This window comes from Netta rufina, assembly GCF_964035555.1.
Source record: "Netta rufina genome assembly, chromosome: 3".
Lineage (NCBI taxonomy): Eukaryota > Metazoa > Chordata > Aves > Anseriformes > Anatidae > Netta > Netta rufina.
In genome coordinates this window covers 105,184,833-105,306,728 of record NC_140125.1, presented here as the reverse complement: position 1 = coordinate 105,306,728, position 121,896 = coordinate 105,184,833, and the positions used below count along the sequence as shown (strand labels likewise).

Here is a 121,896-nt window from a genome sequence, read left to right as displayed (position 1 = left end):
GGTGTTATAAAAAAATATTATATATATATGAATCAACCGTGATATAAACAAAACACTCATATTTCACGCAATTAAAGTGATGTTTTCCCAGTGAGTTCCCCATGGGATACCTAAGTTACTAGCTTGGTAATTAATAACTTATTTCATTGGAGGAGAATTCCTTGCCAGCTTTCCTGTTGTTTGAAACACGTTGGCCTTCATGTCAAATCTTTGCTCTCAGTCTCCTACTTTATCCTTTGGCTCATTACAAAATGAGTAACGTACTCCATCCCATGATATCCTCTTCCCACATTAATGCTTTGGTCCAAAGACAAAAATATGCATGTTAAGTGGTCACGATTTTGATCAATTTAGGTTGAGGAAATCAGATGAAGGAAAGAAAACAGCTCAAGTATTGTAGTAATTATAATCAGTAGAATAATAAGCTCATTAATCATTAATGTGCAGTAATCATCTTTAATTTATATTTGTATTGGGCAGATGTTGACATCTGAAATAGTGGGACAATTGTGTGCCTGAGACAAGCTTGTTTACTGCAACAGCTAAACTTTGCAGTTGTTTAAAAATTAAAAATCACACATGGATGAGAGAGGCAAATAACAAGTTCTAAAATGCACTTGATGATTTTTTGGTGAGTCTTGCTGAGTTTCATCCACGACTTTGGAGTGCTGTACATCAAAAGAGATCAGACTGGAGAACTGTGGCCATGACAATGGAAAAACTGTAAAAATAAGTGGATAAGAGCATCCCCAGTGAGAAAAACCTGTTCCAGTGGGGAAGGAGTTAAATACCTGCCTTTGATGAATTGACCTGCTGTTTTTATAAAGTCTCATTGTTTTCATGGTGCTCTTGGAGCTCTGGGCTTTCATACAACAGTTTTGTTTAGTTGTACTAATTATTTCAGAGTCTCACGTGTTTCTAGGCTGTTAATTAACTGGTGAGCCTTACCTCAATCCCCAGGAAGGTGACCCCTGCTAATCTCAGAAGCCATTTTGAAGCATTTCAAAGTCAAGGAGACTGGAAGAAATCAGCATGGATTCACCAAGGGGAAATTGTGCTTGGCCAACCCAATAATTGTGCGATGAAACAACTGGCTTGGTAGATGAGGGGAGAGCAGTGGGTATTGTCTACCTGGACTTTGGTAAGACTTTTAGCATCGTCTCTCATGAGATCTTCACAGAGAAGCTCATGAAGTATGGGCTGCATGGGCAGTGAGGTGGATCAAGAACTGGCTGAACAGCCAGGCCCTGAGTATGGTGATCAACAGCCCACAGACTAGTTGGAGGCCTGTAACTAGTGGTGTACCTCAGGGGTGCATACCAGGCCCAGTTCTGTTCAACACCTGCATTAATGATCTGGACAGGGTGCACCTTCAGCAAGTTTGCAGATGACACAAAACCAGGAGGAATGGCTCACGCCATCCAGAGGGACCTCAACAGGCTGGAGGAGTGGGCTGGCAGGAACCTCGTGATGTTCGACAAGGAGAAGTGCAAGGTCCTACACCTAGGGAGAAACAACCCCAGGCACCAGCACGTGCTGGGTGCTGCCCAGCTGGAAATCAACTTCACAGCAAAGGACCTGAGGGTCCTGTTGGGCACCAGTTCCCCAGATTCAGCCAGCTGTGTGCCTGTGCCACAAAGAAGGCTGATGGTTTCCTGGGCTGCATTGGGTAAAGCATTGCCTGAGGACTGAGGGAGGTGACCCTTCCACGCTATCAGTACTGGTGAGGCCACACCTGAAGTACTGAGTTCAGTGAAGGGCCACAAAGATAATGAAGGAACTGGAGCACCTGTCCTGGGAGTAAAGGCTGAGAGAACTGGGGCTGTTTAGCCTGGAGAAGAGAAAGCTCAGAAAGGATGTAGATAATCTTCAGAGGTCCCTCCTGACCTCGGCCATTCTGTGATTCTGTAAGCTCATCTGCGTGTAAAAATACCTGAAGGGAGCGTGCAAAGAGGATGGAGCCTGGCTCATTTCAGTGGTGCCCAGTGATCGGACAAGAGGTAATAGACACAAACTGAAACACAGGAGGTGGCATCTGAGCACTGGGAAAGGGTTTTTGGTTGTTTGTTTTTTATTGTGTGTGTGACAGAGCACTGGGATAGGCTGCACAGAGAGGCTGTGGGGTCTCCTCCCTGGGCACTCTGCTCTGGGTGGCCCTGCTGGAGTAGGGGCTGGGCTGGGGCCTCCTCAGGTCCCTGCACGCATTCTGTGTTTCTGTGAAACCCTGTTAAAGATGAATAGTAGGAAGGAGAAAAGATACTTCCTTGGCATAAGATTAGGTTAGATTGTGCGCTGTACAGCAGCAGTTTAGAAACTTCAGCATTTATTACCCTTTTAAAGAGCATCACCATATACTTCTATATTTTACAGACTGGAAAAATACTACTCCAAGTTGTTAAGTGTCACTCAGGCTACATTCGTGATGTGACAAAGTCTTTGGAACAACCATTAAAAGATTATTTGTATGCCTCACAAAAAAAAATATATATATATATATATATATATTTTATGAGAAGTGGAGTGCTCTGTGTGAAATCCTAATTGTACCAGATTCCAGCTTCAACTCTTCCATGGGACCACGTTTTGTTGTCAGCGTGAATTAATCACTGATGGGAAAATGTGCCTAATGTGAGGGTAGGGTACGAGGGGAAGAGCACAAGGCAGTGATTTGCAGTTCCTCAGATGAGATCAGACGGCACGGGGGCGTCAGGAGTTGGGTCAGTGCACAGTGGGACAGCTTTGGGACTGCACCAGTGAGAAGGGCAGAAGGTGAGGCACAGAAACCACCTTCCCTGCCAGCATGTGCAGGTAGGTCCCTGCCTGACCGACTTGTAGCCGGTTTGTAGAACACAGCTCACTTATTGACGGGTGGAAAAGCTATGATAATACCTTTTGTCATAAAGTGAGATTTTTATATATATATTTGGTATAAACTCTGAACAACAGTAATATTTTAAGAAAATTTGAAAACCCGTAGGTCTGTGGAGGCTGACAGGAGGAGTCCCAGCAGACAAACACTTTATTTTATTAACATTTATTTGATGGCAGCGCGCCGGGGCGCGGTTCCTCCCGGTGCTGGCCGGGCTCGCCGTGAGCCCCAAGCCGCTCCTTTGTCCCGGAGGGCCCCGAGGCGAAGCCACCGGCCCGGGCAGGACCTCCCCTGCCCGCCGCGGCCGTGCCGGGGCGCCGCGGAGCTCCGTGACTCACGGCCGTGAGGGCTCCCGGGCAGGCTTTTTCGGGTCCCCGTTATTACCCGCTCACAACCGCTTATTAAAGCGGCGGCGGCGGCCCCGCGGGGTTGTTCAATCCGAGGAGGCTCCAGCCAGCCCCGGGATATCAAACAGGGCCAGGCGGAGGCTTGCCCGGCTCTGTGGAGCCCATAGCGGGGCGGTGGAGCCCTCCCCGGGGCGGCGGCGCCCGCCCCCATGACGCGCCCGGCCGGCAGCAGCGGGGCAGGGAGGCAGAGGGAGGTAAAATGGCGGCGGCGGCCGCTGCCCGGGGGAAGTGAGCGGCGCCGGGCGGCCACAGCCTCCCCGCCAGGCTCCGGGGAGCCGCCCGCCAGGGGCCGAGTCCCGTCGGCTGTGGGGTGAGCGGGGACAGGGGAAGGAGGAGGAGGAGGTCGGGGGGAAAGTCGCTGGGGAAAGGGGAGCCGCGGGGTGCGGGCATCGCCCCCCGGCCCGGTGCTGAGCCCCCGGGGGACTCCGAGCGACCTCGGTGGGCATCGGGACGGGGCTCGCCTTCGTCTTTCTCCTTGGGGTGTTGTGGGGGGGACCGGGCTCGGTTGAGGGGGTACGCGGGGCAGGGGGCTGCTAAGGGGTGAGGCAGCGGTGGGCAGATCCCCAAATTGTGGGGTTAACCGCCGACACCTTCCCCCCCTCCCCCCTCCAAGTAATAAAGGGATGGAAAGATGCAAGGAGTGGGGGTTTCTTTTGTTATTGTTTTTTTTTTTTTTTTTTTTTTTGTTTTAAGTCGGGTTTGAAGGCATAAATAACCCCCCCCACACACACACACACCTATTTGCTTGATGGTTACTCTTTGTTCTGCAACCGGTTATTTAAAACGACTCCCTTATGGAGAAACGTGAATCTAATCAAAATCATGCATGTTTACTGCTTCTGGAACACGGCCATGTTCCTTTTGAAGTGTTGGTAGCAGACAGACCTCCATTTCTTCAAGTGGAAGTTAGGTTTTTGTTGTAGGAGGCTGGGTCTGAGGAAGCCTTCATCTCCTAAGGAGAAATATCCCGGCTTTGTAAGGCAGATTGAGATGATGTTTTGGGCTTTCCTGCTGCACTTGGTGTGCTTTGGATGAATTTTGACAGCTTGGTTTATATCGGTTGGTATAATTCCTTTTGACAAACTCAGTATTGATGTGTGTTTCTCTTTACTTTCTTTTATTTGAAGGATTTAAAACCTGAAGCGGTGTCTAGCAGGACTCTGCATTTTGTGTTTCGTACAGCCATTGAATTATTTTCTAAAATTCAGATGGGCTTAGCAATACCTTCTTGTTCATTAACTGTATTCAAATTATGTTTTAAAGGTAGAGTGATTTCTCTGACGAGATTTAAATCACCACTGTCAGATACTGCACGAAACCTCTCTTTTAGCTGATCGTTTTAATTAGGATAGAACATAAACGTGTCTCATAGTTGCTATCCGGTGACAGTGATCTCTTTTTGTCCTAACACACCCAGTGATTCTCTGATTCTCCTACACCCTGGCATCTTTCTGGTCTTTTGGATGTAATCCCTAGTCTTGTTTCTCTTAAAAATAATAATAATAAATCCTGTCACTGCAATATTTGGAATTGACAGTTGCCTTGAGTGCATAAGATGGAAGAGATCGGATTTAACGTCTTGCTTATTTCCAGTTTCCCACATCTTTTTTACTATAATAATGATTAGAGCCATAGGGGCCTCCTTTTGTGCAAACTTCACTTGGTTCTGTTTGTTACAGGTTTTAGAATAATCACATCCCCGTCTTTAGTTCTCTTTTTGTCTCTCAATATTTTCTAACTTTATATTTTGTTCTTTTGATATAAAGCAACAAAAAGTGTGGTAATCTATTAAAACATTTATTGTTTGGCTAACGTGAGTGTGGCTGAGAGAGGTAGAGTAAATGTTCCCGGATAGCAAGGAAAAGCTGAAAATCATCATGAGGTCATTAGTCAGACTGGAACTTCAGGCAGAGGAGAAGTGGGGTAGGTGTACATTAGTTATGGAAACTTAGGTTTGTTGTTTCTTTCTTCCTCTGCATACCAGAAGCTAGAGTTTTCAAAACTCATCTCATCTGTTCTGAAAATCTGGTATTTCAGCAAAATCACGGTTGTCTTTGCTCTTGTAGAAAGAGCAATTAAAAATACTTACCATTTCATGTGATACCTGACTTGTTACCTCTTCTAATGTTTATGAAATATGTACGGTAGGTATTGAAGGTGAGGTTAAGTGCTCATATCAGCAAGGTTCCCTGCAGGATGAGTACAGACCATGTTCCAGTTCTTGTCTTACATAGTTCTTTGCCACTGCAAAATACAAATTCTCATTAATTTTTCAAATTCATAATGACTTTTATACATACAATTCTTTTGTATTCCATTCTCCTTTAAATTCTAATTTGGCAGAATGGCATTTCCAGCTCTCCAGGGTGAGATTCCCCATAATTCCAAGTCTGATTTCTGCACACCAAGATTTCAGCAGCACTAATTATTTCTTTTACATTTACCTGAAAGATCTGTCACAGCACTGCATGTTGGGAAGGTAGCTTTAATATCTAGAACAAAAGGAGACATCTTAAAAAGAAGGTGACGATCTTTTTTTCATAAAGCGTGCATTTTATGTAAGTCACTATGATCCTATTGTAAACAAAGAGTCTCCTTGGTAATGTTAATGTTTGAATTTGGTGGTGACAGCTCACAAAATAACCAAAAATTATGGGAGAGAGCTATGGAAAAGACTGCGGTATTTCAAAAGTTTAGTGTGTAGTAATAATCTTTTCTTTGTAGGTAGAAGCTGATACAAGGTACTGAGAGTATGTAAAAATCTACAGGTTGGCATGATCAGGACCTCTGCCGTCAGTATCGTTGCAGTTGAGAGAAACTAAAGTTTAGTAAATCAGCAAATTTTTGCAGTCTTTCCAAAGCAGTGATAACATCTGCTTCAGCCCAGGATGGGAGAGCCAGTCAATGAAGCACAAAAACAGGTTAATCCTTGTGCAAATGTTACCTTCACCTGAGCATTTGGGTGCTTAGGATGTCTTTTCCTTGCTCTTGGTGTGTTCTTAGTTGTATAAAGTACCAGGCTTTGCTGCCCAAGAGTGTTTTTTTTTTGTTTTGTTTGTTTGTTTGTTTTTTTAATTTCTGAGCTTAGAAGTTAGGAAGGTGAATGAAGAGGAGGTTCATCAGCTGGGAACTGGTTTGGTTCTGCGTGGGTGAGGGGGGAAATAAACAGAATTAATCCTGATAGGAAAGAGGGTCAGCTTCCAAATAGATTTCTTGGTTTTAACTGATGGAAGCACGGGTATAGGTTGTACAAAATGTGTCAAAAGAACAAAGTAAATAGTTTTAATAGAGCAATTTATCACTGTATGTACTGGATGCTCTCAGGCAGTATTGTTTTTGCACTAGAATTACCAAGTTTGGCATGTTCTCATTTGGTAAAGGGAAGTGCTTTTGAGGTGTGGAGTGGTGGTGGTAGTGTGTTTTTTATTTTGCAATGGGTAGGAATGCATGCATGCTTTTTCCGTTTGAGGGGTCAGAATAAAGCTAATTTCCTTGTCTAGGGACAGTCCCTCAGTCTTGATTCAAAGCATTTCTAACAATTTAAAATAAACCTTCAGCATGGGATGAAATCACATCATAATGTCTAGCACCCCTGCAGACTTTGAGCACTGCGCGTAATTTTCATAGCAATAACAACAAACTTATTTAATAATAGTGTGGACAGTGATTGTGCTCAGCTGATACTGAGTTGGTGTGAAATACCACAAACAAACTTCAGCGTAAGTTCAGGCACGTTTATTGTTGAAGAAAAACAAATAAATGTGAAACATCCAAATATCTTAACGCTAACCTCTTCTATATGTGTGTGTGTTTGTGGCTTTCTTATGTTTTTTTGTTTAGTTCACTTTAAGGATGAGAAGAATACTAACCCGTATATTCAGCTGATAAAGCCAGGTTGTGTTTCTTAAATGGAAGTGGATGTTGCTGACTTGCTAAAGAGCCGTTTTCTAAGGCCTCATGCTGATCTTGAACTTTAGGACACTCTGAAAAGCTTGCATGAAAAGTGTCAAGTAAAAACATGAGGATGTGGAACTCAGGGTTTTAATTTTTTTTTTTTTTTTTTTTTGCTGTTCTTGTCTTTAGAAAGTAGACCATTATTAGCTCTAAGAAGCAACAGTGATTATTGTGACAGTGAAACATAAGTGAGGAAGACTATCAGTATCAGTCCTTGGAGCTGATTCACCCCAAAAAGGCTTTGACTATTTAAAAATCACATTAACAGGGCGTTTGCAAATGCAGCTCTGGATGAGCTGAGGTGCCTTGCTGTCAGTCAAAGGCTGAAGTTGCACCTAAAGATTCAGACCTACATTAGGGCAGAAGCTGTGTGGTTTTGATAACCAAGAAATCAAGCAATGATTTCTGGAGCCATGTGCTTATCTACGGTGCTGTTGCCTCTTTGAAACGTGGCAGTAAGGAACATAAAGGAGAGGACTTGGCTTTGAGGAGGAAGGGCTGCTGAACGCCCTTTTCCTTTGCTAATAAATCTTAAGCTGGTGTGAAAACATCTGATGGCAACTGTATGGTAAAATATATTTGGTAAGAGATTGTAATCCTGTTTTGCTGATGTTTTTAAGCATATTTTTCATTTACTATTTGGTGGGGAAGGTAGCATGAGAGCCAAGGCACGGCTACGGGAGGGAAGCCGGGATGCTGCACAGGGAAATTGGCAAGTGTCTGTGCCAGCCCTGCAGCTAGTGGCAAGTTGCACTTCGTGATTTTCCATCAGAATATGTTTTAAAAAATGAAAAGACAAAGATGGAAGACATCCAGGTGCCCCAATGTGAACATCAAGTGTCGTTTTGGATGCTGAATAAACTCTGAGACATCTGGGCAGGGCTGGAGGCGCGCAGCAGGTCACGAGGAGGCACGTTCCTCTGGAATGGCAGCTGGGTGCCAGGCAAGATGCTGACTTTTCTGCTATTTTGGTATCTAAAATGACAGTCAGTGCCCATGTGTGGGCACTGAATCGCTCCGATTGCTCCAGTTCTTTCCAGCCAGGCGCTTTTGTTGTGGTTTGCTGTGTTTTTTGTTTTGTTTCTCTTTAAGTTAGCAGCCTCTCAGTTAGCACTTGCGCCTCCTACCAAAACAAACACCCAAAAAAAAAAACAAACCCAAAGCAATTACATGATGCCATCCTTGTACTGTTTATCCCCCTTTGTGTGCTGGTACTGAACTGTTTGGTAACAGGGCATACCTTGTGGGTTTTTAGTTTACCCCTCTTAGGCTGCTTGTGCAGGGCCTCTTAAAATTGTTGCTGGGCTTTGTGTGCCAGATCTGGACTTCTTTGGAACAGATTTTAGGTTTGGGTTTAAAATACTGTCTGAACCATACAATTTGGTTGTGCTTTTTTTTTTTTTTTTTTTTTTTTTTTAATTGCAGCCTGGGTTATAAACCCAAGTTTAACGGTGTGATTCACAGGCTCTCCTTTCCCTCTCTCCTCCCTCTGATGCTCCCTGCTTACATCCCTACAATTCAGGCAGTTCAGCGCTTCCTCTGGCACTGAACCTTTGTGTATCCCTCCAGCCCTTCTGCACGCACCCAGAGCTGCTGTCATTTTAACTGAGCCCGTTGGCAGCTTTGCTGATGTTTTTCTGAGCCAGGCATTTCTGTGTCAAAGTCCTCTGGCGGCTGCGGGTGAGCTCAGGTTGTGTTTAATATGTCCTGACAGCGGTTTGTGTTTGTCTATTATAACTCCACTGCTGCAGGAGGAGGGATGGCGTAGTAGGGTTACAGTCTAAGCAATTTAAGCTGGAGTGAATTACTTAATTCAGAGTTAGAGGTTTATATCAACTTCTCTGCTCTAAACTTTGGGAAATTCCTGCTAGCTGCTTCTTGTCTAATTTTTTTTTTTTTTTTTTGGCTCATGTTCCTCTTCAATTGGGAGTGTAGGAAAATTCTCTAGCTGCTTTTATGTGAAAATAGAAGGTAGAGAATTTGCCTGGGAAAGCCACGGGGTTTTGGCTTCTGCCTGGTGGAGAATAGCTTAACCAGTAGGCTTCAGCTAACACCACCCTTCAGTTTTGATTCTATTCTTACAGTGCTATTATGCAAGAAAAAGCCACGGAGTGCAAGCATGTCATCTGTGGGTGAGGAGAAAGGTGGGGGGTCCATGGAGTCCTGGGTTTAGCCAAAAAATGTGTTCTGCACCCAGGGAAACTTAACTGAGATGCAAAATGAATAAAATCAGCTTCTGGAGCTCTGGGTGTCCATGTGGTGCGGTGATGCTGCTGGTTCTTCCAACTTCCTAGCTCACAGCTTCATAAGAAGTCTTATTGTTCCTAGTGTTCTGTCTCAACCAAGAGCAATCTCCCGTGTCTTACCTATTAAAGGTCAAAAGAAGCATTCAAGCAGTCAACAGAAGCCACGCTGAGCTTGAGCAGTAAGCTGACAATGTGCCATCGCATGCAGGCATGGCTGAATAAAGGAGACGATAACTCGTGTAATAAATGGTGTTCCTCAAAGTTCTCTGTGGCTGTAATTTAGATATTTGCACTGTTTCAGCGTGTTGAATGGTCTCGATGTTCTGCTTATCTACTTGAAGGATAAGGGTTGTGTTATAAACAACTAGCGTAAACACCTTGTACACATCTCTGGGGCATGCAGGTATTCCCCTAAAGTTGTACGTGCAGAACAAAATACACAAATGAAAGGCTACTGTGCAATCCACTCAAAACAGCTTTAAAATAGAATACATTTTCTAACTAAGAACACAATTCACTTGAAATGTAGTCTAGGTTTAATGTCCAGAGTGTTTTGTTGGGGAGAATGGTGGGGCTTTGCACCCAGCTGCTGGCATATTGGTACATACAATCTGTTAATTTTAATATTAGAAACAACTCTCACTGGGACTTGATGCTTTACTTATGTTTTTTTCTTCTTTTCTGGAATACAGGTAAGCTTTGTTATAGAAGCGTCTCAAATCCTGTGCGAAGATGGCAAGCCTGATGAGTCAGAGTCTGTTGACCTACGTAGAAGAAGGAAATGTTCCTGCTCTGAAAGCCCTGCTCGAGAAGTGCAGGGATGTAGATGAGAGAAATGAGGTAAGATGGCTTTTGTGGAGGTCAGTTTCATATTTTTGCTTTTTAGTTGTGGAAAGAATAATCAGAGAGATTGCACTAGTCATTTAATATATGCATTTCAGTTTTATTTTCTGCTGTTTGCTTACCTTTGCGCAGACTGAGCACGCAATATTCAATGCAAGCACTCTCATATCCTTCATTCTAATTGTTTTTTTTTGAGTGTTCTTCGGAGCTGGAAAGTAGGGATCCACCCTGTCTTTGAGAATTGCTTCTTAGTTCACAGATCCAGTTGTGTGTACTTCTTTTCCTCCTGTCCATCTTGGATCAAACCTGGGATAATAACAATTCTACCCCTAAATCCTGGTTTCCAGGCAAGAAAACCTTTGTTATACAATCCAAATAGGGGCGTATTTTCAAATGTAATCTGAGCAGATGCTCATCTGGATGAAAAGATACCAGTTTAGAAGGGAAGTCTAGGTGTAACCAGGAGGATGAAATGACTACCTGGATTACCCAGCAAGCTCTGATAGACAGTAAGAAGTTGACACGTGGATTATTTTGAATCCTGGGATGGTGTGATAACTGTTAGTTGTTGCTTTGCCGTGTCATTTAGTCTTATTTGAGCGTATCACCATTAACAACTTAATTTCATTATACTCCATTAAGGCTTCCAAGGAGTTTTTTAGGAGGTTTGGTTCACACAAATGTTTGTTGCCAGTGATTGTTTCCATTGTTTTGTGTGATGATTACAGTTCAGGTTATCTTGTTATGCTATTATATCTTTTGTGTGTGTTTTAAAAATAAGCTTAGATGATGCAAATAATATGTTTTCATCTTCTTTAGTAGATTTTCTATTTTGTTAGCCTCGGGACTTCACTTTTGTTTAGATATACAACTTGTATCATCAATGTTTATTTCAGTTCAGATTTTCTAAATGGTTTTGTGGTACTGGAAACCTTCTGACTTAGGTAGCATCTTCAGAGAATCAAAGATTTGTAGAAAAACCTAGGGTAGAAAGAACCTCTGGAGTTCATTGGTTTCAGCCTCCTAATTGTAGGGCTAAGTGCATGGTTAGATCATGGTGCTCAGGGATTTAGCAAAGCAGAATTTGGAAATCTTCAAGGGTGGAGATCCTGCAGCCCCTCAGGACCATGCTGCAGTGCTTGGTTAACCAGTCTTTGTTTAATAATGTTTTCCATGTGTGTTATTAGGGTATCCTTTGCTGCATCTTGTGACTGTTGCTTCTTTTTTTTTATTTTCTTTCTCAAATCTCTGCCTTTGCCTTTGTTGAGCCGCAGGAGGGCTGACAGCCTGTTTTTCCAGCTTATTGGATACCCTGGGAATGGCATCCTGTCCCGCTGGAGTATGGACTACATAGGGTAGTGTGTGGGGCTGTCTGTGAGCTTGCTGAGGGCATGTCCTGTTTCCTGGCTTGATGAAGATGCTATGATGTTAGCCCCATGTGAAACAGTCTCAGCCAGACAGCCATAGTCTGGCATTCCAGGCAGTTTTTTCCTTGCCTTGTAGTGTATGGAAGGCTGGCTTTCCGATCCCTTTTTTTTTTTTTTTTTTTTAAACATGCGTAAGATGGAAAGAATATTTTTGGGGTGGAAATTTTCAAATGGGATGTATTAGTCAAAACTGAACTACCCTATAAATGTGAAAACACCATACAGAATTCAGCCTTTCTATAGTTACTAGCTCTGATTTCATTCAAGACAGTTCTCATTCATTGTCAGCTTGTTCGTTCGTGCTGTGTGTGCATTTGCTGAAGAATTTGAGATTGGAAAACTCTAAAATTTCAGAGTATACACAGTGTGCCCGGTGGTGAGGTTTATGTATAACTGAGAAGGAAAATGACCTCTTCCCTCTGATGGTAATTCTTGCCAGCAGCATGGCCGAAATCAGACCAGATAGTTAGTCTGTGTTGGCTTTATCAACAGTGCCACTGCCTTTACCTTCTCTTCTAATTTCTTCCCCTAGTGATGGCACTAAATACACTCCTGGGTTTCAGTAAGTGCCTTTTTTTTTCTTTTTTTACAGACATCACTTCCACGATATGTGTTTTTTTCAGGGGACACTCCTTGTATGTATCGATAATAGGGCTTTTCTGTAAAGGGTAGCTCTTCATTGGAATTCATTTGCGTTTAAGTGCAATTCTTTTTTTTAGTTTTAGACTTGCCAAGACCACTTTTTCTTGGATACAAACAAAATAGCAAAGCAGGAATGCCAACCCCAGGGGAACACGTCTAAAGAGATATCTGGTGAGCCAAGGCTTGCTAAGTGCCAGGACCTCCCAGGCTGCAGTGACTGGGCTGATGGTGGGATTACCCACGTGGTCACCAGCCTTTAGTGTCTTGCCTGTATTTTCCAGAAAAACTGGGATGTTCCAGTCACTTTGTGCACGGCTTTGTTGGATTGATGTCAGCCGTTTCAGTTAAGCACAGCAAGTCTCAGTCTTCCTTTTCCTGTGTGCTTTTCGTGTCCTGAACCAGATACCTTGGTTACTTAACAGCTGATGGTAGATGCTTGTCCTGTGTGACGCACTTTAATCCTGGCAGTCTGCAGTTTTCTTTAAGGTGCCTTTTCTTCTACTCTTTTAGTCTTGATACTGAAGTACTTTCTGAGCCTTCAACACTGACTGGAAACTAATCTGATTTTTTTTTGAGCATTTACACTTTATTTTTTTGATAACTAGACTTAAATACCACTGCCTGTTGATACTAAATAGGAACCTAAGTTACCCTTCTGAATGTATATAGCAACATAAACTTCTATAAAAGTGTACTTTTTCCCTTTAAACAATTTCATTGCTGGCCACTAGGTTATATTGTGAGTAATGCTGATGGTTAGCCATGTCATAGGGAAGATTCTGTGAAAACCAATCAAAAATAGCTGATGGCCCAGAATGCTTTTTTAATTCTTCCAATGAAGTTTAGTGAACTTTGTTCTGGTTCTGCTTCGATGTTTTTTATTCTTTTCAGGGAAGCTGCTGATAAATAACTCCCAAAGCGTAGCGTTTGCATTATTTATCAAATGCTTTTAGTAGACTAGATAACATTGAGTTTTTTTATATGGTACAGAGAAAAGACAAAGGGGAGGTCAGCAAAAACTATCCATTTATTGAACTTGTTAAGATTAACAGTTTTACTGTAGAATTCAGTAAAGCGTAGCTTTTATCATGCAGAACAATTGTATTTGAAGGTTTTCTGTTTGTGGATAACTCTGAAGAGAAGTTCTCTGATGCAGAATAGGATGATGGAGGGTGGTGGATTATAACTGGCTTTTGAAAGAACCTTCAAGGCTGGTAAACCGGCTTTTGTATCTTTCATCTTCCCTGAGATGAGGCTGCTTGTGAAGAACCTGTGTTGCACAAGCATTGAATGGTTTTTGTATTTGGTATACTACCAAAAAATATCTTTTTGATATGTAACTTGACTATTTTTTGCTAGACTTCAGCAAGAAATCTCATTGTTACTCTGAATCAGTGTGGATGTTTTTAATGGCTATTCTGATTCCTATGCTGGTCTTACTTGTTTGTTTTTAAATAAATGTCAAATAGATGTCAAAATGTAACGGGTAGTGTTAGAGACACTGAAAATATTTTTAACCCTGAAATTTTTTTGATAGCTATTTTTAAAGTCTGAAATGTGCGGGTTGTTTTTTGATCTGTTATGGGACGGGATGATTTTAATTGCAAGTTTACTATTTAGTTTGTAAAAACAATCCTTTTCACCGCTTCTCATTGACATTTAAAACTTGGAAACTGAACTTAACATTCCTCTATAGTTTTTATTAATTTATTTTGAGAGTATGTGCACAACTTGCATAATTTTCTAATGAACTCCTTTTGCCTGATGCTTCAATTTCAGAATGGCCAGACTCCCCTCATGTTGGCTGCTGAGCAAGGCAATTTAGAAATTGTTCAGGAGCTTCTTAAGAAGGGGGCTAACTGCAACTTGGAAGATGCGGTACGTATTAGCACTTTGTTGAAGTACCTAACATCAGAGGAAGAATAAATTTCAAGTCAAGGAAAGTAAGGGAGTTTAGATGGGCATTTAGGGGATAGGGAAGATGGAAGATGGAATGATGGAAGATGATGACATATAAGAGAAATTTAATCCAGTAATCCAGAATCGTCTGTTTCTGTCTTCGTCAGATTAGATTTCTTGTAAAGAAAAGGAATGTCTAAGATTCTTGCAATATTGGAGAGTCTCTGATGAATGCTGCTGCTATTTTTTTTTGTGGGAAATTATTACTAGGAAGGAATTGTGATGGTATGAGCAATCCCTGAGATAAAAGGGTAGGTAGAATAGAGAAAAACTGCATCAACAGGGAGGCCCGAATGATTTTGCTCCTGGCAGTGGTGATGTAGTATGTTGGGGTTGTTTTTGTTTGGTTTTGGTGTTCCTCAGTAAATATTGAGGGAGAACTTGGGTTAAAGGATTATTTCAGGTGAAAATGAGAACAGAGACAACTAGAGAAGGGTGTCAAATTTATGAATCATGTTTCTGCCCTCAAAGAGGTAGGTGCAAGTTGTTCAGAAAGGGTGAAGAGGACAGAAGTGTTGAACAGTTTTGAAAGGTGTATACATTTCCATGAAGAGCAATAAACAGACAAAGGATGTTGTTTGTTTCAAAACTAGGTAATTTATTTATCCTGCACGTAGTTTAATTGCAGCAGCATAGACATCCAGGAAAGATCAGGTATAAAACCTGTCATTTAAAAACAAAAAAGTGACAGTGAGTGCCGAGCATTTTTTGGAGACTTTCTCATCTTCTGTAAGCGTTACAGAATAGAAAGAGCAATTACCATATAAACTGTTGCTGCATTTATATATACACAGCTCATGAAAAAACAGTCCACACCTGCACATGGTTTGAGCAGTGTATGGAAGGTGAGTGCAAAAATGCAAGAATAAATTTATCCCAGGCTTCTGGACCTGTAGCAATGGAAATAAGTCTGATCCTCCTGAAATGATCATAGGTTCAAGAAGAAGGGCTCTGACCCAAACTCCTCTGTGTATTAGCCCCTTCAGTGCTGTCACCTATTGTACGTGGAGACAGACCACCTCCGTTTTCTGGTCTTAGTCACTGTCTAGTCCCACTCAGCTGTTCTGAATGTCTTGATACTATAATCTAATCATTTGTAGGTGTTGCTTCCTCTGTAAAAATAAATAAATAAATAAAATAAATAAAAAAAATTAAGAAATTTAACTGAGGAGCGGAGAGTGATGGTTACTGTGGAGGAGAAGAAATTTTGCAGTGGCTGCTGGTCTGTATTTTCAGGTGTAAACTGTCAGGTTGCCTATGAGCTTTCTTTTTGTATGTTTTAAAAGTATAGTTCTTGAGGAGCTGTGGATTTCCTGTCATGCAAATTTACACTTGAAAAACAAAGTGATTTGAACTGAAATATTGAATGTCATTTAAATCTCTCTTCATTTTTTTAGGATAACTGGACAGCTCTTATTTCAGCAGCTAAAGAAGGACATGCAGCTATTGTAGCAGAGCTACTCAATTATAATGTCAATTTGGAGCATCGGGATCTGGTATGTGTTGTCTTAGTGTAAAAATAAGTCTCCGTGTTTTTAGTGAGAAGAACAATTCAGTGAGTTAGCAACTTTCAGTTCTGTAAAAATAGATCACTTTTTTTAATGCTATTTTCCAGTTGACTATTCAGTACCACTGAAATGGGAAAATACACTGTTAAATACTGTTTTCACAGTTGTGAAATAGTTGCTTCAGTGTTGAAGTCTGTTTTTTCCCTCTTAATTTGCTTTGGGAGGAAGCTGAACTGAAGAATAGTGTTCGTTTTCTTGTGTGTGTGTCTTTTTGTTTTTGCTTTTTCAGTATTTTCATAAAACACGTTACTTTTTCCCAAAAGATAGCTCTTTGTATTTACTTTTTCTCTGTACAACTGTGAGTATTGACACAGCAGTCCTTGTTCTCATTATACTGGGACTTGATTTCATTCATCTTGCCACATTTTTAATATGCAAGAGTGGACGCTATAGTCCAGTCCGCTTAAAGAATTATAGAGATTGCTTATGTGTCTAATGAAGGTTAGATGCCTCTGAAGAGCTACAGATTTCTCTTTTGATTGAAGAGTGAGTTGGATACCTCCAAGAACTCATTTCATTCTGCCTAAATAGTAAACCACTGGGAGACTTCAGAGTGGGACTTCAATTAAAGGAAGCATTTGAAATCTGTGGCGTGTTGTGATGTCAAACTTTTTCATAGCATTGTAGCATTGGTCATGTCTGCATGGCAAGCAGAACGTTTCTAGGCCTCTGTCAGTCTGAGAGGGATCTTTAACCCTCAAAGATCTATTGAAAAGATCTTTTGTGGAGAAATAAAACTCTGCTTACAGTTCAGAGGCATACTGTTTTTTTAAATTAGTTTTGGTTATCTGATCAGTCAGGTGCCATAGAATGTAAAACTTTTGTTTCCTTGCTTAAAAACTTAAATGAATGCACCATTAAAATTTGAAGTTAATTGCTCTCACTACTCCCTTGAGAGCACATATGACTTCCTTCTTTATCAAAGAGGTCTTTACATAGCTACTTCATGAAGGACACGTAGGTGTCTGTTAGACAAATCAAAAAGAAATCCATCAAAGTTAATTGACTTGGATTCTAGCTTTTTGTTTTAAGATAATGCTTTCTTTTTGGTTTGTCTAGTTACTGGATTTTTATGCGCTTGAAATTGTGCATTTACGGGGAGAACTCAGGAACATTTAGGATAAGATATTCTTCCAGGCTTTGCACATAGCAGGAAATCAGTACTTCCGCATGTGGATTTATTAGGATTATAAGACTGTGTAGTCAGTCTTTGTTACATTTTGGACTTGCAAAACAGTCTTGAGACAACGTCAAATTAAGGAAAAGTCAATAATTAGGTTTCTAAAGAGTACTTTCCAGTTATGTTGTTTGTTTGAATTGTGCTTGCCAGGGAGGATGGACTGCACTGATGTGGGCATCCTATAAAGGCCGTACTGAAGTAGCGAAGCTCCTACTTGAAAAAGGAGCAAATCCAAACATCACAGGAATGGTAAGTGTTTTTTCTGGAAAAACAAACAAAACCCATGACATCTCTTCCCTCTCCTGACAAAATGTTTAAAATCACGAATCCTATGCTAATCCTATGTTGACTAAACTTTTAGCATTTTTGGTAATACTACACTAATGATTGTGTTTTATTCGTGCAAGTGGTTTCCTTAATTCTTTCATAACCAGTGTTTTTTAATGAGAATAATTGAATGCATACCTCTTAGTAAGATTCAAATCAGCAAGAGAAGGTATAAGTACTGTATGTAGTGCTACTTCTATAGATATTGCCATTTTTCTGCATGTGTGAGTTTATGGAGTAGCTAATGTATGTAGTTTAGAAACAATAATTTGTTTTGTTTCATAAGTCATCAAATGGGCTAGATCATATGACTGTGCCATGCTAAGATTTTGAGATTTTTTTTTAATTTTACAAGCCTTTCTGTAAAAATACACCCATTGTGACACTTGAGCAAACAGAGGTGACAGTATAAGCAATTTGGTGTCAGAGGCAACATTGAACAACAAAAACCAGTAGTGACTTACCTTACCTATTGCAGATTAAATTTGCTTTGCATGTGGAAGTTCTGTATGCATGATACAATTAGTCTGCAGCCTTGATTACTAGGGGATAATGTGTACCTGTTGTGTTTCTCACTTAAATTACAAATGTATACTAAGGTAAGGGTATGAATTTTTACTCCTTGTTTAAGGAGTCACAGAATTGTTTCAAAGCAGCAGAGCTTTTTGTAGCCATTATCTTGCCAAAGTACTAGGCAACAGTTACTGATACATGCCTAGTTTTAATTTTTTTAATTTCCTTCTGTGGGTTTATCTTCTCTTGGAACATTTTTATCAATATTGGTCTTGAAAAAATAATTACGGCTTTTATTTCATATGGTGCTTTTTTTCTTCTAAGCAATACAGTGTCTATCCAATTATTTGGGCGGCAGGACGAGGCCACTCGGATATAGTACATCTTTTACTTCAGTATGGAGCTAAAGTGAACTGCTCTGATAAAGTAAGTTATGTTTATGTAATACTTAATTTCTTTAATGCTTAGTACAGTTACTGTAAAAATGAGTTCTGTTATTAAGCATCCCATATCCTAAAATGATTTTTAGTTGAAATTAAAATATATCAAGTAGTTCCTGACTGAAAAACACTTGCTGTTATATCTTACTCATGAGATGAAAATTAGTGTATTAGATTGAGTCATTATACTTGCAAGAGGTTTTTCCTTAGTGTGGTTAAGATGTCCGTGAACATTTATTTCAGTGGACCATACTTCTGTTTCCTAAGCTGTTGAAAGCCTTGCTACATTAGGTTGCGTAGACAAATAATTTTTACAGCTAGAATCTACGAAGGAAAAAAAAAAAAAAAAAAAGGTTTTCAGGTGCATATGGTAACTTTTAAGACCAAATTTTATCTTTGTAGTAATAACGCATTAAGGTATAGGACAAATGCTAAATTGTAGAAGATACTAAATAAAGAGGCAGTTATGGAAAAATGCTAATAATGTTTTTGCAGTATGGAACCACCCCACTGGTTTGGGCAGCTAGGAAAGGTCATCTGGAGTGTGTGAAATACTTGCTGCAAATGGGAGCTGATGTTGATCAAGAAGGAGCTGTAAGTAACTGCTCATTTTCCAATGATAAAATGTGGGTACATACATCTCTGTGTCTTGTTTTAATTTTGCAATATAAATAGCAAAAAACAAAAAACAAAACAACAACAACAAAAAAAACAACACATGAAACAAGATGAAATGTTGACGTTGGAATGTGTTAGTTTCCAGCTAATTGCAAGCTACAAAGAAACACAAGGCATCTTTTGAAAACAATAGTGGCTGTTGCACCTTTTCATAACTTAAGATTTTTTTAAGCTTTCAGCTGCATATTTTTCTTATCTTTAAATAAAACTGTTTTTTATTATTTATGTTAGATACTAGGTAAACTTAAATTTACTTACATTTTGCTCTGAATCAGCATTTTAAATGGAAAATTATGTAGGGCAACTTTTGATATTCATCTGACTATTTCTGAAGTTCTTTGAAAAAACCTTTTTTGGACAGTATTGGCACGTGCGGGTGCCCTGTTAATATTAACAGGGCAGGAAAGTGGCTGTACAGTTTACATGACGTTCAGGAAATAAAATAAATTGATTAGAGCTTTCCTGTTTGCATTTAGAATATTCTGTTGTGGTATTAGTGTCTTTTATTTTAATAGAAAGCAAAACTAGTGTACTTTAAAAGATAAATCTGAAATAACACTTAGATAAAAATGTAGTAACATTGGGTGTTCTTTTGTTATTTAAACTGCTGATATACTGATGGTTTCTGTACTGACTGTACAACAAAATTGTTTTTTTTTTTCTGTTTAAAGAATTCTATGACTGCACTTATTGTAGCAGTGAAAGGTGGCTATACTGACTCAGTAAAAGAAATACTGAAAAGGAACCCAAATGTAAACTTAACAGATAAAGATGGAAATACAGCTTTGATGATTGCGTCAAAGGAGGGGCATACTGAAATTGTGCAGGATCTTCTTGATGCTGGAACTTATGTGAACATTCCTGATAGAGTGAGTACATTTTCTTATTTTATTATTGTGGCTTTCGTATGTGTATAATAAATACTAGTATATGCAGGTTTGCAGATACACTTCTAACTTTTCTGCCACCTAGGGGCAGAAAACAACATTACACAACCAAAACAACAAACAACTGCAACTGTTTCAAGTGGCAAATACTGTCATGAGAACCTGAAAGAGAAAATCACTTTCTTCTCATTTAAGAGTTCTTTTAAACTCTTTTTCTTTGAGTGTCTTGAATTGAAATGCCATATGGAAATTTACAATATTGTTGTATATTTGTTGTGTTTGTAACGTAAGACTCATACTGAATTGACTTGCAGCTTTGGGGCATTTTTTGGTGTATTAATACATGTGGTAGTGCTGTTAAAATTGTAAATCAGTGGATGTCATAACAAATAATGTTTCATTCAGTGTCTACTTTCATCTTTTTCCATTAAACTTATTAGGAAACCTGCATGTAGAAAGGGAGAATTCAGCTCTGATTCAGATTAAGACATGTAACAGGAGCTGTTAAAGGTGCACTGTGTACCTCTGAGTGACCAGAGCATGAATCATTAGCTAGCCACGCAGTGCTTTATTCAGTTGCTTGTGCAGAGGTACCTTGAACTGCCTGCCTTGATGTTCATTTTTATCTGAAGTGGCAGGGGCAGGCTGAGCACTTCAGCCTAGGTTGTAAAAGGAGCTTAGACAGCTAAGCTTATGTGCCTCTGTTAAGATCAGTATATTTCAGGGCAGTTACGGGGTGGTTTAGAAGTGTTCCAAACCTAAGTCCAGTCCTAAACTGAATTCCTTGGGAGTTGCAGAGATGTGAGGAAGACCTCCTAATGTTTACTGTGTAATTTTAAAAAGATTTGTGGATGCATTTTCCCATATTTCACGTTGGCTTGAGCATTTCTTAGATGGTTTCATGCCAAGCTGCAGTGTTGCATGTGACAAAAACTTTTTTCTTTCTAATGACGTAGAGTATGTAAGCAGGATAGCAGTATAATCTACACACACAATGCTCTTTAAGATGGGGATCTATCTTTCTTTGGTGTTTGTTTTGCCCACTGATTTATATTTCTCCCTTTGGCAGGATGGGGAGAGGAAAGTCCAGGAGTCCAGAATCGTTTCTTATATATACTTTTTTTTTCTTTTTGACAGAGTCTTAATCTGTCTTTATTCTGTAACACTTTTTTTTTTTTTTTTTCCCCAGAGTGGAGACACGGTGCTGATTGGGGCTGTTAGAGGTGGTCATGTTGAAATTGTGAGGGCCCTGCTCCATAAGTATGCTGATATAGACATTAGAGGTCAGGTAAGTACAGCAGTGTAAACACTAGCATAGTTCTTGAATGCAATGTGAATTTGGCTATCAAATAACTATCATGTTTCTAAAAACAGTGCTTTAAAAACTTCCTCAAATTCTACTCTGTGGGGAACTCAGATTCCCATCAAACGTGAAAAACTGCACTGCAACCTGGAAGTGGTTATTACCTCCATGTCCTAATAGGAGAGAATTCTTTTCAAATAAACCACCCCCACAAAACAAACAAAAAAGAAACAAATATTACATAACAGGGGAAGAAAGATGATGTTCCGGAAAGTTTTTTTATTTCATTAGAAAACGTATATATTTGATTTACATATACGTTTTACATTATACGTATACCTACATATAATCTGGGGGATACATGCTTCAGAAACTGTTCCAAGATAGGTTGTCTCTGCTCCTATTGTTAAAGCTCAGGTTTTTAAAATAGGTTTGCGCTTTATTGCCAGATTTCCACACCAACTTCCACTGGTGTACCAGTTAGAGTTTCCCAAATGAAGTAGTGTTTCCCTTTGCCCTGAATTGTGCTAAAACTCGCTGATTTATCTGCTGTTTTCAATATGATTGCATTTTATATACAGGTTTTGAAATCAGTCCAATTAAATTTAAGTGTTACTAACGTGTAATACTTTTTCAGGATAATAAAACTGCTTTATATTGGGCTGTTGAGAAAGGAAATGCTACGATGGTGAGGGATATCTTGCAATGCAACCCTGATACTGAAACATGTACAAAAGTAAGTATTAGAATTTAGAGGACGTGATTTGCTTTGTTTAACATCTGTTGTTTTCCCAGCTCCTACGTGATCTTAACATCACATTACCAAATTCATTTTTTATTGTCAAGTGTGAATACCTTGCATGCTGTTTTAGTTTTGTTTTTTAAAATAATCCTGTGTTTTGGAACGGAGGTGTTTCAGTTATGTTAATGTCCACTGTTGATAAACGTCACTTCTTATTGAAACTTCATAAGAGGAAATCTTTTGGATACTTTACCTCAACAACACTGACACTAGCAATAGCAGAGCAGCTGCTACTGGAAAGTGAGGAAACAGGTTTCTGATATTACTACATTTGATTAAGATTGCTATTTCTTGCACTGTACAGGAATTTAAAAAACAGAGGGTGTAGTATGTATAGCAGCGAATTAACTCTTCCATGCCTGAGTCTCTTTTCAAGTATCTTTTATTATATCTGAATCCACTCTTCCTGTCTTTGACACTTAGTAACAAAAAATTATTTTGCACTTGCATTTTGCGCTGTGATTTATATCAATCTGTAATAGTGTCTGTGGTGCTCTTTTTAAGAGCAGATACACTGAAGTGTTGTTACCCACATACAAACATACATAGCTAAAAAGTTCTCTTAAAAGCTTAGAATTTAATTTGTTACACTATCACTGGTTTTTGCTTGTTTTTGAGTATACAGGAAAGGGCTTTTTTTGTTTGTTTGTTTTGGGGGGTGTATTTTTGCATTTCATTTTTAATTAGGCTGGCTTTTTCCTTTTAGGATGGAGAAACACCACTTATCAAGGCAACCAAGATGAGAAATATTGAAATAGTAGAGCTTCTTCTGGACAAAGGAGCTAAAGTCTCTGCTCTAGACAAGGTAAAGAATATTTGCACATTTACTTCAGAATGTTTAATCATTTTAGTTTAGCAACAAAATTTTATTGCGAGCTATCGAGATTAAAACATGAAGATCAACTTTGAAAAAGATAGATGAGCATTCTTTTTTAAAGTATTATTTAGGAATGACACAGAACAAAGACTGAAGCTAACCCTGGTTATTGTTCCATTTATATGCTTATATGGCTTCAGTCATCGAACTGGTTGATGTGTTTTTTTTTTGCTTGGATCAGATGCCTTTTTGTTGCTAGCACATGTTTTGATGCCAAAATTTAAACTTCCATTGTTCGTTGTTCAAGTATTTACATACTTGATTAGAGGTAACTCATGCTTCATCAATACCAAAATGTCTGTGCCTTACTTCTTGAGTTAATTGTTATATGGCAATAAGGGCTTAGTCTTCCCTGTGCTTAATAGTTGAAAAGATTAGAATACTTAAGTTTATTCCCATCATTAGTATTTTCATTTTTTTCTTTGTAATAGGATGCTTTCAGTCATATGGTCTCTTCTAACCTAGAAATTCTGTGATTCTGTGATATGGCAAGAAAAAATGACATGTTTTGAATGAGAATTTCAGATATGAAATAACAATTCTTAATATGCTCAAAAAAGAGTACAGAGATGGGTTATGTTAATTGTCACTCATATTTATTTTTGATTAATAGTCATTAAACTAAGCAATGCCAGGACCAACAATTGCTTTTGTCCCTCTTGTGCATTGCCTACTTTACTAAATCTCTTCAATGCATGAATGCTTATTTTTTTACTGTTGTAACCTCTTAGAACTATCTTATACTGAAGGCAAATAAGTAACGCTTTTGAGTTGGTGTAATAAGGAAACTTTTACCAGAAAGCTTTTTAGAGATGTCTGAGCAGAAGTCTCTGAATTTTTGTCTAAATAAATACTACCGTTTCTGTGAACCTTATATTTTTTTATAAATGTTTAAGAAGATAGTGACTTAACTTTAGTGTGATAAGAGCCTATACCTTTCCACATTTTTTTTTAAACTTTTATAATGTCTGTTTGAGGGGAAAAAATGTTTGCTGTAAGTTTTTAATACTGTTGAGAGTTCCTTAAGATGCATTTCAAATAAATAATGCATCTGAAGGCATGTGGAACATATTTGCTGTGTGATGGGACTCAGGTCAGGTTGATGATTGGACTTGATAATCTTGAAGGTCTTTTCCAATGTAAGTGATATTGTGATTCTGTGATACGGTCTTTACATCTTATGAGTTCATGTTTGATATTACTACTTCTTCACTAAATTGCAGAAAGGAGATACTCCGCTGCATATTGCCATTCGGGGAAGAAGCCGTAAACTTGCTGAACTACTCTTACGAAATCCAAAAGATGGTAGATTGCTTTATAGACCCAACAAAGCAGGAGAAACTCCGTACAATATTGACTGTAGCCACCAGAAGAGTATTTTAACACAGATATTTGGTGCCAGTAAGTATTTATCTTTTCCTCAGATCTAAATTTATCCTGAAGAAAATTTGAGCTTTTTATTGGTGATCTGAATAATTTCCTGTTATTTTCAATCACGTGTGTATTGAGAATCCAGTTAATTCAATTCTGTATTGATAACTAGTAAGTTCATTTTTTAATGTTGTGATTAATGAGATCTTAAAAAAAAAAAAAAAAAAAGGCAGAAAAATATCATTCTGAAATCCATAAAAAGGTCAAATTCATTTTCTTTTTGAAATTTGCCTTTTGAGTTCGGATGCTGTGCAAATTCTGTTGATAGGGTTTTTTTTATTATTTAGATCTTGCTTATGTGAGAATGATTTCATTTTCTGTGACCTGGGATTTTGTTTGTCTTTTGTGGTAAAATGTAATAGTTTCGATTATGTAACATGTATAGGGATGATTAACATTCGTTGGAACAAAAATGTACCAATAATAACACTGTGTTAATAGCACTATAATAAGATATGGGAGGAATATGTATACAAATACAGGTAAGCCTATCATGATTTTGTGTGTGAAAATTGTTGTATCGACAAGATTTCATAAAACAAAGCTCTGTAACATAGTATTCCTGTTACAGGACACTTGTCTCCCACGGAATCTGATGGTGATATGCTGGGTTATGATCTGTACAGCAGTGCTTTGGCTGATATTCTCAGTGAACCGACCATGCAGCCACCGATCTGTGTAGGCTTGTATGCTCAGTGGGGAAGTGGAAAATCTTTCTTGCTCAAGAAATTGGAAGGTAAAAATTGATGTAGCCTTATCTGTGTAGGTTCAAGTTCATCTATGGAAATCATCACATGGGAGTTGAGTTTCTTTTGCAACAGCTGTTGGTTCATGTAGTGCTGTATCTTTGTTTCTGTAATAAAACATACAAATTTTAGTATCAGTAAAATTCATCAGTTCATCTGTAGTTTGCCTTATTCAGTTGTAGCATGTTAAGACATTACAGAGGAGTTGCACAGTTTAGGCATTCTTGAACAAAGGATATTTTTCTGAGGTATTTAATTCAAAATGCTTTCAATCATCTTGATGTTTCCTATTTTCTGTGATTTCTATGTTTTAAAAGCTTCCGTATTAGTTAAAATGAAGTCTGTTCTTTTTGTTCACATCGTGTTCCATATTGTAAGCAAAGTGCTGTATGCACTTTTCATTTTTGAGCGTGATGTTTATTGTTAACTCCTATGTTTTGAGAACACTTTTTTCAGCATTTTGTTCCTGCTCCTTATTCATCTGGATTGTGCATTTAGTATTTCTTATTCAATAGATCCTAAATAAGTTTCTTAAACAATTCCTGTTTGAGCAAACGTGCATCGACAAACAGGTGTTTTTACAATAGGATTAAATTTTATTGTTACATCCAATGATTTCAGGAATGATTTTTTTAGTGTTATGGCAGATTGCTTTTTCTTTGTGTCATAAAAATGTTTTAAACTTCTGAAGGAGAAAAAGGAAATATCTTTAGCAAGCATTTAAAAGTAGAAGATCTGCAGCAAACAGTGCAAGAATTATGTATTTAAATGGTTCTAAATTTCTTGAGAACTTTAGAAGTTGAGAACTTCTGTTCTAAAATGATTTAACATTAATTCATCTTTGTCTTTTAGATGAAATGAAGACTTTTGCAGGACAGCAGATTGAACCTCTATTTCAGTTCTCCTGGCTTATTGTATTCCTCACACTTCTGCTGTGCGGAGGCTTGGGTTTATTGCTTGCTTTCACAGTGGATGCAAAGCTGGGAATAGCAGTGTCACTCAGCTTATTAGCAGTACTCTACATTTTCTTTAGTAAGTGTATTTTATATGAAGTTGTGATGGCTTCTGATTAATATCTGTTTCTAGAATCCAGTATTATTTTGTAGACGTGCTTTGTGTTTCAGAAAAAATATGAAGCGTTTTCATAGAAAATGAGACCTCTGCTCTTTTCTTGTGTTCTGCATGTAAATAAGAAGGCATTCTTGAGAACAAAAAACCTTTGTATATTAAGTTCACTGTGTTGCTGTTAGCTTTCTCATTTTTAGTAATAATTTACAGATTCATTCAAATCCATGCCTTATCTGTGTAAGCTTTCTGATTCATTCAGTTGTGGATTTTGACTGACATATAAACTATTTATTTCAGCTGTAATTTATTTTGGTGGCCGAAGGGAAGGTGAGAGCTGGAACTGGGCCTGGGTGCTAAGTGCAAGGTTGGCAAGACATATTGGATACTTAGAGTTGCTTCTCAAGCTCATGTTTGTGAACCCACCAGAGTTACCAGAGCAAACCACTAAAGCTTTACCCGTGAGGTTGGTTATTTCACTTATTTACTCCTGAATAATTCAGGTTCACTCTGATACTTTTCAGACTGTACATTTTAATGTGCATGTTTATCTTCCTATGAAAAACTGCTAAGATTCCTGTTTGGAGAACAGTAGCCGTAGAAGCTTATGCAGTTAAATTCTTCAGTGTGAAATAGATGGCAATTATTTCAAGAAGAACTTCCTGCCAAAGTTACTGCTTTTTAGTTTGTTTATTTTTGTTTTGTGACAAATTTGTAACAGACAAAATAAGGAGTTAATATGGTAACTGATGGTCTGCTGATAACTGTTGTTAAGGCCTTTGTTGTGTTTTTCACCCCTGTAAGAAGCAGAGCATCAAGACTGTTCAGAGCTTCCTCGTTACTGAAAAGCAAGAAAAATTTAGATCATTTTTTTGTGGGGCTGTTTACTCCTATCATTTAGATATGATATTTTATGTGACTTGTTCTTCTGTATGTTTTTTGTTCCTCCATGAATATTTGGAGATACCTTAGAATGCAGTTTTAAAAATACTTTCCAATATGATTTGGGATCATAAAGACATTCTTGTTGCTGTTTGGAGTGCCATTATTGATGCAGTTGATTCTACTTATTGAATAAATCAATTTTTGGAAGAGGAAGTGGGATGAAGAAGTTGATAACAGGAGAAGAAATAGGTTAAAAAATAAATAAATATGCAATTTCATGTAGAGATTTTTTGAAGTATTTTAGCTGTTTCCCTTCAGAAGAAAAAACAAACCAAAATGGGAAAAACAAAACAACAACAACAAAAAAACCTTTCAGTTGCAGATATGTAGAAGGATTTTTGCTTTGGTTGCCCCAAAATGCTTAAAGCGTTCCAAAGCATACAACGTGTATTTTTCTCTTTCAGATTTTTGTTTACGGACTACAATAGACTGTCCAGTGTAGGTGGAGAAACTTCATTGGCTGAGATGATTGCTACCCTCTCTGATGCATGTGAAAGGGAATTTGGTTTCTTAGCAACAAGGCTATTTCGAGTTTTCAAGACAGAAGATACACAAGGTTTTTATTACCTGAATGACATTTCTGATTATACCATTTGAATGCACTGTTACTATGGGTTCTGTTTCTCACGTTATAAGGTCGTTTTAGAAACTGTTGTAGTCATGCAGAAATTCGTACAGAAGGGGAAACTCTCCTTCCGTTGTTTTGCAGAGAAAAATGCCCTATTTTCTTTGCTTACCCTGATTTTATTAATCCCAAAAGGGATCTCTTCTGAAATACAGTTGTCATATGTGACAATTGGAATGTGCGTTTATATTGCATCCTCTTGGATGTGGCAGTGTTTTCTGTAGCAATTAAGTAGTTGTGTCTGAGTTAGCAGGACACAAAAGCATGCTTTTATCCAACATAAATTTCTGTTTATTCAGAGCTTTTTTGATCACTGTTTATTATTGGAAATCATAAATGTTTTGAATGTATTGGCCCAAAATCATAAACGTTTATGTGTGTTAGTAAGATGGGATGAAGTATTTCTACTTAATCCAAATGGAAGAAACTTTTTTGTACTGTTCCATCTGCAGATTACAAAAAAAAAACAACAACACATATACAGAGCAGCATATGATACTGTGAAGAAAGGAGAGTTCTTGAGTTTTCAGTTCATAGAAGGCGTATTTCTGCTCTGAGTTCGGCTTCAGTCAGTTATTCCTCATTTAGTTTTGGTCTTGACCACGTATTGAGAAATCTATGAGATGTCTTCTCTCGCAAAATGAAACGTTTAGTTTCTCATGCCTGGAGGGTAGAAAAAAGCATTCTGTTTACTGAACACAACTTGTTCTTTGTTATTCTTTCTCAAATTCACTGTATGTTCTTTATGAATGCAGTATTTGGATTTTTTTCACTATTATTTCCATGTTAGACATTCTGCAGTATTTCTCTGTAACTTAATTGAAATAGCTTCTATGATGCTGTAATTTTTCCCAAAACAGGATTTAACTCAATGAATGGCACCATGGTGCTGGCTTCTTGTGATTATCTGCAGTAAATACCCTTTCCCATTCATCTGTAATCTTACCTTTGTCTTGTATTCCTTGACTCTGTTGCTTTCCTGTGCTCTTCCCAATTCTGTTCGATGATCTTGCAACATCCTCTCCTTATCTCTAGATTTTCACAGGTTTCTTGTCCGTAGAAGTTCATAGAAATTCCACATGGGTTTATTTGTTATTTTCTGCAGCTTTAACTTGTGTTCTGTCTCACTCACAGATAAACATATTCTATAGCCATTTCATTGATTTATAAGTCTCTAATCCATTTTTGTGTCTCTATTTAGAGAAGACTTGCATTAAAGATGTCTAGAAGTGAATGTAATTATAACTGAGCTGTTATTCTTCCCTTTTTTGCCCTTCACTCTTGTCGTGATGCATTTCTGTTGCTTTCCCCTGTGTTACAAACCAGTCTGTCGTGTCAGCAGTGTGGAAGATTTTTCCAGCTTAAACCCTGGTCTAGAATATCATGCATGGTTTGATATTCTTTTACTGTAGCATTTTTTTCATTCCAGTTCAAATATTGTTTTATTTTTTTTTTTTTAGCTTTAATCATTTTACATTAGATTGTTCTGTTCTTCTGATAAGTGTTGAATTTCTCTGCTTGTAGAAATCCCATAGGCAGAAGCAGTTGCTTTGGTTAAAACAACCAGCCTTTTGCTTGGATCATTGCATTAGCTCTGCTAACCCTCTAACCGCAATATTTTGTCTCTTTTTTACCAATCCTGTGGAAGCCAGGTTGTTCATACTCCCAAGGCTCTTCTGATCTGTCTAATCCTTAACGTACTGCCATATTCTGTTGTTTGGGTGTGTGTTAACATGCAAGAAAAGGTAGCCCTGGGGCTACAGTCTCAGATTGTATCTTGATAGTTTGAGTTAGTTCTCCAGTGGCACTATTATTATTAGATTACTGAAGTATCATATTTCTATTTCAAACCAGGTAGTTACCACGCTGTTTGCCTAGAATTTGCTTACATAAATAAATGTTACTGAGAGATGTCATAAAAGGGGTGATTTCACCAATGTGAAATCTACTTAATAATGATAATTTACATCCAGTGTAGATTTCTTGAAGCAATGGAAATAAACTGAAGATTAAAGAAATAACTGCTTTATGATTTCCCATAATTTTGGCAAATTTAGGTGTGTTTTTTCATGTTTGTAAGTGGATAGTAATGCTGCAGTAATCTTTTGTGCAAATTGCTGTTTTATGAAAGGTATGCAAGTTAATATACGTTAAATTCAGCTGTAATGACATTTTACATTCATTTTAACAACAGTTTTTGTTTTTTTTTCCCCTAGGTAAAAAGAAATGGAAGAAAACATGCTGTCTCCCATCCTTTGTGATTTTCCTGTTCATATTGTCTTGTGTTGTTTCTGCAATTGCCCTGCTGGCAATTTTTAACGTAGAACCAACCAACATGACTGTGAACGTTATTCTTATAACAGTTACATGTGTTGTTGGTTTGGCTTTTATCTTGAATTGTCGCACGTGGTGGCAAGTGATGGATTCAGTTTTGAATTCTCAAAGAAAACGTCTTCATAATGCTGCCTCCAAGCTTCACAAGTTGAAAAGTGAGGGATTCATGAAGGTAAGCATATATATGAATTAACCATTAAAAGAAGTGAAACAAACCCCCAAACCTGTAGCCTTCTTAAGATGGGGTACCGTTAATTGCATCACGTCAAATTTCTCAATGTTAGAATGAGCCTTTTTTTAGGAAGGAACACTTCTGTTCCAATTGTTATTAAACTAAATGATCTAATGTTAGTGATCTTAGGTGATTTAATGTCCCCAGCTGAGTGGGAAAATTTGGATTGTGTTTTCAGGATGAGAATATTATGAAAACAACTGTTCTAAATAATGGGTATTTAATAAAAGCTAACTTTTGATTGTAAGATTAGAAAGAATAACTTATTAAATATTCTAAAGCTGAATAGGCTTGAAAAACCCAGCCTAATTGGCTGTCTGGCTACAAGACCTCTGTACCAAGAAGGGAATGGTAGCACTGCAAGAACATTCATTCCAAAATTGGTCACCTATTTCAAGACAAATGCTAGAAAATAATATTGTTTTGCTGGGTTGCATCTAAACTGTATCCATTAGACTGTCATAAAATATCCTGCGTGCTCCTATTTGAAAATAAATTTCAGTATCCTGATGGTTAACCCCATAGATCACAGATAAGGTATTGTATAACAATATATTGTGTGAATCTTTGAGTAGCACAGATGATCACATCTGTGTACTGCTACTGTGCTTCCTGAGAATTGGGGATTTTCTTTTTGTATTGTATTCATCTTGCATTGCTTCAGACATCTAAAAGTTAGGCCTGCCCTTGGCAATTCAAGGAGAGAAACGGGCATTTCTGGAGAGTTACTCATATAACATCTCTTTATCTTGAATGCACACATTAAAAAGCTAGGAGAGAATAGATAAAAGTGTCTAGCTGGTAGCTGCTAAAATAAAAGCAGATGAATTCCATCTTTGTTTCTGTATTAGGGCTAGTTGTTACATGTCTAACTTGATGTTCAAAACATTAGGGAAAAAGAGGGAAAAAAAAAAAAACACCTTCATATTATATATATACTGAATAGGAGTGACTGAACCTGACAGTAATAGTACAGTTAGCTTGGATGGAAGGCAGATAGAAAATTTTATTGATTTTATTGTACTTACTATACAAAGCAATTTGGGGGGGTAGCTGAAACTACAAGTAATCTTTTGCTTACTCTGGAAAATTGATTTAAGTTGCATAAATATTAGTTTAAATAAAAATGACATTTTAATTTATGGATAATCTGATAAGGTAGAATATGCTGTTCTGTACATTTCTGTGCAAATAAAAAAAAGTTTGGAAGTGATATTTTAGGACAATTGCACTTCTAGGGGGAGATCAGTATTTTTAAGCATTACTTTTTGTAATCTTACTGAAGTATTTTTGTGGCAATTAGCAATCTGCAAAAGGAATCGTATGCATTTTTATGAGGTTCAAGTATTATAAAGATGATTTTTGCTTTTCTTTTCTTTTTTTTTTTTTTTAGGTTTTGAAATGTGAAGTAGAGCTAATGGCCAAAATGGCAAAAACCATTGACGGCTTCACTCAGAATCAGACAAGGCTTGTTGTAATTATTGATGGATTGGATGCTTGTGAACAGGACAAAGTCTTACAGATGCTCGATACTGTGAGTTAGACCACTATCTCTGTCTTTCTCTTCCATAGATATACTCAGGTGCAGCCAGCTATTACGTATTTTCTGCAGATGGAAAGCACATATATAGAGTTTGTGTTGTATTAGTCTTTTTTTTCCACACTTACGTATGCTGGCACAGCTGTAACACTAAGAGCAAAGAGCAGTGGCTTTCAGAAGTCGAAAATTAAATCGTAGTAGCACTAGACATGTTAATTTGTTAAATGTTTTGAAATCAACAGGTGTAAATTATTGAAAATTAATATCCCATTGAAACAAACTTACATTGTTTGGAGGGGTTTGACATACTTTCAGTGTACTTCAGGTGAAAAATACTTAAATGCTAAATATTTGGGGGGGACGGAGGGGGCCTATGACATCCACCCCTAATATTTTCTTGGTAATGACTTCTACTTTAAGTACTTTTGCTAATGTGTTAAGGATGTTTATTTCTAATTCTGTACAAGTACCTAACGGTAGATGTCAGTTTTTCCAATATGAGATATCTGTCTCCATCCTTTGTCCTTTCAAGTTCATAACTCGGACAGAGTGAATATAAGATGTTGAGTCAGATGTTCAAATGACCCACAGTTACTAACAAGGCTTACTGTCTCCTTTCTTACAGGTGCGAGTCTTGTTTTCAAAAGGCCCATTTATTGCTATTTTTGCAAGTGACCCACACATCATAATAAAGGCTATTAACCAGAATCTCAACAGTGTTCTACGGGATTCAAACATAAATGGACATGATTACATGCGAAACATAGTTCATTTGCCTGTTTTTCTAAATAGCCGAGGGCTCAGTAATGCGAAAAAGCTGATGGTAGCTTCAACAACCAATGGAGATGTTCCTTATACAGATAATGCAGGTAAAGTTACTCAGGAGGATGATAAGAAAGTTACAAAACCAGTGATAAAGTCTGTTTTCTGGAACAAACTATTTACAAAATTGGTAGATCATTAACATTATTTCACACTTCAGTCAAATTTATGTGAATGGAGAAAATCCCTTTCTTCTCACCCCCAACAGGGTTGCATGAAGAGGTTGACAGAAGAGTTTCTCAGAACAGCCTTGGAGAGATGACCAAACTTGGTAGCAAAACTGCTCTCAATAGGCGGGTGAGAGATTTTATACTAAAATGTCTAATACTAGCAATACTTCTTTTTTTTTTTTTTTTTTTTTTTTCTTCCCCTCTTTAATGTACTTACTGGTGTCAACTTTGAAGACTTATCAAACCATTCCTGTGAAATTACTAAGTGTGATCCAAGTAGGAAAAGCATATTTTTAAATCAGTAGACTGATGCTGCCCCAAAGAGGATCTATATAGATATCACAGATATATATTTAGAAAGGTTTTAACTTTATTATCAAGTAAAATTTAGTTAATTTAGAGTACATAGAAGTTCTTGATTGGAATTCCTTTTTTCTGTAAGGATACTTATCGAAGACGCCAGATGCAACGTACCATTACCCGCCAAATGTCTTTTGATTTGACCAAGCTTTTGGTTACAGAGGATTGGTTCAGTGACATTAGTCCTCAGACCATGAGAAGATTACTAAATATAGTTTCAGTGACAGGTAAGTGTGGCCCATTTTTTTTTTTTATTTTATTTTGTTGTGAAAGCCAGTATCAGCTTTTTATAAAGGATCAAATTTTGACTTTTTCGGTGTTCCAGGCTTTGTGTTCTGAATGTTTGATTAGGATGTAGACCCTTGTAGAAAATTTGCTTTGTTCACACTAGCGAAACAAATAATATTAATGATTTCTAAGATTAATTGGAAAATGTAAGGGATACACAGATCTATCAGGTGTATTGTGCTTAATACTTCAAAACGTTTTAATACTATTTAACTTGCATATTTAGTATATTAGGTTATGTTCATTAGATAGGATAGGATCCAAACAGGTAGGTTAATTCAGAAGAACATTTTGCCCCTGGTAAGCAAACTTCATAGCTCATAAAATTAAGTAGCATAATAATTGAGCAGACAGTAAACAGTTATTCTTCTACTTAGAGCTGAGTTTTGTGAAAGCACAGGTAGCACTCTGAAGATTTGAAATAGCTGAGAGAAAAAACATTACATTTACTGCACATATGTTTGCCTTTGTTTTGTTCTTTTCTCTGTATCTAATCTTACATGCAATTGTAGCTGGCCGCTGAGATATCAGTGGTGTTCTAGGGTGAACTGCTGTACCTTTGAGCTCTTCTGTAACACTGAATCTAGTTACAGATTCCTATGCTTCATTTCAGAGGGGGTCTTGAAATACTATATTAATCCTACTGTCTCCAGCTCCTCTGCTGTAGAACTCTTACCTGGAATAAAATAGTTTACTTGGTTTTTATGCCATTTCAACTCTTCTAATCTGAGTACCTGATCTTATGGTAAAGGACCTCACTAAATGATGAGTAGTATCGCACTATACAGCTGCAGAACAAAGTGAATAACAGTGCGTTTTGAAGGCAAAGAGCACTGCTCTATTCCTACATTAATCAAATTATCATAAGCTCTAGCGTATCTTGATGAAAATAGAATTTCTAAAAGTTCTTATTTCAGTATGCCTAATGAAATTTGATTGCTAGGAAGACTATGATCCAATTCTACCCTACCTACCTTGTATTAGCAATAAAAGATTATATTAAATGACCTGTCTTATTATAAAAACACTTAATGCTTAAATAATCTCTTAAATTTCTTAAATCATTTGAGGGAGAATTTCTGTAATAAAACTTTAACAGGTGTGAAAACACTGCAGTTCTCTGCATGGATACTAAGCATGGGTTCAACAGATTCAGCATTAAGTTCAACATCGGGTGATTGTAGCTGTATTGCTTGTGCTGGCTACAGGTCAGAAATCACTGTGTCACTACTGGATGGCACATAGCTGGAGCTAATAAACCTGCTGCAGCTATTGCAGGTCTCATACAGGGTATTTGCTTTACCAGTGTGTGCACAGAGTAATGATCCAAGCCAAACTTGAACTGATTCTCGCTGATTTATTTAGCTGCAGAAACCTGCTACAGCAATAACAGTGCTGCATCCAGTGCCCAATTTAAAATTGCATTCGAGAGAACAAAATTTCCTGATTGGTCTGATGTAGAATTGAGGTGATCATCTCAGTGGGAAGTATGACACAAAGACACGGTTGTATGTCTGTGAGCTGAGCTTCAGCTCTGTCCAACCAGCTTGTGTAACACAGAGTTGCTGGCTGTCTCTGAAGTTGCATTCCCAGTGTTTGCATTGTTCACAGAAATTGCCTTAATACCTCAATTATATTATTATATCTCAATTACATTATTATAATTGAGATATTAAGATAATAACATGATTGAGATATTGTCTTAATATCTCAATCATAATAATGTAATCTTAATATCTCAATTCATGCACAATTTCTCTGAAATATCCCTACAGTCAGGTTATAAAGAATTGAATGTAACTGCTGTTCTAAAATAAGTAAACAAAACAAACAAACAAAAGAAAAACACAAAAAAACCCCTGTGGCTTGTTTTCTGTTCCATTAATTTAATGCTAATATAATTGATAAAAGAATGTTAATGGCTCGTTTTTTTTTCCTGTTGATTTTTATATCTAGTGATGATTTATATGTGAAAGCAGACCTTTCAAAAGGGAAAGTGGTTTAAAAAAAACAAAAAACAAACCTTCCTGTGTTTTTTCTTGCTTTCTTGTTGTATTAGGTCGCTTATTGAGAGCTAATCAGATCACGTTCAATTGGGATAGGCTGGCCAGTTGGATCAATCTCACAGAGCAGTGGCCTTACAGAACATCATGGCTCATACTGCATCTTGAAGAGACTGAAGGTGTTCCAGATCAGCTGACTTTGAAAACCATATATGAGAGGTAGGTGTTATTCTGATAATAGTATGCACTTTGAGTTATTAAAATCATTACTAATGATGATTGGAATAGCATGGCTTTCCAGCAGCTACCAAGTTGTAATCTAGAATTTGTACTTACACTCTTCTGGTAATATTGGCAACTTTTAAAATTACTTTTATTGCTATTTAATGCAGCAGGTAAGGATGTATGCTTTATATTAAAAGCAAAGAAAAATATATTGGAATTCTTTTACGGATAGCTGGCTGTGCTTCTATTTCATGATACAATTTTCATCTTTGCCATGGTCAGGACAGAAGTCCTTTCTAGTTAGAAATCAGAATCTGAACTGAGCTCTACAAGCTGCCTTCAATGGCAAAGATCTCTGGAGTTTCAGTGCTAAGCATGCTTGAGGATATAGCAGTACCTTTTGCTGCAGCTAAGAAATATGAGGGTGAAACATGGCTTTCTTTCTTGGTTGCTGATAGGATTTGCTGTCTGGGAGAGCTGTCTAGGTGTTGCAGCTGAGAGGAAGTGGTCCCTGTGTTGCCAGTGAATGCGCCTCTCTAGAACCTGGCTTCTTGTAAGAAAGGAAATGTGAATTGTGACAAATGACTTGGTGACAGGAGGAGGAATAAAAAGAGATAATGGGGCTGGGAGTTAGGCCCTTTGGGGCCAGGGGTGGAAACAGAATCAGAGTCAAACAGAATCAAAGTCAGCAAAGGAAAGTAGAATTTGACTTGACTTTTTTAAGAAATATTTGAGATGAGATGTAACAGCTGAGGTAAAGAGGAAAGACTGGGGCTGACTAAAGAAGTTGCCAGAAAATCTGGAGACTTTTCTGTCCAAGTTTATTCTCTTTTGTATTTGTTCCATGGACATTGCAAATTCTAGGAAGGTGCTTAGAGCCAAGGAATGGGAGATGAATTTAATGAGGGTCTGGGTTGGGATAGAAATGGTTGAAGCATTGTGAGAATGGGACTAGAATTGATTGGGAAAGAAGGCTGGGATGGTTTCTGTTGGGAAGTGCAGTCAAGGGACACAGAAGGTGTCCCTTGAGAGAGACAAGGGGGGGAACTGGGCATGATAAGGCTGAGGACTGAAGATTGATAAAGACATGTAGTAGACTGGAGTGGCTTCAGGTTGAAGGTGTTGGTGATGAAATATCAAATGTAAAATCATCAGTCTTAAAAGCAAACAAACCCACTTTCCTCTGTAGAATGAATCCACAATTCCTAGATCTTGCGTTTTCTCTGTGAGTGTAAGTTACTTGTAAAAATGTACTGATTAAAATACGATGTTCATAAGGCTAGTGTCAGAACTATTCATGTGATCCAGGTGAGTACAATAATTCAGAATCCCTCTCCTCTAATACTTTACAGTACCTCTGCTCTACATATTTCTAACTTTACCTTTATTTAGGTTTTCTGTATGGCATGTTTTATAATTCTATATTTTCATTGTTTATTCAACTACCCTTTCTTACTGAACTGCAGACTGCATCCTTGGTTGACTGATTGAACTTGACTGCTCTTATTGCTTTTACTGTCATTGCTTTTTAGCTATCAGAATCATGTCTGGGGCTGAGTGAACGATGTAGTTTCAAACACAGTTCCCTCCCCCTGCCCCTGATAATCTTCAGTTCCGGACGAGTCAGTATGAGAGAAATCCACAGGACTACAGATAAAGCCTTGGTATCAGATGTTTTGTCTTCAAAACTATGGAAAACAGGAAAACCTCAATTGTCTTTTCTTTTAAAAGGTTATTAAACAAATTTAAATTAAGCCATTTTAGGGCTGAACAAACAGGTGGTTTCTTACTGAAGAAGAAGTAAGGTCTGTGCCACTATTTCTGAAGGATCCTAATGCTGTATCTAAACAAAAACTTTTTTATGGATACAGATTATTTTCTACGTTCCCTATTGCCATTCATTGCTTAACAGTAGAGGGTAATCAGCATTGTCAAGTAGTTATGTGCTGGAGGTTTTGGAATGATTTTTCTAATCCCATGCAATTTAGTCTCTGTGCAATCCCATTTGTACTGGTACAGAGTAAGAATCTCCCATGTTTACCCTGAAATAAATATGTAAGCACTCCCTTTTCAGTAATGCCAAATCCCAGTTATTTCTGTATGTTTCTTCACCCTACTGACAAGTTGTATACAGTTGCTTAACTCTCTTGCTTGGGACCTTAAATCCTTTCATCATATTGGATTCTCCTGTAGTGATATCTCTTGTACTTAATATGTTGGGACATTGTCAATCTTCTGCTATGTACAATAATGCTCTTTTTTCACCAGAGAGCCTTTACATACTATCAACAAAGGTATACCTGGAATTAGTTTGTGGGACTCATCACTGCCTTCTGATTATTAACAACAGCAGTAATAAATCACTTCGGAGTGATCAAAGTCCACTGCTGTCTTCAAGACACACTGATGTATATATGGTTTCTGATGAGCCAAAGGAAGTATTAGAGAGCTGAATTATTCTCAAAACCAGGTAGTACAAGTCATTCCAATACAAACAAATGTCAAATCTGTGATAAACCACCCTGAGGAGAAGGAAACGACAGTCATGGCTGAATGTGAAGGACTTACTCAGGCTCTGGATTGTTTGTTGTTAGTAGAGATGCTTGAATGGCTGGTACTCGGTGCCAACTGGAGTGTGTCAGGATTCATTAGTTCAGGTGTGGAGGAGATGTGTGAGTCTTGTGCTGTTTTGCCTCTTGCTACGTAGGTTGTGTTTGGAAGTAGTATAGCCACTGGAGTAGCTTGCCAATTCGTTATATAGGCATTAATAAGTTTATAAAGCCATTTATAGTGTACAAAGGATCTGTAATGTGAAGAACACTGTACTGCATAGTGCAAAAAATACCAACAGGACAGTTTGATATGGAAATAATAAAAATTACAAGGAAGGTGACTATTTTTAACCAATAAAAAAAAAATAACATTGCTACGTACTCAGGAAGAGAGTTGATGTCTCTCTCACCCACTTCTGTTGAACCTATGTGAGGAACTAAATATACAACTCTCCTGATGTAGCGATAAAGCTGAGGTCTCATCTGTCTGATGACTTGGATGATTATATTTACCATATGCTGAGTACGAAAAGGTCTATGAACTCTTCTCCAGGATTATCTGATGCTCTAAAAATCGTTTTATCCAAAATAATCCTTTTTATGTCACTGCTGTTCTTTATCTACAACTGTTTGAAATAGTTTGGTTTGAATATCTGCTTCTGTATCAGTTTAAAATGGGGTATTTACTTTAGCTCCTCTTTTAGAACTTCAGTTTCTGTTTCCCTAGGTTTTCTAGTTCATAAAAACAGCTTTCCCATTTGGAGTCTCGTGAATAGATACCAATTTTGATACTTTTATAATTTCTGCTCCTGATCTGTGTTCTTATTACTACTTCTCTGGCTTTTATCTTGGAAGGATTTTTGAAAAGATTTCAGTACTTCAGAACAGGATCAAGAATACATGTATAACTTTCCTAGTGATGAATAGCTTGTGTTAGAGTACTTCTTGTTGTGATGCTGCAAATTCTTTGGTTTTGATGCATTTCTTAATCCTGAGTATGTGAGGAGAGGGCTCTGCTTGGACACCTCCTTTTGAGGATGGCAATTTTGGAGGTTCTGTTAAACCTGTAGGAGTTTTCAGCATTTGATTGCTTTCCTCCATATGAGGAAAATGCTTTAATATTATAGTCGCTTTTCCAACTTTAAAAGTTTGTGTTACAGAGTTTGAGCCACAAGGATTCCCTTACAGAGCTCTTCTTCTGAGCTGCAGATGGTGTGGGGCAGGAGGCTAACCCGACGGATAGATCTGCTGTAGGTACCCACAACTGAGGAGTTGCAGCAGATATCTTGTGCCTGCGCTGAGGGTATGACAAATGGTAATAACATCTTGTTTTACTGCTGCATTGGAGGCAGGTTACAGGCAGCTTTTCACTGTGCAATGCAGTCAGTGCTGTAGGGAGTGTGATGCTGTGGGGCTGTGCCGGCAGGTGGCACTAGAAGAATACCTGTCTGCCCCATGCAGCGCTCACAGCTTCTTGTTCGTCTGAGGGTTGTCAGTGTTCATATTTAAAATTAGTGATCTTCTTCGCTGGATGGTTTTGTTTTTCAGTACTATTTCAGAGAATAAGCGATGCTTTCACAGCATATAAAAAATAAAGGAAAAGGATCCAAATGGTCATCAAGGATTAAGAAATGAAAGAATAAAATCAGTGCATACACAGAGGGGAATTAACTGCAAATAAAATACATGACTTTTAATGATTATATGCTATTTTTGCACAGAGGAATCCTGTCTTGTAACATCCAGAATTTAATTTGGTAAACTGTAGACAGGTATGTAGCAAAGGGAAGGGACGTTTTCTGTCACATCTTGCTGCTTTCTCTTGTAGTTCAGTGGAACAGGAAAGCTAAAGTAAGATAAATGAAAGCTGTTCTAGAACTATGTGTCGGAATTTGTGTGATGCTGGACTAGTCACTTCTATTGTACCTTTCACTTGGATGGTATTTGTACCTCTGGGAGATGGCATACAGCTTATGATTCTGTAGGCTGATGTTAGAGAGTGCTGAGTATTCAGAGCTGTGTCTGAAGCTAGTGGGAGCTCTGCTTTCAGTAGCTGAAGTGCTCTGGAAGAAAAAATGAGTATCAAATTGATTGCTAAATAAAAATATCTATATGTCTTTGTTTCCGTCAAAAAAAAAAAAAGCTAACTACTATATTATCATGAAGGATTGCTGCAGAAAATAAATTTGCTAGTGCTTTTTCTATATATACTGGTAAATATGGAAGACTATTGATGAGTATGAAAACAGTTCTTCAGGAGTCATGTATCCCAGTAGTATGACACAGGAAATATAATACAATAGGATGGGAGATCCTATTGAATATTGCATGGGCAAGTTGTATAAAACAAAGCAAAACAAAAACCAAGAAAATAAGGCTTCAATTTGCAACACAGGCACACCTCTGTGGACAGTCTTTGTGGACTGGAGTCGCTTAGTTCTCCCTTAGTAAGAGGTGGAGGTACTGTGTTGTAATTTTCCTTTGTTAGAGAGTAACAAGCACGTGCTTTGTAATTGTGTCCAATCTTGAAAATAAAAATGTTCAGTCTGTTGAATTTCAGTCCAGATTCTGCAGAAAAATATCTTTAATCTTCTTACTGCCTTAAACTGACTTGTTGTGTGGTCTCATTTCTATCCTCTTACTCTCCAGCCATTGTTGGTCTGGATCTTTATGTTCAGCTTTGCAGTTGGTATGCTAAATAGCACCAGTATTTGCTCTCTTGGGTTTATCTGTTGCCTTTTCAAGTAATCTTCCACCAACAGGTTTTTCATGCAGTCTCTTTCCTTGTCAAGTTAAGGTCCCATTTTGATTTCTCATCTAGTGTATTCTCCTTTCCCTTTAGTGTTTACGTTATTCTGTGGTCATTAGCCACATATTTTTCCTGGTCTGGTTTCATTGTTTTTACCATTTTATTTATAACTGCAATACACAGTTAATATTTCTCTGCATTTACGTTGTGCTGAGTTCTCTTCAGTGTTGCTGTGAAGAGTCTCCCTAATGTCAGTTCTGTGGCGAAATGGCACATATAAGTTGCAGAAAAAAATGTTTTAAAACCCTGAGGTGTAATAAAATACTTGGGCATTCTGTAAATGAAGTTGTCAGAGAATTAAGTTGTCAGATTAAAGCAAGTTTCTGTTGAATGTTTGCAACTGATACATCTCAGACTTGTAAACTGGCCAACCATGGGAATGTGCTCTCATTTGAAGACCACATAAAATATCCATGACACCAGAATGAATATGAGTGCCAGGTCTAAATAGAGGATATACTGGGAAAAGCCACAGTGGCTTTTGTAGAGAAGATACTGACTCTTTTGAGAATTCAGATTTCAAAAAAATGCATGTAAAAAATGTGATGTAATGTTTGGAAATTTTTGAAGTTTTAACCAAGATCCTGATCTAAGAGTATTTAGAATCATAGAATCATTAAGGTTGGAAAAGACATCCAAGATCATCTGGTCCAACCATCCCCCTGCCACCAATATCACCTGCTACACCATGTTTCTAGTGCATTTTCATATATTAAAATGTAGGGTAATAGCAGGCAAGATCGAGGAAAGCAGAAGAGGGAAGCAAAACATAGAAGAAAGACTGATGAGAATCTTGCAGGTAAGGTTAGGAAGATAGTACTTGAGCTCTTTGATATACCTATAAATTCTTGGACAGAGGGAGAAAATACAACGTGGAGATAAAATCAGGACAACTGTTTTTGTGGAGGGTTGTGAAAGTAGCTATGAGCAAATTGCAGATGCAAGTCATTGTGGTTATATGTATCATAACATAGCAGGGAAAATGATCTCATCTGTAATCCTGCTAACGTAGTAATGGGCTGTAAATCTGCACCTAGGAAAGGAATTCACAAATCCGTTGCTGATGATTCTCTGAAAAAATATGTTCAGTGCTCGGCAACAGTCAGAAAAGGAAATTGTAGGAATTATTAGCAAAGAAATAAAAGGAAGTTATTTTATTAAACAAATCTGTTCTGTATCTAAATTCTGAATGCTGGGACTCCAGTCACTGCATTTCAAAAAGGATGTACTAAAGTAGAAGAGATATTAGAGGATGAAAAGAGCCCTAGTTTCACTTCATGTTTTTCTGTGAATGTCATCACTGTCCTACTTCCTATGCTACGAGGAATCCTAGTTTTGCTTTTTCTTGAAAAGAATGTTTTCTTTTTTTTGTTTTGGATTCTCATGTTTTCCTCAAGTCTGAGCCAGCTGAGTCATTTCTTTTCTATAGAGACCTTAGTTAATCATTTCAGTTTGAGCCTCAGAGCCATCTTATGTTGTTTCTTGATATTTTCTACTGTTTTAGGCTATAGAAAGCAGTGTTTTGGTATTGATACCATGTCAGTTTAATAATCTCGATGATTGGGAGGGAATATCTTCTTTTCCTCATAAAGTTTACTCAGCGAATGAGATGGTCTGTGTGATATCTAAACATCTTTTCATGTCCTCACCACGGCAGGGACTGAAATCTGTTGTGCTTTGTCTGTTGGAGTATGTTCCTAGAAGTCACTAAACTGATTTTATAACCATCTTGCCAGTAGGCACTTGTCCTTTTGAACTCTGCACTTGTTAATGAGGGAGGCAGCATTTGTGAGCTACCCAGTTCTCTTCTAGATGTGGTGGCTTTAGCAGCCTTGTCACTTTTTAAGGCTGCTTGCGGCTCGGCTGACTTTGCTGATTAAAGTCTGTTCCAAGTACTAAGATTTACACAGTTGTAATAAGGTAAGGTTTACACAGGCATGTATATGCTCTTTGAGTTCAAGAGTGCAATTCAGAAAATGATTAAACAAGCTTGTAAACATTTGAAAAACTGTAGATGTCTAAATTTTTACTCCAGAAGATCCTGCAGCATCTACAGTTATGCCAGTGTGAATGGCCAGAACTGCTAATGAGAGGCCTAAGTTGAGTTGTGCGATGTTTTCTTTCCATCTAAAGCCTATTTGGGATTTTTGAGAGTCAGTAGCTGATGCCCTTAAAAACTGAGCACAAATGAGTAAGTATCTTGAAGATTTTTACAACAGGAGGAAAAGATTAAATTCAGCATACAACACAGCAGCTAAGGCTAATTTAATTCAAAAATGCATGCGGAAGGGGAGGAGTGGCAATGACTTTTATATAACATTCTGTGTTTAAAGCAGTTACACCAGGTGCTGGGGCAGGCTTTATCACCAGTCACAGAAACCTTCAGGTCCTGGTAAACATGAAGAGCTGCCCATGCAGGTCTGGACACTACAGTGGAGTGAAGTGCCAATTGTCCTTCGAAAGCAAAATGGCAGAGAACAGACTGCGGCGTACCAGGATGATTTAATGACCTCTTTGCTGTGAAGGGCCCCTTGGGGTAGGAAGAAAAAAGTCAGTGTGAAGTTGATGTTAGTCTGTAAGAATTTCCTCCTGGTCATGTCTGGATACCACTGGGGATGGAACATTGACTCAAAAATTTGATAGATCCGTGGTATTTTCCTCTTTCTCATGCAGATGGGCTCTAGGTGACTTATCTTTCTGAATATAATTCTAGCCATTACATGGTGAAACAGTAAGAAATAAAACTGAAAACTGGTGTCTAGGGAGGATGTCCTAAGGGAGACCATGACTCACAGTGTTAGTGCTTGAAGAAGCGTTCTTGTCCCCAGAACTGAACTTACATTTTGTTTAATGACACAGGATTGAGGTATTCACGCAACCTTCTGCTCAAGCCTTTCCTACCGACTGGTTTTGATCTTGCTCCGCTTGTCATGGGGGTTGTCATGAGGGACATCTTAACTGTCACTCTTCTCCCAGGCTTTGCTGAAACCGAGGTACTAAGCTTTGTGAGGATGTTGGCAAGTTGTAGCTGGTCCCTGAATTTCTGTGACATGCCTATTCTTACACTCGTTACGTTCAGAATATTAGAACATGATAGCTTGGCTCAAGATAGAAGAAACTCTCACAAACCATCTGTTCAGATTAGGAGCTCCACCCTTTACTTAATTTCCTTGAAAACACGCTTCTTGGAAGCTAAAGAAAACTATGGAAAGCAAGAATCTGAAGTCTTTGAGTTTGAAAAATGAGATATGTCTTCCAGGATGAGAAAATGGTTGTGCTTTCCTCAGTGCTGTAAGTTGCCATTATTTTAAACTTAACATAAAATTCATAAATCAGTCTGGCTGAATTTAACCTCTGCAGTGTTTGCACATACATAGGCATGCCTGCCTATGGTGGATGGCAAATCAACGTGCCAAAGCAGAACACACCAAATTTAGAAGAGTAACATAATAGCTTTACTTCATTCAGGATTCTTTTTGTCTGCAGGACTAAAGGATCTAAGCCAGCCATAGCTCGCTCACTGCTTTTTTTTTTAATGGTTTTACAACTGTTGTACCATTCTAAGGAATAATTTGTAGAAGACATCTTCACCGACTGATACATAAGTTATGGAAAGTATTGGCATTTCTTGACTTCTTCAGTTCTACATACTGTCTTTCCGGTTTCAGTATGGGTGTAAGATTTTGCTTGCCTTTTTTTTTCCCATCTCTTTCTATTGAAGTTACCCCTTTTTGGAAGTAGCCATAGAAACAGTTACCTCTACTAATGGCAACCAGAGGAGAACTTACGCTCTTGGTACTAGACAGTTACTGGACAACTCATCTTCTTTTTCCCCTCCCCAGGTTAAATTGGTAAAGGCTAATTTAGAAGCAAATTTAACAACGGTTGATTATTGTGGATTTGCAGTTCTATCGGGTGGTTTCATGGGTGCCATATTTTACTGATAAATTCAAATCTTTTGTATGATAAGCCCATGTGAACTAAATCAGGAAGTGACTTGGGTTAAAGCATTGCTCTTTTACCTGTATTTGAATATTGGTACTTTGTTTACTATTTCAATTCAAGGAAATGTGTTTACAGTATACTAAAAATACCACCAAGACATAAATGAAATCAATTTCTTTAATAAAATAATTTCATATCATTAAAAACAAAACCAAAAAAAAAAAAGAAAATAGTATTCAGTAGCACTAGTAGTAAAATTTATTTTTCCACATATAAAGGCTCATTTATTTTTATAGCAATTTGATGACACATCTGCTTGCTTTATTCAGCTGAAAAGAAAATGTTGGTTCTTGGTGTTTTGTAAAATTGCTTTGTTAAATTATTTTCGAAATCGTTCAACTTTTAACAAATGACATTTGATACTAACATTGGAAAGCAATTTCAGCTAATTAAGTAGATCCTTCTGTAAACCATTGGAACATTAAGATGACAAACTGTTCATTCAGGATTATTTTAATTGGTACAATTATTGTAATTTTGTTGCAATTATGTGTTGAGCTAAAAGCTTTTGTCTAAATCATTTGAGTTTTTTTTGTTAATATACATAAGTAAGAAACGGAGTAAAATAAAAACTGAAGATAAGCATTATCTGTCTACTTTTCCATTACAGTGCTTTAGACAAGTATCTACTAAATTATTCTTCTAAAAAGTATGCTAGATGTTTTCTGCAAATTTCTAGCAATTAAAAATGAGCAAGATCACTTGAAATGTAACTTTTCTAGAAGGTTATTATGTTAATTCCAGTTTTGACACTGTTTAAATACCTTTAATAAAAAGGGCAAAATTAACTTTTGAGGGATTTGCAACTTCTCTAAAATCTATTGATGTATTAATTTCAGAAGTGTAGCTCTTCAGTGATTACAGAAACCAAAGGTGCCACGTTCATCGCTCTGCCCTTAATGTTCTGGGCAATAATCATTTGCCCAGGCCAGATTTAAATAAATCACTTCTTTTAAGGAGACAATTCTTTATTCTTGTAGACCTCACAGCGTGGCATTACTTCTAAATATTTAACCTGCATTTTGATTTTTTTCTTAGTTTCCTTGTATTGTCCCATACTTATTATGTAGGGCACATAGCCGTGTTTCTCATTATGCTAATAGTGTGGTCTCAATATTAATAGAAAACATACCAGCTGAGTACTAGATCATCATTTCCTAGGCTGTATCCTAAACAGACCTGTGTGAGGCATGACATAACAGAAGTAAAGAGTACCAGAGGGCATGACAAGTAAGCAGGGACTTCAGATGAAAAGATGATAGGGAGAGAAAAGGAGTGGAGGAAAAGCTGATCAGAACAAGACAGGGAGTTCTCCAAAGCTCTTTTACCTTTTATTGTTACCTTTTGTAATGGAATCATAGAACGGTTTGAGTTGTAAAGTACTTTAAAGATCATCTAATTCCACCTCTGCCATGGGCAGGAACACTTTCCACTTGACTAGGTTGCCCAAAGCCCTATTACTCCTTGTCCTATCACTCCACTCCCTGGCAAAGAGTCCCTCCCCAGCTTTCCTGTAGCTCCCTTTAGGTAGTGGAAGGCCACTGTAAGGTCTCCCTGGAGCCTTCTCTTCGCCAGGCTGAACAACCCCAACTCCCTCAGCCTGGCTTCACAGGAGAGGTACTCCAGCCAGCATCCTGATCATCCTCATGACCCTTCTCTGGACTCACTTTAGTATGCCCATATCCTTCTCGTGCTGAGGGCCAAGAGCTGAAAACAGTACTCCAGGTGGGGTCTCATGACAGCAGAGTAGAGAGGCAGAAACATCTTCCTTAACCTGCTGGCCAGGCTTTTTTTGATGTAGCCCAGGGTACAGTTGGCTTTCTTGGCTGCAAGGGCGCATTGCCAGCTTATGTTGAGGTTCTCATCAACCAACATGCCCAGGTCCTTCTCCTCAGGGCTGCTGTCCATTCTACACCCAGCCTATATTTTTGCTTATTATTCTGAATTAATTTCCAAATAATTCTTTAAATGCTTACAGAATAGTTTTAGTGTGCAGTAATGACATATCTCTCTCCCAACAAAATAAAACAAACAAAAGACTTATGTGTATTTCCAATCCCTGTAAACTCTACTGAGTGATACTAATTTAGGGCAGGACACAGAAGCCTTAATTTTAGCAACACAATAAATGGTTTAATTCATGAGGCTTGTATAATTTGGGGGGAGTCGAAGTTGGGAAATAAAATTGGAAATAATATTGCTTTGTGCCTGCTGAACATACTTGTCAAAGTGAGAATATTTATTCAAAAACTCAATAGTATGGGAAAGCATTGTGGGGTAAGATGATAAGCTGTAAATGCATCCTTTAGCTATACACAGCTAGTGGCCCTTATCAGTTGGTCAATTCTGTGATAGGAAGCTGCTTCAGAAGGACAATACCTGGAACAGCTCAGGTAATCCAAAGGCTGCATGAAGGAAGTAAAATGTCTTTGGTCCTAGTTAACTTGAATGTTACTAACCTATTGAAGTTTGTGTAGCATAGTGATTGTACCTTTTTGTCTTCCAATTTTGGATGGTATTTGGAACAGATTCGTAGGTTGGTCTCCTTTTTTCTCTGAGAAGTGGAACTTGTGCTTCTGTGAGTGAGGTATTTGCTCTGGGCTTCTGGAAGAGGACTGACTGAATGTTCTTTTGCCCAGTTCTGAAGTTAAACTGTATGCTATGATGTAGTCCCAGAGAAGAATCCTGTACTGGAGGCTAGGATGACCCATGGCAATTTCTAATCCTATAGCACTTGCAAATACTTGATGAAATGCTTAAGTCTTACAGCTTGAAGGTATTGCAAGAAAGCATCCCTGCATAAAGCCATAAAGTAGCTTTGTAACTGATTTTCTTAGGAGCAAATGCTGAAAGCAGTATCCTCATATTTCACTCGTGTGAATGATCTGGTGGGACTTCTCAGTGAGACATAACTGCTTTTTTTGTTTACAGAGCAGTTTTGAGCAGTCTTGAATTCTTCTTTGCTACTCCATTTTGCTGTTTTTATGTGTAATAAATATATTGATTTAAAAAAATAATCTTTTGTCTTTAATTCAAATAAGCACTGTGAAGTTGTGAATGAATTCAGGCTTTTGTAGCTGTATTAACACTTTAAAGATAAAGAAATATTGTGGAAAGTTGAATTAAAATCAGACCTTTGTAATATGGCTCAGTGGTGGAGCATGATATTGAGTATGGCAGATTAGCAGATCAATAAATATCAGCCTTATAAGGATCAAAATGCTTTTTCTTTCTCAAGTGATCAAAACCAGAGCGCTTAGAAGAGGTGCTTCATCTGCTGTTACTTGGATGGGTTACTTAGTTTTGCAAAGAAAGCTTTCCTGAATACCTATGGTAATAGGAGTTTTTAAATAGCTATTGCATCTGTTCAGTGAAGTCTCTGTACTACTTAATATGCACTGAGGGGTTTATAATTTTTGTCTCGATAGCTGTGTCGAACTTAAAGCTTTTCTGCCTTTATTAAAATAAAGCATTGATTCCCTTTTAGTGTTGAGTGCATGATGACTTTTTTTTTTTATTCCTGTTCTTACACAAGTGTGTATGTGAACAAATGTTCTCTTTCAACGTCCAAACTATCTGTTGCAGTTAGAAAAAAAAATACTTGCAGCTCTATTCTTAATACAATGTTAGTACTGTAGATGTTATGGAGTGTTTTGTGTGAGAGCTTTTAGTCCAGAAGAAATACACCCCTGTGACTGCAGATACCATCGCTTTTCTGAGCAGATCTGAGAAGAATAGGATAAATAACTTCTTCAGAGCAAAGCATTATATTTGTAGTATCAGTTTATTAGATACTAAGAGATCAGATATCTAATTATCAGGTTGTTAACCATAAAATTTTTATCTTGCATTCCAGAGTGGTCCAAATCTTCAAGGTTTATTCTTAGCATCAGACCTATAGGGGAAAAAATGTCTGTGTCGTTTTGAAAGAGAAATGATTTCATTGTTTTAAGCTTTGTCTTAAACTGTATTGAGAGAAAAACTTAAAAGGCACATAATAAATAAAACATGACATGCCTTCTTGCTTGTGCCTTCTGTTTCTCTGCCGCTTAATATTTTTAATTAATTAGGTGCATTGCTTTTTATGGAGTGCAAAAGTTAAATGACTCTTATTTGCCTGGTTACTTGCTGCCGTAAAAAGCTGAGGAAAAAACGTTCAGGTGTGTGAAGAGGAACTTGTAGGATGCCTTTGTATTCACCTTCAGGCAGGATGTTGTCCTCACAGGCAAGGGGTGCAGTCTTGTGGTACCCAAACAGGAGGAAAAGCGTGTGTTCCCTTACTGTGACCAGGGACAGCAACAGTCCAGTGATCACCAGGCAGGTCTGTAGCCACAAGGTATGTATTAGATCAAGCCAGGAAGAACTCAGTAAGTCAAGGTCAAGATGACCAAGATAAATAGACGTTGCTCCGGTCAGGACCAAAGGCAGAGGCTTGAACTTGAAGGCAGTTCTTGACCCAGGCAGGGGTAGCACCCAGTGAGGCTTCCCACAGCTTTAATTGCAGCAGCCAGGTCCCAGCTTACCCAGTTGCACTGTATCCGAGCTGGCCTGGAGCTCAGGCAGTGAAACCCCTGGCAGGGGGAGAAGAGGTGATGGTCCATGGAGCCTGTTGGCATACCTGGGGGCTTGGCACAGCCAGCCGAACAGGGAATGTGGGCACAGCATGGCCTTCAGCATCAACAAGTACAAGGAGGACATGGAGGCCCTGGAATGTGTTCAGAGAAGGGCTACAAAGGTGGTGAGGGGCTGGGAACACAAGTCCTGTGAGGAGCGGCTGAGGGAACTGGGGGTGTTTGGTCTGGAGAAGAGGAGGCTCGGGGGAGACCTCATTGCTCTCTGCAGCTACCTGAAAGGAAGGTGTGGGGAGCTGGGGGTCGGCCTCTGCTCACAGGTAACCAGTGATAGGACTAGAGGGAATGGCCTCAAGTTGTGCCAGGGGAGGTTCTGGTTGGAAATGAGGAGACATTTCTGCTCAGAAGGAGCAGTCAGGCATTGGGATGGGTTGCCCAGGGAGGTGGTGGAGTCACTGTCCCTGGGGGTGTTCAAGGAAAGGCTGGACGTGGTGCTTAGGGACATGGTTTAGTGGTGACATTGGGAGTATAGGAACAGTTGGACCAGATGATCTTGGAGTTCTTTTCCAACCGTAATTATTCTATGATTCCATGACTCTTAGGCTGCTCAATCCTTCTGCCTTTTGACCACCAACTAGCTTGGTGGTGCAGGGTCACATCCTGGGGTGGCAACCACCTCCAGCAGCAGATGGTGAAAGGGAGGCTGTGTCACGTACAGCCTGGCAGCCTAGCATCTTCCTGTAGATTGTGCTGGTAACATTCGGTGCTGTTGGACCATGGTGGTGATCTTCCAAGTCAGTCACGGAAATGTAAGATGAACCAGAACTAGAAAGCAGAGCAAATTCACAGTCTTTTGAATGGGAGATGATTTATCTATGCATATTTATAATAAATCATTTTATTTGAGGGAAAAAAAATCAAGAAATAACCCATTGTTATTGCAGTATAACTTAATCCATACTGAAAAGTTTTTGATTTTAACTACCTATGGAAAGATCATGTGAGGCATAACGGAATGAGGTGTTAAGTTTTACTTCTGTCAATGTGATGTTCTGTTTTAGTCCCATTTCTTGTAATTTCAAGTAGTTTCTCACGGAAGCAGACACTCAGCAACACTGATAGTTCTTTTGATGTTTCTGATTTTAAGAGTAATTTTTTTTGCTTCAGGAAAATCTATCCCCAAAAGGAGAATAAGGTGTTCATAGTGCTTAAGTTTTAGATCTGTGTGCTTATATTCTAGCAAAAGCAACCCTTAAAGTTCTTTACCTGCTAGCCTTTTTTTTTTTCTTCATCTGAGAAGTGCAGGCACATATGATTTTGGTGGCTTTTTGCCAAAAGATTATCATTTACATAAATATTTCTTGCAAAGACATAGCTTAAGCCGTTGAGCTCAGGGGGTTAGAATAGAGACTTCAATCTGTACACCAGCAGTGGGCTATTGGCTTCTGAACAGTGGCTTTGTTCATCGTAGTCAGAACACTGTTCACATTCAGCCTTAAGTAGAGCTGGCATTAAAATTCAGCTAATTTGTTTCATGTGATTCATCAGCTGTGTGTTTTATTTAAATCTGTGTCACATTCTTTTTCGGCATTCTATTTTCTGGATTTAAGTGTTGAACTAGGCCACTCTTTAACTCTTCGGTCCCTGCCTTAAAAACTGACTTTGTTTAAAACTGGCAAAATGAGAATTCTTGCCTAGAGTACTCAAAGTAAATATGAATAACTGGAATGCGTGTTAATGTTCCAGTTTTTAAGATGTATGTTGTTTGATTTAAAATGTTTATAGTTTAATTATAGTTTTGATATAAGGCAAAATGGAAAATCCTAAGGTAGCAGCTAGATATTAATGTAAAATAGACAGTTCTCAGAATATGAGTATACAAGTTTTACCTTGATACTGCCCATGTTCTTAAATTTTTGTCTTTTGACCATTCATTCATTGCTGTGAAGATCATTTAACTCCTGTTAGATATTTATTTCTTTTTTAAAAATGCTAATGGAACATGAACTGTTCCTATTCTTTGAAATTGTAACCTACTTCTGAGTCTCAAGTTTCTCTTTCTACAGAAACTTCACCTTCTGTTCTCCTAGGGCTGGAGCCCTTCAAGCCTTACACATCTTGAATGTGAATAATCTCAGTGCTATCTAAAGTGCAGCTCATAATGATTTGCAGGATCAGGACTTTTGTTAGAATAGACTACACCTGCTTTTATACTTGGTTACTTCTCCAATGTAGAAGTATGTAATATCATCATGAATAAAGTTATTTGTAGGACCATATATGGTACATGGTCCATTCGGACTAGGTGTTTTCTTTAATACCTAGTAAAATTGACAGGAATGCGTTAATTTTACTTTTAGTACAGTCTTGTACTATGCTAAAAGATTAGAGTGAGGGATTAGCACACGGTTAAAATACATTTTTAATGTACAAGAGTTGTACTTACTTCAAACATCTAGCACTGATCCTCAGTTCCTTTATTTCTCTTAATACTAAATATTCTGTGTAAATCTGCCATTGTTATTTCTGGAATAATCCCATGGTACATAAAGTAGTACCCTTTATAGGGGACCTAAAATAAAGATGAAAGAAGATCTTTGTTTTTAAAAAGCTAACAAAATGTGAAATACAATAATTCAGCTGATGATAGACTTCGTTCAGAATTGTTGTGTTATGTTGGCCTAAAAAGAAAGAAAAATTAAAAACCTATCCTTGCTTCTCCATAAAACTGTCCTTTATATTAGTGCTTACAAAAAAAAAAATAAACCATAACCCCACCTCCATTCCTTGACAGTAGTTGTAATACATCAAGAGTCCATCATATTGATCACGTCTGACTATTTTGTTGTTCTCCTCTGTTATTGTATACATGTGACTTCTTGCCTTTTTAAGAAGGTGAATAATTTAAAAGCAGGTACTCTCTTTTCCTCTCTTCTACTATGAAATCATTCACTGTTGGGTTCTGATTAATGTCTAAGATGCCTGACCCTTCCTGTTGAAAGAGATATTAGTTTAAAAGTTAGAATTTTAACTATGGAATTCCTAATTTATTTATTAGTTTGAATAAATGTTTGAGGTTAATGCTGACACATGCTAACTTGCCCTTACTTTGGATTTGATTTTACTGATCTATAAATTCCTGATCTGATTTTAGTCTTCTGTATGGCTTCTCTGAGATTTATCTGAACCTTGCAGTTAGATCAGACTACTTAAGAATTTGATATTTTTTTTTCATTATAGAAAATGTTAAACTGTTCTTTCTGAAGACAGTGCAGGTTTTTATGGATTCTTTTCATTTTCCAGCAAACAGGAGAACAGTTGCAACTGTACGGAACAGTCTTTTTTCTATAGCATTTCACTATGAAAGTCAGACTCCAATGTGGTTTGTTTATTACTTATCTATATTTTTTCAACCAGAATTTCAAAGAATATCCCAACGACTAAAGATGTTGAACCTCTGCTTGAAATTGATGGAGATATAAGGAACTTTGAAGTATTTTTATCTTCCCGAACACCTGTTCTTGTAGCACGTGATGTAAGAACATTTTTGCCATGTACTGTCAACTTAGACCCCAAGCTACGAGAAATCATTGCAGGTGAGTATGCGTTCAAATAAACGGAAAGTGACAGTTTCATCATTTCTTTTTATTTTAGGTGGAGCTGCTTTGCATATTACAGAGAAGACTGAGTTGTTCATCAGATCAGACCTTCCTGTCATCTGACCTTGACTTCAGAACCGAGCTGTTCAGTTTCACTCTATAGATTTTCTGTAAAGGCCAAATCATACAAGACCAAAGCATCTCTTTAAAGGGGGCAAGGTGCTAGTGGTAGTCAAAGATAGCTTTAGCAGTCATGGAAAAACAGCACACGCTGTCTTTGTATTACACAATATTAGTAGAAAAACTATTCCTAGAGCAAGTATCATTAGTTATACGCTATCTGTTTCATGAGTTACTGTTAACCAGCTTGTAGTCTCAAAAATGAAATCAGATCGAGGTATGTGCTGGTATGCAGAAATGCTCTGTTCAGTGACTACTTGCTGCTGAAGTGAACTGCTGTGACCTACAGTATGGCACTGCTTAGGGATTGCTGTTGGGTCTGGAGTAAGGCTAAGGCATCCTAACATGTCCACTTGTTTAGAGATGCCAAAGTTTTAGAGAAAACTAGATCTTTAAAGCAGGATCCTTATGAATTCTTGGTATGACAGTATCCTAAGTGGGATCTGAATTCAGGTATGGTTTCTGTGCCAATTCTCTATTGCCTGCATAGTAAAGAAGTGTTTCCTGGTGTTCAAACAGAACATCCTGTGTTCCAGTTTGTGACCATTGCCTCTTGTCTTGGCACTGGGCTCCACTGAAAGTCTGGCTCTGTCCTCTTTGCATGCTCCCTTCAGGTATTGATAGATATGGATAAGATCCCCCCTGAGCTTCCTCTTCTCTGAGCAGAGCAGTCCCAGCTCTCAGCCTCTCCTCAAAGGAGAGGTACTCCAGTCCTTTCATCATCTTGGTAGCCTTCTGGCCTCAGACTCCTTCCAGATTGTCCACATCTCTAGCAGGGGGCCCAGACCTGGACACAATTCCCAGACAAATCAAAACTTTTTCAAATATTTCAAGCTAAATCTCATTCCTTTTTCTATTTCAGATGTTCGTGCTGCAAGGGATCAAATGAATATAGGAGGACTTCCTTATCCCACATTGCCTCTACATGAGGCACCTGCCAGAGCAACATCTCTGTTCAGTCAGCCTTCATCAGCTTGTTCTTCTACAACCTCGTTCAACGGACCCTTCAACAGCGGAGTTTTATCACCCCAGCCTCATAGCAGTTACTATAGTGGTATGACAGGACCTCAGCATCCATTCTACAATCGGGTAAATAATTGAGAACCAACTCGCTTTCTTTTCATTTCATCTGGTAATATTGCAGATGTAGTCTCTAAAATATTTAAAAGACCATGCAAATTATATTTGGAAATGGAGTTTTGTTCGAAAGCCCCAAAGTTGGTAAACTTCACAGTAATATTCAGTCATTGTAGTATCATTGAGAAATGTGGTAAATTAAATTGCATTAGAAAAACAAAATACGCAAGGGGAAAAAAGGTCAAATTGTTTTTAGACATGACTCGGTAGGATGCTGTAGATATTTATTTATTTATTACTTCGTGAGTAGTAAACTGTGCAGTCCTATACTTGCTTACAGTAGGCAGAAGAGATTCTGGCTTTTTCTTGGTGACAAGTTAAAACATACAGAAACTCATGTGAGGAACTACATCACAAGAATATATCTAGACATCTGCCTTCCCTTTGTCTCTTATTTTGGGATCTTTTCCTGTAACCAAAGTTGCACTAGTTTAAAAGAATTAAAATAAATTACATAAACCATACTTTTTTTTAGTTCTTTGTGGGCATTAGAAAACATAGTCCTGTGCACAGCTCACTTGAAAGTTGCAATACTTCACTGTATTGTGGGATTTAATATAAACAATGTAGTTATAGTGGGATTCAATCTAAACAATGTAAGATGAGCTATTTTAAACATTGTTCCAAGTTGCTGAGGTATATATCTGCTTATTAGATGAGACAACAGCTAATAAGAATACTTTTTTAGTTGCGTTTTGTATTAAAATTTGTAGTACTGATCTATTTAGGGTGATTTTGTTTATAGTTGTTTAAACTCTGAGCACATTCCACAATTCGTTGCTTTCTATTTTTGTGGAATGTATTCAGTATTTTTGTTTTTTTTTTTTTCTTCTTTTTTGTAATGCTATCAAGGAAAAAGAAAATCAGAAAGCTGATGTAATTCATGGCTTGCTTCTATATATAAGAAATGCCCTTAGCTTTAACAAACACTGTTTGATAGTAGGTTATGTTCAAGCTAATAATCTGGAAAAAAAACGTTACCTAAATCAGTGTTAGTAAGGCAGAAAAGGGTACGTGTAGCACAGAACCTTTTATCTGTTCTAAAATTATTCTTATTTTAATACTATATTGAGCATATATGCTGTTTTGTTGAAAATAACTTACGGCGACACATTCTTTGAAGTAGTCCAGTACTGATCAATGCTTATCACATGAATCTTCCTCTTGATAGTAACTCAGCTTTCTTAAAGTGAGCATTTAATTGGAAGTCCTGTTTTTGTCTGTGTTACTGTACATGACAAGGTTAACAGTGTGTGGTAATACACAACTGAAACTTGTGTGTTTTTATGCCTCTAATAATCACTACAAAACCAATTATTAGAGAGTCATAGCTGTTCTTACAAGCAGTTTACGTGTTCATTTTTATTATGTGCATATATGGACTTAAAGGTATGTTTATTTATTTATTTATTTATTTACCTTTCTGCCTACTTAAGACTAAAATGTTTCTGTTTTGGCCTGTCTCTGGATTTTTATACTGTTCTTCCAGGATATAATCATTTTTAGTGGTTCACACTTTCAAATATTGACACAAACACATTTATTACTTTCTTCTATGGAGTTACGCTGTCATGAATGCTGTATACTGAGATAAATGAGGAGAACTTTATAATAGTAGAAAACTTAAAGTAAAAGTCAGTTTCTTCAGGATTTTAAATGGCATTTCACTTCTCAGGTTTTTGTAAGAATAGTATTTAATAAAACAACAGTAATAGAAGAATTGGCTCTCCCCAGTAGTATAGTAGAAGTGTCTAAGAGAGGTCTTGGGTACTTGTATGCCAAAACACAATGGAGTCAAATACTGCTCTGGAAATGGCTGAATTTTATGGCAAAGTGCTCTTAAGTTCTTGGTATAGATGCATTGCCTTTTTTCTGAACGGCAAATGGTTCCTGTCTTCTTGTCTGTAAGCAATCATTTGTCCTTAGGGAGAAAAAAATAAACATTGAACTCTTGGGAGAAGCTCAGGTTGCTTTTTTTCAGGAAATACTTTTTATTATTACTATTATTATGTATGTTTCTGCTGTTTTCTTCAGATGTTCTTGTGTTACGGTTCTTGAACGTCCAGTCACATAATCTCCTTGTTCTTGATGTAAAGCCCCTTTCTCTGTGTGCATAGCTGTAAAGGAAGGATTACAGTCCAGTTCAGCAGCTCTTCAACTTGGCCCTCTGGCTCTCAGTACTGGCCTGTGATCGAGGTGTACAGATTACTCTCTAGCTTCCTGGCAACAAGTTGGACTCAAGTTCAGCTTCCCAAAATTGCTGCTTTCATAAACCGTTGTTGACATCCTGATTCCTGTGGGAGAGGTCAGAGCAGTAGGCAGGTCTAATCAGGATTTTCCTGAGCAGGATCTAGACTTTATGGGGGAATTTTATTTTATTTTTTTCAGAACAGCAGCAAGTTCTTTGGTATCTTGGCCAGGCTTATGCTTTATAGGCTGTGTGCAGACTTGGAGAACAGCTCTGCAGTGGTTAATGCCCAACATGGATTTATACTTATCTCACATTTTCATGATATCTGTATTATCATACTTTGAGACTGCAGAGTTTAGGCTTATATTGGAGAATTGATTCCACAGTTTGGAAGCAGTGAAGCAGCTGAAGTGGGCACAAAGCATAAATAGAAATTGTGAAAAAATGATGGTGTAATTGCCTTATTGGAAATTTTTTTTTCATTGCTTTGTAGCTTGATGACTCGCAACCAACAAGCAGGTGCTGACGATATTTCAGAGGATAGTCTTTGCTGTGAGAGCTAGGCACTTGGATGCAGTATAATAATTAAGCCTCTCATGCCTTGTGGGTTTTCCACGTGGTTTAAGCTGTTAATGGAAAACTGAGGCATTTAATTATTTAAGAAGTAACATAAACTTTTTTTGAAAATGATTTTATTTCCATGACATACCATAGAATGTGTCTTATGACAGTGAAATAAATTTAAATCTGTATTTTCTGAATCACTCTGTACCAGCCAGTAAATGTATGGTAAAGCCTAGATACTGTTTCTCTTACCTATCCAAGTAAAACTAAAAATCACACAAAAACATATTCCCACAGTTAGACTAATGATTACAATGCATATCATCTTAACTTTGTATGTTGGAAGTGCATATGAAATTTTTGTGGTAATTGTATACAGGTGAGTCCAAAGCCTACCTCTTGCAGCTAAGAACAGGGAACAGTTTGTATTTTGTCATAATTATTCAGAGTTGTAGCATATGCCATCTAACTGTTGTACACAGGAATTCCATTCATTTACAGCTGCTTCTGAACGCAGAATTCTTTGCTTGTTTGTTTTTTGTCCTTATTGATAAATCCAAAGTGGAATACTTCAGTATATTTTACTCCTCCCTCGTAGATTGGCCATCAAGTCATAAAATTATTTAGACTACAGTGAATTTGGTCTAGTAGACTACTCAGAATCTTGTCATGTGCAGAAACACAAACAAAATACTATGTGGTTTTTTGTTGTTAAATAGCTGGATAATACAATTTTAAAATGTTATGTATGAAAATATATTTTGAAAACTTTTTAAGGAACTGGGCAATGAATGAATAGCAATATAGGTTCCCTAGAGCAGGCTGCCCAGGTAGGCATCCAGACGGGCCTTCCAATTATAGGTTCTATAATTCTGCTTATCCTCAAGTTTGAAGATTCTTTTTTTCCACTGAAAACTGATAAGGAAATTAAGGTCTTTATTTCAAAACCTAGGTCAAATTCACAGATAACAAAATTTTAACAATATTAGGGAAGCACTTCTTAAATGCATTACCAAATTCTCAAATGCACGCGTATTTTTATCACATGCCAGTGGGTAGCGAGTGGATTTCAGGAAACGTGTTCATACAATTAATTTCAGCACTTCAAGGATTGGAGTGCTTTATTCGAAAGGAGGTGTGTTTGTAGTTTTGAGATCCCTGTATCTCTTAGAAGTGACTTTATTAATAGCCTGAGTTCTCATTTGGACCCCTTACACTGGTATACTATTAAAACTTGGATAGTGTATGTTTTCTTGAAGTTTGTTAGTAAAAAGGGATAAAAAGGTACCTGGTTACAAGAAGTGTGATTAGAGTTAGGTTGTATTTGTGGGAAACAAAATGTTTCTGTTTTTTAAAAATATTTCTGATATTTGTTTTATGATAATTAACATTTTACTTTAAAATGGTATTTGTATTGAACAACACACACAGGCATATTCCTAACTAAACAAAGCCTAAATATTTTCTGCTATAATGTTAAAGTCTATTATATGTAGAAGAAGAAAAAAAAAAAAAAACAACCAACAACACTCCAGATTGATTATCATAAGCAGGGGAAGCTCTAGTGATGCTTTTACGTATCCAATTTTTTGTGTATAATTATTTTGTCCTGTGAAACATTCTGAATTTCACTGAGAATCTAATTTCGATTTCAGTAGCTCAGAGATTAGTGAAAATATCCTAAGTGTAAATCCTTTTCACATTTTCAAATCAGATGTTAGTGTCCAGTTCTGTTCTTCCAGCAGCCCATGCCAGAGCACCCACTGCCATTGAAGGGAATAGAGGGGGGTCAGTTGCTGAGGGGTTTTGGAAAACTCTCTCCAGTGCTTTTGACTGATTTCTATTAAATGCAAAAAGTAAAGAAAGCTGTTAATAATTGCTCTTTTCACTTTGTTAAACTCAACTACAGGATGTGCTTTGTTGAAATAAGTTTTATTTTATTATTACATTTTGATTTGTGTAATTGTTTGTCCCTTTTTTGTTACATTTTTATTTTTTTTTCCATAGCCATTCTTTGCCCCATATCTTTACATGCCAAGGTATTACCCTGGCAGTTCTCATCTCATCTCACGTCCACCACTAAAAACGAGTTTGTCCAGAGATCAGAACAATGGCCTAGTAAGTATTTTGAAGGATAATTCAAATACTAACCTAAACAATAAATATAGTGGGTAATGCGAATGAAGGTTACTAATGATGATTGGGTGTTAGACAACTGCAAGCTCTATCTTATAAATAGTATAAGCAAAGGTGTTATTAATGTGCAATTTAAAATGTATTTTGTTTTAACTTTACAAATTACTTAAAGGTAAAAACTAATTCTGACATCCAGGTATCAAGACCTGTAGTATTGGCAGGAAAATATGTCAATAAACATGTCAACTGTGCTATAATAAATTGATACAGCATGTTGTAAGAAAAAGAATGCTGCTGGTAAATTTATATTCAAATTTACTAATACGAATTCTGTGATATCTGAAGAAGGCAAAAGACGTCCCTTGATGTTGTAAAGAATGTTACAAATTGGAAGGCCAAAGTTAAAAGCAAAGTTTTAAATATTCAAGTGGAACAAAATACATTTAATCTTAAGTGTTCATTAGATACAGCATGATTTTATAAGTAAGTATAATTCAGCTTTATCCATTGAAAGGGAAGAATGAACAGACTTTTCTAGCTTCCTATAGAATAAATTCCTATTAACGGTATTTATTTTACTGACAGATGGTTGTTCAAATGGAATTAAGAACTAAAGAAAGCTTTAAAAAAAGTCAGTAAAAACCTCACTTGTCAATTGCTCTAATTTTAGGATATTGATACGTTGAGCAAAACTATCAAAAGGTTTTGAAATCTTTTCTTTAATCACTAATGAAAAACAAATGTGTGTGTCGTTTCTGTACTGTTATGAGATCATTCTCATTCATTGTTTACTTCATATTTTTCATTTAGCCCTTGATTATTTTACCCAAACCGTAATATTTTGTTGTTGTTAGGATGTTATCAAGGAGGATGCTGATGAGGGGCTTGCTTCACCCACAGACCCCTCAATGGTAAACGAGTAGTCATGTGGTGTGGAAATTTTAGCATCTCATTGCTTTTTCAGCAGTAATGAGTCTGCATTAATCTTAACTGCAGTTCACTAACACTGCATCAGTGGCTTTGGTGGGCAAATAGAGTAGTTGAAAACTAATGTAGTTCGTGAATGAATTTAAGAGCTAATATTTCACTTCTAAGATGTAGTACATTTTTCCCTGTAGTTTTTCCCTTACCTTTCTCAGTAGCTCTCGTGAGTATTGTGGTAGCTAAACAGACCGGAGAATGGACTTGGTCAGTTGTGACTTAGATTCTAGCTGTGTGCTTCTTGTTTCAGTCAGCTCTGTCACCTGAGCCCTACTTCAGCTGGTGGCATAAAGCTGTTGTCCAGTGGAGGGCCACAAAGATGATACGGGGCCTGGAGGAGAGGCCCAGTATCTTCATATCTTCATATCCTCATATCTTCACTATGAGGAGAGGCTGAGAGACCTGGGTCTGTTCAGCCTGGAGAAGACAGAGAGGAGATCTCCTCAATGTGTATAAATACCTGAGGTGTGGGAGACAGAGGGACTTGGCCAACCTCTTCTCAGTGGTTTGTGGGGACAGGACAAGGGGCAATGGCCACAAAATGGAGCCCAGGCAGTTCCGCACCAACATGCGGAAGAACTTCTTCACGGTGAGGGTGACGGAGCACTGGGACAGGCTGCCCAGGGAGGCTGTGGGGTCTCCTTCTCTGGAGATATTCAAGGCCCGTCTGGACGTCTGCCTGGGCAGCCTGCTCTAGGGAACCTGCTGTGGCAGGGGGGTTGGACCCGATGGTCTCTGGAGGTCCCTTCCAACACCTACAATTCTGTCATTCTGTGATTGCAGTTAACACAGTATAAAGCAACGTTTCATGGAAATAAACTAAAAGTAAAATTACAGGTAATAAGTTTATTCTTGAGTCAGAATGCTGACATCTGCCTTTTCCACGATTTGTTTTTGTTTTATTGTAAGTATTTGCACAAAGGTGTCTTCTTTATGGATTTCTGTCTTAATTCTAACTGGGAATCAGTGGAAAATCCAATACCAAAGAGGTTAACACAATTTAATCTTTTTCTTAATTATTGCTGCCAATAGTTCTTGGCAACAGTTATAGTTAGATCTCAGTGGTGGTGTTTTGTTTGTTTTTTTTTCTTCTAGTAAATTGTTACAAAAAAGTATTCTCATTGTATAATGAAGAGGGGGAAAAAAAAAGAAAAACACAGACCCCAGAACTGCTGTTTTTAATTCCACATAACCTTCATTTAGTAATTATGGAAATGCAATGGAGAATTTACCCTAAAGTTCTCTTTCCCAGGTCATCAGGTACCTTGGGTGAAGGGATGACTTTGAGGTAATGTTTTCTTGTAGTGTATTTTTTGGAGAAGCTGATGTCTTCCCCATGTTTGATTACTTATCTCAGTATCTTCTTGTCCCATGTCTACCAGTCCTTTTGCATCTTGTCAGTGCTTTATTGAAATTTCAGTTAAAAGGAAACAGTATTACACTTTTTTTTTTTTTTTTTTTTTTGAGGTACTGCAATTATCCATAGGTGGTAGGTACAATAATTTTACCCAGCTAGTTAGGTAGCTCTCAACTGATGGATCACTGCCACTAGATAAAAGATAGTTTTTCCTTGTGTCTTAACAAATGGATTGGTGTATGTAAAGTAATGAAATAACCTTTTTTTTTTTAAAGGGCAACTGTGTAAAATAGTTAATGAGCACCAAGGTGTGTAACTGATTTGATGACTGAAAACAAGACATGCAGAATCAGAAATGACTTGGAGAAATCTGGAAAGAAGGCAGAAATACTGCGATTTTACTTCTGTGTAAAACAGAATTAATCATTATTTTTAATCTTACAGAGCAAGAAACAGAAACTTCAGGAGTATCACTTTTTTTATACAGATCATCATGCTATTCCTTGCATGACTTGACAGAGCTGTGCTGAGGATTGTATGTATGCCAAGGCCCCTGCCGTTGTTCTAAAGTTTCAAATCTTAATCATTATCTTGTAAAATCAACATAAATCTAGGTTGGCTTAATGAAAATCAGAAATACCTTGAGAACAGTCAGTCGTGTATAAATAATCTGACTTGTGCTACCATCTGTATTTGGATTTTTTTGATTAAAACTTGTTTATCTTAGACCATAGTTTACTATTCTTTACATAGATGTCAAACCATTAAGTTTACTAATACCATCTATGTAGTTGTATCAAAATGTAGATGCATTGCAAATTTTAGGGTATCCGCTTAAGTCATACCTAATTTCTTTATTGATTGGAGATAGCAGCCTCTGCCCATCTGTGCTGGAGGCTGCTGTGGGTTGGCCCCAGCAGGCAGCTCAGTGCCACCCAGTTTCTTGCTCGCTTTCCCCAGGTGCCATGGGGAGAGAATCGGAGAGGTTAAAGTGGAAGAACTCATGGGTTGACACACAGACAGCTTACTGGGGCAAGCAGAAGCTGCCTGTGCAAGCCAACAAACCAGGGAACCCGTTCACTTCTTCCCCTTGGCAGGCAGGTGTCAGCCACTGCCTGGCCAGCGGGGCTCAGTGCGTGGAACAGTTTCGTGGAAAGACAAATGGCATCACTCTGAACATCCCTCTCTTACTTCTTTTTTACCCCAGTTCTGTTGCTGAGCATGACACCAAGTGGTGTGGGACACCCCTTTGGCCAGCCTGGGCCACCTGTCCTGGCCATGTGCCCCCCAGCTCCTGGTGTCCCCCCAGGTACTCGCTGGCAGGGCAGTGAGGAGCAGAATAGCCCTAGGCAGTGCAAGCACTGCTCTGCCACAGCTCAGCCACCCGGGTGCTACCAGCATCATTCTTCTCTTAAATCCAAAGCACAGCACCACACCAGCTACTAGGGAGACAGTTAATTCTATTCCAGCTAAAACCAGGACAGAGGCAAACATGCACTTCTGCTGACTTGACTTTACCAATATAAACTATATGTTTTTGTTTTTAATGTATTTACTATACTATACAAAAGTTGATTTCTGACAGGAGCTGCAAAAACTTCTACAATGCTCTTCTAAAGAATTTCTCACTGAGCTGGAGTCTTACCCATAGTGTCCCCTCTTATATTAGAAACCAAGCTACCTTTAGAAGTGGTTATCCATAATAATCCTAGTTGGCTGTTTCAGTTTGCATTGTTAATTATGGCTTGTTAGGATACAGCTTGTTGCAATATAATTATGTTGTTTCAATACATTTTTCATGCTGCATAGAATGAGTAATACCTTAAAATGTAGTGTGCGTTCTTTGGTTGAAAGCTAACGTGGCCCAGTGCATGCACTGTAGATAAATATAGAAAACCCTTTAAGAAATGGGAATTGCTTTTCTAAAGTTTGAGCATGAGTGAACATTATGCTTTTGTGGCATTGTTGCGTTTTGAATATTTACTCATTACTCTTGCTATTTGTTATTAGTAGTAACTTTTAAGTGCTGTGGGTGGTGGGATTTTTTTTTTATTTTGCATGCTTAAGTACAAGGTTTCAAAGATTTGAAATGCAGGTAGTATAATGTGATCTTGACAGGAGAATGTGTTTAACAGCAAGATTTTCCATCAGAAATACAGTGTAAAACTCTTATGCAAGCAAATGCTGTGCTGTTTTACAAGTCCAAAACAGAGTAGTCTGCTCGTGGGAAAATGGTCTTCTGTAGCATATCCTAAATGGGTACTATGAAGGTCTGTCCTAAAAGTTCCATCACGTTATGAAAGTATCCCTGTATGGTACCTTTCTGTCCTAACGCTGATTTCCTCTGTTTCCCTGAAAGCATGTCACCTGTATATTCAGTCTTGTTGATGTCACTTTAAGCTGTTGTTTCTTCTCATTCTGTTTTGTTCCTCCTCAAAGCCGTGTAAGTCTGGGTTAAACAGACAAAGACAGGTACAGCCACTTTCTGTGAATTATGCACTTTTTAGAGTCATTTCAGAAGCTGTCATACTGGCACTTCATGCTGGGCTGTCTGTAAACTAATGCTCATTACTAGCCTTGAGGTTTGTTTTGACAAGCTGCTTTTAGCTTTTGCATGGCAAATACTTTTCTGACTAATGTTCTTTAAGCATCTTTAACAAAACCACTAAGGCTGAAAAATGTGTCAGTTTAAGTACAGTTTTAATTCACTTACATGATGACAATATCCCTAAAGCTATTGCATTACTTACTCTTCAGAGTGCTTTTTATAAAGAATGATTTGGATTAATGTGCATCTCTTTCAAACAGTTCATGCTTTAACAAAAACAGTCTAAATATTAGACTGCTTTTCCATATATTTTTTATACACAGAAAAGAGGACTTTCTAAACTAACTCTTAATGCATGCAGAAAGTATGACTTGTTCTTGACTGTTTAAAGAAATATTTTGATCTGAAGGAGAACTGTTAAATTAGAAGTGTCTTAAAAACTTCATTTATGTGTAGATACTGATAGATATTCCACCTAATAAATTTAGTGAACACAGGCGATTGCTTATACACATTGCTTAGGGATCATTTCCTTTAGCAGTGCCAGAATGTGATTCTGGCTATAACTGTTTCTTCTGTTTTAAACGATAAAAGGTTCTTTCAAAAAGGTAGTTAGGATTTGAATTGACATAATACCTTTTGTTTATTGATGTGTTAAACTCGTAGCAATAGTGAATAATGTGTTTATGGGAAAATATTAGACAAAACTGTTTAGGAGTCTGAAGAAAAACTGAAAATGGCTTTAAGAGAAGAAATACAGATTTACAGGAATATGAATATGCAGAATATTACAACAATATACAAAAATACTAGAAATATGCAATAACTAGCTTGTAGATTAAACTTTTTCCTGTCAACATCATCAGTTTGTTTGGCTTAAATCCTTATCTAGTTGAGGATTTTAGTTGTACTAAAAATCAGGTTAAACTGAGATCTGAATTCCCTACATGCTAAATGTGTTAACTAATTAGGTGTTGTAGGCACGTAATTAGGGAAACATTGCAGAATCTGAAGAGTAAGTGGCTTGTCCTTGGAAGGATTACCATGCCACTAAACAAGGTGCCTGGATTGTACCGAAAGGACAATGCTAAGGTGCAATGATTTAGGTAGACTACCTACTCAGAAAACAGAAATATCTTTTATTTAGTGCCCAGTTGACATGTAATATCGATTATGTAAATGGTCAGAAGAAGAAGCCCCAGCTCTGTTTTCAGCCAAGGGTGCTTAGGATCCCCACTACCTCCTGTGGTGTTTTTGAATGAAGTTGATTGTTCACCTGTTTTGAGACCATTTCAAGCATATCTGGCAGAGAACTCGGGGGGAATTACATGTCACAGAATCATAGAATATCCCGAGTTGGAAGGGACCCATAAGGATCATCAAGTCCAACTCCTGGCACTGCACAGGTCTACCCAAAAGTTTAGACAATGCTACTAAGTGCACAGTCCAGTCGCTTTTTAAATTCAGACAGGCTTGGTGCAGTGACTGCGTCCCTGGGGAGCCTGTTCCAGTGTGCAATCTGAACCTTGAACCTCAGGTGGGAAATCTGCCAACCTCCCCAGATCAGGATATCTCTGAAAACAATGAGATAACTCTGAGGTTAGAGTAGTCGAGAATGAGTTTGGGGTTTGCTGCCTTTATAAATGAATAGTTTCTTCTCAAATACTCTGCTTTTAGACAATTTAGATATGGTTAATGGCATTAAGTGTAATAATTCTTGCTTTTGGTAGGTAATTATTTTGGATCTATTAATTGATTAATTCTGCAAGATTAACTAAATAACTTTGAAGTAATTAAAAATTAAAAACAAAAGCAAAAACAACATATTGGGATTATAAAAATAGCCTTAATTGGTGATTAAGAAATATAGCCTAACTTGATTAGTTGAACTTTGGAGATTTAAAATGTACTTTTAAATTTATGCATGTGATGATGAGCTCTGAAGCTTCAGAAGCTATTTTGCATCCTCCTAAAAGGAGCTTCACTTTGGTGGATGTTCTGTGGAGCCCAAACCAAAACTGCATGTTCAGAAAAAGGGAAGGTACAACCTCCCTCCCCAGAGGAGGGTGGAAAAAAAAAAAAAAAGCATACCTGGTGGAACTAGTTCTGGTTTTGCTTTTAGGAGTTGGGAGCTAACTAACTTAACTGTTCAGATCTTTGCACTTTGCCCATCCAGGAATAATGTGGGTGTTATTTTTCGTTTTTTTGAGAAAACACTGTCTTAATATGCTGACTGTGTGCAGATGTATTTGTTCTGGTTTTCCACGCTTTCCTGGAAATGCCCAGATGCTGGCAACGTTATCAGGGCAGCTTCTCCATTAGAGATCTGAGATGTGAACGCTTTCTACTTAAGTTTTGCCAAAGCTCCAGATACATGAAACATCCTTTCAGTATCTTGGAGGGCAGCAGCAGTGCTGCACTGTATTTCCCAGCTCTGATGGTGATACCAAAATGAGCAGATATGGTTAAAAGTACCCAGTGAATCCAAGCAATTGAGGAGCTGTGTTTCAGGTCATCTTTGTCTAATGGTAAACCAGGAGTTTTTTTAAGACAGGAAAAAGTTGTCTGGGTTATTTAAAAGTAGTAATAACAATAATAACCAACATCCAAAAACACACTAACTGCTAAAATCAGTGGGAAACTTTGTAAAAAGATGCATTTGAAATTGATTAACCCTTACTTAATATTCCTGATTTCTGTTGGTTTTCTTAAATAACATGATTTGAGGGTTGTTTTCTCACGTAGGCAGGACTCAAGATGCTCTGGCTTTTCTCATATAAAGACTATGAGTGTTTCCCAGTATATAGATATTCTGATATTAATTAAAATGCCTGTGCTTTCTTGTTCTCATCTCTTAATTTTAAAATGTAGTTGAACACGGTTTGGCTTGTGCTCGTGTATATCGAGAAATTCTGGGTGTACTGAGTATTTGAACACATCTTTTATGCATGTTTTCTCACTTCTTACAGGGAGGAGGAGCAGGCACAGGATCATCGACCACAGGAGTATCACATGTGTCTCTGAGCACAATGAGCGTGGAAGCTGTTTGTGAGAAGCTAAAACAGATAGATGGTCTGGACCAGAGCATGCTCCCTCAGTACTCTGCAACTATAAGAAAGGTATCTGCTGAATTTCATTAGTGCATCTAATACCTAAACACAGACATAACATGTGAAAGGAAATATTTAACTGCCTCTGTTCTTTGGAAATGTTTGTTGAAACACATTGAATATCAGAACATCTTAATTTGAGCCAAGTTAAAAGGGCATTTTAAGACAAGTGTGTATTTCTCAGAGAAAAAACTCTCTTAAAAAGAAAAATAAACTCAGAAATATACATGTTAATGAGACTGGTTATTTTGAGAAAAGAAACAAGAAAAATGATTTTTAAATTGTTGTATTTAGATGAATAGTATTGTACATGTGTTCTACATCTAGGTAGCAGCTTATTTTTTCCCCTTGAAAAGTTGCCTAATATCTTTTGTTGTAAATGAGTGGTCAAGACAGTTCAGTTTCTCTCCTATCACATTCCACACCTGTTTGCCTCAGAACAAGGCCAGCTTACATTTTGCTGTTGCTACTCTTTTTTGTGAGATATTAAAACATTCATTTTTGTCTTTATTATTTTTTTCACCATTCCGTGTGCTCTTTTTATGAAGAAAGAAGGGAAGAATACTGTAAAAAAAGATTGTAATTAGTGAATGGTTTTGCTGAGCTTGATTTGCGCCAGAACCTATCATATCTTAAAATATTGGGAAAGTGTTGATTCAAGAAATAGGAGACAAGTTCATCACCAGAAGCATCAGCAGTGTTGCTTAAAGCAAGAAGTTGAATGTGAGATTGTAGGTCATTAGGTCTAGCTGCAAAAAAATGCAGTTGCTTCAGTGGCTCTATGGTGCTAAAAGACTGTGCTCCTCAGTTATTTCTGAGATTCCTCTTATTTATTTCATTGTATTTCTTACTATGAGTGGTTGAATGAAAGAAAACGTCTGTCTGGTCTTTTTCCTTTGATTAAATTTGATTAAATACATCTTACTGAGATGTGGCAACTGAAGTATTGAATTCCCTAAGGCTAAGCAGAGTGCTCAACTCAAGTCTTCCATTTTGTAGCTACCCTTGTAAGACATGATTCCTCTTTTACATTCTGCCCATCCACCAATACATGGTACAAAGAAAAATACCCTTTACTTCACAGTGGAAATGGTTCTATATTGAATTTGGTGCTGTTCAAAGGAATTAAGTACAGCGTACCTAAGTCCAACGTAAAGAATCACCTTCTTGGGATATAAATGGTGTTTAGGCACTTCTTTGTTGATCTCTGAGTTATGAGGAAGATTGGGGGGAAGAAAATAGAAATCTGGTCTTCCATCCCAGGGGTTTCTGATGACAGCAAGAATGTGAGCTTGTATTTGTGCAGGGAGGGAACTTTCTGGGTGTAGATCTTGGATGCCTCAAGCCAGGGGTCAGGTGATACTTGGGACTTAACAGCCTGATAATCTGAATACCTGAATGTCTGCAGTGTTTGCGCTGTGAGTGTGAGAAATCTAGGCAGTTGAATATGGATTATTGTATATGACCATTTTCTACCTCTCCTTATGTATGTTTGTGGAACAAAATCATTGCCTTTCATATACATGTTTTTGATGGGTTTAATAAAATGTTTTCATACTTTTCATGAAACTGGTTCTTCTACTCCAGCAGCAATCACCAAGTAATATTCTTCTAAAATATGTTTTTATTATGTAGAATTGGACTTAAAAGATATATTGAGGAATTTCTGTAGTAGTCTCCATCAGTGTGTTCACCTCTCTGGTCTGTTACTATCACACAACAGTTCTTGTATCAGTAACTTGTGTTTTTTTTTTTTTACTTTTACTTTTTTAGGCAAATATAAATGGACGTGTCTTGGCTCAGTGCAACATTGATGAACTGAAAAAAGAAATGAGTATGAATTTTGGTGACTGGCACCTGTTCAGGAGCATGGTAAGACCTCCTCTTCAGTTCTTCAGGACACCATAAATTAGTCTTTTCTGTTATGAACCTTATAATTTTTTTTGTATTGCTTGCTTGTTATTATGCTTAAAACAATAAGTAACATCTTAAAGCACGTGTTTATTATTTTGTGATTTTTGTCTTTTTGTCTTGAGTATTTGCAACCAAGAACTAGTTATTTATGGATTTGTGCCTTACTTGATTGTGAATTCTGATTTTTTTTCCTCCTCTTTTTATAAAATTTGACTACTTCCATGAAATGTCAGAATTTAGTTCTTTAAGGCCTCCGTCCTGTTAGTCAGGGAATTCAAAGTACATTTATGAGAGGAAGTGGACAGCCAGGCTGTTAGAAATGCATATCACCCAATTGCATAAGCACTATTTTTAATTAAATTGAAGCTAAAGATCAAGCCAACCAGATAAATGGGCAATATTTTATTGACATGTAGTTGTATTCAGTGCAGCATTTTCACAGTATACTACTACTGAAGCATATATAGATATCTAATTTCCCTCCTCCCACTTTGAGAGTGAATGTCAGTTCTATAGTGAGGGATATGCATCACAGAGAATTGTGGTTTATTTTAAGTATTTTTAGTATATCGCCAGTTTTCTTTCTGAAAATTGCAGTGAGTCTATGAACTGTGAAATCAGTTTTCAAAACAGTGATAAGTGTAAGACAATATTTATTGTTAGATTCGGGTTGATTAAAGCTATAAAATGGAGTGTTTGTTTTTAATTTAAGATCAGTAATTTATCACTCTCTTACAAAAATTTATTGGAAGTGTTTTGTGGCATGTAAGTTGGTTTAGTGGTCTGAGTAATAATAAGTAATTCTGTAAATACAAGAAAAATCTGTAATATGAAAATGTGGTTTGTAGTAAAGACAATGAATGTACTAGGTCCGTAAACAGATCCTTTTTCATAGTTTGCCATGATCACAAACACATACGCAAGTATACTTTTATATTTGTGAATTGCTTAATTGTATATGTAGCAGCCCTTCTTTAACAGTTTTGATTTTTTTTTCCTATTTATATGATTATATTTGCGCTGTCTTTTTTTTGTGTGTGTGTTTAAAGATACTTGAAATGAGAAATTCAGAAAATCAGGCTGTTCAGGAAGATCCTCGTGGGACGACTGAGCATGCTGCCTCTGCGATTTCTCACAGTGAACTTACTCGTCGTCCTGGGCATAGCACTGAGTTGCCTCACACTGAGCTTACAGGTCTTTCTGGTCAAGCTCCCTACACGCTTAACTTCAGCTTTGAAGAACTCAACACAATTGGTCTTGATGAAGCTCCTCCACGCCATAGTAACTTAAGTTGGCAGGTATTTAATAAAAAAATGTGTTCTACGTGCTTACCAGTACAGTAACAGGCTTTTTACATTCTGAGGTACAGACAGGTCAAGAAGTAAATCTGCTGTGACAGTTCAGGTACTTCCAGTTCTCAGTCTTGACAAAGACTGAAGTGCAGCAGAGATGAAAACTCTTAAATCATACTCTCTGAGAGTCAAGGGCTTTAGTCTTTCCCATCTCAAAACTGTTCCAGTAATCACTCCTCGAGAAGAAAAAAATCAAAGCTATTGCTTACAGTAATGTTTTGCAGGATTTCTGTTTTTTATAGTATACACACTATGTATGATTTTTTTTTAAGTATGTGCTAAACAGAAGTTATATTATTTAAAAGATTACATATATATTTATTATTTTTTTAAACAGGCAATGCTTCAGGACATTGGAGCATTGTCTTGACAATATGTATTCTCATCATACACTCCACAGCTCACATCCTTTTGTACCTATAGTTTCTGCTGTAGGTTATGGTCAGGGTTTTTTATCTTACGAAATTATCCTAAGTGTGAGCTTTTCTTTTTCCTTTTTAAGAAACAAGACAATACAGTTAATGAATGATTAGATTATCTAAATAGTGGTCAGAATTTCCCCAAAAAATCCATGTTGCAGCTTTTTCATCTCTGGATGGAGAGAATTTGGAGGCCTAAATTAGAAAATCTTGAAAGTCCCATCAAAATAGGAAAACATAGCTGGAAAGAGGTTTGGGATATATATCCCAGATATGTATTTGAGTGCTTATATGCACACATATATGTAAGATCCTGATTACCCTTGCTCCATTTACAGCTACGAGTATCAATGTATGTTTTTCAAAACATAAGTGGCATGACTCAAATTTTAAACCTTGTTTTTGTGTCAAAAGCACAGAAAGAAGTCTAAGAAAATCTCTTTAAAAACACTTCAAGATGCAAGTTTTAAAAAATAGTTGATGCCCATAGAGTTATCTGAAATGAAATTGAAAGAGTGAGGAAGGTAGTTTGCTTTTCTAGAGAAAACAGGGAAGGAGTTTTCCTGGAAATGTACAACATAATCAAATAATTCTCTTGTTAGTGAAGAACTATAGCTGCCGTGAGTATGGATAAAAAGTAGCGAATAATGCATAAAAAAACCAATTGTTAATATTTCTGAGATACTTAAATTTTGCTCTGGGTAGGAGTCAGGGCATATAGAAGTCCTTTAACCAACATTTTAGTTTTTCATGTTTAGCTGTTCCTCAGTATTCTAGTATATACATAACATTGTTGATCCTACAAAAAGCTGGCAGTAATCCTATAGTAAAGAAGTAGAAAGGAAATAGTGGAACAGTAGATTGAAGATCTTGCATATGCTGCTTGCTGAGGGGTTTGAGCATATAACATTGACAATTTCAGTTGCATGACTAATCATAACAAAAAAAAAATAAGCACAAACTTTATGCTTTGTTGCTTAACTTAGAATGATCAGTAAAAGTCAAAATAAATATTTCATATAACTATTCTCTTTTTTTTTTTTTTCCCCCAGTCACAAACTCGCAGAACGCCAAGTCTTTCAAGTCTTAACTCTCAAGATTCAAGTATTGAAATATCAAAGCTCACTGACAAGGTACAGGCAGAATATAGAGATGCATATAGAGAATATATTGCTCAAATGTCACAGTTAGAAGGAGGTGCCAGTTCCACTACAGTAAGTGGTAGGTCTTCCCCTCATAGTTCGAGTGCTTTCTATATGGGGCAGAGTACATCAGGGGGTTCCTTGCATTTGAGTGCAGAACAAGAAAAAGGAAAAGATGGTGAGCAGAAACAAGATGATGGAAGAAAGTCCTTCCTGATGAAGAGGAATGATGTTATCGATTACAGTACTTCAGGTGTTTCTACTAATGATGCATCTCCTTTGGATCCTATTACTGAAGAAGATGAAAAATCTGATCAATCTGGTTCCAAGCTTCTGCTAGGAAAGAAGTCTTCAGAAAGAACAAGTATTTTCCAGGCTGCAGATTTAAAGCTTAAGGGAGTTACTCTCCGGTATCAGAAGCTTCCAAGTGATGAAGATGAGTCAGGAACTGAGGAGTCAGATAATACCCCACTTCTTAAGGAAGGTAAAGATAAGAAAACAGATGTAAAAATCGACAAACAACCCAAATCTCCAGAACATGGATCCGAACCTATTAGAACCTTCATCAAAGCAAAGGAGTACTTGACAGATGCCCTTTTGGATAAAAAAGATTCGTCTGACTCTGGTGTGAGATCCAACGAAAGTTCTCCCAATCATTCCCTCCATAATGAAGGAGCAGATGATTCACAGCTTGAAAAGGCAAATCTCATTGAGCTTGAAGATGACAGTCATAGTGCAAAGAGAGGAATTCCGCACAGCCTTAGTGGCCTTCAAGATCCAGCTGTGGTTCGTATGTCTATTTGCTCAGAAGATAAGAAGAGCCCATCAGAAAGCAGCCTGATAGCAAGTAGCCCAGAAGAAAACTGGCCAGCCTGCCAGAAAGTCTATAACTTAAATAGAACCCCTAGTACAGTAACCCTAAATAATAACAGTGCTCCAAACAATCGAGCTAATCAAAATTTTGAAGAAATACAAGGTACCAGAGATTCATCTCAAATTATCTTGCACCCTAGCTCAGGTTCCAATTCAACTGCAGTTCAGAACGAGAACCTGAAGAGTGTTGCTCACAAACGGAGCCAACGTTCAAGTTATACTAGGCTTTCAAAAGATTCATCAGAGCTCAACACTGTTACTGCCTCAGAAGGGGCTGGTTTTGGAGAAGAGAGAGAAAGTATCCTGTAAAAAGAAGCCAGGCTAAAACAGAGTACATCCGTGATTTGTAGCTTGTTTGGAATTCTTTCAGTGTGTAGTTACACTAAGCTATGTAGTTTTCAGTACTGTAATAGAAGGTCTAGATTATTTTCAGTCATTTTCTTGAAGAGAAGAAAGAGCCTTTACAAAAAAAAATTACTTCAGACCTTCCCCAGAAATAAAACCAGTATTTGTTAGGATGGAAAAACAGTTCCTTAACACTGTGTAAAGGTTAGGTCACGGGCACATGTTACAGAATTAAGTATGGTTTAATTATTAAAATGTGATTTTATGTTTGTGTTGGGATATGTAATATTTATCCCTCCCAAACTTTCCATGTAAGTCTTACATACACACGTACTTATAAATAAAGTGGAGCCTGCGTCCTTGCCATTTGACATCAAAGATATCAGAAGATAAAATATCACAACCTGTGACAGCCTTATCAAACTTTGCATTAACGAGTGGATTAGTGTGTGCAACATATATTACATATGTTGAAATTTAAATGTTAGGGTATCTGTTTGGCTATGTGTCTACTTTTATTCTCTGTATGTTCGGTAATTGCTGTTGACTTTGTGAACTTTGGATAGAATGGTGATAAAGATTTTAAGGAACGTTGTCTTGATGTGTTATTGGACTTGGCAGTTATTTATAAGGTAATGCCTTATCATTTTAGTGAATTCATTATTTATTATAGGTACGGTCACTGGTCTAAATAGATGGAAACAACTGAGTAACTTTAAAATATTTTAAGGATAAAGTATGAATATGATGTCTGAACTTAAGGAATGTCTATTGCTGTGCATGATCTTTCCTTGGTACAGAGTTTACCATTTGGTTCCAGAAAGAAAAAATGAGTAGTTTTTGCTGTTTTGAAAGTAATATGTACTTTTTGGAATCTAGTCTGAGCTGTATGCCAGCTCCTATATTTCTGAAGTACAGTATTTGAAAGTTTTTGTCATCTGAGTAATGTACCTGAATGTTACTGTAGTAAATACTTGTACTGTCCAGTGAAATCTGCATGATTTTGAGGGGAAAAATTGTTCAAACTAGACTCTGATAGTACAAAGAGAATAAAAAATAAATTGGCCTATTGAGTTTGTGTCCATATTTCTATTTGCAGTGGTATTTTGTTTTTTCACTTGATAATAATGTTTTGTACATGTTGTTTTGATTAAAATACATCACAGATTTAATTGAAGAGTGCAGTAAAACAATACTGTTATTAATACGATACTAAGTAAGCATCAAGTATAAAACTACATTTGATACATGGAGGTGGCAAAGCAGACATTTCCAAAGGAAATGCTGAGCTATGGAGAAGGGGCCACCTCCCTATTTGGATCTCATGCATCTCAAGCAGATGCCTCCAGCAGGACCGTGTGGTCATGGCCTTTGTTATCCAAGTCAAGAGAATGTTGACTCTGGCATAGGGAAGCAGAGAAAGACCAGCTTTATTTTTTTATTCCATGGATGCCTAGTACTTAAAGATCTGGAAACTTGCTCTTTTGCACTTTTGGATTCTGTTAAATTGCTGTGTTCAAGTGAATTAAAATATAATCGGTGCATTACAGAAGTAACGGGAATCTGTGTGCACATATCTTTATTAGACTATTACTTTAAGGTAGTTTTAAAAGGTACTAGTTTGGAAGTCTCCCAAAACCAAATAACAACCCTCCAAAGCCAATGTAGCTTCATGGTATTTTGGTGAAAGTTTGGGAACAGTTTTTCAGTATATGACCTTCCTATGGAAGTGACCATGTATCACTCACTTTTCTGGAATCTTTGGGATGAAGAAGGTTGTTTTTTGTTTGGTTTTGTTTCAGGAAGATATTTACAAGCATTGTTTTGTAATAGAGGAAAATTAGTGTAGCTTTCTTAATTTAAAGATATTCGCAGTATTGATCAAAGATACCAGTTATCTCAAGTCATTTTGTCTGTTGAAGTCCTCAAATAATCCAAATAGATTAATTTTTACGTTTCATGTGGTTTTGAAATCTTTTGATCCTTGAAAGTTTTGTCTTAAGTCTTTGCAAAATACCAGGATTGGGGTGAAATAGGCAGCTGAGTGGAAAACTCTTCAGTGTTTCTAAATTATATTAATTAGTGTAATTGCTCACCACCACTAAAAGCCAATAGGAGCAAAGTGTCTGTCTATGATTGCACAGGGCTTGATGTTCTCTCTTCAGCTTTCTAGGCACTGTCACAATAAAGATGTGAGTAATAGGAAATTCCAGAAGAGAACTATGCAGTTTCCCATATTATAAATTACCAAATTTTGTATGAGAGTGATTTCTAGTCAGTTTGAATTCTGCTCAGCATGGGATGTGGGTGCCTAAAATTGCTGAAGTTCCAAGCAGTGATTCAGTCCTGCCTCTTTTTAACTGCTTTAGTTGCAGGACATAGTGATGCACGCTGTAGTTTATACAGTCCTCTGTGTTCATGCCATTGATCACTGGTTAATGGCTTCCTTATGGTTCCTGCAATCAGCAGAATGCAAATGTTTCATACACAATTCAAGGGCAGTATGCTACAAGAGCTGTTCGTTAACAGGACATTAAATATGACTGAGACTTTGAATCTTTTTGCATGAAAATGACTAGACAGTGCATTTTTCTTCTCCATTAAAGCATCTTTTAAATTTGTTTTATACAGGTGTAAGCAAACAGAAGGAAGTGTAGTGCTCTGATAAAGGGAGAGAGGAAAAGAGATGGAAGAGAGAAACGGAGTACTTAAAAAACAGCACAGTAGTAAGAAGTATCTTTTAGTGTGTAGTAGATATGTGTTACTGCATAGGTTTAATGTTACAGGTAGGTTGTGAAAAAATAGCATTTTCAAGAATTAAACTGCAGTTTCGTTGCTGAAACTTGTCTTTTTTTTTTTTTTTTTTTTTTTTTCTTTTTTCTGTTCTATAGTTCCTATGGTTACTAGTTGCTTGGTTTTGTTGCACAATTCTTGGAATTAAGGGACCATAAACAATTTCCGGCATTGAAATATGGAATGCTAGCTGTGTGGCTTGTGGGATTCATGGAACCCAAGAGTTCCATGGAGAGTGGAAATGAATGAAGAGCATAAAATAAAAACACGTCTGCAATCTCATTTCTGCTACTCACCACTTTCCAGAACTCTTGTAATGAGGGTTTATGCATCCGTTCTAGTTCTGGATGACTGAACACTACAGGAACTTGAAACCATAACTTCTTGCCTAACTGAATATGAAGAGCACAGTTTGGCTTGTCCTCTTGTTCTGATGCCTAGATATGTTTGTATGGTAGAGTGAAAATAGTTTTTGAAAAGAAAAATTTGGATGCAAATAATACTGCAGGGTTTATGTAACTCTTTTATGGCTACTCACCAGCTAAGTCATGTGTTTTGTTTTGTTTTGTTTTTTTTTTAAGCTTTCTGAACCTAATGGGAATAATACGGGAAAATCTCTGTACAGCCATGAGAGCCACAGGCAGAAAATCCCAATAGCATCCATTATTCTTAGTTCAGTGTGTTACACCCCATGGCCTTGGTGGTGTATGGCTATATCACCTGTGACAGGTTTGTTTAGGTTTCTAAATACATTATTAAAAAGTTGCCAAATAAGATACTACCTGAGTATTTTTCTTAATTGAAAGTAGCAATTGTGGTAAAATTTAAGTGTTAATACCTAGTTGTGAATTTTCAGACATGTAAGAGAAATGCAACATGTTAATTATACTAGACATGCTAGTGCTATAAAATGGTCGTGTTATATAAGGAATACATTAGCTAATTAGTTGTCTTAGATAAACAGCTGTTAGAATTTTGGCACACTTTTCTGTGCCAAATGATAGCAATGGTGGGAAAAACTTGAAGGAAAATTCACATTCAGCTAAATAGAAAAAAACACTAACCTTATGTACTTTTTTTTTAGTTAGCCTTGCGTGTTGCTTTTTAGTTTTCTGTTGCCTTCGTTAAGGGCTCTTTTGTCAGTATAAAGGGGGGTAAGGATAATTTCTTCATGAGAATATGGAAGAGTTTAATGAACTTGACGTGTTCTGACATTTCTAAATTTCTATGAAAAGAAGAAAAATGAATAGATTGAAAATTTTAACAATATGAAAATAAATTATGTTTTCAAACCATTTCCAACAGAACTAGAATTTTCTAAAGACTAACTGGCACATGAAAACCTCTTAAATGGTTTTAAAAAGATTATTTAAAATTTATATCTAGATAACTTTTTCAATAAAGATGTCTGTTGTGCAAGCTGAGCATCCAGTACAGTTTGTCCTTTGATAAATAAATAGTAGTTACAGAAATAAAACAACAACAACAACAAAACCTTAAAGCTGATGGAAAGTGTTTTTTGTTTGTTTGTTTTGTTTTCTTCCCTGTAGTGATGTCTTGGTGTATTTTTCTGACACTACACTTAGGTAGCTTACACTTAGCTTCATTAAAGTCTTCACCTGGAATTCTGTAATAGAGGTGTTTGGTTATTACAGCTTAGTGATACTTCTGGCACTACTGATTCAGTTCTTCCGTGCTGAAGCATAAGACTAATGATAGAGGAAGTTTTCTTTATGGCACTTTGAGTCTAATGTTTGTATTTTGGTTTTTCAGGTCTGACTCCTCTGATACACTTAGTATTTTGTTAAGTTTTGTTTTAGAAAGGTATGCCTGGTCTTCCATAAAGACTCCAAACTACAGTGCGTTGTTTTTTTTTAATAACGTTTTCTCAGTCGTGAGAGATTATAGGTCATTAATAAGACATTGATAACACCAAGTTTTTGGGCCTTAAGAAGCATTAAAAGATGCTTCTCCACTCTGTCCCCAAGTGTATGTGTTACAGCAGTGATATTGGATAAGATTCTAAAAAGATGATGTTAGTTGATTTCCTCCTCTTAGTTTAACGTATCATAGGGTCACCTTCTCCAGAAGTGGGAAAAAAAATAAACAACAAATACACCTTGTAATATTTTAGAAGAACGTAGTCTTTTGGAGGAAAAAGGTAGGTGGGAAGTTGTGTGAGATTTCATGTAACAAAAGGTTATATTTGACAGTGTGTATATTTCTGTAAAAGATGGGATTTTAGTAACAGTGCATTCTTTGTTTTTTCTCGTGCTATTACATGGTGCAGTGTACAGAGCTTTTTCATGTTTCAAGTATTTTTGTTATCATCATATCCTCATTACTTACAGAAGTAACCTGGGTCGCGGAGTTACCTCTGTAAATAACCCAAAGGGAGTTTCTCTGTCATCACTTGAGTATGTTTGTATTGTTTATGAAATAAGAGGAGAACAGTAACAGTCCATTAAAAAAATCTTGCGTCCAAGGTTTCTCAAGATAGAAAACAAAGGGAAAGCATGAATGCTTTGTATGTGTCCCTGGAACCTAGAAATAAAATCATAGGCATAAAATATTGACTGTAGAGGACAGTAAAACTAATGGAAATTCTGTGATGCCTTACTGCCCTTCCTCACTAATTAAACTATAGGGAAGCAATCAGCAGGGGATTAACTTTTTTTTTTTTTTTTTTTAATATTTCTTCTAGAATAATGTGGGAGGTAGTACTTGGCTAAAAGCAACATAGACTCTTGTATCAGTTTACATATCCAAGCATCTTCAAGTCTTTCTGAATTTGTCGTAGCAGTTCTGAGAGGCAGCAGCATTATGCTATTTTGGACACCAGAAAAATACAGCAGCGGTAGAATACAGAATTACACAAATTTTCTAGTACAGTCAAGAACTGAGTACTGAGATTCTGTCTGCTAGTCAGTTTGGACTTTTATTAATATCAGAGGTCCCCCTTTACTTTATGCTCATTTAAACCAGTAAGAAGTCTTGACATCTGAATCAGAGATTTTTATTAACTTAGCTTTCTGTTATCACTCAGCATTTTTGTTTTCAATCCTCTTGATGTTTTCTCTTTGTAAACCTTGTAGCCTGTTTGTGGTCCTGTCCCTTTTTAGCCAAAACTTAAGTTTGTAAGTTCAAGCTTCTTTTGCGTGGCAGTCATTTTGGACTAAAGAAACTTACCTCTCTAACTTCCTCATCATAACCTTAGGTCTGTTTTACGATATAACTTTTTCCACTTCAGCAGTGGCAGAAAATGCTAGTCTGCAGGGGGTGGAGGTGCTGTGTGGGTTTCAGTTTTTGTTTTACCTGAGGTGGGTAGGATGTAGGTTCTACAATATTTTTGTTCCTTTTCTGTCCTCTTCCCTACTCAAGAACCAGCCTTTGGTTTTCAGATATTTTTGTTCTCAAAGACGAAAAGAAATCTTGATATTTCATTGTTCTTTGTAAGACAAGCCCTCAAACCATAACCCATTTAACTTCAGGACTTATCTACAACTTCAGAATATAAAGAAGGGTTTGGAGGCTTTGTCATTCCTGGATGCCTTCTGGTCTTAATTTTCAACATAATCTTTTTAGTAGCTTCTTTCAAGGTGTGTCTTGGAATCCTGAATAATTTCCTCTGTCTTCACCATCTGTGCTACCTTCTGCTTCTCTTCTCAAGAAGCTGAGCTAGTCTGATAGATCTTTTTATTTGCTAATATGAACTGAGGTCCTTAATTTCGTTGTCCATGGCTGTAGTGTTCAGTAATTGTCTTTTTTTTTTTTTTTTTTTTCTCACAGTCTTCACTTCAACTTTAAAGTTGAAGAATAAAGTACTGTACAGTACTTTGTTTAAGCATGGGGTGGGTTCTTTGCAATACTGGGACCAACAGAACTCTTTCTGCATGACAATACTAAAAACAGTACTACCAAGCAAAACGTACAGCGGTGATTCAGTTTGCAAGAGAAGGCATTTACGCTTTAAATTCAAATTCTGAAAAGTTAATCCCCACTTCTGGATTTTTTTTTTCAGTATATGAAAGGGGACTTTTTTATTCTTGTCATTGAGAGTACTTGGACTTTCAGAAAGAATGCAGATAACTTCTGTTTTGACTACTTACCTTTTTAGCAAAGACCCAACAGTGATGATAGCTCATCTAAGATGGACCAGGATTTCTTTGCCTGAGTAAGTGGTTTCTAAAAACACATTCTAAGACCAGCTTGCTTGGGTTCTGTAAACTATTTTATGATTCTTCAATTATTTTTATTTTTTTAAGGGACAGTAGACAAAAAAGATAAGTTGCTTGAATCACCTGTACCTAAACATTCCCTGGAATTCAGTGGCAGGGGAGGAGAGTTTTGTTTTGGTTTTTCTCCTCAAGATTAGTTTCAGGCTGTGAAAAGTTGGATAAAGTAGCTGAACACTCATCCTCCCTCCTACTATGATGAGCTCCTTTGTAGTCTTTCTGCAATACCTGGAAAAACAACCCCTTTTTTTTAAAAAAAAAAAAAAAAAAAAAAAAAAAGTTTTTTATACCTATCAGCACCTATTTTCAGGTCTAGCTGTGAGTTGTGTAATCCCATGGCATACTTCTAGAAGTTGAGAAGTTTCTGTGATAGTGACACTCAAACACTTTATGCAAAAATGTCTTTCTGCATATTTTTATTCCAAGACCATAACATGTCATTTCTCAGTGAAATGCTCAAACTGAAAACTAATGTGTGAAGAGGAGGAAATTCTGTTCATCAGCATCTCAAAACTTCCACATTCAGAAACAGCATGTTCAAGTGGCAACATCAAAGTGGATGTACTGTGACAACAAATAGTGTGGCACAAGGTCTGCTCCTCACAGTCCAGAAGTCCTTAAGGTGAATATTAAGTATTCAACTGCCTATTCCCATGCTGAGTGACTTAAGACGGTGACTTGTGTCATAATTGGGGAAAGAATCCTAATTTCTCTGTCCTGATTTTGTGTACATATATACTGGCTTCATTACATACGATTAGTCTTGAACGTAAGAAGCAGAGCTTTCTCTTCCTAAGGTGGTGTCCATATCTTTAATTTCAGTTCAATCCCTTTTTGGTCTGTGATCAGAAATTCAGCATACACATTTCTGGGATTTCTCACGTCAGAATTTTTTGTTTTGTCAAAAATCACAAAATTATCTCTTTTGGATCTTTAATGAGAAATTCCTTACCTGTCCTCGTGCAAGTAACCTTCCTATTTAAATGCAAATACTGGACATTTGTCCGCATTAGAATATTGATGTTCCTGTGCTATGGCAGAGGTCTTTATTGAGAACATAAAGGGCTCTATACAAAGCCTTCTGTCAGTTCTCTCGCATAAAGCTCCAGTTTCTGGGCTGTGTTGGAGCTAAAGATGCATGGCCATCCACTAGTTTGTTTTGCATTGACTTGGCAAAGTCATCTTGGTGCACCAGTGTTTTTTCAGTATTCACAAAGGTTCTCTGGGTTTGATGGAATTGTTTTCAGTGTTTGTGAGTGCAATGTGAACTCTGCCATTCATGATTATGTTTCTTTTCAGGCTGTAACATTGTTCAGGAGAGCAGAGGTGAAATCCACGTTTATGGCTTTCTCTGCCACTTTTTTGGATAAAGCATGCATAGGGTCCTACAGCTTCTCCTTCTTCCAAGTGTAATTTTCACATGTTGTCCCATACCTGAGCCATTCTTCCATGACCCAGATGTCGGGGGGGGTAACATTTTCATGATCAAGTCAGGATTAAGTTAACAGCTGAACAAAGCTATCTGCAAAGTCTTCTAAACAGTGAAATACTATATGAGATAGCGAAGGTAGAACCTCCTCATAGTGGCACACTTCCACAGAGCTGTGGCAGCCCTTGAGAAGAGTCTTCACCCTTGATAGTTGCCAAGCTCATCTCTGGTAAAAGCAGAGCCAACAGACTTTGAGCCAACATTCAGCAAGAGTTATGCTACTACACAGGTATATAGGGGTGTAGTGGGTTTACGTGGCAAGGTTTTGGTAGCAGGGAGCCATAGGGGTGGTTTCTGTGAGAAAGATCTAGAAGCTGCCCCATGTTTGGGAAGGGCCCCATTGTTTTCCAGATCCGAGCCAATAAGCGATGTTGTTTTTCGCCTCTGTGAGAGCATATTTAAGACAGGGAAAAAACGCTGCGCCACACAGCAGCCGGGAGTGAGGAACAGCCTTGCGCCAAGGTCAGTGTAGAAGGAGGGGGAGAGGTGCTCCAGGCGCCGGAGCAGAAGTCCCCTGCGGCCTGTGGTGAGGACCATGGTGAAGCAGGATGTCCCCCTGCAGCCCATGGAGTACCACGGTGGAGCAGGGTTCCACGCTGCAGCCCGTGGAGGAGACCACGGTGGAGCAGGTGGCCCTGCACCGATGGAGGCTGCCGCCTGTGGAAGACCCCTGCCGGAGCAGATTCTGGGCCGGACCTGTAGCCCGTGGAGAGGAGCCCACGCAGGAGCAGGTGATCTGGCAGGAGCTGCTGCCCGTAGGGGAGCCAGGTTGGAGCAGTTTTCTCCTGAGGGATGGACCCCGTGGTACGGACCCATATCTGGAGCAGTTCTGGAAGAGCTGCTGCCTGTGGGAAGCCCACGCCGGATCAGTTCATCAAGGGCTGCATCCCGTGGGTGGGACCCCACAGCACAGGGGACGAGAGTGACCGAGAAGGAGCGGCAGAGAAGAAGTGCTGTAGACTGACCATAACCCCCATTCCCCGTTCCCCTGCGCCGCTCGGGGGGAGGAGGTGGAAGAGGGTGGATGGGGGGAAGGTGCTTTTGTTTTTTTTTTCCTTTGTTTTCTCACTTCTCTCGCTTGTTAGTTGTAGGCAATAAATCTTACTATCTCCTTATGCCGAGTCTGTTTTGCCCGTTACAATAATTATTGCGTGATTTTCTCGTCCTTATCTCAATCCTTGAGCCCTTTTCACATATTTTCTCCCCATTCCTCTTTGAGGAGGGGGAGTGAGAGAGCGGCTGTGGTGGAGCTCGGCTGCCCACTCGAGCGGAACCACGACAGTCTTTTTTGGCGCCCAACGTGGGGCTCAAGGAATTTGAGATAAGGATGATAGTTAGTAGAAGTAACGGGCAAAAATATGTGCAGGATGATTGTTAGGAATGTACAAGTTGTGAAGAATTTAAGAAAGCAGTAACTGTGATATGTTAGTGTGGTGAAGGGACGAGGGGTGGTGTGTGTGTAAAATGTCCACCTTGTCGGTGCTGTGATGATGTTATGTTCATTTTGGTGTGGTGAATTCTTTTTCTTTTTGATGTAAGTGAAGTTTGTGAAGGTTGTTGTGATAATTGTAAAGTAAGAGTATGTTGTGAGTAGTCTTAAATATGCTTTTAACAGAGGCGAGGGGTGGAATGTAGTGGGTTTACGTGGCAAGGTTTTGGTAGCAGGGAGCCATAGGGGTGGTTTCTGTGAGAAAGATCTAGAAGCTGCCCCATGTTTGGGAAGGGCCCCATTGTTTTCCAGATCCGAGCCAATAAGCGATGTTGTTTTTCGCCTCTGTGAGAGCATATTTAAGACAGGGAAAAAACGCTGCGCCACACAGCAGCCGGGAGTGAGGAACAGCCTTGCGCCAAGGTCAGTGTAGAAGGAGGGGGAGAGGTGCTCCAGGCGCCGGAGCAGAAGTCCCCTGCGGCCTGTGGTGAGGACCATGGTGAAGCAGGATGTCCCCCTGCAGCCCATGGAGTACCACGGTGGAGCAGGGTTCCACGCTGCAGCCCGTGGAGGAGACCACGGTGGAGCAGGTGGCCCTGCACCGATGGAGGCTGCCGCCTGTGGAAGACCCCTGCCGGAGCAGATTCTGGGCCGGACCTGTAGCCCGTGGAGAGGAGCCCACGCAGGAGCAGGTGATCTGGCAGGAGCTGCTGCCCGTAGGGGAGCCAGGTTGGAGCAGTTTTCTCCTGAGGGATGGACCCCGTGGTACGGACCCATATCTGGAGCAGTTCTGGAAGAGCTGCTGCCTGTGGGAAGCCCACGCCGGATCAGTTCATCAAGGGCTGCATCCCGTGGGTGGGACCCCACAGCACAGGGGACGAGAGTGACCGAGAAGGAGCGGCAGAGAAGAAGTGCTGTAGACTGACCATAACCCCCATTCCCCGTTCCCCTGCGCCGCTCGGGGGGAGGAGGTGGAAGAGGGTGGATGGGGGGAAGGTGCTTTTGTTTTTTTTTTCCTTTGTTTTCTCACTTCTCTCGCTTGTTAGTTGTAGGCAATAAATCTTACTATCTCCTTATGCCGAGTCTGTTTTGCCCGTTACAATAATTATTGCGTGATTTTCTCGTCCTTATCTCAATCCTTGAGCCCTTTTCACATATTTTCTCCCCATTCCTCTTTGAGGAGGGGGAGTGAGAGAGCGGCTGTGGTGGAGCTCGGCTGCCCACTCGAGCGGAACCACGACAAGGGGTTCACGCTGTGCTTGAAAAATTAATCAATCTGTCAGGCTTGGTATGAGGACTTGGACTCGCTTTTCCAGGTTACTGAGAGGGATGCATGGAGATATTAAAATACACATTTTGAAGTGGAGAAAAAAGTCTTATTCATAGGTTACCCTTAAAAGTCTTTCTGATACTTGGAATTCTGTAATGGAGCAAGGACTGAGATGAAGAAGCATCTAGAGTTTGAGGGCAAATTGAGAATGTGGTATTGAACACATACCATGGATAGCGCAAAAGTTGAAGATTCTCAACTACCTGGGAACGCGTGCAATTACCATATAAATACGTAAACGAACAACACTTCTAAGAGTGTACATCACAGTTGCAAAAAAAAAAAAAAAAAAAAAAAAAAAGATTTTGGGAAAAAAAAGTTACTGAATATAGTCATGTAAACCTTGCAAACTAATATAATATATCACTGAAATTTAACAAATTCAGATGCCTTAGAATTATTGGGATGTGAAGATACTGTTAAGAAAACATCAAAATGCAGTCACATTTCATTATTGTAAGGTTTTCTGTTTAAAGCTCTTGGGGGGATCAACAACAACAACAAAACAGGCAGAGGAAGAAAAATAGTTCAAGGTAATTGGATTCCACATAAATGTTTGGCTTGTTATAGGACAGCACTCGGGGTTACCTTTGAATATTTTTTTTTTCATTCATCACATTTTTATTATTCATCAGATGTTTAAGCTTCAAGTATGGAAGTCAATACGGAGTTTTCAGGAATTACCCTTATCAAGTGGCTCTATTTTTTTTCCTTTGTTTTGGTAAGTGGCTTGCAGAAGACAAATGTAGCAGATGTGGTACATTTGACTGTAGTAAGACCTCTATTGTCAAAGGCCAAGCAAATGCAGTGAAGTGAAACCAGGTTTCTTAAAAAGGTAGATTTGGAGTGATTGTCAATTATCTCATGACAAATAATAGGGTCACATGGGGGCTGTTTGTTCCATTTTTATTTAGTATTTCTCTTAGCAACCTTATTGGTAGAATTTCTAAGTTTATTCTTGTCTGAACCTGCCTTACCCTGAAGAACAGAATCAATTGATAGAGGGGATTGTAAATTAACATGATGTCATTAAAGGCAAGTATAAAGTATTGCACTTATCACAGTGAAATCAAATGCATGAATATAAAGTGCAGTGTAACCCACTAAACTAGCACAGAAGACAATAGAGTTTTAGCATGGTTAGTAAGCTAATACTAAGTCAACAACGTAAGTGATACTGTTGAAGGTGGAGGGAAGAAAAGGAAATCTCTGAGGGATATATTAATGGAAGTATTGTTTGATACAAGAGAGGTATGGAGGTATGCCCTGCTGCTGGAGAAGCTCTGTGTCCAGACCTGAGCACCTTTAATAAGCAACTGGAGGAGAACAGGGTGGGGAGGGAAAAAGCGACCTACAAGTATATAGCAATGAAAGAATTGGATTTGTTGAGTTTAAAAGAAGGGAGCCCGAATGGATATAATTTCTTGATATGAAAAACATCATTACAGAAAGATTATAAGAAGCTCCATCAGTGGAGCATAGAGTAATCAACTTGTAATTTGTGGTGGAATAAACCACATTTTGAAACAAACAAAAAAATCTAATAATTAAAGTAACATTAGGGCTATCTAGGGAAGTTGCAGAATTCAATTCACTGGGAGCTCTTGAGAGTAAAACAAGAGGAATCATAAGCTGACCCCTGGCCACTCTGGCCTATGCTTTTTGGGTTTAGGTAGCCTAATGTACAGGTCTGGTTAAGGCAGTGGCTGTCACTGATGAGACTCCTCCAAAGGAGTAGACCTGGGTGTAAATACCCGTGAAAGAGCAAGAGTTGCAAAATTGCCCCTCAGAGGGGTAGAATTAGAAGTTCAAATACAGAAGATCACATTTTAAAGCTGTCTTTGCAGCGTGAAATAAAGTGATACAGGACACGTGTCTGGTTGGAGGCCCAGTGGCAATGTGACAACAAAAGAGAAACCCCAGCCTGTTCCAGTCATATGGGATACATATGATCGTAGCTGCCAGCTCAAATACAGAAGTAAAAGAGGGTATTTTCCTTGTCAAACTAATAACTTCTTGTGTGTGACCCTAATGGGCAGGCTTCCAGTCACAAGTTTGATTCCTGTACATTGCTCAGTGACCTTAGGCCCAGCTGCTCTTCATGTTGTTTTTTTGTTTCCATGTTAAAATGTTATTAACATTCATATTCAAATGTGTGTGTCTGGAAGAATCCAAGTGAAAAAGTTTGCTTTTTAACCTCTTAAAGAGGCTAAAAAGAGGCCTTTTGCACTTCCAGTGCCTTTTCTTTCCTTTGTCACAGGATCATTCAGGCTCTTGTTTCGTCTCTTCACATTATGCTGTTCAATTCCTCAAGGGTCTGCTAAACGTAAATCATCCTTATCCTACTAGAGGAGGATGAGAAAGGAGAGAGAATGTGCATCTAACATGCTTGTTTAAGCAAAATACAGTTACATAAAATGATCTTGCCAACATTCAGGCCCAAAGAAGCAGCTTTTTCCTTACATAGGGGTGTGAGTGTGCCCAGTGCTTTTTGCTCAGCTATTTATTTAGTAACGTAAGCAAAGTGAGGGCTTGAATTAACACAACGAGCTAATGACCGTTCCCTGGCCTACTGCAATGGAATTTCTCCTATCGATACTGATAATCTCTCTGGAAAACAAAACATGATATTTAAAAACTCTGGGAGGGCTTCTAGGCCACGTAACTCCCTAGTCATGACTGGAAATTGTTCGAGCATGTGGCAGGTACAATTTCAGAGGATAAATGGCCAATTTTAATGCCGAAGAATGCTGCTGCTACTGTTCAGTTTAGTGTTACAAAGGCAGCCCAGTGTCCAGCCACTTCAGACATGCTGATTCATGCGAATTCCCAAGAGAGAGAGAACTGAACTTCCCATTTCTACATGCGTATAGAAACGTGAAGGAGTGAAATGACTCACGGAGGTCACATACAAAGTCTGTGGGAAATCGGGAATAAGAGCCATGTCTCGTAATTCCCAGTTCAAAGTCTTAACCAGGAGATCATTATTTTCCCCCACATCAGTGAAGCCCTGTTTCATCACTTTCAACAGCTGATAAATTACTTGTTTGAGCTGCTTAAACCCCAGAACTTTGAAGGGAAAGGTAAGAAGTGTTTGTAGCCTTTAAGTGTTTGCACGGATACCTTAAATCATTCACCAGCATTATAGGCATCAAATGAAATTGATTTTCTTTCTTGACTTATAATTAAGTGCTTAAGAAATGTGTGGAAGCCATCAATCGATCAAAAAAAAAAAAATAAATAAATAATACATCTCATCTATAGTTCTGACTAAAATATAGTAAAGCAGTAGGTTATTTCTTTTGTGGCATGGTGGTTTTGTTTGTTTTTTAGTATTTGAAATTGATTACATTTATGAAGAGTTTTTTTCTTTTCCCCTATAGGAACCTGGTAACTGCCTATGTATACTTGTTGGATGAAACCCTCAGTTATTTAAGGGGCTCCAGCTGAAGGTCTCTTTGCAAGTGATCATTTCCAAGACCTTTGTCTGTTATGTCTTACATCAAACTGTCACACCATTACCTTACAATTACCACATACACTTACAGTGCCTCCAACATAACAATTGATATCCAGTAATTGATTAAGCAAAGTAATAGTTGCAATTTCTCCTTCACTAAAGCCCTCCAGAATTTGCTTTTGGATATGCCTGCACTGTAACCTGATGGTGTTAGGGCAGCTCACACCATCATGGAGTATGAACCAACTGCCTGAAGCATCAAGAGCCATAAGATTTAGATGTCAGTACAGACATGTATTTTCCACCTTGCCTATATCTGTTGAACAATATTGGTGACCTTAAAGCCTCCTAAGATAGCGATAACAATATTAGCAAGCACTCAAAGCTGCCAAAAAATAACATACCATTCACTATTAGTGACAATCTGTTTTAGATTTTCAGTTTATGAGAACTTTCTTCATGCTGTCAATAAACTGCTAATTGCATGTTGGATGTGGTATGTGCTTAACATACACAGCTTTTATGTCTATGTTGATTACAAAGCTCCAAACTTCCAGTTAACTTTTTTTTTTTTTTTTTTTTTCCCCTCTAAGCATTTATTTTTTTTTTGATTAGAGTTAGATAGAAAGATCCTTAGATAGGTGCATATAGAAACATTTGTTGAATCAAATGAATTCAGTCCAAAAGTTCAATTTCAAAGGAGCTCAAAGTTTTTGAATGACTGAAGAAGTGGATTTACTGTGGAATTCAGGAATTTCATGTTATATTTACTGTAAGTTTTAATACTTATGTAATTGGTGAGCTCCAACCAAGAGTGGAGCTTTGTAAGAGTGGTAAGGGTAATGATGGCATAATCTGAGCAAAATGAGAATCAGTAAGGACTGGTAAGCAGCATGTGTCCACATGTGTAGCACCTTGCTTCATATCTGTTGGGTGGAAATGTTTATGTGCAGTAAAACAGCTTTTTAACAAGAACCAGACTGAGTTTATAGATGTGACATGTAATTCCCTCTGCCTCCTCACTGTTATGTCTTTTGAAAAGTACTAATGGGAGGTTTACTTAACGTGTTTTACACAAATTTGTTAATTAAAAAAGCAAACCCCCAGCACTAGCACAGTTTTTTTTTCCCATGTATTTACAAGCACAAATACAAAAGCACAAATGAGATACTTTTCCAAGAAGTTGGGAAAGAGCTTAACTAGTTTTTGTGAAATAGCCTTCCCCTTGCCTTATGCCTTGTATATTAATTCCTGGTGAAACTTAATCTGAACCTTAAAAAAAAATGTTCATAGTCCTGGTCTTTTTTTCATATGTTCTTGCCCCGGGGTCAGATCTCTTATCCTTAACAGTTAGAAGATGGATATTTTCTGTCATCTTTCCACATCCCTCGTAGTTAACCTTCTACATAATGGTGTTTGTGTAACATTTTATCCCGTTGCCAGTGAGCCGAGTCCCTGTGCCTTTCTGACACTGTACAAGTTTATTCTGGAGTGCGTTGATATTATGAAAATTATGAAAATAAGGGTCTGAAAATGGCAGAAGTCTTAGCCCCAGTGACTTCTATGAGCACAGGCTCTCCTGTGTTGTCTCCTCTCTACTTTGGTTTCCAGCAGACTGCTAAATTAGTGGATCTCCTTCTCCCGGCATGGGCCTGTCAATGAGTTTCTAAAAGATCACACAGCTTTCGGATGAGCCTGAGATTTACAGAAAACGTGTCTGAAGGACACTTCCAGGGGTTGCATTTCCCTCGGATGCTGGGATCAGATCGGAACTAAACCCACACGGTTCTGGGGGATGTAAGAAGCTTGGGTCTTGAGTGCCGTGGTTGGCATGGGCAGGAAGCTCTGCTCGTTGCTTCTTGAAGGCAAGGTGTTCTGCTTTGGTCTTCCCTTTCTAATGTGTGAGATGCTTAGTCTTGGACATTAGCCTCGTCCTCCCCTTTTCTTCCTGCCCTCTCTCCACCTTCTGAGCACTACTCCTCTTCTCAGGATGAGAAAAAATAAAACGACGTGTACAATTTGAATAGGATATTCCAGTTCTGAGTATACACACACAAAATATCTGGAAGCCTGTTCTCAGAGAACATGAGATGCTGCAAGCACGTGGAGGAAGCATCACTTACTGCTGCTCTCCTAGGCACCAGCTGCAACACAGTAAGTATCAAAGTAATTCCCTCTTTTTCAAATGCAAGTGAAATTTAGCAGATTTTTACTTTTTTTTTTTTTTTTTTTTTTTTAATAAATTAAAAAGCTTTTTGGCAATCATTTGAAGTTTTGCCATCAGCAGTAAAACTTAAGAGCCGGCTCAAGCTCTTTGTTTTACACAGAAATACCTGAACTATTTTGTAAAACTGATTGCCACAGACAAGGTGTAATTTCTGAAGTTATTTATTAAAGATTATAATGACATTCTTTTTGGCAACAGGTACTGCTAACTAATGTAGCCGAATTGTTTTGAATCTGGATAGGTCCAAAAACTTCATATCATATTGTGCTCTCTCTCTATTCATCACAGTGTTGCGAGGACAGACAGGAGGTAAAGGTTTGGCTCCAGGGGCAGCAAGCAGCAGTAAGTTTGGCTTTATTTACATTCTTTATCCCGTGTCCCTTAATTTTTAATATTTTTTTTCCCCAAGGAAAGCAACAAACTGAGACATGAGTTCCTCTCAGTTGCTGTGATTGATTCCAAAAGCAACTGCATTTGTTTCCTCTTTTGTTTCCCCCTTCGATTTGCTTTAGCATGTGGCTTACACAAACATTGACTACTGCTGTGCAATATAAGCTTTGTTTCATTGAAGTGCTGTTTGCATTTGGTCCTTACGTTTTAGAATTACAACTTAAATAGCTATTTGAGAGAGGATGATGTTAATGTGGATAAATTGGATTTGAAAGATCAAACATTTCCATTTTTCTGTAGATTCAGAAAATACTGATCCTTTTGTAGAATGGTGCTTTTAAAGAGTACATTTTAAAAACTATTTTCCAACTAATATTCGGTGCCAATGTTTGTACAGCTTACTCAATCTTTTGCCACGTGACAGCTGCATTCTACTGTCCTTCTCCCTTACAGCTTCCAGTAAAGGCTGTGTAAATCATTTCTTGTCGCATGTAAGCAAGCAAAGACAGTGGTAAACAGGAAGGGGTGCTTACTCACAAATACAGTATTCTCATTAGCAAATCATTTAATATATTTTCCACATTGCATAAATTGATCCAGATTGCAGACTTGTATGGGAGAATCTCTAACACATAAGGTTGTGTAGAGGACATGTTTTGCTTTCCAGAGTCAAGTATAAGCTTCGTGACCTAATGCTTATCAAATGGTACTTTGCCTTTAACAATACAGCTTTTTTATGCAACTTTTCCTTCAAAATTTTGGGACCGTTTCATTTAGGAGTGAAATTCCCAGCCAGCAGAGCAGAATTAGCTAAATCATCATTCCCCAGTTGCAGCTGCAACAGGAGTTTAAACAACCCGTGGAAGATCGGGGCTCTGATATTGACTCGTAAGGCGTAAAGAATCGGGAGATTCATCCTTTTAACAGAAAATAAAACGGCAAATCCGTGTCTGCTCTGCACCCAGCCGACGGGAGATGGGTGGCGGAGGGGAGCCTGCTGTCCCCGGCCGGGCCAGAGGGTGGCAGTGGCCCTCCACGCAGCCGGGCCACCGCTGGAAGAGGGCGACTCAACCTCGGGTACCTGCAGCTGTAGCTGGCGGTCGGCTTTTCCCTCAAAACACTCGCACGGGTCCCTCGAGTGGCTGGGCTTGGTGCAGGACACACGGTGGAGGGCTGCTGGACGCGTCCCCTGCACCTGGTGGGTGATGGACCGGAGGGAGTCGCGCTGCTTGAGGGGGAATTTTGGAACCCTTCTGATACGTATGTGCGTTAAATGCCCGATAATGCATTCCCGGGATGTCCCAATGAGGCAACTACAGGTGGTCCCGCTGTTGGGAGGGGTCCAGGTGTGAAAGACTGGCAAGAAAAGAACCACCCTCAGCCTTGTTAAATCTTTTTATTTATTTTTTTCCCAAATGGGGCTGTTTCATTTACATCTGTAGGTGTGTTTGCAACTGTCGTGCGTGGCCTACTCGGCGTTTACAGTGTGTAAATGTGATTGTTGCCAACCATTGCCCACCAGCGTGTAGCTGGGTGTGGGTCTCCTCATCTGTGTTCGGCTGAGAGTTAACGGGGCTGTTGGCAACAACTGGCTTCCAGTAACGGGGCCAGAGAAAGCGGTGACAAGTTCAGAGAGTTTCCTACTGTCTTCTGGGGGTACATTGGCAATGATAGAGCATAAAGCCCAAATCTGTAAGGAAACTTTGAAGCCTTAACATAAATTCCTGCGCACTAAGCTTTGACCTTGCTGTTTATTTTTGCACAGCACAGTCTTAAGAACAAACCCAAAGAACGAATCCCTGAAGTTAGAGCAGGCAGGGTAAGCTCCTACTTCTGAGCAGAGGAATGCGGTGTGGAGATGATGAATTAGTTAATTGTGAAAGAGGAAACATTTTTTTCTTTTCTCAATTTACAGTTTTAAAAACATGTTTATGTTTTTTTCTTCCTGCTCATTTCCCCACACCTCATAAATTGTGAATTTCTCTTTTGGCTATTCATGACAAGGAAATTTGTTTCATTCTACGCGCATATTCATCATCCCCGAGCTTAAAAATATTGAAGTTGCAACGCCTCAGTTTCTGGAGGGGTTGATCTGCCTGTTGCAGATCTTTAATTTCATCAACTAAACCAGGGGTTTAACGTGACATCCAGTGTTGTCTCACCCTAAAACGAACAACAGGGTGAAAAATTAGCTTTGAGGGAGAAATGGGGTGGTGATTACGTGGAGATTGTTACTGTTTTGAAAGAACTAAGCCCTCAGCACTGCCTGACCCCCCGAATCAGCTGCTGTTCACGTCAGTAAAATCCCCACAAAAAGGAGTATTTCAGGAACTGCGATGTGCAGTGATGAAATCTGTTACTAGCGGGCTGTCAGGGTTAAACGTTCATCGCACCGAGCTGGGACAAACCCAGCGCTCAGACAGTAGCAGGGCTCGGCCACAGGAGGCACAGCGAGTGTGTGCGATGGGGAGAGATTTCCTTAATCGCTGCTGGACGCCTGGTGAGAAGATCATCCCCGGCCTTCCCCCCTCCCGGCAGAACCCTGCTGTCTCCTGACGGCGTTGATCCTGGCAGAGGTGCGCGGCTGCATTAAGAGCTCAGCGCTGGCTTTCTCCCAGCCTGCGCCAATGGGTTTGGTGTCAAGGGCAAGGGAAGGCAGCTGCTGCCGCTGCCCCCGCGCACCACCCGCCCACCTGCCCGCTGGTGAAAGCGCTGCTGGCCCCAGGTGAGGCTCCTGCCACAGCCCCGAAACCCTAAACATGCTCAGAAGCGTCAGTGAGGCCTCCAGGGAGCACTACTTACCCCAAGCACCGCTGAAGTTTCCCTCGTATTGTGATCCTCTTTTAATTCATTTGTAGGACTCGAAATTTAGTTCCTGTGTGAGGTGGGTTTCTAACTGAGCTTAAATTAGAACATCATCTGATAAGGCACCGTTCCCACATCCCGTCTTATGACAGCTAAAGAGGTGCAATGAACAATGCTCGTTAGAGTGGGCTCGGAGGGTAGGCTATAATGCCCTGCAATAAGTAGGGCGGATTGCACCGTTTCTGAAGGCAAAAGAGAAAAGAAAAGCTGTTACTGGCTTTCAAGAATTTCGAGTCCCATTTCAAACTTAATTTAATTCTTATGGAGAAAGAGTTCCTTTAGGAGCAGCCAAAGTTTAATCAGTAACACAACAGTGATTTAAGCTCAATTCTCAGTATCTTAGTCATACAGAGCTGCTGCTGCAACTGATTAGAAACCCCATTTCACTGAAATACTGCATGGAAGCATGAAAATTCCAGTGTGGAAAGGCAACAGTCACTTCATCATTTTAGATCCCATGTTAACGCATCACCAGCTCACACATTCAAAGCCTTTTTAGAGAAATTTAATAGTTGGGGGACTAATAACCACCCACAACCCCTCATTCGGAGCGATTATTCTGAACACAAATTAACAGATCCAGGGCATCACTACTGAGCACTAAATCATCTGTAGGGGTGGGAAAAAAAGTTACATTCCCTGGGAATGTCTCAGGATTAACCGCTTTTGTGCATGTTTCCAAACACTTTGTCAATAGCATCCCCTCCTTAATAAATTACTTTACCAGCTCCTTTCACACTGTTTACAGACAGATCACTTAGAAGTTTGTCATATACATTCAAATAAGACTTCCCGAGTTACAAGAATTATTATTCACTTCAGGTAATTTTATTCTTTGTATTCTCTACATATTTGAACTTTTACTCGGTAAAACTGTAACAGAATGTTTAAGTATTTTTAAAAAAACAAACACCACAAATCATAGCCAGCCAACAGTTGGTCCCCAAAGAATAGCCAGCAATCAGTTCAATAAACACACTTGATTTATTTTGTATAAAAAGGGGTTAAGTTTACAACTAAACTTTTATAAAAAGTTTAGCATGATTAAGTACATCATTACACTTTTTGCAGAAATTTACATTTCTGCCACTATACAAGAAAACTCTAATTAAAGAGTTCACAAGGTTTCACTCATATATATATATTTATATATAAATATATACACAGCATTCAGTCCTAGGTTTGTGTCAGAAAGGTAATTTCTGACCACAGACGCTCCTAAAAAACTGAACACTGGATCCTTCTGGTACTCACGCTCCACCTTTGGAAAAAAAGGCAAAGTCTGCTTTAAAATGGGCAACTCCTTGTGAGATTTTGTTTCGCTCCCCACGTTGGGAATAGTATATAAAGGAAGCCTTCCAACTAGGGAAAGGGTATTTAAGAGTCTCTTCATAAATAACTAGGTTCAGTCCAAGTTGAAGAATGGGGTGGGGATAAAGATCAATCTTGGTTTCTCTTCTTTAATCATTTTTAAAGGTCCTTTTAGTTAACGTGGATTTCCCCCCTCCAGATACAGCTGAAAAATAAATTCAGCACCTCAAAAAAAAAATCTTGTAGACATTTTCTTGTGCAAAAAAAAAAAAAAAAACTCATCAGTGGAACACCTGCAAGAGATTGAAAAGAGGCATATTTAGGAGAATGCTAACAGGGCAGAGATCCGGACAGACTGGCGCCAGAGAGGAAGCCACAGTTTGAACATTTAACCAAACACTCAAAGATTGGGCAAACCCTGGCGTCCAGATGCAACACATACACGCTCACACACTCGCTCTCAAGAGCGCAAATTGAACATTAAAATAACATACACTCAAGGGAAAGGGTAGAAAGAGGATTCTCAGCCCAATCTCTATTTAGATCTCTGCAAACGCAATGCTCAGAGGCGCCAGTCTGCCTCTTAGAGCAATTATTTGATTAAAAGCAGTCACTTATTTAACTGATAGTGCAGACGATCCCACATCACAGAATTCACGGAATTGTGCCAAGATTCCCAACTTAATCAGTCACTTTGGCCCAGGAAGTTAAGACTTCAAGAAGAGATAACCAGGGAATTCGCTTTAAGCAGTAGCAGAGCAGACAGCCTGTGCTGCTTAATGAACCCTAGCAGCAAGACACACTTTGGACTGCAAGACTCAGTTGGGAGGCTAGGTTTTTTTCACAGCCGGATTAGGATTATTGGCAATAACAAGAGGATTATTAGCAATAGCAAGTCAACTCTAAGCAAACTTTTAGGAGCGATTTGTTTTGCATGTGACAGTCATCCGGGGGGGGGGGGGGGGGAGGGGAATCCCATTCAAAGCCCAACCACTTTCATCTGAACTTTTTATTTTAAGCAAAACAGAAGGTGTGTTCTACTCACCGTCGGCTTCAGCCACAAAGTGCTTTGCTGTCACTTGACATGAGTTCTGAGGGGAACTCGGCTGCCTGCAGGGAGAGAGCAGAGACCAGACCCCGCCGTTAGCCTGCTGGGCAGCACGGGCAGCCTTCAGGGGGGGGATCCCGGCTGCACCACCCCCGGGAACACCAAGGGAAGAGCCTTACCTGTAGGGAGAGGATGCTGATGTCTGTGTTGAGGGTGGTCAGCGGGGTCCTGGAGGCCGGGCTCTGTCCCGGCCGCTGGTGGTGCAGGCTGACGATGCTGGGGTGCGAGTCCAAGGCGATCTGCAGGTCCAGGATGTAGTCGATGACGTGCTGGAGGATTTCCATCTTGCTGACCTTCTTGTTCTGCGGGATGCTGGGCACCAGCTCCTTCAGCTTGGAGTAGCAGTCGTTCATGTTGTACAGCAAGCTCATGGGGTCGTCCACCGGGGTTTTGCTGCGGGAGATGCCCAGGTTGTGCTCCGAGAGGCTGTTTTTCCGCACGGACCTCACGGGGCTGAAGGCTTTCATCGCTGGAAGGCGGTGAGGGGAAAGGAAGGAAGGGCACAGAGCGGAGCGAGCTGTTTGCACGCGCGGTGGGGAGCCCAGCGGAGCGCCCTGCCTGCCTCCCTCAGCGCGCCGCCGCACCTCGCTCTGAGGCGCGGGGCCGCGCGGCCCCCCCTTTTATAGGCGCCGCGCCGCCGCGCCCGGCCCGCGCGCGCTGCCATTGGCCAGAGAGCACCCGTCCATCATCCTGAGCGCCCGCCCACTCGGGGCGCGGCCACAAAGGGGAGGGGGGCCGCGCGGGCTTCCGCGTGCCCAGCCAATGGCGGCGCCGGGGGGGCGGGGCCCGGGCGCTCAGCTGAGGGAGTAAATAGTGCGCGGCGGGCAGGCGGGCTGAGCGCACGGGGCTGCGCGCGGCCGTTGGGACCGTTAGCGTCGGGCTGCGGGCGGCCGTGAGGGAGCTGCCGCGGGCGGTAGCAGCCGGGGGGACATCGGTGGAAAAAAAAAGAAATAAAGCAATAAATGAGTTGTTGTTGTTTAATTGCAGGGCTCGTCTCAGGTTTTTAAGCCGAGCTCCTTCGCGTTTTCCATCCCCTTACTTAACACCAAGCAGCGCCTCAGGGAGAGCCGGCTCCGGCGGGGCGGCCGCGCACGACCAAAACTGACAGAACTCGCCCCAAAAAACGCTGCGCGGGCGCCAACAACCCCGCGAAGCCAATTAACATCCCCACTAATTACCCGCGCAGCTCCCCGCTTCCCAAGCAGCCCCGCCGTGGGGGGCCCCGCGGCCTTTCCCCCCCCCCCATCCCTCACCCCTCACCCGTCCCCCTTTGCATCCCCCTCCCCAGGGGGGGCCCCGGCGCTGCCCGGCCCCGCTCCTCCCCTCCCTCAGCCCGGGGCCGGCCGGGACTGCGCGGCGCCAGCCCCGTGACATCAGCCCCTCGCCGCCGCCCCCCCCTCGGCCCGCCCGCCCTCGCCGCCCGGGCCCGGCGGCGCCGCTGAGGCGGCTGCCATGGCGACCGGGGCTGCGCCCGCGGCGGCGGCAGGCAGGCGGCAGGCAGGCGGCGGGCCCGGCCCCGCTTCCCCCTCCCGGGCGCACCTGCAGCGGGGGCAGCCCGAGCCGGACGCCTCAAGGAGGGGGTGCAGAGGGGGTTGGGGGGGTGTTCATGAGGCTCCGGAGGGGTTTTGGGGGATTTTGTGAGGTAAAAAAATGCGCCCCCCCCCCCTCCTCGCACCCCGCTCAGTTTTGGGGCGCCTGAGGGAAATGGCGGGGGGAGAAAAAGGAGGGGGGGGGGGCGCTGCCCTCCCCGCTGTTAGCGACGTTTATTTATCGAGGAATAAGCGCGAATGGTTTTAATTGCCTCAAACGGGACTTGAAATGAAATAAAATTAAAAAAAATAAAAATAAAAATCTGTGAAGCTTGGCCCCTTCCCAAGCCATCGGCACCGCCGCGTGGGTTTTGGTGCGGGGCTTCGCGGCGCGCCAGGTGAAATACCTCGGCCAGCCCCCCGCCCGCCTTTTGTTCGCCTCACGTCTCGGATGCATTCAAAGAAAGGAGTTTTAAGAAGTTTGGTGTGTGTGTTTTTTTTCTCCCACCCCCCCCTCTTTTATTCTTTTCGAGCGGGAGGGGGGGCGGGAGAGACTCTCTGCACGCGAAATATTGAGTTACAACTTCTGCGAAACGCACCGGGCTGTAACAGCGTTTTCGACTTTCACAAAGGATTTTCCTGTTACTTTTGTTCCGGTCACAAAATTAAAGTAAAAAAAAAAAAAAAAAAAGAGGCCAAAAAGAAAAAAAAAAAAAAACTTGGGGGAGAGATAAGGTCTGGAAAACAATCTGGAATTGCCAGGCTGTTGGTGGGAGCTCTGCGGGGCTGGCGTCAGGAAGTCTGCGCCGCCTTCTATTACTGTTGATCCAGCTTTGTGCAGCTGCACTCAGTACAATTAGCTTGTAGAAACAATCCTGCTGTAGGCAGCCTCTTCCCTTCAAAGTGCTTTTCTATACTGATCCCCTCACATCATGATGCTGGAAATCAAGTCACAAGCCGACCACTGTTTGGCCAACATCATCTGTGGGAATTCATTAACCTCCATCCCAGAGATGCAACAAGAGATTGTTTGTCCAGAACTAAACTTACAGCTTAATATGATGTAGCCCATACAGGAAAAAACCTGTGTCCCCATTTTTTTTTTTTTTTTTGTCCATAACAAGAAACACATTGTGCAGCTTTTTTTTTTTTTTTTTTTTTTTTTTTTTTTTTTTTAGGGGGTGGGGAATGTAGCTGAAAACCAGGCGTGCGCCGGCTCCTGCTAAAACTTTGCCATCGAACTGTTTTTTGGTTCATCGGGCTGCAGTTTCCATAGAAGCAACTTATCCCCGCGATCATCTTGTTGGGTGCACTTTGCAAGCTCATTTCCCGTCTCTGAGTTTGCTCTGCTGCTCTCAGATGCTGCAGCTGACACATTTCCTCCCCGTGCACTTTGCACCCACCTCATCCTTGCCCAGATGCTCGGGGCTGATTGTGCCTAAAAGGGGGTTTCATCGCACTCTGCAGCTGCCTTGGGGGAAGGGATTTTTTTTTTTTTTTAATTAAATTCTGCTTTTTCCTCTGCCTCGGTGCCCTGCTCCGTGCCATGCCAGCAGCAGGCCCTCCTCGTTCCCCCTGCTCCACCGCCCTGTGCCTCGCCAGAAGCCACGCGCCCGTCGTGTGCGGCCGTGTGCCAACGCTGCCGGTGGCTCCCCGGGAGCAGCAGCAGGCAGCGGGGGGACATCTCCCTGATCCAGGGAACAACCCTGCTACTGGGGGGGCATCCCAGCCCCCAGGTCTTCCCCCCCAAGGCCCCTTCTGGCAGCATCTCTGGCTGCAGCAGGGCCCCTCATCGCTCCCAGGTACCTCATAAGGACACACATCCTTGTTTCCCTTCCACCTACCCGACTCTGAACCCCCCTGTTCTGTCCCAAGGACGCCTTTTCCCAATTCAGCCTTGCTTCCGAAATGTTCATTCTGTTCCCCTGTAAGCCTCCTCCCGTAGGCCCTTCACCCCCGACACTCAGACCTCCCGCTGCCACCCCCAGCTGTGGCATAAACACACGTATTTTCTCCTTTCTTCCTAGACTTCTGCTTTTTTGGCCCAAAGTGTTGGACTAGAGGATAGACAGGCCCCTGTTCTGGTTGATTTCTGACACGCTTACTGCTGCACAGTCACTCTCCCAAATTTGCAGGAATGCCTTTTTGCTCAGACTATGTTTTCTAGCACCACCCTGCGAAGATGGGTGTCTCTGTAGGAATGGTTTTGCAGGGACATTTTTATGAAGTCCAGGTCCATGCACTTCGGTTCTTCTGTCATGTAGGGTTTCTCATTTCTATAAGCAGGTGCCCTGAGGGCATTTCTGTATGTACACTGCCACCTGCACAGGGCTGATGCTTAGCTGATGCTCCTTGAAGAATACCGCCACGAAATCTCTGAAAGCAGCATCTCGCTGGCACAATATTATTGCTAGGCAGTGTATTAAATCCGACAATTAACTCTTGCCCATTTACCCCAAACTAAATACTTAAGAAACTTTTGTACCCCTCTACAATTCTCTTGGAAACCCATTTTGGCTGGCAAAGAGAGGAGAGCCAGTCATGAGGATACCGACAGTAGCTAGCATGCGACGAGGAATAAATGAAGGAATAAAAAAGGGGCTTGTTCTTTCATTAGTTACCCGCCTGGCTGGTCCAGCTGCCCCAGCCTCTCACTTTGGCCTAACTTTGATTTTTAGGCCTGTGTGAATAAGGTCTGATAAGGATTGATGCTTGGCTTAATGTCACTGGGAGAAAAGGAAGGACTGGAAACTGCATTGGTGGGAGAAGGTTTTAAATAGCTCTTGCAGATAGGGTCCTGCCACCTCACTCCTGTCAAGCTGTACATTTACATTTTTAAGAATAGATGCGTTTGTATAGCGTGCTCTGTGCAGTTGTTGTTGCTCTGTAATAACAATATTTCATATATTTAGGGGAAGAATGAAAGCTGTACGGCAGCTGTGATCTAATGGCTGGTGAATCTGTGATCTCTCCCTCCTGCTCGCTTCGGTTAGAACACCTCACTCAGGTGATAGGAAGCCCCGTAGGATTAAGCAGGCGGCACTAATTCAGCGGTTTCCAAAGCTATTGCTGTTGGTTGTGTCAGGACAGGACCCACAGCGTTCTCGCTGCTTTTTACCCAATGTGCAGAGCAGGATATTTTACGGTCTGGGGAGGCTGATTCCACCCAGGGCTCGGGTACTGGAAATGCAACTTAAAATGTGTGCACCCAGTCCCAAAAGCATGTGCACCCCCGAGGTCCTGCTGAACTACATGAGGTCTGGAGAGGTTTCTCAGGCTTTTAAAACTTTTCTTTGCCATGAACTCACGGTCAGCATTATCTAGGTTAAGCTGACTTTCTTGGTCACTGCTGCACAAACCCAACTGGAAATCACAAAATAGGTACGTGTCTAAACCTCCTGAGCAGCCTGATCCAGGAGGTGTGCTCAGATGGTGGCTAAATGCTACTGGAAAGCTTAGGGGGAGAGAAGGCATAGCGTTTCTTCTCTTATAATCTGTTTTTCTCTTGCCCTGGAAGTGAGAGCCTTGGATTCAGCGCTGTCCTCGTCAGAGGAGATATAAACCCTCCTGCTTGCAATGCACCCCCAACAACTAAAGATAAGACTGAGGTGGAGGATACCCACCCCTCCTGTCGAAGCTTGCCACGGTAAAGAAAAGGATGCAAATTTCCAAGGGCCAGAGGGGTTATAAACAAGAGGGAGCCTGCCACTGTAGCTCTGGGGCAAAGGTATCTCCTGGATGGCACGGAGCTCGAATGCTGAGCCTGGCCTGGCAGACTCACCCAGGAGGGTGAGGTTCATCTCACCTTATCTCAGCTATTTAGAGGGCTGGTGCCTTGTCTCTCTGCAGCGGGAAGAGAGAACAAGAGACACCTGCAGAGCATGATTCATTTCTGTGCCTGTTTGACACCTCTGGATGGAACGAATCTCCTCGCTGGGGGCCGCCTCTCCCCGGCAGTTCTCAGCAGAAGCTAGACGACCAGTTCTGATCAGAAGCCTGACTTACAGATGCCAAGGGAGGTGAATTCCACCGTAGATGACTAATTTTTCTCAGTCATCATACCTGATTCTAGTCTTTAAAAATCGGGTATGTTAGTCATTTTAGTTCTCTCTCTGTGCGATGGCAATTCCTTCCCCTGGAAGGCTGGAGATGGATTGCTGGCGTGAATTATCTGAGCGTGGCACTCTTAAAGGCCATCATACAAACTTCTTTTGTGGACGGTCTAAGTGACTCTGTACTATTTTAATTTGAGAGGTGCCAGTTGCACATGAATGTGCATTAAAACATAGGAAGATAGAAAGAGCTGGGACTTTCAAAAAGCTGAAATGCTGCTTATTTAAATGAATGGAAGTCAGGTACTTTGGAAAGTGTCACTAAGCTTATGTTGCATTTTAGGCACTTTCACCCAGAAAAACCTCTCTTCAACTCCTAAAACTGAAGGCTAGGTGCCTTTAAAAATGCTGCCTTTAATCCTAGCCCCAAGGAGGTGACCATGTAATTTTCAGTTTCTAAAAGTTAAAGTTTTTCATTTTTGATAGCGTGGAGTAATGCTGAGGTGTAGCACAGGATAAACCCCAAATATGTACCTCATTGTTTCATCAGAGATCAGCAAAAGGTCACCGAGCTTTCTTATCAGATTTCAACCGTGCAAGTGGTGTTTTTTTTTTTTTTGTGCGTGTCTAAGTTTGGTGCACACACAATCTTTGCAAATAGGTGATTGCAGGAAAAGACAAGCTGTGTGTTTTTATAATTTAATATTTGTCAGAGGTCCTCTGGAGGTTATGTCCAGCCCTTTTCAAAATCTAGATGGTGGAGGCGATGGCGTTCAGTTTGGCAAAATTAAAGTCGTATGTTCTTCTGATGGGTTTTTAGCTGCAAGTGTAGCTGGGGATGATTCCACCACATTGTTCGTGTCAATCACTCCAGAAGGCTGAGTGCCTTCAAGTAGTACAAGACACATGCTCGAGGAGCCCTTTTGCTTCTTTTATCAAAATACTGAAATTATATGTGCACTCAAGATGTTTAAATTTGGCAACATAAAAGTAATTGGGAATGGACTCAAAATTAAATTACTTAAGGCCTCAAGCTATTGTTTCCAGCAGAGACAAGAGGTCTGAGAAGATTAAAAGGATACACAAACTTTTGAGGATATTTTAGGCCAGAACAGAACAGCTGGTTTATACCTAGTTGAGGATCTCAGTTGTTCTTTAAATTTGGGTCAGAATTTGGACTTTTTGTAGTTTCTTTATTTCCTGCCATGTCACTCTTCTTTCCTTCCTCTTCAGAAGGGTGGGTTTTGTGCTTTTGTGCTCCTCGTTCTCTTTCACAGCCCTACAGGCCTCTGGATTCTGGAGGTGGGATTCATCTCGCTTGACGTAGGGCATAGGTCTGGTAGATGTCTACTACTAACCATGTCTTTCAGGACTCCGGTTACAGACAATTAATAAAATCATTGCTTTTGCAGTGACTTTTCTCAACCTAATGCACAAGTTTAAAACCTCTAAATCTCTCCTGGTACCCCTTGGCTTCTGAGTCAAGCTCTGCTTAGCCCAGCCAACGTGAGGTTTAACTGGGTACTGTGGTCCTCATGTGGATGGCCTGTGCCAGGGCTGCTTCTCAGACTTTCTAGACACTTGAAAAATCTCCCTTTTTTATTGTTTCCTGTGTGACTTGGCACATTTTAATTAAAACACCTGACAACAGACAGAAAATGAACAGTGATTAATGGACTTTCACCCAGAACAAGTTCTTTTTAGGGTCTCGTGGAGTACTGGGGATTTGCAGGCCGCAGTGTGTAACCTCTAGGCTAGATGCTCGTAGCTGTAAACTTTATGCATTTCTGAGCCATAGTTCAGCCTAGTTTTGGCTGTGGTGACTTCAATTATGGCACTGCTTATTCATTTACTGCGTAGCTGCGACTTGCATAGCGAGGGAGGTTGCCTTCTGTGGGAGCCCTGTCCCAGTTATTGCAGCAGTACATGCACAGGGCTGTAAAAGAGGCAAGATGCTCCCATAAAACAGCTGAATTCTGCTGTGGAGGACTTAATTCAATCCATGCCTCTGCTACAAAGTTTTATTTATTTATTTATTTTTGTGAGATGACGATGACAGACAAGTCATTTAAAGCAGACTTTGGTCAGGAGACTGCGCACCACATGGGAAGTCCATGGGAGTTGTTCTTAAAGATCTCAAGTGTAATGAAAATGCCAAGCACTGTGAAGTAACAGGTCCCATCTATCACAGGCTTGGCAGCCAGAACTGCCGTTATTAACCAGGACATTTTCTGGTCAGCTGCTTCACAAACGACCACTGGTTTAAAGTTAACAGATATCATTTTTTTTTTTTTTCCTTGAAAAGGGAATGTCCCTTCTGAGGGCAGGACAGAGGATATTCTAGTAAGTGATTCTGGGGGCGACAGACGTTCGCTGTAATAAGGGACATTCCAGTTTCCAGTAAGCTTTTCAGAGCCTGCAGACTGATTTTAGCTCTGATTTTAGGCTGGATGGGGCTTTGAGCAACCTGGGCTGGTGGCAGGTGTCCCTGCCCATAATGGGGGGGTGGAACTATATGATCTTTAAGGTTCCTTCCAACCCAAACTGTTCTGTGATGTCTGCTCTGCAGCTGGGAACTCACAAGGCGGTGCAGAGCCAGCGAGGTGACTGTAGGAGCCAGTTAAAGCTGATGGAGTGGAGAAGGAAGAGTGCTGGGTTGTTTGGCTTGAGCTGGAGGACCAGGGATGGTGCCAGACAGAGCTGGAGTAGGACTTGGGGCACAAACAAGGATGGCTAAGGATTAAAGAAAAATGGGAGAAGGAGAATTCAAGGTTTATATATATATATATATAATCTTTTTTTTTTTTTTTTTTTTTTTTTTTTCTTTTCCCATTTGAAATCAGGAACTAAAATAAACAACACAACTCAGAAAGTGAATGCTTCTGAAGATGTTCCTTGCATTTCCGTGTCCTGTTATAGGCAGGACCACTTATGAAGTAAGTTATGGTACATTTACCCCTAGCTACGTAAATCCTCTAGCCTCTGGGAGATACAAGCTCAAGAATGATACAGTGAAATCCATGTAAAGTTTCACATAAATTGCTGTGGAAGAGACTCCAGAAGTGGTTGTGTGGGGCATTCATCTGCTACGCTGGGAATCCCAAGTTGTGGTCTGAACTGGGGAAGGCCGGGATATGAAGCACTGGTCTTTTACACACCAGGTCAGTTCTCTGAGAATTTTCTGAGGAAATATTCATGACAATATTCTTGGGTTTCTTCTACAGCATGATGGTAACACATCCCCAAAACTGTCCTGAAGAGTGACGGGAAAATCATTCTTCCTGTGTCTGTTCAGTATAATTTTGGGGTACGGGACCTTTTCATTATATCCAGCATCACTCTGAAGTCATATCTGATGTAAAATCCCTGCTGAATACTTGCTGCTATTCGCCTAGGTTTGCATAAATGGTTTAGTACAGAGTGACTATGTTCTGCTTCGATGGTTTCTTCTTTTCTGTGTGAGCTCCTGCTCTGTCTTCAATAGTGTTTGTATAGATTCTATCAAGAAAAAACAAATGTCATGGGAAAGTTTTAGGTAATTTTTTGCTGTCTGGGTGGTTATTTTTGCTCTAATGTAGACGTTCCTATTTTAAACCTGGTAAAGGCATTGCCATTTTGGGAGCTGATTCTCTCTCTGCACTGGAGCAGCAGCACACCTTTCAGAACTGGCAATCTGCAGTATATCAGTCGCTCTCTTCTCCGCTGTTGAGGAGAGTCAAGCATGTGTGTGTAAGCTGCAAATGTACATTCCTCGACAGGATAAGCAGGCTGCCCGCGTGGATGAGCTGCTGCAGGGGTGGCCATGGGTGAGACACGACACAGGCCGTAGGTGCTCCTTTGATGGAGACCCGGTGATCGTGATGCTTTACTCTTGTGGGGCCTGATGCAGAGACAGTGAAACCCAGGAAGACTTTCCCTGTCAGCCCCACGGCTCTGGATGCAGCTTCAGGTGAGTTTGTGAATGTGTATGAAGGTCACAGCTGGGGTTTGGCAGGTAAAGCTGTTGCCTGTGAGAGCGGAGAGGGAATTTGTTTCAGTGCTTTGGGTTGGCAAGTGAACTTTATCTAAAACTTGCCACTTGCACATAGTCAGGCTGCTCGGGATCTAAATAGATTCTGTCCTCAGACTGTAAAGAACAAGATAATCAGTTTATTTTATGTACTCGAGAGCTAAATTATTTTAAAAGTCTTAAATTAGCAGGCGAGGAGGAATTTATTTGCCAAAGACATTCAGAAGCAGCTTGGGAAACCTGTCAGAGCCCAGCTTTAACTGCTTAGCTGGTGACTGCTCTGCTTAATAGCTCTCAAGCGTGCTTATAGTATGAAGGAGACCAACACAAAATCCAGGATGCATGGGATTTTCTTCCAAACAACAAAAAATGCAATCAATTCCCAAACTATATAGTGAGATAAGGGGAAAACCTGCACCTACAGCCACTAACATCACACCACATCCCTCCACTGGCTCTGCCCCTGTGCTCCAGGCAAAAAAGAAGCTTGCTGTTGTTTCAGCCTCTTGTTACCCGTTCCTTCCAGCTCCGTTAACTTAGTGCCTTGCTGAGCGTAACCTTTGCTCTGTGAGTGATGCCAGCCTTGGCCATGCGTTGGTCCTTTTCCCACCCAGATATCTTCATGCTTTCCTGCATCCTTACCCTCCACGCGTGGAACAAAGTCTGGAAAACTCTCTCCAGCTGGTCTCCTTCAAATCACTCCTCAGGATGCACTTCGACCCCGATGCCTATGGGGCACTGCTGATAATGGCCAGGCAGACTGCAAGCTAAATTGTTTTCTAGCCAGCCTATGCGAAAACACGCTCGCCTTATTTCTACTGCGGTTTTCCTATCAGCCTCTTTCCTGCTGGGGAGGACAAGGCCATAATGCCTTTTTAGTAATCACCAGCTGTCATTGGAAGCTGACACAGATAAGAGCAGCTCTCAGCACCCCCAGTTGTTACCTTCCCTCTCCTCGAGTCACGGCTCCACCAGCTTGCTTTCAGCCACCACGCTCATTTTGCTCGTCGTGGCTCTCACACATCTGTGAATGCAGCTCCCCGGCATCACCAAGGGACCGCTTCAGTGTCCACCCTTTCAGAATATGTTAACACGTCTTGGCTCCGAGCACCAAAGGTCTGTTTTGGGGGGAGCCACATGCGGGCGCTTATCTTAACCCTTTGCAGAGTGACAAAAAGCTCCCTTCCCATTGCTATTACTCTCCTAAATGCGTTTGGAGGGGGCAGGCATCCTCGCTGGTCGGAGGTTCAGACCGGCGATTCTTCAGATTGTTTTAGGGTTTTTAATTAAAACTGGAGGCTCTGACATCACGTGGCAGGGAGCCAGCAGCCGTCATCCGACAATAGCCTTCACCATCGCCCAGCAATGAGGGAATCCCTCGGCGTGTGCTGAGGAGGCTCCCGAAATGCTGTGAACGGGCGAGATCGGTGTTCGCAAAGCACCCTGCAACATCCAGCCCCGCGGGTCTGCTGGCTTTTTAAATCCTATAAACAAAACCCTATGAGCCCCACGTAGCACAAGGATACCGGCTTCTGTTTATGCCATCCGGATCACAGATGCTGAGCGTGAATGCACGAGCAGTCCCTTTGTATCACGTTTGACACTTCCCGTGGCTGTCTGCGCTGTTTTTTTAATATACAGGATCCCTGATTCTCCACTGCCTTGCACCCTGTCTATTCATTCTCACCCCTGCGAAGTGAGGGTAAAACACTATCAAAACAAAATGGTACCATTTTGCATGTTTTCCACTCAGTTTGTACAGGTGTAAATGACTACAGAAAGAACGGGGCAGAGCAGAACCTGACCCGCAGTCTGTCTCTCGGAGCGTCAGGGGTCTCGAAGTGGGGGGATGACAGAACAAACACAAGCTGTTACCTTGCCATTTTTTTGCTAATGTTTTAGAACCAGGCAGCTTGCAGGGATGACAGATGCAAAAGTCAGGCAGTGCTTAGTTCCTGGAGTCCTCACGTGATGTCTTCCCCTACAGCAATGAAAGTGTCACCCAGGGCATGGGTAGGTGCTTGTGATAGCTGCTACGGCAGCATGATTGCAAATACGAGTCGTCTTTGGGTTGTTTGGCTGTTGCAGTGAGGCATAGAGAAAGAAAAATCCTCTTTGTTCTTTCTGCTTATACGTTACCTTAGCTTTTATAAACCATTTTAATGGAGAGTGAGCTCTTCAAGCAGACTTGTGGGTCCTGGACATGAACTGCACTCTTTTTCTTGGTCATTATAGCAGCAGAAGGCTGTACTCATCCTAAGTCATCATAAATCACCTTCTAATACTGCCTGGAACAGGTCTGCAAGCACGCACCCAAGCCTTCTTCCCCCAAACCAGCAGCTTCTTTCTGTCTTTCTCTTGCACAAAACCCAGCTCTCCAACACTTGCTGACTTTCCTGACCAGCACACCAGACCATGAGAGCCCAAGTCCCATTTTTCACCAGGACACAGAATTTATTTATAACACACAGGTATCATTGTAACCCCTTTGCTGGATGTCTTTCATAATTATATATCCTGCTTAGAGTCATAGTCCCAGACTACACTAACTTTCTATTTATTCATCTGATTTTTTTACTGCCAGAAATCCTGTCCAGTTTCAGTCCTTCAGCTTAGAGTATCACCTGCAGTGCATGCTCCTTTTGGGCTGACTACGTGCCTGTAATTGAGAGCTTTGCCACCCTGGTTTTTCCAGCAGGTAGGAGATAAACCTTAAAGAGAAGGGCCTTGTCTCTGCAGAGCCTTGTGTAATCAGTGGGTGAGCACTGCTCCGTGCCCTACTTCAGATAACCTTCAAGATGTCTCACAGTGCTGTTTTTAAGCGTTGTCCCCAGAAGGGAGGATAAGAAAGTCAGCAGATATTGTGGCCACAAAATGGAAAGTGATATAGATATAATGTACTTTGCCATTCATGCAAGAAAAATAATGTTGGATTGTACCAAAAATATTCACCCTCCTGCCCAAGGAAAAAAAAAAAAAGTAATCAAAGCTCTATATAGATAAACACTGGCAAGATCTGAATTGAACAAATATTACATAATTCAGAGGCTGTTGTAGTAGGTGGAAGGGATGGGCAGAAGTTAAGGTCTCTTTTGAAATCAGAGCAGTAAATATTTTTGCTTATCTTCGATTACAATCTCAGCCGTGCCATTGCATTAACATATGCACTCATTTTTAGAAACTGTGTGAATTTTCCTGACTCATTTGAGTGCTCTGTAACTATTTGTATGCAAATGTGACTCATTAAACATTCTCATAGTCACACATTTTACCCTCCCATTGGAGTGCATACCAAACAGTTAGGAGTGGCGGTGATCCTTCTCCTTTGCATTCCCTAAACAAAATCTTGTGCCTTTCTCACGTCTATGATAATATTTGAAGAAATATTATGCATGCAATTTCCAAGCTGTTTTAAAATGATAGGACTCAAAAACGGAAATAATAAAAAACCCCACTTTATTAAAAAAATATTGAAATGACACATTCTCACATCTAAATTTGAGAGGTTTCAAAAGGGCTACACATTTTCTTCTAACTTTGAGAAATAAATAAATAATTTCTGGCCTGAGAACAAGCATGTGAAAGTTCAGCTAAAAGGTAATGTATCTGTCAATGCATGCAGAGACTTAGAATGAAATTGCCATCTCAACCCTGGCTAGGAAAGATGCAGCCGATGAATAAATATATATTGGCTAGAATAAATACAAAGTGTAATGCCAGATGTGGGCAGTGCTGAATGGCAGTAAACTGAGTAAACATCAAATGAAGGATTAGCCTTAATTGTGAGGTATCGTTTCCAATGAGAAACAGCACCACGAATCCTTCTGCCCCAACCCAGCTGAGGCACCTTTCCTAACTAGAAGAGAAGCTGCCTGATCTGTCACTGCTAGCCCATCTGAGGCTTTTCAGCAGCACCCTGCTGCATAAAACATGCAGTTCAAAGGCTGCCTTTTTGCTTCTAAATATCTCTGGCAGGTTTGTAGGCTTTACAGCTCAGCAAATTTGGTTTGCAGCTTTTGTCTGGTTTTGCAGAATGTGCCTTTCTGTTCCCTGTAAACATCCATAAGACCTTCTGCAGGAACATCCCCTGCAACGCAGGCACACAGCATGTCTCTTTGTCGGTGGTGGGAAATACATTTTTACATTTCACAAATTCCAAATGACGCTAATGGTGTCTTCCAAAATTATTTGTTTAGGAACAAGAAGTTCAGCTTCACATAGATGTGAAGACTCCATGTGTTTGTGTGCTTCTCAAAGTGTAAGGCTTTTCAGATTCATCTTTAAAAGGTATTTCCAGACCCTTTCTAAGACAACCCCTGAAAGTATAAAACAATGGTGAAGATTAATTGTGCATTGGACATTCTCCTGCCTCAAACACACCAAAATTATGGTGACTCTTCTGCTGTCTCTTAGAGGTCTACAGTGTCCTGTGAAACCTATTTAGAAAGATGCCCCCTGAAATCTTCTTACATGTTCATGTACGTGAGGGTAGGACTCACCTCACAGACTGACACCAGTGTTTAGAGGGTTGGTTTGAGTTGCTCACATGTGGGAGTCCAGCACCATCTGAAGTGCTCAAGTCTCCAATCTGGCCTTCAGCTGCTGCTATATATTGGTAAAGAAATCCTACTGATGGTGTGCCATCCTCACCAGCCCTGCATGTTTTTTTTATTTGGACACCTAATTGCACCTGAAATGACACTGACTTTAGTCAGCAGATGTCTAATAAATGCACTCAAAGGTTTCTGCAGGGAATGCCCAGCCAGCTGCTCCAATGTGCACGTCTACTTCTGAGTCAGTTGAATGACTCTCCTGCCTTTCACCACTTAAATTGACACCTGCAGATACACACTAAAGCTATTTCTCTTACTCTAGCAGCTAAATTCCACCCTAGCTGTCATTTGTTATCTGTTGCCTTTCTGGAATGGTCTGTGCACCCAGTGTGGGGTGAAAGTGCAGACCTGAACTGAAGCCCTGTTACCTTGGCCTACAGACAGAAGGATGCACACGCAAGTGTGCACCCATTCCTGTGCTGCCTGATAGCCTGATGGTTCTCAGCTGTTCTGCTGATTTGGGACATTTTCTCTCTTTTTCTGCTGTCATTTCTAAGGAGTCCAGGCACAAGTCTCTGCTATGGTTGCAGTTAATGTGGCTAAATCAGCTAAAGGGGGGTGAACTCAAGTATCTTCTCCTTGCCTCATGCCTGACTGTGAGCTGGGTGGTCAGCTGGAGGGCAACTGAAGTTTCTAGGCTGACATAAAATTAAGCAAGTTGCAGAAGATGTATGTAAACAAACTGTAAAGAAGAAAGAGTAGGGACTTGGCACCCAATCCAGCTGTGAGGCCCAGACTGACTCATAATCTGCCAATGTGAAGCTCACTGCAGGAGCAGGTCTTACAAAGGAAGCACTCCCTCTCCTATTAGTGACAGCATCATTAGCAGTGCAGTTATATGGATATCTTAAATTAATAGTGCAACAGATTGTTCCTGCTGCACTTAACAAGCAGTTCAGTGTAGCTAAAATATGAGCAAGTTTGTGAACTTCAAAGCAAACTTTGCTTCTTTTTAAAGAGTTTTACGAACAACTAAGCACATTTTCTCCTACCTCATCTTTAAAGAAATTACAAAAGAATGTATACAGCAGGCCTGAAATTCCTGCCAGTCCTTCATCTTGCTTTTCTTGGCATCTTGGTAGGGAATCTGGACACTGAAGCTTGCTCTTAATGAGTACCTTATTTTATGGATGTGTTCTTGTTCTGTGCATAATGCTTATCTGAACTGTTTGTGCTCTTATGGAGGGCCAAAAAAGACATCTTGAAGTAACTGGTGAAAAATTTTACTTTTTTGTTTGTTTGTTTGTTTTATTTTGGGAAGTGTAGTTGGTCATTAATTGTGCTAAATTTCTTTCTTGATTTCTGTATCAGTGTATCAGTTGATTGTAATCCCACAAATGATCTGCAATTTCAATTCTAGGTCTAGACAATGGAGGAAAAAATACCTCCGCAGTGGCTTGTGATGGATTAAATGTAGAGGCAGCAAATATCAGGGAGCTGTTGGTCAACGGAAACAAAAGCTGCAGGTAGTAGCTTGATTGGAAACAATGATTTGGTTGAAGTGTGCCTAAACACGAATGTCAAGTGGAAAGCAAGAATGTAAAGAAGTGGCAAGGACAGCAAATTTGGAATGGAACAGATAAAGGGAAGCCTGAAAACACTTGCCTAGAAAAGAGAAAAAAACAACAACAAGCAGTCGGCAAGGATTAGAACAAGTGAGATAAAAATTAGTAGTGCTATACACTTAAGGATGAGTTCCCTGAATCACCAAGTGACTGTTGTTAAATGCTGGACTAAAACCAAGGGAGGTGAAAAGTCAGAGCCTCTTTGTTGGGGAAGGGAAATGATGGGTCTGCCCTTTGCAAATCAAAGGCAAGAATTCTACTGGTTTCATCAGTGCCGAACCGGACCCCCTGTGCGCTAAGCTGAAGAAAAAATCAATGCATTTATCTTGTGGTCCTAAATTTATACACCTGTTTCAGGTGTTGTTTTCTGTTCTGTAAACCGAGTGTTTCCACATATGAAAATTTTCAAGTCTGAGGGCCGTGCATTGCCTTTCCTTGCTTCTTCACTGGTGATGGGGAATGGCAGTGTAGTCTCCTCCATACTTCGTGCTTCTGTGCCTCAGACACCAGACACTTTAGCTGGGACAATGTTGTGAGTTCTGTTAGTTTGTGTCCATGAATAAAGCTGTTATTCACCTTGGGGATTTCTCTTCCAGCTCCCTAGTAAAACAGGAATTAGCTGTGTAACTTGCTGCACCAAAATCCTGAGTGGATGTGGGAAGTTGTCTAGCAGTAGACTCCATTTCAGTCATCATGCCCTGAGCAAGGTTCCTGGATTTTTTCAAGCAAGGATTCTGCATTCCTTTGCAAATTTTTGCGGGTCTGACTCCAACAGGAATTATCTTTTCATTTGTTTTCATTCAGCCATGAATTACATTCATGCAACCAAGAGTGACAGACGAGCAAGGTGCTGCTGACTTATTGGGGCAGGGAGAGAGGGAATGTGTTTCCTGTCTCGTGCAGTGTCACTAAATCAAACAGCCCATACCCCAAGTACAGGAGTTGCAGTGAAGGTTACAAAGGGGCTGGAATACAGGTTTCCACCTGCAAGTGTAGGCCTGGTTGTCTGAGGAGACAGATTCACCTCCTTAGGTCCTCACACTCTCTGGGTTAGAGCAGCGCTATGTACAAGCAGTGCCAGCATCCCGTTTCAAACCAGTTCCCTTCAGCAGCATTTCCATGTGAGTACAGCATCTCAGGGGGTTTACAGCTCTGTGGCAGACAGGGAGATGCTCCCCAGCAATCTCAGAATGATAGGTGCAGTGGCTTTGTAAATACTTTGCATGAGCTGTTCCCAGACCTGAATGTTTGTACACTGGGTTAAAAGACTTGCTGGCGTGGTTGCATTGTTCCTAATGGCAGCCTATAGGAACAAGCAAGCAGGGGAGATGCATAACACCTAGATAATAGATAAGCAATCTCTTTGCAAATATTGGGGAAGCAATTGCAACACAATGCCATACATCCACACCCCAGGCTGTATTTAAACAGCAATTCTGTCTGAGTTGGGAATAAAGGGGTCTAAAGTGCCTTGAATGGCTAAAAAGCTCTTGCCAAGAGAGGATGAGATCAGTTCCAGACACAGAGGATGCCCCAAATCTGTGGCATCAGCTCTCAGAGAGCCGGTGCCTCTTCCTCACCAGCACGGACATGTCTGCCCTCCCTGCTGCCCCTGTGCTGCTCTCCCCGGGGGAAAGCCAGCAGCTCAGCCCCGTGCCCTGCAGGAGAGTTTGGTTTTAAAGCAAGCTTGGAAAATCTGCTGCCTGGGGAAGAGGAGGCATCGTGTCCTGTGTGATTTCTTGAGGACAGCGATTACATTTCCTCTTCGTAACTGCCTGGTGCCAAAACCTTGGTAGAAACCATCCCGTTGGTGTGTGAGGCTGCCCCGGCAGGGCTGACCAACAAGGACTTGAAACTTGCCTCGGCTTTACTCTCGGTTCCACATTTTTGCTGCAGCAGTTGTGTCAAGGCCGAGTATCACTTCACAGGATGGGGTCTGTCGCAGTGTTTTGTCTGAATTCAGAGGGACCAGAGAGGCCCCTAGGTAGCACGGTATTTGTCTTTGCTCAATATGTCGTGCTCCAACAGTTAGCATTGTATTAGGTGGTAAAAACTTTAGTTAGCTTGAAAGCTAAAGCGAGGACAAATGGAGTGGGCTGATTCTAACTGACTCAGCAGCTGTTTTTCATGGATAGGTAAAACAAAGTCTTTGTGGGCAGGGTATTCTTTTGCATAATCCACTATAGAAGTTCCAGATGTTATTTCTTTGCAATGTGTGCTTTTTTTTCTTTTCTTTTTAGATTTTTTTTTTCTTGCATTTCTTCCTATTTCCGTAGAAACAAAGATTTTTCCCAAATTGCTCTAAGTATTTTAAGAATGTTGTACATGCTCATTAAATGCTACTTTTTTCTTCAAGGAACTGTCGTCGTGCATCCCAGGACAGGTTTGGATGCATCCAGGGTCATTTTTCTGAATAACTGTGATGGTGGAGCTGTCACTGTGCCTCACAGCTGTAGTATAGAAGGAAAATCCTCAGACTCGGACCTTTGTATCCTTAAATGTATCAGACTTAAAGATGTAAGGATTGCAGACATGCCTGTTCAGCTATTCCTGCTAATAATGAATACTTGTGAGTTTGTTCACCTGTGAGAAGCATGTGTGTCCTGATAGTATTTTCTGTTGCTCCTTTTCCAGATGAACAGGAGCTACATCTGGAGTATCATGACAGTGCACCTTACTGAACCAAGCCTGGGCAAGAATACTTTTCCCCAGGAGCTAATCCAGCACAGATACTGTCATGTAGATATACTGCGGCATCTAGTTGAGCAGCAGTGACTGTATGTGGTCCCACATCTCCCAGGGATTGTCTGATACTCAGTTGGAGCACCCCAGTGAGAAAACCATAAATTGTTGCTCAGTAGTAAAGCATCTCTTCTGTTACTGAAGACACTATGAAATATTTGTGTCAGGTGAGTATGAGAGAGATCACAATTTCTGCTCCAAAGCTCTTCCTGATGGTCTTGTGCTCTATGTATGTTTAGACAGTTTGTATGTTTACTTTGAATAGCTGGTCCACATCTGACACTGGTTTTGGCAGAGCAGTCCCATGGTTATTATTTAAGTGGATTGAACACTGATCTACAGGATCTGAGTGACAGCGGGGTGATATTCACAAGATGTAAAAAAGAACTTGAGAATGGCACTAACTGGGTCAGGCCAACACCCATTTGCCCTGGAATTCTGTCTCCAAAAGTGGAAACAGGAGATGGTATTTCAGGAGGTCATACTAGCCTGGCCTCTTTATGCAGTCCATTTCCCTTGACTTCCATAGCATGCAGAACAGTTTTATGAGGCATGTTAGAGTATAGCCCTGCTCAGTCCTTTTAATATCTGCTTATGGACTCTTTGTTCACTCAATCTCTCTCTCTTTTTTTTTTTTTTAATTTATTTTTATTTTTTTTTATGATCAGTTTCAATGATGCATTTTCAATCCACAGCTGTCTGTGGCAGTGAGCTCCAGAAGTTCAGTAACTTCTGTATAAACTACTTTCAAACCAATCCATCTCCTACTAGTTTTGTCCAGTGACCCCTAGTTTGAGTGTTGCAAAAATTGTCGAAGAGTTCTGCTTTCAGCTTTTCCACGACCTCTGTGGTTCTATGAACCTTGATTCTATATAAACCTTGCTCATATTCCCTCTCTCAGCCACCTCTCCTCCAACCTGGGGCCTCATCTTTTTCAGTCTCCATTCCTGCCTAGAACAACCACTTTGATTGTTTCAGTTGCCCTTCCCTGTACATGCTGTAACTCTGTTATATCTGTCTGGGGATGCAGGGACCAGGACTATGAATGGTACTCAAGAGTTGAGCTGGATACCACAGGCAGTTTTGCTAAGAACCTTTATTCACTTTCTCCATAAATCCAATCTAACTCTGATCCTGAGGTGTCTGCTTATCAGCCGTACTGCTTCCCTCCAAGTTATGGTGTTGGATGGATGTTATTTTGGGGTGCTGGAGAGGAATCATGTCTGTCATATCTTTCTGCTTTCCAATCCAAGATGCCAAAGTCTACTGGGACCCAGAGCTGGGTGATAAAGTGGTAAATGCAGACCTGAAATCTGGATGTACTGACTGATCACCTACGTGCTGACTAGAAGTGGAATATGTGCTGACAAACCACCTCAAAAACATACACTAACTGCAAATATCTGGCCAATCTGTTAAGCTGCTATGTGGCTAACCTTGGGAATACCCATGTGTAATGAATGATACCTGCTTTTGTAGGTCGAGGGATATTTGTTCAAATACAGTATTACTGCGAGAAAGACCTAGTTTTCAATAGGGACACCTCACATTGTCATAGCAAGGCAGTACCTACATAGTGATTGCAGATGGCATATTACAAAAACAAACTTACATTTAGTCCCTAACTTCACAAGTATTGAACCATTGGCATTAAAGTTCAGATCCATTCCTGGGATGAACTGAAGGAAACTCTTACAACACAGTTGTAAATTGTAACACTCTCCTTTTAGCAATTGCTTATATTGACGGGCCTACCATTTTGTAGTTAAACATTTTATCATCCTGCAATATTCCTAAATACACTTTCTGATAAAAAGCAGAAAGAAAACAAAGTTCATCTTGTATATACTACTTTGGACAGCTCTATCTGGAGAAAAATAAATATAGCAGATATAAATTAAAAGGCAAAGGGACAAAATGATCTGAGCTGGAAAGAGAAGAGTGCAAGTTTATTTTATTTCCTTGGTTGTGTAGGAGTCTTGTTAACCAGTATGTAATGCATAGTCATGTAATAAAACATGCTAGACATTAAAAGGCAAAAACCCAGTTCACAGATGTTGTAACGTTATGAGATAATTTTAGGGAGTGAATGGGGTGAAAAGGCTGGATTTGTTAGAGAGGAAAATACCTATGGAGGCCTTTTCTGTGAGCAATACCATGACTTCATTACCATGTCAATTCTGGGAAAAGGCTCTGATTTAACACAGCAGTTGGCTGGATCCATATGGAGCTGATGAACCTCTGAATGAATAGTGAATGGAAAAACTGCTGGAATCTGCCTTCAGCTTTGTTCCCAGGATGACCAATGTAAAAGGCCTAAGAGCAATACTGCACAGATGGTGTAAAGAGGTAAGAAATCTGCAGGGTTTAGTTTACTTTTTCTTATCCTACACTGTTTGGCATTTTATTTTATTTTATTTTATTTTATTTTATTTTATTTTATTTTATTTGTTCTTAAACATATTTCAGCTTCTCCAACTTTATTTACTTAAATGTCTTTACTCACAAAAATGTAAAAAAAAAAATCGGCTTTGGGGAAATGAAATCAAAAAGCATATGTGGCACTAAACATTTACATGAAAATACAATGTAAAACGTTGAGTTTTGTATGGTATAGAAGTAATTGAGAGCATAATTATGAAATAGTGAAAAAAAAAGCTAGTTAAAATTTAACAAAGAACTTTGGAATTACTTCTTCAATTCACCCTATGTTGTGGGAATATGCAGATGTTCACATTTACACAGTCATGTATGTCCACTAGGGTTACATGCTTTTATAGTCTGAAGCATCATCACAAGTGCCAATACAGTAAATCAAAAGACTCTCTGGCATTATCTAGTTTCCTTTCTGGCTTTAAAAGTTAGAACAGATGTCACAAGAGAGGACAAAATGGATTTTACCCACCGAGAGGAGCTTTTCTTGCCATCATTAATAGGAGGCTCCTTGAAATGCTAATGTACACAGTTTGTGTTGCCGGGTTTGCATAGAGATGGTGGGAAACAGCTCTGATCCCAACAAAACCTTTTGTTATTAATCAAGAAAATCTGCTCTTCTGAAACAGCAAAGCACTGAAATGGTGTGGCTACTTGCAATGCAGAGATCTCTATAGCAATCTCCAATGAACAAAAATGTAATAAAAACTGTTCGACAGTTCTATGAGATACGGCACATGTAGCAATTTATTTTCAGTGATTTTTGCATACACCTTCTATTTTCCTTTGTCATGTCAGTCTGGATACTTACAGTGGGAAGAATATACCGTTTCTCTAATTTTCTGAATTTCTACTCTTTAAAATCTTGTTCCATTTCATAGTAAAACTAAAAAGCAAGCTTGGGGCAAAAAGAAGTTTGAAAAGTGAGCTTTTTCTTGAAAAAAAAAAAAAATCTATTACAGAGCATGACTGTCTGTTTGATTTAATGTTAATATCATGTAAGATATATTTGCTTCATTAAAATATAGGATTATGAGATCTCGTGAGCCCTTTATCAGTACAAATATCTTCTGCAATATCAAGGCTAGTATCCTCCTCTGGTTCTAAACAGACCATATTTTTTTAGTAGTCTTTACAGGGAGCAGTTCAGACCCTGGCATTGCTTTGTGACATATGCTCTACTATTTTTAAGTAATACCTAAGCAATTAAATCACAAAAGTACTAACTGCTGTCAGTATTCATTGCCTTGTTTAGGATGCCTCAACAGAAACCTTCTTTCCTGAAAGTACTGAATTAAAGCCAAAAATTCAGGGAAAGCCTGAATTAAAATGTAAATTCTTTGCTTGGTATTACTCATCACTGAAATCTCTGGGCCAGTGTCTGATCAGAGTTACATTAAATTCCCCATCAATTTATTGTGCACCAGTTCCACGACATATTAATGTGTCCTTTCACAGATTCATTGTGCTGAGACTTCAATATATAGGCACAAGAGAATGAATTAGGGATGAAGCATTAGCTCAGAGTTTAAGCCTCTTTTAATTTCCTTGCCTCTGTGGGTCTAGAGCAGACACTTAACATTTTGCATTGCCATAGATTATTATGGTTTAATTTCCATTGTGTTTTTTAATGATGGTATTAAAGAGATAGGAAAAAAACAAATAAAAATAACTTGTTATAATTCGTGCAAGATGTTTGAGATGACCATTGAATAGTTACAGGATAGTACAGTGTACACAGCACATTTTAAGAGGGGAGTGTTTGTTTGTTCATAGCTCTGTCTGATACAAATTTGGTAAAGACAGCAGGAAATAAGGGAGTGGGATAAGAGGGGATGGGAAGTTTGTGTGGAAAAAAAAATAGTGAAAGATTCCATCACTGAGGAGGTGTTTCAAGAGTAGGAAGTACTGTAACAGGCATTGTCAAAGGTCTATAGGTGAATCAACCAAGTCTATCTCCAGATACTTCCTACAAAAGGATTACCCATTCTCTTAAATTTGAATCTGCAGATTTCTTCCCTGTCCCCGTTTTCCTTTCAGCTGCAGAGCTAAACTTTTGGTTTCACTAGAGCTGTACTTCACAGGGGTGCGGTGTGCCCGCGCCCCAGTGCCACGGGGGCTCCACCACCGCTGCTGCTGAGCACGGACCCTCGCTGCCCCTGCGAGTGTGGCCAGATTAACTTGTGTGAGGTTGTGCTGAAAATCCCAGTGGGCATGGAGGGGGTACTGTTCATCCAAAATAACAAGCAACAACAACAAAAAATCCTACCGAGCATGCTTAGTGGGACCTGCTAAGGCTTTTGTCAGGGACTAATGACTTTGACCTCACTGTCCGATCCCTCAGCACAGAGGTAAGGATGAAAACTGTTCTGGGGAAAAATCTTGATTAGGAGGGCTGAACCTTTCTGTATCAACAAAATATCCTACAAGCCCCTTGTCTCAGCACTGACACAGTAAAGCCATTGAGCACAAACATATTTAAGGCATATTGTCCTAGGGAAGATCTTCTATCTGATTGTAAAATTGCAGTGACTTAACAAAAGGCATTTTGTTCAAAAAGTACTCTACTTAAAATTGCTTCAAAACTCTGCAGAAACACATATGTACACAGGTCAGTGTGGCTGAAATCTGTAGCTTAGGCTGTATTGCTCTATTAAGAGCTAAACTGATATATAGGTAGCTTGAAATGCATCTGCAAAGGGATTTTCAGATCTTGTCAAGGGATTTATACACCTGAAATATGGATGGGGACTGGTATCAAGTCAAAACTTGCCTCTTATTCCATTGGTAACATTTTATGGTCAGCTTAAATAGGCAAGGTGCAAGAGATCAAGCCCCATTTCCCATATGGGAAGCAGTGCTCCCAGTGGTAAGTGTTTATAAGATCAAATTCCTTTTTGTGGAGTTAAAATAATAATTTTACAAGTCAGGCTGTATATGTAAGTTATTTAGGGATAGATTGTCAGTGGGGTTTCTGAAATGAACCAAGTATTTATGATATGAGGGCCTTTAAGCTTTAGAAAACCGTATATGGGCAAGCAGCAAAAAAGGTCAATCTTTTTGCAAGTTTAAATCAGTCTCCAAATTACTTTGAGTCTTGCATTATTTCTGCTTTCTCCGTGTCTTTTTTCTTTAAACTTCTGCAGTCAGGTGGCACCCTGCAAACTGCATTGAATTCGACACCTAAGATAGCCTTATAAACCCTGCGGACATTAAACTACTGGAAAACAGATTGGGTTGGTAAAAATAAGTGTGCATGTTCTCACAGAACCTGAGAAAATCACACCTTCACTTTGTTAAAAAAAATCTGTTTGTGCCACTCCAGTAATCACTTCATAACTGGTGGGAGAGCAGAACATATGTCTCAGAAGTGGTAAAATATAAAAGCTTCTACCTCTAATCCTATTTTCTCTAACAGAGAAAAAAATAAATAATAAAAGCAACAAAAAAAAAATCCACAACCTTTTTAGTATGTCATCTGTAAAATCGGTGCCAAGGGTTTTCCGCTTAAAAATCACAAATGTGATGTAAATTGCTCATGAAAGCAAAATGAAACTTTTTTTTTTTTTTTTTTTTTTTTTTTTTTTAATAAAGTGTGTAGTGTAGTAGGATTGTGCGCTAAAATGCTTGCTTGAGGCAGGAACAAAGCTTGGTCCTGGCCTCCTCACTCGAGTCATCTCTTCACTTGTAGACAACTTTTAAAAGATGCTTCAGCGCTACTCCAACAATGTGCTGACCAACCCCTCTGCCCAAAGGGAGATCTCTTTCAAACTCGGGTTCTGAGAGACAAATCAGTCCCTGATGTTTGTTGTGAGGATTCCTCTTTGTTCAGTTCTAGTGAGTTGTGCTGGATAGAGTGAATACACCTGAGTCTGTCTTCTTCTGGAAGAAATGCACCACGGAAGGTGCATACAAACTATCCTTTAGTAGAGCTGGTTTTGCTCTGCTTCTTGAATGTAGAAAGTTGCAGTAGCTGTCGTGATACCCAAACTGTTATTCCAGAAATGTTTCAGTACCTTACCGGTAGGTAGCTATGCCATCCTGCTTCCCACTTACATAGGCAAGGTAGAATCAGGAATTCCTGAGCCAGTGGGATAATGTGTTTTGCTTATGTGGATATTAATTTCCATTTTTCCCTTGCAATTTTTCTCTGGAAGATTCAGAGTTTGAATTCAATTCCTTGTTATCAATTTGTTTGTTCATGTGTACTTGTTCTGCCTTCTGCCCCTCTCCTCTGCTTTAGGAAGAAACTTTGTGTGCTCCAAGCATGCAGTGATTTGAAAAGGAATTTGATTGCATCAGGGCAGCAAGAACAGGGTTATAAAATATATTGTGGTGATTTCTGTGAAACTCCTCGGTTAATCCTTTTGCAGTTTTATGAGCAAGTGGGGTCCTGAAGAAGTGTCAACAAGGATGTCGTGAATGGCTTTTTGTAGTCCTGCTGCAGCTAGAGAATCCTACGTGCCTGCTGGTCCTGAAACATTTCTGAATTTGTTGTTTATGAGGGCTGAAACCACCTCTTTTCAAATTTACCTTTCGGACTCTGCACCAGTGTGGTAAATATTAGGTAACGGGATATTTGCAGAGGGGTCATTTCAATAGGGAAGGGATGGGGCTCGAACATTGATCTGCTAGGGAGGGAAGGGGAAAAGAAAAAGGCTTCTTTTCTTTCAGGGGGCCGGGTGGTTAAATGGTTAGCAGCTTGAATGCTCTAATGTGTGGCAAGGCTACTGTTTGAAATGAATACTGAAGAAGAAATTTCAGCCTAATGCTACAAGTATAAAGAGGAGATGATGGCAATTTAAAATGCAATCTACAGAACA

The 121,896-nt window shown here is 39.7% G+C and overlaps 2 protein-coding genes across 2 annotated transcripts; one reads left to right on the top strand and one right to left on the bottom strand.

The window, feature by feature from the left end:
- The first annotated feature begins 3,449 nt into the window (after positions 1-3,449).
- On the top strand, positions 3,450-74,566 carry KIDINS220 (kinase D interacting substrate 220). Its single transcript, XM_084284947.1, has 31 exons — positions 3,450-3,586; positions 10,169-10,316; positions 14,168-14,266; positions 15,745-15,843; positions 17,246-17,344; positions 18,260-18,361; positions 18,871-18,969; positions 19,725-19,922; positions 21,130-21,228; positions 21,881-21,979; positions 22,752-22,850; positions 24,146-24,323; positions 24,925-25,089; positions 25,952-26,131; positions 26,465-26,630; positions 27,514-27,665; positions 29,951-30,240; positions 31,694-31,834; positions 32,466-32,709; positions 32,871-32,959; positions 33,275-33,419; positions 35,540-35,702; positions 53,063-53,241; positions 54,287-54,513; positions 59,324-59,434; positions 60,307-60,363; positions 64,230-64,262; positions 67,308-67,457; positions 69,222-69,320; positions 70,412-70,660; positions 72,186-74,566. The coding sequence occupies exons 2-31, from the start codon at positions 10,209-10,211 to the stop codon at positions 73,455-73,457; spliced, it is 5,391 nt and encodes a 1,796-aa protein (XP_084141073.1). The 5' UTR covers positions 3,450-3,586; positions 10,169-10,208; the 3' UTR covers positions 73,458-74,566.
- A 20,075-nt stretch (positions 74,567-94,641) lies between these two features.
- ID2 (inhibitor of DNA binding 2) lies at positions 94,642-96,703 on the bottom strand. Its single transcript, XM_084284359.1, has 3 exons — positions 96,250-96,703; positions 96,068-96,132; positions 94,642-95,315 (listed from the first exon to the last, which is right to left on the bottom strand). The coding sequence occupies exons 1-2, from the start codon at positions 96,595-96,597 to the stop codon at positions 96,076-96,078; spliced, it is 405 nt and encodes a 134-aa protein (XP_084140485.1). The 5' UTR covers positions 96,598-96,703; the 3' UTR covers positions 94,642-95,315; positions 96,068-96,075.
- Between the last annotated feature and the right edge of the window lie 25,193 nt (positions 96,704-121,896).

Excerpts from the sequence above, each read along its gene's own strand:
- KIDINS220 (XM_084284947.1), top strand. The coding sequence starts at position 10,209 with ATGGCAAGCCTGATGAGTCAGAGTCTGTTGACCTACGTAGAAGAAGGA. Across the intron at positions 32,960-33,274 it reads AAACTGCTCTCAATAGGCGG|GATACTTATCGAAGACGCCA; the intron begins GTGAGAGATTTT and ends TTTTTCTGTAAG. Across the intron at positions 35,703-53,062 it reads TTGAAAACCATATATGAGAG|AATTTCAAAGAATATCCCAA; the intron begins GTAGGTGTTATT and ends TTTTTCAACCAG.
- ID2 (XM_084284359.1), bottom strand. The coding sequence starts at position 96,597 with ATGAAAGCCTTCAGCCCCGTGAGGTCCGTGCGGAAAAACAGCCTCTCG. Across the intron at positions 96,133-96,249 it reads TCAGCATCCTCTCCCTACAG|GCAGCCGAGTTCCCCTCAGA; the intron begins GTAAGGCTCTTC and ends CTCTCCCTGCAG.